The 144179-nt window shown below is 47.3% G+C and overlaps 5 protein-coding genes and 1 long non-coding RNA gene across 6 annotated transcripts in view; 5 read left to right on the top strand and 1 right to left on the bottom strand.

Annotated features, from left to right (window-relative positions):
• Nucleotides 1-8924, top strand: part of LOC142920535 (ephrin type-A receptor 5-like) — a 32340-nt gene extending 23416 nt beyond the window's left edge. Inside the window, exons 10-16 of the mRNA XM_076062818.1 lie at nt 1-7; nt 1044-1241; nt 2466-2527; nt 3004-3219; nt 3875-4024; nt 5940-6103; nt 8263-8924. The exon at nt 1-7 is cut by the window's left edge and continues 119 nt beyond it. Coding sequence (XP_075918933.1) covers nt 1-7; nt 1044-1241; nt 2466-2527; nt 3004-3219; nt 3875-4024; nt 5940-6103; nt 8263-8362 — 897 coding nt within the window. The 3' untranslated portion in view covers nt 8363-8924. The remainder of the gene's footprint in view (nt 8-1043; nt 1242-2465; nt 2528-3003; nt 3220-3874; nt 4025-5939; nt 6104-8262) is intronic.
• Nucleotides 8925-44482: 35558 nt separating this feature from the next.
• Nucleotides 44483-54359, top strand: LOC142920534 (uncharacterized). Its single transcript, XM_076062817.1, has 3 exons — nt 44483-44562; nt 44966-45232; nt 51190-54359. The coding sequence occupies exons 1-3, from the start codon at nt 44483-44485 to the stop codon at nt 52328-52330; spliced, it is 1488 nt and encodes a 495-aa protein (XP_075918932.1). The 3' UTR covers nt 52331-54359.
• A 2773-nt stretch (nt 54360-57132) lies between these two features.
• Nucleotides 57133-59480, top strand: LOC142920533 (uncharacterized; the record flags this gene model as incomplete). The annotated part of the gene is made up of 1 exon (XM_076062816.1): nt 57133-59480. A coding segment is annotated over one exon (1080 nt), but the record flags the coding sequence as incomplete, so codon positions are not given.
• Nucleotides 59481-69077: 9597 nt separating this feature from the next.
• LOC142920525 (uncharacterized) lies at nt 69078-71553 on the top strand. Its single transcript, XR_012938879.1, has 3 exons — nt 69078-69133; nt 69414-69479; nt 70595-71553. It is a non-coding gene; the product is annotated as an uncharacterized LOC142920525 (long non-coding RNA).
• A 5060-nt stretch (nt 71554-76613) lies between these two features.
• On the top strand, nt 76614-78906 carry LOC142920524 (uncharacterized). Its single transcript, XM_076062802.1, has 2 exons — nt 76614-76677; nt 77764-78906. Exon 2 carries the CDS (start codon nt 77774-77776, stop codon nt 78764-78766), a length of 993 nt encoding a protein of 330 aa, XP_075918917.1. The 5' UTR covers nt 76614-76677; nt 77764-77773; the 3' UTR covers nt 78767-78906.
• Nucleotides 78907-86823: 7917 nt separating this feature from the next.
• Nucleotides 86824-118645, bottom strand: LOC142920532 (uncharacterized). Its single transcript, XM_076062815.1, has 4 exons — nt 118581-118645; nt 116315-117457; nt 109629-110005; nt 86824-86894 (listed from the first exon to the last, which is right to left on the bottom strand). The coding sequence occupies exons 2-4, from the start codon at nt 117445-117447 to the stop codon at nt 86824-86826; spliced, it is 1581 nt and encodes a 526-aa protein (XP_075918930.1). The 5' UTR covers nt 117448-117457; nt 118581-118645.
• Between the last annotated feature and the right edge of the window lie 25534 nt (nt 118646-144179).

Genomic DNA, 144179 nt, shown 5'->3' with positions numbered 1-144179 from the left:
GGAGCAGGTGAACGGGGGGGGGGGGGGGGGGGCGGGGGCGGGCACGTCTGTACCATGGTACCCGTTAACTAAAACTTACTCACAGGGCGCCCACTTCAAATGTTGACACTGCTGAGAATTTGCAACGCCGCCGCAAGAAATGTTTGTGCCTCCGGGGCTCTGGAGACCGCCTGGAGAAGGTTCCAGGCGCACGGTGACAACGACGGCGAACGAGTGGGAGAAACTCTTTGACTTTTGGAAGCTATTAACGTTACATTTGTTATCATGTTTAACACGTAGGCTTTCGCGAACCCAGATCATCCATACGTGACAAGCCTTACTAGTTGGCTGGGTCGGGTGGTGGCGAGTTTAACCATACATTTATAAATTTACGTGCACTAACCAGAGAAAAAAAATCTCCATTATGGATTTGTTATCATGTTACAGCGTAGTATTATTATTATCCGTTCTCTTTCCATGAAAAACCAATAGTCCAATATAAGTGTTAACATTTTCTTTGGTTCTTTCGGTAAAGTCACGTAGAATGAGAATAAAATAATAAATTGATAAAATAAAATAACACAATAATATTCTCACGACGTTTCGGCCACAACACAAGCGGCCTTCATCAGGTGAAGGGGACGAGACTGTCTGGACAGCGCTGTCCTCCAGACAGTCTCGTCCCCTTCACCTGATGAAGGCCGCTTGCGTTGTGGCCGAAACGTCGTGAGAGTTTTACCGCGTTATTTTATTTTAGCAATTTATTATTTTAGTCTCATTCTACGTGGTGGTGACTTTAGCGAAAGAACCAAAGAAGATGAATCCTCGCAGTCACGAAAGCTTCAAATCGAAAAGTGTTAACATTGTTTTGCAGCACCCCGTCGTTTGCCGTGGGTTCACACTCCCCAACGCATGCACCACACAGCGACCGGCCAGTGCACAACCAGCAAGCAATCGGCACGTTTTATTCACGTGACGAACCTTACTTAGCAGCTGGACGGGGGGGGGGGGTCCTCACACCTGCTCTACGTGCTACCCACTGTCATCGACCCCTCGGCCCGCAGGAGAGTTTGGGAAGGTGCACGTCGGATACCTGAAGCGCCAGGGCAGCAGCGGAGGGGCGGCGACAGTGCGCGTGGCCATCAAGACGCTGAAGGGCGGATCCAGCAAGCAGCAGCAGCAGGACTTCCTGTGTGAGGCGAGCATCATGGGCCAGTTCGAGCATGACAACATCGTCCGCCTGGAGGGCGTCGTCACCAAGAGTGAGCTTCGAGAACGTCCAATCGATGCCACACGCATTTTAAACAAACTAAAAACTGGCAATTAATCTTTGTTTGTTTTTTCCGGTAAAGTCACATATAAATAAGAAGTAATAAAATAACATAATAGCGTACGACGTTTCGGTTGCAACGCAAGCAGCCATCATCAGGTACAGAAGAACTAAATTTAAGAGAGAGGGGAAATACATAACCCCAGATGTATACAACCGAAACGTCGGACGCTATTATGTTATTTTATTATTTCTTATTTATACGTGACTTTACCGAAAAAAACAAAGATTAATTCCTGCAGTCACAAAAGCTTCGAACCAAGTTTAAAACTGGCAAGTCTGTTATGTAGCTGGCTGTCCAGCTGATTATGCCCGTTGTTGTAATCACTGGTGATTGTACTCAGATTGGAAATGTTGTGGATTTGCTCTCCAACACACCGGTGTGGTGTACTTCTATACTACACTATACACACTGCACATTACACTATACACAACACTATACACGACTATACACTACACTCCTCTATACTACATTATACACTACTATACACTACATGCCACTGGTTCTTTATGTTCTAAAGATGTAGATGCCACTGGTTCCTCGCGTGCTGCAGATGTAGATGCCACTGGTTCTTCACGTTCTGCAGATGTAGATACCACTGGTTCTTCACGTTCTGCAGATGTAGATGCCACTGGTTCTTCACGTTCTGTAGATGTAGATGCCACTGGTTCTTCATATTCTGCAGCTGTAGATGCCACTGGTTCTTCACATTCTGCAGATGTAGATGCACTGGTTCTTCACATTCTGCAGATGTAGATGCCACTGGTTCTTCACGTTCTGCAGATGTAGATGCCACTGGTTCTTCACGTTCTGCAGATGTAGATGCCACTGGTTCTTCACGTTCTGCAGATGTAGATGCCACTGGTTCTTCACGTTCTGCAGATGCAGATGCCACCACCATCTATTGCGCAGAGGTTGAACCTCTGACTCTCGGTTCAGAACGGGCAACCGGACGTACGAACAGGTTTGTTTGTACCTCTGAGAGTTCGTAAGAGGAACATTCGTAAGTAGAGGAGTCCCTGTGTATGAACCCACAGCGACGCATCTTGGCAGAGATACAAGGTGTGTATGTGACCAAGTGATGATGTTACGGTATAAGTCGTGCATGCTGTGCGTGGATTGCTAACGTTTGGTTTTCTTGTCCTCTCGACGAAGGTAAACCTGTCATGATCATCACCGAATTCATGGAAAACCATTCCTTGGATTTATTCCTCAGGGTAAGAAGTGGCAATGCCAAATGATGCGATCATCGGTGTGTTGCAGTCTCACACTCCTCAGCGGTTGTGTGTGTAACTGTCCACAAATGGAGAGCACACGGTGGCGTTGTTGTGTGTGTGTGCCGTAGATCATACTAACCGGGGCTCCGCTTGTGGTGACAACTGCACGCGTCTGCGTCAAACTTCTTTGTACCTTACGTAGCCAACTGGCGCGAGGGGGGGGGACAAACTAAACACAACAAGCGAGAGTTCTAAACAAATTAGTTTAGACAACGATGACTTAAACGCACATAGCAGCTCCCGGAAGAGCATTCCAGACGGCCGCACAACAAGCAGCACAACGTCACCCAGGCGGCTCCTCATCGCCTCCTCTTCTCCCTCCCTTCCTCTTCCTTCTCCCCCCTCTCCTCCCCCCTCTCCCCCCTCTCCTCCCCTCCTCCCTCCCTCTCTCCCCCCTCTGGCCGGGCACGGTGTAGATGAAGAAGGGGCACCTCGTGGTGACCCAGCTGCTCGGGATGCTGCGTGACGTCGCATCGGGCATGGAGTACCTGTCCCGCAGGGGCTATGTGCACCGCGACCTGGCCGCCCGCAACGTGCTCGTGAGTGGCGAGCTGACGTGCAAGGTGTCCGACTTTGGCCTCTCGCGGACGCTTCTACTGGACGCCGACCCCGAGGGAGCGTACACCTCCCGGGTAAGGCGGGGCAGGAAAAAAGAAGCGCCGGCGTCGTCGACGGCCGACGTTCGGCCGACGTTCGGCCGACGTTCGGCCGGAGTTGAGGAGAAGGCAAAGCCGCGCCAGCCCGGCGTGTGTCGGCGCGGCGTTACCGCTCCCTAAGGGGCTTCCGTTTTTCGCCGAAAGTACTTGCCGCCGCCGTGCGTCGAGCGAAATGCATTAACCTCACACACACACACACGCACACACGCACACACACACACACACACGCACACACACACACGCACACACACACACACACGCACACACGCACACACACACGCACACACACACACGCACACGCACACACACACACACGCACACACACGCACACACACACGCACACACGCACACACACATACACACGCGCACACACACACACGCACACATGCACACACGCGCGGTGAAAGTGCGAACGTGCAGCGTACGGTGCCGTTGTCTTTGGGATTCACGGGTCCACACCGGAGACGGTGTGGACCCGTGAATCTCGACGCTCGGCGCGTCGAGGCGGCGCGAACTCGCGACGCCGGCTTTGACCCGGCAAACCCTTCGCCGCGTGCCGACGACGTCGGGCCGCGAGAGTCCCGCGTGCCGGACCCGAGGGCGAGGTCCCGTTGTGAATGTTCCCCACCAGGGGGGGAAGATCCCGATCCGCTGGACCGCCCCGGAGGCCATCGCACAGCTCAGGTTCACGTCGGCGAGCGACGTGTGGAGCTACGGCATCGTCGTGTGGGAGGTGACGTCGTACGGCGAACGGCCGTACTGGGACATGAGCAACCGGGACGTGAGTTCAGCACCGGCACCCCTGTGTGTGTGTCTGTGGTCTCTGTGTGTGTGTCTGTGGTCTCTGTGTGCGGCTGTGGGTCTCTGTGTGAGTAGTCTATGGGTCTCTGTGTGTAGTCTATGGGTCTCTGTGTGAGTACTCTATGGGTCTCTGTGTGTAGTCTATGGGTCTCTGTGTGAGTAGTCTGTGGTCTCTGTGTGCGGCTGTGGGTCTCTGTGTGAGTAGTCTATGGGTCTCTGTGTGAGTAGTCTATGGGTCTCTGTGTGTGTGTCTGCGGTCTCTGTGTGAGTAGTCTGTGGTCTCTGTGTGCGGCTGTGGGTCTCTGTGTGATTAGTCTATGGGTTTCTGTGTGAGTAGTCTATGGGTCTCTGTGTGGTGAGTCTATGGGTCTCTGTGCGAGTAGTCCATGGGTCTCTATGCCAGTAGTCTGTGGGTCTCTGTGTGAGTAGTTTATGGGTCTCTGTGTGAGTAGTCTATGGGTCTCTGTGTGAGTAGTCTATGGGTCTCTGTGTGAGTAGTCTATGGGTCTCTGTGTGAGTAGTCTATGGGTCTCTGTGTGAGTAGTTTATGGGTCTCTGTGTGAGTAGTCTATGGGTCTTTGTGTGAGTACTCTATGGGTCTCTGTGTGAGTAGTCTATGGGTCTCTGTGTGAGCAGTCTATGGGTCTCTGTGTGAGTAGTCTATGGGTCTCTGTGCGAGTAGTTTATGGGTCTCTGTGAGTAGTCTATGGGTCTCTGTGAGTACTCTATGGGTCTCTGTGTGAGTAGTCTATGGGTCTCTGTGTGAGTAGTCTATGGGTCTCTGCGTGAGTACTCTATGGGTCTCTGTGTGTAGTCTCTGGGTCTCTGCGTGAGTACTCTATGGGTCTCTGTGTGTAGTCTATGGGTCTCTGTGTGAGCAGTCTATGGGTCTCTCTGTGAGTAGTCTATGGGTCTCTGTGTGAGTCGTCTATGGGTCTCTGTGTGAGTAGTCTATGGGTCTCTGTGTGAGTAGTCTATGGGTCTCTGTGTGAGTAGTACTCTATGGGTCTCTGTGTGAGTAGTACTCTATGGGTCTCTGTGTGAGTAGTACTCTATGGGTCTCTCTGTGAGTAGTCTATGGGTCTCTGTGTGAGTAGTACTCTATGGGTCTCTGTGTGAGTAGTACTCTATGGGTCTCTGTGTGAGTAGTACTCTATGGGTCTCTCTGTGAGTAGTCTATGGGTCTCTGTGTGAGTAGTACTCTATGGGTCTCTGTGTGAGTACTCTATGGGTCTCTGTGTGTAGTCTATGGGTCTCTGTACGTGTAGTCTATGGGTCTCTGTGTGAGTAGTCTATGGGTCTCTGTGTGAGTAGTCTATGGGTCTCTGTGTGAGTAGTAGTCTATGGGTCTTTTTGTGAGTAGTCTATGGGTCTCTGTGTGAGTAGTACTCTATGGGTCTCTGTGCGAGTAGTCTATGGGTCTCTGTGAGTAGTCTATGGGTCTCTGTGTGAGTAGTACTCTATGGGTCTCTGTGTGAGTAGTACTCTATGGGTCTCTGTGTGAGTAGTACTCTATGGGTCTCTGTGTGAGTAGTCTATGGGTCTCTGTGTGAGTAGTACTCTATGGGTCTCTGTCAGTAGTCTATGGGTCTCTGTGTGGGTAGTCTATGGGTCTCTGTGTGAGTACTCTATGGGTCTCTGTGTGAGTAGTCTATGGGTCTCTGTGTGAGTACTCTATGGGTCTCTGTGTGAGTAGTACTCTATGGGTCTCTGTGTGAGTAGTACTCTATGGGTCTCTGTGTGAGTACTCTATGGGTCTCTGTGTGAGTACTCTATGGGTCTCTGTGTGAGTAGTACTCTATTGGTCTCTGTGTGAGTAGTACTCTATGGGTCTCTGTGTGAGTAGTACTGTATGGGTCTCTGTGTGAGTAGTCTATGGGTCTCGTACCCCCCAGGTGATGGAGGCAGTAGAGGGCGGCTGGCGTCTGCCGTGCCCCATGGACTGCCCCATGCTTCTCCGCCACCTCATGCTGAGCTGCTGGCAGCAGGAGAGCTCCTGGCGGCCCTCGTTCAGCCGCCTCGTTACCGCCGTCACTGACGCGCTGCACGACACGGCCAGGTGCGTTTGTGTGTGTGCGTCTGTGTGTGTGTGAGTTTGTCTGTGTGTGCGTGTGTCTGTGTGTGTGTGTGGGGAGCAAGAAAACAACCCCCTACCTCTTCGTGGTGCCGGACTGCAACGCTGTCGTGGGCGGTGCCGTGGGAGGAGGGACAATTTAAATTGGCCTTTCCCTTCATGGTGTTTGTGACCACCACAGCGACCAAATGGGGGATCTGGACGGGTGCGAGGGGTTGGTAACCCCTCCACCTTCAATTAATTACGACTAAATCATGAATGAAATTTTTTATTAATAAGCTTGTGCCGGAGGACAGGCATCTATGACATCTCCTGGCCAAAACCCCATTTGGCGGAGCCGGGAGACTGAATCCTCACCATCGGAGCTCCTCCAGAAACAACAACAAAAAACCACTACGCGTGGCCACGTGGAATGTTCGAACGCTCACTGCGGAGGAGAGGCTGCCACTCCTCTGTCGGGAGCTGGACCGGAACCGCCTGGATCTCTGCGATATTCAGCAGGTCCGGTAGACCGGCTCTGGCTCCTGCCACCATGAGGGGTGGATAGTCCTCTACTCGGGGCAGGGGACTGCTAAACAACAGAGAGCGAGTGGCTCTTCTATCTAAACAAAAGAATGAAAGGGGCGTGGAAGCGTGGCGGTGAGGTGGGGGAAGCTGTAAGCCCCAGGCTACTTTGGGCTCGCCTTCCCATCAACCGGAGGCAAGGAGTGGTGGTCGTGGTTAGTTATGCCCCCACCGAAGACGAACATCCGTGGAGGGATGCAGGCAAGGCCGATGAGTCAGGTGAGCACCTGTCAAAGGTGCTCACCTGAGTTGGTCATGATGCTGTCACCTGGTCTGGAGTGATTGGAAGGCATGAGCCAGATCAGCTCAATAACAGCGGCAGGAGGCTGCTAAATTTTTGTGCAGCCCATGGGCTTGTCATTACCAACACGCTGTTCCGGCATCGGCGCATCCACGCACCATCATGGATGCAAGCAAGAACATCTGCTGAACTACATAGTGACAGAAGAGCATGTTCTGTCAGTCGACCCGTGGCACCTGCTGGGTCTGTCCCGTGACCTCCTGCCAGCGGGCGTTAGACACTCCACGTGGCCTCAAGGTGCGCATGGCCTGGCACAAGCGTCGTGGTGACGTCACCGCCACTTTGTGGCGAATGGCGGTTGTTGTTATGTATGTGTGTATGTGTGTGTATGTGTGTGTGTATGTGTGTATGTATGTTTGTATATGTGTGTATGTGTGTGTATGTTTGTATGTATGTTTGTATGTGTGTGTGTGTATGTGTGTGTGTATGTGTGTGTATGTATGTGTGTGTATGTGTGTATGTATGTATGTGTGTATGTATGTATGTGTGTACGTATGTGTGTACATGTGTATGTATGTGTGTGTGTGCATGTGTGTATGTGTGAGCGATAGTGTAGCGATAGTGTATGTGTGTGTGTATATGTGTGTGTATGTGTGTGTGTATGTAGTGGGGAGCGATAGTGTAGCGGTTAGCGCACTGCACTATGAACCTGGCGACCCGGGTTCGATTCCCGCTCACGGCCAACACCAGTGACGATTATCTGAACCGGTCCTGGGCCTCCCCTAGGTCGACTCAGCCTCAAATGAGTACCTGGTGCGGTGTGTAAACATTGCCACTAGGGAGACAAAGGCGGTCGGGCGTGGTGCTGGCCACCCACCCCCTCGTGTACCGTTCCGGCCTTCATAAGTGCTCGCTAACAGCACTTGCCCCTACAGTCTGTTAAGGCTATATGGGGGATCTTTGATCTTTGTATGTGTGTGTGTGCGTGTGGGGAGCGGTGGTATAGTGGTCAGCACGCCGCCCTACGAACCCGGCGACACCGGATTTGATTCCCGCTCACGGCCAACACCAATGACGATTATCTGAACTGGTCCTGGGCCTCCACTAGGTCGACTCGGCCTCAAACGAGTACCCGGTGCGTTGTGTAGTAAGCATCGCTAGCACTGGGGCGACGTGATGATGACGCGCACCGCTTCCCGGTAAAACAAAAACAGGAAACGAGAACGGGCGGCACAAACGTCGCGACCACTTTGGCCTTCTCACGGTCCCAATGAGGGTCTGCCCGGTGGTCGGTGTTCCACCCTCGTCACCTTCCACTCCCTTCTCTCCCCCTGCCCAGCTTGTCGTCTCCGGCGGCGGTGGCCTCCATTCACGGCGACGCCTTCTCACCGCCAACGCCAACGCCGATTCCGCCGCCGTCTCCTCCCACTCGGTTGTAGTCGTGTTCGCTGGCGCGTCCTCCACTCGGGGTCTCAGCGTTTGCCTCTCGTGTCCCGTTGGGTTTTTCTCACGGCGCTCCCCCGTCGGTTTTAACACTTTCTATTGTTTTTCCCCCGCTCGCGACGACCTGCGTCTTCCCCGTGCTCGTTTGTTGTTCGCGTGCCTCCTCTTTGATCCCTTAACTTGTGTAATGACAGGGTGACACCTGCCGGCCTGTAGGGGTAATTGACGGTCGTGGCTGCATCACATCGTCTCTTCGTGTTCTTTACTAACCACACAGACTATAGTGGAGGCAGGGCCGACGACTTACACAATCCCTGGTCAGCTCCTCTCTCCGCTGCTGGATGACGCCGTTACTGCTGCTGCTGCGTGCGGCCGTGATTCGACTGCTGCTGCTGCCACGTCTCCAGGCGTTTGAGTTGTGCGCTGAGTTGAGGCTCTTTATGTAATCACTACCTGGGGGCTGCTGCGTTGGTTCATCCACTAAGGGGGAGTTGGGACATCGCCCCACAAAGCAGCTCGAGATGACAAATTACTTTTCTAATAAAAAAATTAACTTTTCCCGCAAATTGTTTTGTCGTGTTTCAAAAAAAAAGTAGTATTGTCTATAAGCGCCCGCCGCCGGTAGATGAGACAGTTTTATCACTTTCATGGGAAGCCCCGCCTAGTGGCAATGTCACGGAGCGACGTCGCAATGGCAACCTGTGGCGGAACGAACGAGCGAGGAGCCAAAGTGGAATGGCAGAAGCTCACGCGGCAGGAGGTCGCAAGACAATTCGGATTGTGGTGGGGAGGTCAACTGACTGGGTGGGTGGGGGGGCGACTGGCAGAGCTGCCCACCATGCCAACTCCACCAGCAGGGAGAGCCGCCACCTCACGCCCGTGGTGCCTTTCAAATTGCGGTTGAAACTTGAACTTTTGAACTTGCGGTTGAAACTTGAACTTTTGAACTTGCGGTTGAAACTTGAACTTTTGAACTTGCGGTTGAAACTTGAACTTTTGAACTTGCGGTTGAAACTTGAACTTTTGGACTTGCGGTTGAAACTTGAACTTTTGAACTTGCGGTTGAAACTTGAACTTTTGGACTTGCGGTTGAAACTTGAACTTTTGAACTTGCAGTTGAAACTTGAACTTTTGGACTTGCGGTTGAAACTTGAAATTTGAACTTGCGGTTGAAACTTGAACTTTTGAACTTGCGGTTGAAACTTGAACTTTTGGACTTGCGGTTGAAACTTGAACTTTTGAACTTGCGGTTGAAACTTGAACTTTTGAACTTGCGGTTAAAACTTGAACTTTTGAACTTGCGGTTGAAACTTGAACTTTTTGAACTTGAGGTTGAAACTTGAAATTTTGGACTTGCGGTTGAAACTTGAACTTTTGAACTTGCGGTTGAAACTTGAACTTTTGAACTTGCGGTTAAAACTTGAACTTTTTGAACTTGAGGTTGAAACTTGAACTTTTGGACTTGCGGTTGAAACTTGAACTGTTGAACTTGCGGTTGAAACTTGAACTTTTGAACTTGCGGTTGAAACTTGCATTTTTTGAACTTGCGGTTGAAACTTGAACTTTTGGACTTGCGGTTGAAACTTGAAATTTTGGACTTGCGGTTGAAACTTGAACTTTTGAACTTGCGGTTGAAAATACTCTTTGTTTTTTTCGGTAAAGTCACGTAGAAATAATAAATAATAATGAAATAAAATTACATGATAGCATACGACGTTTCGATTGCAAAGCAAGCAATCATCATCAGGTATAGAAGAGCTAAATTTAAGGGAGAGAGGAAACACAGAGAGATGGAGAAGCACATAAAATTGAAACAAGATTTAGTAAAATTTTGGAAACAATATAATGCAGCACAGAGGGTCGGTCAAAACACAATTAACGCATGGTCTGGCTGATTAAGTTATTTCAAAGATTGCTAAATTATAGGTTAAGAGTGATAGAGTACAGATCACAGACACATATACTGACATCCAAGCAGAGAGAGCCAGCACAGAGACACAGAGAGAGACACACACATGGGACAGAGTGAAACAATGCTTCTATTTAGCTATCAACACATACACTACATTATACACTACACTATAAACTACACAGAACATTTTTTTTGTTCCTCTCACACAGCTTAAAAGCCGTGATCTGAACGTGGCTCTCTCACTCCAGCGCTGTCCTACCAGACAGTCTCGCCCCCTTCACCTGATGAAGGCCGCTTGTGTTGTGGCCGAAACGTCGTGAGAATATTATTGTGTTATTTTATTTTATCAATTTATTATTTTATTCTCATTCTACGTGACTTTACCGAAAGAACCAAAGAAGATACACAGAACATCTATATACATAGCTATCAACACATACACTACATTATACACTACACTATAAACTACACACAACATCTATATACATAGCTATCAACACATACACTACACTATAAACTATACACACCATATATATATACATAGCTATCAACACATACACTACACTATACACTACATAATAAACTACACTCATCTATATACATAGCTATCAACACATACACTACACTATACACTACACACAACATCTATATACATAGCTATCAACACATACACTACACTATACACTACACACACAACATCTATACACCCACATCAACCGTCACCACCAACCCCCACATCAACCATCATCATCACCACCCACATGAACCATCACCACCACCACCCACATCAACCATCACCACCACCACCAACATCACCACCACCCACATCAACCATCACCACCACCACCCACATCACCACCACCCACATCAACCATCACCACCACCACCCACATCAACCATCATCACCACCACCACCCACATCAACCACACCATCACCACCACCCACATCACAACCACCCACATCAACCATCATCACCACGACCCACATCAACCATCATCATCACCACCCACATGAACCATCACCACCACCACCCACATCAACCATCACCACCAACATCACCACCACCCACATCAACCATCATCATCACCATCCACATCAACCATCACCACCACCACCCACATCACCACCACCCACATCAACCATCACCACCACCACCCACATCAACCATCATCACCACCACCAGCACCCACATCAACCACACCATCACCACCACCCACATCACAACCACCCACATCAACCATCAACACCACGACCCACATCACCACAACCCACATCACAACCACCCACATCAACCATCATCACCACGACCCACATCAACCATCATCACCACCACCCACATCACAACCACCCACATCAACCATCATCACCACCACCCACATCACCACAACCCACATCACAACCACCCACATCAACCATCATCACCACAACCCACATCACAACCACCCACATCAACCACACCATCACCACGACCCACATCAACCATCATCACCACCACCCACATCAACCATCATCACCACCACCCACATCAACCATCATCACCACCACCCACATCAACCACCATCACCACGACCCACATCAACCATCATCACCACCACCCACATCACAACCACCCACATCAATCACACCATCACCACCACCCACATCAACCATCATCACCACCACCCACATCAACCATCATCACCACCACCCACATCAACCATCATCACCACCACCCACATCAACCATCATCACCACCACCCACATTAACCATCATCACCACCACCCACATCAACCATCATCACCACCACCCACATCAACCATCATCACCACCACCCACATTAACCATCATCACCACCACCCACATCAACCATCATCACCACCACCCACATCAACGACCCTCACGTGTTGCACACTGCGCATCGACTTGCCCCTCGGTCAACTGTACGCACGGCGTATTTCACTACACTACAGTGTGTGTGTGTGTGCGCACGTTGGAACTATACGTGTAGCGCGTACTATAGTGTAGACTCTAGTGTATACTATAGTGTATAGTGTAGGGTGTACTATAGTGTAGTGTGTACTATAGTGTCGTGTGTACTATAGTGTACTGTAGTGTGGTGTGTACTGTAGTGTAGTGTGTACTGTATACTGCAGTGTAGTGCGTACTATATACTATAGTGTAGTGTGTACTATAGTGTCGTGTGTACTATAGTGTACTGTAGTGTAGTGTGTACTGTAGTGTGTACTGTAGTGTGGTGTGTACTACAGTGTAGTGTGTACTATAGTGTAGTGTGTACTACAGTGTAGTGTGTACTGTATACTGTAGTGTAGTGTGTACTATAGCGTAGTGTGCAGTGTAGTGTACTGTATACTACAGTGTAGTGTGTACTATAGTGTAGTGTGTACTGTAGTGTGGTGTGTACTATAGTGTAGTGTGTACTATAGTATAGTCTGCTGTATACTACAGTGTAGTGTGTACTATAGTGTAGTGTGTACTATAGTGTGGTGTGTACTATAGTGTAGTGTGTACTATAGTGTAGTGTGTACTATAGTGTAGTGTACTGTATACTACAGTGTAGTGTGTACTATAGTGTAGTGTGTACTGTAGTGTGTACTATAGTGTAGTGTGTACTATAGTGTAGTGTGTACTATAGTGTAGTGTAGCTATCAACACATACACTACACTATACGCTACACTATAAACTACACACATCTATATACATAGCTATCAACACATACACTACACTATACACTACACACACAACATCTATACACCCACATCGACCATCACCACCACCACCCACATCAACCATCATCATCACCACCACCCACATGAACCATCACCACCACCACCGCCCACATCACCACCACCACATCAACCATCATCACCACCACCCACATCAACCATCATCACCACCACCCACATCACCACCACCCACATCATCACCACCCACATCAACCATCATCACCACCACCCACATCAACCATCATCACCACCACTCACATCAACCATCATCACCACCACCCACATCAACCATCATCACAACCACCCACATCAACCACCATCACCACCACCCACATCAACCATCATCACCACCACCCACATCAACCATCATCACCACCACCCACATCAACCATCATCACCACCACCCACATCAACCATCATCACCACCACCCACATCAACCATCATCACCACCACCCACATCAACCATCATTACCACCACCACCCACATGAACCATCATCACCACCACCCACATCAACCATCATCACCACCACTCACATCAACCATCATCACCACCACCCACATCAACCATCATCACCACCACCCACATCAACCATCATCACCACCACCACCCACATCAACCATCATCACCACAACCCACATCAACCATCATCACCACCACCCACATCAACCATCATCACCACTACCCACATCAACCATCATCACCACCACCCACATCAACCATCATCACCACCACCCACATCAACCATCATCACCACCACCCACATCAACGACCCTCGGGCAATTCTGGCGAATTGCCCGATGATGCTGGAAGTATTTACCAGCGAAACGTCGTACTCAAACTGTAAATGTGGATTAACTCTTCAACACACCGGTGGGCTGAAGTAGTGAATTATTTGTCTTTTGTCAACGTGACACTTTTCTTTGCTGATTGGCCGTGTCGGGTGGTGGAGGGTTATGACACATTTATAAATAAACGCGATCTAACCCAAAAACCTTTATTATGAATAATATTGGTCGCGAAAGCCTACGTGTTAAACTGACCCTCACGTGTTGCACACTGCGCATCGACTTGCCCCTCGGCCAACTGTGCGCACGGCATATTTCACTACACTGCAGTGTGTGTGTGCACGTTGGAACTATACGTGTAGCGTGTACTATAGTGTAGACTCTAGTGTATACTATAGCGTATAGTGTAGGGTGTACTATAGTGTAGTGTGTATTATAGTGTCGTGTGTACTATAGTGTACTGTAGTGTGGTGTGTACTATAGTGTAGTGTGTACTGTATACTACAGTGTAGTGTGTACTATATACTATAGTGTAGTGTGTACTATAGTGTAGTGTGTACTGTATACTATAGTGTAGTGTGTACTGTATACTATAGTGTGTACTATAGTGTAGTGTGTACTGTAGTGTGGTGTGTACTGTATACTATAGTGTAGTGTGTACTGTATACTATAGTGTGTACTGTAGTGTAGTATGTACTATAGTATGTACTGCAGTGTATAGTGTAGTGTAATAACGCGGGTTTGTGACGGTGTAAGGGGCACTGACGGCAGGGGGCAGTGCACACTTTGGCGTGAGGAGATCACGTGGGGAGCCCAGGAAAGGGGTCCATCTGGAAGCTGAGAACCCGCAAGTCGCTTTTAGAAGGGGGGGCGTGGATATGTAGGGCGTGGCTAGGTAGGGCGTGGCTAGGTAGGGCGTGGCTAGGTAGGGCGTGGGTTAGGTTGGGCGTGGCTAGGTAGGGCGTGACTAGGTAGGGCGTGGCTACGTAGGGCGTGGCTAGGTAGGGCGTGGCTAGGTAGGGCGTGGCTAGGTAGGGCGCGACTAGGTAGGGCGTGGCTAGGTATGGCGTGGCTGTGTAGGGCGTGGCTAGGTATGGCGTGACTAGGTAGGGCGCGGCTATGTAGGGCGCGGCTATGTAGGGCACGGCTAGGTAGTGCATGACTAGGTAGGGCGTGGCTATGTAGGGCGTGGCTAGGGCGTGACCTCGCCCCGCCCTTGCCAGGATATGAGAGGGGCCCGGGGCCGTTGCTGGCAGTGTCGCCCTTCGTCTGGACCAGTGACGTGCGGTGAGGTCAATGGCTAGGCAGGCACTGGCCAGTGTCAGAGCCAGATTCACACACTGAGGGGGGCGTGGCCTCACTGAGAGGGGGCGTGGCCTCACTGAGGAGGCGTGTTAGACACGTCCCCCTCAGTGAGGCAGATGTGATAGCTGCCTCCCCCGATGCTTTTTCATTGCAGTTTCACGATGAGACCAGCGAGTCTAAATATCTTTATACACATACGTGAAGTAAGTTACCTGGACTATGGAAGGCGAGGACATGAAATTAAGGGGTCTACAAACATTACATTAGTGACATATTGAGACAGTAACAGGCACGCGTTTATTGCCCGCGCTCCATCCAGTTATTGAGGAGTTGCGCAATCAGAGGGGAGGCTGAGCTCGTCGCTGCCTCACCTCTCACCCCTCCCTGTATTTGCAGCGGAGCTCCGCAAATTTGGCGATTTTAACTGTAAAAAATGATCGTGGAGTCATACAGAAATGGCATAACACAGATCAGTGGGAAAAACGTAATCTTTATTTGATCAGATTTTTTTTTACTTTTAGTAACAGCTTATTTTCATTGTGGCATGACAGGTAAAGGCTCTGCCTCCCCTGCCTCCCGTGACCGCACGTCCCAGGTCTCGACCACCTTTAGGCGGCGTCGCTAGCTGGCTGGCCAGGCAGCCTGCCGACTGCGCTAGCCAGGCAGTACCTCCACGCGATGGACGTGCGGCTGACTTGCAGTCAGCGCGCAGGGCGTCTGGGGTTCCCTTACGTGTAGAAATGAAGGCGGTGTCTTAAGAACCCCGTCTCGGAGTGAGTCGCTACAGTAGTGTAGTGTTTACTGTAGTGTAGTGTATAGTGTAGTGTATACTATAGTGTAGTGTATACTGTATACTATAGTATAGTGTGTACTGTAGTGTAGTGTGTACTATAGTGTATACTATAGTGTAGTGTATACTATAGTGTAGTGTATACTATAGTGTAGTGTGTACTGTAGTGTAGTGTGTACTATAGTGTAGTGTATAGTGTAGTGTGTACTATAGTGTAGTGTATACTATAGTGTGTACTATAGTGTAGTGTATACTGTTGTATATGAACCTTTTCCAAAATTGATATTAACAATAATATTTGCCGTTATATATATCATATTTTTTTTAACAAACGAAACAAAATAATTAATAAAACCCGTAAGCCCGGCACACAAAAAAACAGGTGTCGGTCATAAACAGGCCATTAATAAATAAAGAAATAATAAAACTCTCGAGGCGAGGATGTTAGCAGCTATCTGCGAAGATCTCCAGATGAACAAGAGTTTGATGTGCCCTAAGGGAGGTCAAGCAGAGGGAAGCCCTCCCGCAAGCCAGAAATGAGGACGCCCATGGGTTACACTATTTTTTTTAACAACGGTTCAAATATAAAATGCAATAACAAGAATGAGCTAAAGTTAGCGGTCCTCGCGCTCACTCCAATCAAGACCAGGCCACCAGATACATCAGTGAATTATTATCCAATAATTAATTCGCTATCAAATGATTTTCACCTTTAATACTTTTACTGTTAAAACAAAGCTTGGAGACAAAATACCGAGTCACATCAAAGGTTATCAAGAAGGAATGAGGCGAACGGGCAAACTTACGAAAGAGTTTAAACAATATCCCAAGCAACCCTGACCACCTTTGTCTCTCTCACAGCGCAGAGAAGCAGGAATTAAACCTTATCACAAGGGGCCATCTGGAAAAGCCAGCCGGATTTGATGAGGAGACACACCCCACCCCACACACGGCAACCAGACAAACAAGTTTTAAAGAAATTGCAAAATAACATTAATAATAATGTGTTAACCTTAAACGATATTCCAATATAGAACCTTACAGAACCAAGGGATATGGATTCCAACAATCTGGAAACGGACCTCTTAAACTCAGGATGAAAATAATTTTTCTTTTTAATAATTCCATCATAACATTTCGAACCTCGGTAAACCGAGAGGTGTCGGGAGGACGTAGTTACAAACACGAGTCGTGGCGAACATGGGACCAAATGGTATTTGAGAAATATAAGTCGAAAGTATAAAGAGATAGGTGCTCCCGACCACCTTTGTCTCTCTCGAAGAGCGCGAGAGAGGAATTTCACGCCAGGGCAAACAGATCGTTATCGCAGGAGCCATCTGTACACACACACACACGAACTCACACACACAGACCCCGCCCCCCCCCTTTTCCACTGCGCAGAGAGAATTGTCTTTGAATATAACGGTCAGCCGCATTTTTCAAAAGTCAGTGAAGTTAAGTCAAGAGTCAAGACAGATCAGCGAGTCAAGACGTCCACAGGACGAGCAGTCGCATGGAGCGGCTGGCTCCGCGCCTCGCTGAGTAGCGAGGATCGCTGAGTCGCGATGTATCAACAAAAGTGAGTCATACAGCAGTGGAGGAAACCTGCTGTCAGCGAACCAGCACGGGCGCGTTCGCGCACTTCAACAGAGAGAGCACGTGCGACTCAACTCACTCAACTGAAGAAAAAGCTTGGCCAGCCGCCAACAAAGTATCAGCGAATCAGTGCTGAGAGCGCTCGAGCATCTCCACAAAGCAAGCACGTGCAACGTGGCTCAACCAGCAGCGGAAAAGCTTGGGCAGCCGCCAACAACTTCAGCAAACCAGTGACCAAGCGCGTGCGACTTGAGTCATACAGCAGTGGAGGAAACCTGCTGTCAGAGAGCCGCCAGCAACCTCAACAAAGAGAGCGCGTGCGACTCGGCTCACTCAGCAGAAGAAAAACTTGACCTGTCGCTCGCGAGCGCAGCGTCAGATACTACAGCAGCGGAAAGAGCGCGCGCCGGCGTAGCTCATCCAGCAGTGGAGGAAACTGCTGTCAGCGAATCAGCACGGGCGCTTTCGCGCATCTTCAAGGAGAAAGAGCGCGGCCAGCAACGCCAAGCAAGAGCGTGCAGCAGCTCAGCCAGCAGTGGAGAGAAACTGCTATCAGCGAACCAGCACGGGCGCGTTCGCGCATCTTCAAGGAGAGGGAGCGCGTGCCACCAGCGTGCCATCAGCACCAGCGCGTGCCAGCAGCGTGCCACCAGCGTGCCACAGTGCGCAACTTCGCGTCACCAGCGCTGAGAGGGCAGCGGCCCCGCACTCAACACCCATCGGCGCGACGACGGCGAGCGTCGTGCTGACTCATCCAACCAGCGGTGGACAGAAACTGGCAGCCGGTCGTATGCAACCCCTCCTCCACACACTCCCCCTCACACCCCCACCGCACCGCAACACACAGGAAACACATTTTGGACACAAGAGATGCTAACCTCGGCGTCTGCTTTACGCAAAGAATTGAACCAGTGATAAAGAAGACACACGATACGCATATCGGGATAATCAAGAAGGGTGCCACTCCAAGGTGGTGCATTAAAAATCAATTCATAAAGGAAAATACTGCTGTCATTGAGTTGCATAATAACCAATCGTCCTGTTAACGTGATACGAATTGACTTGAAGGTCTATGAATGGATGTGGTACTGTGTGGGCAATGTTTAAACACGAATTTACATATTATAAGGTTAAGGTTTTGATAGAATAGTTGCATGTTTTAATCTCTCTCTCGACAACCGATTGATTGTGTTACGCGTCGGGAATTAACCACAGGTGCCGCTATCGAGGTGAAACAACGCAATCGTGATGGTATCATGTTAACGCTGTGTTGATATTCCAAGGTCGAGAGTTTTCATATTAGCCAAAAATTTAAGTTAGCTAGAAAATAAAATTGATCAAAGCAGAAGGTTTGTGTGTGATTCTTCCTGAAATTCTGCATAATATTGTTCTGCGTATGAGATCTGAATCCTGGGGACCTATCATAAGCACACTATCACCACACATAATCCATAACACACATAATTCGTAATGTTCAATCGAGAGTAATCGTATCCTTATCGATAATACGGAATTAAAGAGCAGAGTCGAATCGACTCTCTCTCATTCACGCTCACAACGCCTGCGTCACTGCATACGATTAATTGCGTCATTCCAATTCATAACACAATCCTCGTCACCGAGGCTCGACCTTATAATCCATAACAACCTGCATCATCATAACCACGCCCACTCGCATAAATTAATACGATTATCTCTCGAATCAGCATAATTTATGCGCATAATTACACTGATTAACATAATTTCGGATAAATTATGCAAATCTCAAATTTCATTTAATTTTCATTATTTTCATCAATTTTCATAACACCTATATATACAACAATACTATAGTGTAGTGTGTACTATATACTATAGTGTAGTGTGTACTATAGTGTAGTGTATACTATAGTGTAGTGTATAGTGTAGTGTGTACTATAGTGTAGTGTATACTATAGTGTGTACTATAGTGTAGTGTATACTATAGTGTACTGTATACTTCAGTGAAGTGTGCACTATATACTATAGTGTAGTGTGTACTATAGTGTAGTGTGTACTATATACTATAGTGTAGTGTGTACTATAGTGTAGTGTGTACTGTATACTATAGTGTATACTATAGTGTAGTGTACTGTATACTACAGTGTAGTGTGTACTATATACTATACTGTAGTGTGTACTATAGTGTAGTGTGTACTGTATACTATAGTGTAGTGTGTACTATAGTGTCGTGTGTACTATAGTGTACTGTAGTGTGGTGTGTACTGTAATGTAGTGTGTACTGTAGTGTGGTGTGCACTATAGTGTAGTGTGTACTACAGTGTAGTGTGTACTACAGTGTAGTGTGTACTGTAGTGTAGTGTACTATATACTACAGTATATTGTGTACTATAGTGTAGTGTGTACTGTAGTGTGGTGTGTACTATAGTGTAGTGTGTACTATAGTGTAGTGTGTACTGTAGTGTAGTGTACTATATACTACAGTATAGTGTGTACTATAGTGTAGTGTACTATATACTACAGTGTAGTGTGTACTATAGTGTAGTGTGTACTGTAGTGCGGTTTGTACTATAGTGTAGCGTGTACTATAGTGTAGTGTGTACTATAGTGTAGTCTACTGTATACTACAGTGTAGTGTGTACTATATACTATAGTGTAGTGTGTACTGTAGTGTAGTGTGTACTGTATACTACAGTGTAGTGTGTACTATATGCTATAGTGTAGTGTGTACTATAGTGTAGTGTGTACTGCATACTATAGTGTAGTGTGTACTATGTACTATAGTGTGTACTATAGTGTAGTGTGTACTGTATACCATAGTGTATACTATAGTGTAGTGTGTTCTATAGTGTCGTGTGTACTATAGTGTACTGTAGTGTAGTGTGTACTATAGTGTAGTGTATACTATATACTATAGTGTAGTGTGTACTATAGTGTAGTGTGTACTGTATACTACAGTGTAGTGTGTACTATAGTGTAGTGTGTACTGTAGTGCGGTTTGTACTATAGTGTAGCGTGTACTATAGTGTAGTGTGTACTATAGTGTAGTCTACTGTATACTACAGTGTAGTGTGTACTATATACTATAGTGTAGTGTGTACTGTAGTGTGTACTGTATACTACAGTGTAGTGTGTACTATATGCTATAGTGTAGTGTGTACTATAGTGTAGTGTGTACTGCATACTATAGTGTAGTGTGTACTATGTACTATAGTGTGTACTATAGTGTAGTGTGTACTGTATACCATAGTGTATACTATAGTGTAGTGTGTTCTATAGTGTCGTGTGTACTATAGTGTACTGTAGTGTAGTGTGTACTATAGTGTAGTGTATACTATAGTGTTGTGTATAGTGTAGTGTGTACGATAGTGTAGTGTATACTATAGTGTGTACTATAGTGTAGTGTATACTATAGTGTACTGTATACTTCAGTGTAGTGTGCACTATATACTATAGTGTAGTGTGTACTATAGTGTAGTGTGTACTATATACTATAGTGTAGTGTGTACTATAGTGTAGTGTGTACTGTATACTATAGTGTATACTATAGTGTAGTGTACTGTATACTACAGTGTAGTGTGTACTATATACTATACTGTAGTGTGTACTATAGTGTAGTGTGTACTGTATACTATAGTGTAGTGTGTACTATAGTGTCGTGTGTACTATAGTGTACTGTAGTGTGGTGTGTACTGTAATGTAGTGTGTACTGTAGTGTGGTGTGCACTATAGTGTAGTGTGTACTACAGTGTAGTGTGTACTATAGTGTAGTGTGTACTATAGTGTAGTGTGTACTATAGTGTAGTGTGTACTATAGTGTAGTGTACTATATACTACAGTGTAGTGTGTACTATAGTGTAGTGTGTACTGTAGTGTGGTGTGTACTATAGTGTAGTGTGTAATGTAGTGTGTACTATAGTGTAGTGTGTACTATAGTGTAGCGTGTACTGTAGTGTGGTGTGTACTATAGTGTAGTGTGTAAACATTAAAAAGTCTATTTAATTAAGTAGAACGTGTTGTCTATTTAAAGTTGCGCAATTTGATGTGACGTCACATTTCTCAAACCCCCCACCCCCCCCCTTGTCACACATCGTCACAAATGTCTGACCCCCCCCCCCCCCGTAGGTGCGTGACGTCATTTACGGACGGCCCCTAACTGTCAACAGCCTCCACACGGAACAGGCAGTGACGTCACGCGTAACAGACCCAACATAGTGACGTCACGCGTAAGAGACCTAACATAGCAGTGACGTCATGTGTGTACAGACACAACACAGCAGTGACGTCACGCGTGTACTGAACCCGACACGGCAGTGACGTCACGCGCGCACCGGACCCGACACGGCAGTGACGTCATACATCGCTACGCATATATAAGGTGTAATACAGTTTAGTGACGACGCCTAGCTCGCTGCTTTCTCGGCACTTGACGTTGATGGCACACCCGCCTTAGCGCAGTGTCAGTGGATTCACTCGAGGAGGAGGGTGCAGCCCCTCGTGCTACTGCTGGTCCGTCGTGCTCCCCACCCGCCCCTGGTCCATCATGGCCCATGCACCTCCTACATACATCGTGCTCAATTCTACGCTAATTCCTTTGTCAAAGCGTTTTGCTTCCTCCCACACAGCTTAAAGGACGCGTCCTGGGCTTGGCTGTTTTCACTCCAACGCTGTCCTCGTGACAGCACGGTCCCCTTCACCTGATGAAGGCCACTTGTGTTGTGGCCGAAACGTCGTGATTTTTTGTTATTTTATTTTTTGTTGTCTTTTACGTGATTTTACCGAATAGAACCAAAGAGTATGGAGGGTGGAGCTCTGTAGACCCCCTCTAAAGGGGATTCCCAAGCTGCCTCTTCCACGTTGGTCAGATGTCTTGGAAGCGGTGGCAGTACCACGCGGTTTACTCCACCACACGCGATCTCTTGATTCATTCACTGTGGTGATGGACCCGTGGATACTGCTCTAGACGAGACTGTCTGGAGGACAGCGCTGGAGTGAAAAAGCCACGCTCAGATCGCGACCTTTAAGCTGTGTGAGAAGAAACAAAGCGCCTTAGAGTCGCGGCATCTGAGCGTGGCTTTGTTCACTCCAGCGCTGTCCTCCAGACAGTCTCGTCCCTTCACCTGATGAAGGCCGCTTGTGTTGTGGCCGAAACGTCGTGATAATTTTATTGTGTTATTTTATTTTATCAATTTATTATTTTATTCTCATTCTACGTGGTGGTGACTTTACCGAAAGAACCAAAGAAGATGAATCCTTGCAGTCACGAAAGCTTTAAATCGAAAAATAAAATGTTTCGCTCCGGATGAACGGCCGCAAAGTATTATCTGCGTTTTGATTTAGCGTGCCGATCTTAAAGGTGCATTGAGAAATGTGATACTCCGACCGATGCTCCTGTTGTTTGTGGAGTAACTCATGTAGCCAGCTATGGCTCTAGGATTTGGTGTTACATGTTGTTTATGTAGTTTATTGTTAAAAATTCGGTCACAGTCCCTATGGTCACTGTTACGTTGCATTTATGGCTTTATTTTGGTGATTTCGAAAAGTTTTTTGGTTTGACTATGTTTTTGTTTATTGTAGTACGGAGTTAGACTGATGGCCTCAATCTAAGTTGTCTTTTCTAGATTTAAAGCTTTCGTGACTGCTAGGATCCATACTCTTTGGTTTTATTGGGTAAAGTCACGTAGGTGAAAATAAAATAACAAAAAAAATAACAATTAATTGTCTTGTGGTTGTTGTTGTTGTTGTTTGACTTGCATCCCACTGGGATTATAGCACACAGCGTTGGTGTACGGTGCTTTTTCCAGGAATGTTTTTGCTGGTTTTTTTTTCCTATGGATTTTCTGTTTTTACACAGTCAACACAAAGTCACTTTAAGATGTTTTTCTTGTTCGTGTTTTTGTTTTTTGTGTTTGTTGTGGTTGCACCCGATTCAAGAGCCGAATGGCTCACAGGGCTATACCAAAATAAACTGAACTGATTGCAATTCCAGAATTCCACCAAGGATCTCAATCTGCGATGGTGCAGAGTTAACAGTGACAAGGGGATTGGTAAAACAGACCTTGAACGCCATGTCAGACAGCACCTTGCTGAGGCCGTGAAGGCTAGCAGGCACGTGTCTGTGTCTTCTTAGGGCTGTAGCCCAGGCAATGGACGTACTGCAGTCTCCAGAATCAGATCAAAATGCAGTCTGCCGTGTGTTAACATTCACGACAGCTGCGTTTCATTAGGGATTTTGCTTTCATTTTTAATATTGCTGCTTCGGCCAATCAGCGCCCGGGGATTTCGACCCTCCCCCCACCCCCGGGAGAGGGAGTGGCTTAGAGTGGAGGGGGGAGTGGCTTAGAGTGGAGGGGGGAGTGGCGTAGAGCACGTGGGCAAGTGACCCCCCCGGGGGGGAGTGGCTTAGAGTGGAGGGGGGAGTGGCTTATAGTGGAGGGGGGAGTGGCTTAGAGTGGAGGGGGGAGTGGCTTAGAGTGGAGGGGGAGAGGCTTAGAGTGGAGGGGGGAGTGGCCGTAGAGCACGTGGCAAGTGGCTCTGAGCAAGATGGCCCAGCTGTTGACACCACCAGGAAGGGGACCCACAATGACAACTCTCGCCCGGCCGCCTTTGTCTCTCTCGGCGCCACACGCAGGTACCGGGCTGCTGCTGCTTGTTACTCGCCCCGCGAGGTGTAGCTCACGTTAAGGGCTGCTAGAGGCATTTCTGTAGAGTCCACGATGGGCCAGGCGGTGGTGTTGGTTAGGGGGGCGGGGGGGTAAAGTGTGGGGGTGGGAAGCTCTCGGCCGAACGTCCAACTGTAGGTGCCAGGCTAGGTGCACGTACTGTCCACCAGCACGTACTAGTAATCGATGCTCGATTCCTATTAAACATAAATCGATTCTTCCACCGTTCAACAAAGGGGGGCGGTGGAACCGATTATATGAAACTATCATCGATTCCACGAATCGATTATCCATTGTTTTGTTTGGGGAGCGGTGGGTGTAGTGGTGAGCGCTGCGTTGCGCTACGAACCTGGCGACTTGGCTTGGGCAAGGTGAGGTAATTTACCTTTGTCACTGGGTAAAAGTGTAAAGGTAAAGGTGAAGTATTATCACCCGGTAAATACGGTGCCTTGTTTACCGCCACAAAGCTCCGTGGCCCTGTCCGTGGCCTACATTTAATAAGTAATATTAAAAAAAATGTTTTATTAAAAACACGCTTTAATGAAATGTGCGAGTAGTAATGTCAGAACTACCTATGAGATCTTCACTCAAAACTTCTCTAGAGGAGTTGTACACCTCTAGCTGCCACTGCTATTCAGTGGCCTAACATATGGCTCTAGATTTTGGTGTTATAATTTATTTACGTAGTTTATTGTAAAAAAATTTGGTCACAGTCCCTATGATCACTGTTACATTGCATTTATGGCTTTATTTTGGTGATTTCGAAAAGTTTTTTTTTGTTTTGGCCATGTTTTTGTTTATTGTAGTACGGAGTTAGACTGATGGCCTTAATCTTAGTTGTCTTGTGGTTGTTGTTGTTTGACTTGCATCCCACTGGGATTTTTTGCACACAGCGTTGGTGTTCGGTGCAATTTCAGGAATATTTTTGATGCTTTTTTTTCCCTGGATTTTCTGTTTGCACAGTCACACAAAGTCACTTTAAGATGTTTTCTTGTTCATGTTTTTTTGTGTTTGTTGCGGTTGCACCCGATTCAAGAGCCGAATGGCTCACAGGGCTATACCAAACTAAATGAAACTATGAACTAACTATGAGAACTCCACCACGACTCCGGGCAGTGGGCCCGAGCTCGCCACGACGTAAGGGGCCGTGGGCAATTAGACGCAAGCCGAAACATAACATGTACAAAATAATGTTTAAGATATATTTTTATTTTATTTTTAATGATAGAATATGGTATTGTCATCAGTATGACATAAGTATACCGAGCTTGCAGTCGATACCACATTGGGAAGTGGGTTAAAATTGAGTTACAAGATTTGAAGATACAACGACAGACAGAGTGAGTTAAAAGAAAGCGTGTACAATTGGAATCATTGAGAGTATTCTTTGGTTTTTCCGGTAAAGTCACGTAGAAATAATAAAATAAGATAATAGTGTATGACGTTTCGATTGCAACACAAGCAATCATCATCAGGTACAGAAGAGCTAAATTTACGAGAGCGAGGAGACACGTAACCGCAGATATATGTACAGACACAGATACAACAGGGGATACAGCGAGAGAGAAACGTGGGAGCACACTAAATATAATTCCTGCAGTCACGAAAGCTCCAAACTCAAGTATCATTGAGAGTATTCTATATGAATAAAGCACTCTACCTAACATGTACCTGCATGTGTAGTAGTACCCCAGTAATTAGTACCCTGTAATGGGGTCATTTGTATGGGGTAAGCGTAAAAGGTCGGGTAAAGGTAGGCTCGTTGTTTTTAACCTTTAACCTTACCTGCTGAAGGGTAAAAGGTAGGTAGAGTGATTGTATTGTGGTAAGGTAAAATGTAGGGAAAAGGTAGGCTCGTTGTTTTTAACCTTTTTCCTTACCTGCTGAAGGGTAAAAGGTAGATAGAGTGATTGTATTGTGGTAAAGTAAAAGGTAGGAAAAAAGTAGGCTCACTGTTTTTTTACCTTTTACGTCACGACAACTTAAAATGTAGCAATGTGAGAGATCCTCGCCACGCGGTTGGCTAGGAGATGTTAACTCCCTCGCCTGGTCTACAGAGGTCCGTGGGTTCGATCCCGACCCTGGCGACACCTTCTGCTGCTGCTACTGAATGTTTGAAGTCTGTATCTCTCTGTCTCGCTCCCAGGTGCCCCTCGGACCATGAGGATGGAGGAGGAGATGAGGAGGGCCGGAGGTGGCGACCATCAGAGAGGAAGGGGAGGAGGAGGAGGTGGTGGAGGTGGTGAAGGTGGTGGAGGAGGTGGTGGAGGTGGTGGAGGTGGTGAAGAAGCTTGGGCGAGGATGTGGGCTGGTTGGGGAGGGTGGCATGGAATTACCAGAGAGGGGGCCTGGTGGCACTATGATGGCAGTGGTGGTGGTGGCTATGGTGGTGGCTATGGTGGTGGAGGTGGTGGTGGAGGTGGCTATAGTGGAGGTGTCTATGGTGGTGGTGGAGGTGGTGGTGGTGCCACGATCTGTGACGTGCTACAGAGACCCCAGCAGGTGCAGAGGGGATACGTGGAAGGAGGTGAAGGATCTGGAGGAGGTGAAGGAGGAGGTGAAGGATCTGGAGGAGGTGAAGAAGCTTGGGCGTGGATGTGGGCTGGTTGGGGAGGGTGGTGTGCACTTGCCAGAGAGGGGGCCTGGTGGCGCTATGATGGCAGTGGTGGTGGTTGCTATAGCGGAGGTGTCTATGGTGGTGGCTATGGTGGTAGCTATAGCGGAGGTGTCTATGGTGGTGTCTATGGTGGTGGCTATGGTGGTAGCTATAGCGGAGGTGTCTCTGGTGGTGGCTATAGCGGAGGTGGCTATGGTGGTGGCTATGGTGGTAGCTATAGCGGAGGTGTCTCTGGTGGTGGCTATTTGGTGTCTATGGTGGTGCCACGATCGGTGACGTGCTACAGAGACACCAGCAGGTGCAGGGGGGAGACGTGGGAGGAGGTGAAGGATCTGGAGGAGGTGAAGCAGCTGGAGGAGGAGGTGAAGGAGAAGGTGAAGGAGCTGGAGAAGATGAAGGAGGAGGTGAAGAAGGAGCTGGAAGAGGAGGAGGAGGAGGTGAAGGAGCTGGAGGAGATGAAGGAGGAGGTGAAGGAGGAGATGAAGGAGGAGGTGAAGGAGGAGGTGGAGGAGGAGGGGGTGGAGGAGGTGGAGGAGCTGGAGGAGGTGAAGCAGCTGGAGGAGGAGGAGGTGAAGGAGCTGGAGGAGATGAAGGAGGAGGTGAAGGAGGAGATGAAGGAGGAGGTGAAGGAGGAGGTGGAGGAGGAGGGGGTGGAAGAGGTGGAGGAGCTGGAGGAGGTAAAGCAGCTGGAGGAGGAGGAGGTGAAGGAGCTGGAGAAGATGAAGGAGGAGGTGAAGAAGCTGGAAGAGGAGGAGGAGGAGGTGAAGGAGCTGGAGGAGATGAAGGAGGAGGTGAAGGAGGAGATGAAGGAGGAGGTGAAAGAGGAGGTGGAGGAGCTGGAGGAGGTGGGGGGGTTGGGGGCCACCACCACCGTGGGAGGACAAGAAGGAGAGCGCCAACAGCAGAAGCAGGTGGTGAGTGTGGTGGTGGTGAGTGTGGTGGTGGTGAGTGTGGTGGTGGTGAGTGTGGTGGTGGTGAGTGTGGTGGTGGTGAGTGTGGTGGTGAGTGTGGTGGTGAGTGTGGTGGTGACCTACCTGATGTTCATCTTCTCTCTCTGCCCCCTCTGTCCCCACTCCCCTCCCAGCTGACTCACCGCCCGGTGAGGAGTCAACGCGGCCTGACTCAACCTGGGGTCAATCTCCCCCCCTGGGGGAGTCGCTCCCAGGCGGTGTATCGCCAGGCTCCTGTCAGTCACCCCCAGCTTGTGAGCCGCCCACAGCTGGCTCAGCAGCTGAGTCACCCCTGGATGATGAACCCCCAGATCCAGTACCACTGGGTGATCCACCCCCCACAGCTGACTCACCCCCCCCAGCTGACTCACCCCCCACAGCTGACTCACCCCCCACAGCTGACTCACGCCCCCCAGCTGACTCAACCACGCCAGGTGATTTACCTACAGCTGACTCACCCCCCCAGCTGACTCAACCCCCAGCTGACTCACCCCCCCCAGCTGACTCACCCCCACAGCTGACTCAACCACGCCAGGTGATTTACCTACAGGTGACTCACCTCCCCCCAGCTGACTCACCCCCCTCAGCTGACTCACCCCCCTCAGCTGACTCACCCCCCCAGGTGACTCACCCCCCCCCCAGCTGACTCACCCCCCCCCAGCTGACTCACCCCCACAGCTGACTCAACCACGCCAGGTGATTTACCTACAGGTGACTCACCTCCCCCCAGCTGACTCACCCCCCCAGCTGACTCACCCCCCTCAGCTGACTCACCCCCCCAGCTGACTCACCCCCCACAGCTGACTCACCCCCACAGCTGACTCAACCACGCCAGGTGATTTACCTACAGCTGACTCACCCCCCCAGCTGACTTACCCCCACAGCTGACTCACCCCCACAGCTGACTCACGCCCCCCAGCTGACTCACCCCCCACAGCTGACTCACCCCCCTCCCAGGTGACTCACCCCCCCAGCTGACTCACCCCCCTCCCAGGTGACTCACCCCCCCAGCTGACTCACCCCCCACAGCTGACTCACCCCCACAGCTGACTCAACCACGCCAGGTGATTTGCCTACAGCTGACTCACCCCCCCAGCTGACTCACCCCCACAGCTGACTCACCCCCCCCCAGCTGACTCACCCCCACAGCTGACTCACCCGCCCCAGCTGACTCAACCCCCAGGTGACTCACCCCCCCAGCTGACTCACCCCCACAGCTGACTCACCCCCCCCCCAGCTGACTCACCCCCCACAGCTGACTCACCCCCCCAGCTGACTCACCCCCCACAGCTGACTCACCCCCCCCAGCTGACTCACCCCCCACAGCTGACTCACCCCCCTCAGCTGACTCACCCCCACAGCTGACTCACCCCCCCCAGCTGACTCACCCCCCACAGCTGACTCACCCCCCACAGCTGACTCACCCTCCCAGCTGACTCACCCCCCACAGCTGACTCACCCCCCTCCCAGGTGACTCACCCCCCCAGGTGATTTACCCACAGCTGACTCACCCCCATTGGGTGGTGTGGGATTGTCAGGTGGTTCCTGCCATGGCCAGGACACGGCGCTCACCACACAACGTGAAGATGTAACGTGTACAGCCTGGGGTGTCAACAAGCCTGGAGTGTGGTACGTGTTGTGATGTTATTCAAGTTTTACTAAATATGGAAATGTAACATACAATCTGGATTGAGGTTGAATATTTTGTGATGTTATAAAAGTTGTACTAAATATGCAAATGTAACATACAATCTGGATTGAGGTTGTATATTTTGTGATGTTATAAAAGCTTTACTAAATATGGAAATGTAACATACAATCTGGATTGAGGTTGTATATTTTGTGATGTTATAAAAGTTTTACTAAATATGGAAATGTAACATACAATCTGGATTGAGGTTGCATATTTTGTGATGTTATAAAAGTTTTACTAAATATGGAAATGTAACATACAATCTGGATTGAGGTTGTGTATTTTGTGATGTTATAAACGTTTTAATAAATATGGAAATGTAATGTACAATCTGGATTGGCGTTGTATATTTTGTGATCTTATAAAAGTTTTACTAAATATGGAAATGTAACGTACAATCTGGATTGGGGTTGTGTATTTTGTGATGTTATAAAAGTTTTACTAAAAATGGAAAGGTAACATACAATCTGGATTGGCGTTGTTTATTTTGTGATGTTATAAAAGTTTAACTAAATATGGAAATGTAACATACAATCTGGATTGAGGTTGTATATTTTGTGATGTTATAAAAGTTTTACTAAATATGGAAATGTAACATACAATCTGGATTGAGGTTGTATATTTTGTGATGTTATAAAAGTTTTACTAAATATGGAAATGTAACATACAATCTGGATTGAGGTTGCATATTTTGTGATGTTATAAAAGTTTTACTAAATATGGAAATGTAACATACAATCTGGATTGAGGTTGTGTATTTTGTGATGTTATAAACGTTTTAATAAATATGGAAATGTAATGTACAATCTGGATTGGCGTTGTATATTTTGTGATGTTATAAAAGTTTAACTAAATATGGAAATGAAACATACAATCTGGATTGAGGTTGTATATTTTGTGATGTTATAAAAGTTTTACTAAATATGGAAATGTAACATACAAACTGGATTGGCGTTGTTTATTTTGTGATGTTATAAAAGTTTTAATAAATATGGAAATGTAACATACAATCTGGATTGGCGTTGTTTATTTTGTGATGTTATAAAAGTTTGACTAAATATGGAAATGAAACATACAATCTGGATTGGCGTTGTGAATTTTGTGATGTTATAAAAGTTTCAATAAATATGGAAATGTAACATACAATCTGGATTGGTGTTGTATATTTTGTGATTTTATAAAAGTTTTAATAAATATGGAAATGTAACATACAATCTGGATTGGGGTTGTGTATTTTGTGATGTTATAAAAGTTTTACTAAATATGGAAATGTAACATACAATCTGGATTGACGTTGTATATTTTGTGATCTTATAAAAGTTTTACTAAATGTGGAAATGTAACATACAATCTGGATTGGCGTTGTGTATTTTGTGATGTTATAAAAGTTTTAATAAATATGGAAATGTAACATACAATCTGGATTGGCGTTGTTTATTTTGTGATTTTATAAAAGTTTTAATAAATATGGAACTGTAACATACAATCTGGATTGGTGTTGTATATTTTGTGATTTTATAAAAGTTTTAATAAATATGGAAATGTAACATACAATCTGGATTGGCGTTGTTTATTTTGTGATGTTATAAAAGTTTAACTAAATATGGAAATGTAACATACAATCTGGATTGAGGTTGTATATTTTGTGATGTTATAAAAGTTTTACTAAATGTGTAAATGTAACATACAATCTGGATTGGCATTGTTTATTTTGTGATGTTATAAAAGTTTAACTAAATATGGAAATGTAACATACAATCTGGATTGGCGTTGTTTATTTTGTGATGTTATAAAAGTTTAACTAAATATGGAAATGAAACATATAATCTGGATTGAGGTTGTATATTTTGTGATGTTATAAAAGTTTTACTAAATATGGAAATGTAACATACAATCTGGATTGAGGTTGTGTATTTTGTGATATTATAAAAGTTTTACTTTTATTCCATCGTTCCGTACACACAGTAATTCTCTCCGTGCTCCACCAACTCGGACACTCCGATTTACTTCAGCATCGTCCGTCCATCCCCTTCCACACACAGTGTTTCTTCCTCTATCTCTTCACACACAGTGTCTTCCCTTCCACACACAGTGGTTCGTCTTCTATCTCTTCCACACACAGTGGTTCGTCTTCTATCTCCTCACACACAGTATCGCCGCTATCTCTTCACACGCAGTGACTTCTATCTATTCACACACAGTGACTCTATCTATCTCCGCTAACGCTGACTCTCCCTATTGCTATTTACTGTCTTTGGGGTCCGGCTCTCTATCTATTCTTCCCTAACATTTCCAGCTGTCTTCTTCGTATCGCTTCACCTCTCGCCAACAACTGCCCAGCAACAACTCTCCAGCAACAACTCCCCAGCAGCCACTCTCCAACAGCAACTCCCCCTCCGTTCAAACCACCTCGCGTTTTATCCCCTCTCGCATTAGCCTTAATTAATTGCCACGTGGCTCACTGGCCATTTCCCGCCAGCCCGCACCTGTCCCCTTCATCAGACATTCAGACGCCACCACTTAACGCTAACAGCCTCTCGACCAATCACAGCCCTCGTGCCACGACTCCCTTAATTACTTGGGTTTGTTTACGCCACTCGTGACTCGACATCCTGTTCGACCTCGTGTGACCCGTTCTCCTTGTCTGTCTGTATTTACTGTATATGGCCAATTTACCCATGTGTATTTTCTATTCCACTAAATCACCCCCCCCCCCGCCGTGATGAAAGAACCTAGCCGTCCCCGGCTACGCTATACTCGAATTGGAGTAGTGGAGTGAAGCGGACGGAACGATGACAACATATATACATAACGCATTTGCAATATACAACCATTTTGTACACTCACGCAATGACAAGCACACAAGACCTTTATACAGAATTCCCAACCCCCAAAGTCAATGTATTGCATTCCTCCTGGAACGGGTTCCCGCTGCCGGTCCATCTCCCCTGCACGGGAATCTCTTCGGTAAGGGAGGGCCTCGCTCGTCTCGCCAACGAGGGGCGCTCCTGGGCTCCACCCTGCGCCCATCCCTGTCCCAGCGACACTCTGCTGGCGGGGCTGTCCGTCGTTCCCGGTCGGGACGGACATTGGTCCGGATCTGGTGCCGTTCAGTCGGCGTCCGGTTAGCAACCCTGCCCGAAAGGGGCGATCCTGCAGGCACACGGGGGGCAGATCTCTGGGACACGCGCACTTGTGACCTCCCCACAGGTTCGTCGGACACATCCAATACAGGCCGCTCTCGGATGGGGGATGACGCGCCATATGGTAACACAAATTTCTTCAGGCGCGACGGCTGAACAAACCATGTCCGACGACCGAATTTTATTCGCACACTCTGATCCCATAAAACCTCCACAATATCAACGGGCCCCTGCCAGGGGCGGTGAAATTTCGGGGACGTTCCCACCGGCACCATGGGGCAGTGCAACCAGGCTTTATCTCCAACACTCCACGGCTCTCGCGGCCGCTGCCTGCCGAACAATCTTTCGTTAGCGGCTTGTCGTCGTGCCGTATTTTGCAATGCAGCCTCTCGGGCTTCCCTTAGACGGTCCAAAGCCACCTGCATCGGAGCAGGCACCGTCGTAGATTTCTCCCGTTTTCGAATTCCCAATTTCACAATAGCCGGCGCTTCCGGTTGTTGTATATATAGGTGTTATGAAAATTGATGAAAATAATGAAAATTAAATGAAATTTGCAATTTGCATAATTTATCCGAAATTATGTTAATTGGTGTAATTATGCACATAAATTATGCTGATTCGAGATATAATCGTATTAATTTATGCGAGTGGGCGTGGTTATGATAATGCAGGTCGTTATGGATTATCAGGTCGAGCCTCGGTGACGAGGATTGTGTTATGAATTGGAATAACGCAATTAATCGTATGCAGTGACGCAGGCGTTGTGAGCGTGAATGAGAGAGAGACGATTCAACTCTGCTCTTCAATTCCGTATTATCGATAAGGATACGATTACTCTCGATTGAACATTACGGATTATGTGTGTTATGGATCATGTGGTGATAGTGTGCTTATGATAGGTCCCCAGGATTCAGATCTCATACGCAGAACAATATTATGCAGAATTTCAGGAAGAATCACACACAAACCTTCTGCTTTAATCAATTTTATTTCTAGCTAACTTTAATTTTGGATAATATGAAAACTCAATCTCGGGAGTTTGGAATTCCAACACAACGTGAACATGATACCATCACGATTACGTTGTTTCACCTCGATAGCGGCACCTGTGGTTAATTCCCGACGCGTAACGCAATCAATCGGTTGTTGAGAGAGAGATTAAAACATGCGAACTATTCTATCAAACCTTAACTTTATAATATGCAAACTCGTATGCTTGAATTGTTACACAACACGGCACTTGGGCTTTGATTCGTATCCAATCCTTAATACATCCTGATATGCGAAGTTATTATGCTTGAAATCGTCAGCACAGTACCACGTTGATGTTCGTTCATTGATTCATAACGATTATGAATTTAAAGCGTTCGACTGAAATACTTCTAATTGCCTTATCAGCACCACTCGATGGCCACAATGCTTCGTTACTTGAATTGTCACACAACACAGCATTCGGTCATTGATCATGCGCGGCCCTTAATGCAATTATTGTCACGTTGTTCACAATAGGATGACTGATTATTATGCAACGCTACTCGTTGACAGGGCACTACAACCAGTATTATTCTTGGAGGCACAAATATGCGTTTCAATTCGTTATTTCATTCGTGGATACCAGCAAGATTATGCAGAAAGACAAATATTAACGAACGACTCAAGTATTTCTAATCAACTTCTCAACGCGACTCAATGGGTGGCGATGTTTCCTTTTGATATCCTTATCTCGGGCCAATCTTTTAATTAATTGTGGCCAGACCCCTGACAGGGAACCGGTTGAACACGTTCTCTATCCCCGCGAGCGGCGCTCCGTGGTGAGGTGTCAAGAATTAATCCTTGTCAATGGGTCAGTTGGTAATTTATGCGGTTAGAAGTACAGCCCCAGCACAATATTACAGAGAAAAATTATGAACACTCTTAAAAACGATGGATTATTCACTCGGTCGTTGCGATGTTTCCACAATCACGGATGGTTCAATGGCTTGAGGTTTTTAGGCTTTGTTAATGACCCGTGTGTGTGTGTTGAATGGTATGAGTGGTGAAAGAGTAGGCCAATGTTCGGAATCGATTCTTTGCGTCAAGCAGACGTCTGGTTTGTCGTGTAGTGGGGGGCAGTGTATCATACGTATCAGTTGATTCTTCTTTCAGTAGTTGGTTCGGACTCGACGGACGTTGGTGAACGAGTAGATGCGTTGTTGTAGCTGAGATGACCGTCTGGTAGACGGCGTTAGAAGCACGCCCGCAGCGGCGCGCTGGTGCTCCGTCGTCGGCGGTTGTAGATTGCAGGCTCACGATTCGCTCGTGGTGGCGCTGGCCGCTAACAGCGGCAGCGGGTCGCCAATCGGCGACACTCGCCAATTCGGCGAGTTGTAGAGACGTCTCCGGCGTCGGTGATGGCTGTTCTTCTGCTGAGATGAGTTGAGCGGGTCTTCTGCTGAGATGAGTAGAGATGAGTCTTCTTCTGCTGAGCTGAGTTGAGATGAGTCTTCTTCTGTTGAGCTGCGTTGAGATGAGTCTTCTTCTGTTGAGCTGCCCCCGAGGGCTGATGAGTTGGCCCCGAGGGCTGATGAGTTGGCCCCGAGGGCTGATGAGTTGGCCCCGAGGGCTGATGAGTTGATTTCAATGCTGAAACGGCTCATTTTTATGCCAAAAATCTCTCTCCTTCTCGGCTCCCCCTCACGAGGCGGAGCTATCTTTGATCTGATCGTATGTCGGTGGTGGGGGGGTTCGTGCGTCAGTGTGTATGTTTGTGTGTGTGTCATTTATGACACGGTCCTGTTCGGGTCTTTCCTCAAGCCATAAACATCAAGACAACAGACACCTCGATTCATCTCGGTGGCGTCTGGTTGTCTGATCCCTCCACCCAGAGAGAGGGGCGGGTTCCCCCCCCCCCCCTTTTCCGTTCGCGTTCCGACGCACAAAGAAATGGTTAAGATTTTTTTTAAGTTTAACATTTCACATCACAGTTGGTATCTTATCATACACAGTTATGATCCTGCTTGTGATTCATAGTATTTGATTTATTTCCAAGTGAAGATGCTCTTCCGAGCGTATGCATTTTATCACGTGCTGCAGGGAAAGACAAAGGTGGTCGGGAGAGACAAAGGTGGTCGGGAGCACCTCTTTATACTTTCGACTTATTTTTCTCAAATACCATTTGGTCCCATGTTCGCCAAGACTCGTGTTTGTAACTACGTCTTCCCGACACCTCTCGGTTTTACCGAGGTTCGAATTGTTATGATGGAATTATTAAAAAGAAAAATAATTATCATCCTGAGTTTAAGAGGTCCATTTCTTGATTGTTGGAATCCATATCCCTTGGTTCTATAAGGTTCTATAATGGAATGTCGTGTAAGGTTAACACGTTGTTATTGTTAATATTATTTTGCAATTTTTTTATAAAACTTTCTTTGCCTGGTTGCCGTGTGTGGGGTGGGTGCGTCTCCTCATCAAACCCGGCTGGCTTTTCCAGATGGCCCCTTGTGATAAGGTGTAATTCCTGCTTCTCCGCGCTGTGAGAGAGACAAAAGGTGGTCGGGGTTGCTTGGAATATTGTTTAAACTCTTTCGCAAGTTTGCTCGTTGTCTCATTCCTTCTCGATAACCTTTGATGTGACTCGGTATTCTTGCTCCAAGCTTTGTTTTAACAGTAAAAGTATTAAAGGTGAAAATCATTTGATAGCGAATTAATCATTGGATAATAATTCACTGATGTGTCTGGTGGCCTGTTCTTAATTGCAGTGAGCGTTAGGCTCGCTACTTTTATCTTATTCTTGTTGTTGCCTTTTAATTTTGTTGTTGTTGTTTTACTGGAAAATAAGGAAAAGAATATGTATACGATTTACCCTGTTGGCGTCTGGTGTCTGCTCTCTTGGTGTTCTGACCTCGGAGGGACCTTTCCTAAGGGCCCATCAAACTCTTGTTCATCTGGAGATTTTCGCCGATAGCTGTTACATCCTCGCCTCGAGAGTTTTATTATTTCTTTATTTCTTAATGGTCTGTTTATGACCGACATCTGGTTTTTCGTGTTTCTGGCTTACGGGTTTGATTCATTATTAAAAATATATATATATTGTTTGTCACGAAAGAAAGGAAAAAGAAATCTAGGTGTATGCATCCGTAAATATTCTTACGGATATTAATTTTGGAAAAAGGGCCGTATACAACACGGTTCCCGTCCATACATCAGAAAAAATGGCGAGTACCCCGTTGAGGCATGCGGGGTCAATCTATACGCGGCCAGCGTCACTGCAACATGCAGATCCCAATCATCTTGAGCGGTGTTTACTTGGTGACAAAGCATGGACGTCAGCGTCCTATGCCGCCGCTCGACCATCCCGTCAGTCTGTGGGTGGTACGGGGACGTCCGAATCTTTTTGGTCCCCAGCGAGTCACACACGTCCTTAATCAATTTCGATGAAAAATTTCTGCCTTGGTCAGGAAGCAAATGTTCCGGGGCCCCCTTATCTAATACGTATCCATTCAAGAAAGCCTCAGCGATCGACGTCGCTGACTGGTCTACTAGCGGCCATGCCATCGGCCAACAAGTTAAGTATTCCACCCCGACGAGCAAATATCTGTGCCCTCGGGGGGTGACGGGAAACGGACCAAAAATATCCAGTGCCACAATTTCGTTCACTTTCGAAACTTGAATCGATTGCAAAGGGACACGATATGGCCGTGCCGGCGCTTTCCTCCGTGCACATTCCTGGCACGCTTTTACATGCTGTTTCACATCGTTAAACATTCCCGGCCAGTAAAATTCACTCCCCACCGTCAACGCGGTCTTCTTCTCCCCCAGATGCATCAATTTCTCATGTATCTCGTTAATCAGTTTCCCCCGCAACACCTTCGGGACAACAATACAAATTTTTTTTGCTTCCACATCCCAGCAAACAAGCAACCCCTCCGTTAACATCAAAAATGGGCGATCCTCCGATCCCCTTGAACGAGAGGCACGCAGCCTCATCCTGGTCAGCGAGGAATCTTCCACCTGCAGTTGCTTCCACTGCTTCAATGACAACCCCAACAGTCCAATTTCTGCTCCAGGGATTATCTCTGGCACCCCCGAACCCGCTGCAGCGACCGTTTGCGGAACCTCCTGCAGCGGCGGGCCGCAACGCAGCGAGCCCTCTTTGCACCGACACGTCTCAGCCGGTCGCGGCAACCTCGACAAAGCATCCGCGTCTACATGGTGCGTCCCTTTCCTATGCTGGATCGTGAAAGAGTACTCCTGGAGGGTCTCAATCCAGCGAGCCATTTGCCCCGATGGCTGATCCATGCGCAGCGAGTACTGTAGCGCCGCGTTATCAGTGCGGATCAAAAATTCCCTGCCGTATGGATACGGTCGGTACTGGCGCACAAAATGGACAATCGCCAATAATTCCCTACGCGTCACACAGTATTTTTGCTCCGCCGGCGATAACACCCGGCTGCCATATGGCACCACTCTCTCGACGCCATCAACCATTTGTGACAAAACCGCGCCTATGCCCGTATCACAGGCATCCGTGTCAAGTATAAATTGCTTCGTAAAATCCGGGTATCCCAACGGTGGTGCGTCCGCCAGTGTGGCCCGCAACGCTTCAAACGATTTTTGTTCAGCAATCCCCCATTGAAACTTTACACCTTTCCCGGTCAGCGTATGCAATGGTCGAGCAATCGTGGCAAAATCCTTAACGAACCGCCGATAATACGATGCAAAGCCCACAAAGCTACGCACTTCCCCTGCTGTTTTCGGCACTGGCCATGTACGCACACAACTCGTCTTTTCCGGATCAGTGGCCACTCCTGACGCACTAACGACGTGCCCCAAATACTTCACCGATGTTCTCAACAATTGGCACTTCGGTGGTTTAAATTTCAATCCAGCGCGCCGCACTCTGCCAAAAACGGCGCGCAGCCGTTGCAAATGTTCATCGAAATTCCTACTGAAACAATCACATCATCTAAATATATCAAGCACGACTCCCACTGCAGGCCCGACAACACGAGTTCCATTAATCGCTGGAAGGTCGCCGGCGCTGAGTGGAGTCCCATCGGGAGCACGTTAAATTGATACAATCCTTGTGGTGTCCGAAATGCCGTTTTAGGTTTTGACTCTTTATCCAGGGGCAATTGCCAAAAGCCCAACAACAAATCGAGGGTCGAAAAGATTCTGGCGCCGGACAGGGCGTCCAGCGAATGATCAATTCGTGGAAGCGGGTACGCTTCCGCCACCGAAACTTTATTCAATTTCCGCTAGTCATAACAAAATCGCATGGTTCAGTCACGTTTTTTAACGAGGACAATAGGGGCTGGACGATGGGGCGATAATATCGTGCTCTAGCATTTCATCAACAGATCGCCGAATACATTCTTTCTCAAGAGGACCTACACGATGCGAATTTAACCTGATCGGGGGTGCGTTCCCCATGTCAATACGATGCTGCAACAACGTCGTTCGACCCACGTCGTATTTCCCTGAACTGAACACATCTTTAAATTCCACTAGCAACGCATGCAAACCCGACCGCTGCACAGGCGATAACTCTGGGTTTTGTTTGTAAAGATCCCTTAACCATTCCGGATCGTCTTCCTCCCTTGACAACATTTCATCCTGTCCCCTAGGCAAGCATGTTTTCGTTTCTGGACCCAGCGCACCCATCGCGTGCGCCAACGTAGTGCCCTCTTGAATAACAACCTCTTCGTGCCCCGTGTTTACAATTTGAATGAAAGGATCGCAATACGTTGGTATTATGGTCAAAGCCCCTACCACGGTGGGCATTCTCGATACAGGCATTTGAGGGTGTTAACAGCAATCCCTCCTGCAGCTCATCCCAAGGCAATTCCTTCTTTAACCGTAGAGGTATCAAAATTTGCGATGCAGGTGGGACACGCACGGTGCGGCTCACCACGGCCTGCACCACAGCGTTCACCACCGCAAATTTCGAAGGTGTCCCCAAAAATTTCATACATCTCCCCGACGGTAATTCCAAACAACCTCTCTCCACTGAAATCTTAATTGGCATCTTTTGCAAGAAATCTGTGCCCAACAAACACGGTACCGCCAAGGCCGTTGAAACCAAAACACTTCCCGTCACAATCACCTCCCCAATTTGAATTGTCGCAACCACGCAGCCCATAATGCCCAAACTACCCCCGATTGCCGCTACGCATGGCCCTTCCACTGGCGCTAACGAGCCAGGCGACGTCGGCAGCGACCGAAAAGTTTGCAACGAAATGAGAGTCGCCGACGCCCCATCACATCCAACGATCCTGGCGCGGCCCCCAACACACGATGTACCAACGCGCCCCACGTATCCCGGCCATGCGTACTATCCGAACCCGATGAATACGGGTGAGATGACGCGGATGAGTGATGTGGATAGGGCGGCCCTGTATTGAATGCATCTCGACTCACCCGGGATCCTTGGTCTTGGGGGAACCGCCCGCTGTAGTAGTTCGGCGCCCATGGAGGACAACCTCTTCGTCTCCAGCAGTCGCGGGCGAGATGACCCCTCCACCCGCACTCGTAGCATGTCCGATGCACGCCATCTCCATATGCCCCGGGACGACGCCGTCAGTCTCCGGTCAACACCCCGGCCGCCGCTGCCATCGGCGGTGCCTCGTCCACCACCACCGCCACCGTGCTCGCAGCCCCGGCAGGGGTCGTCAGCGACGGCTGCGCTACCATCGCCGCTGGTTCGTCTCGTATATCAAGGTTGACTTCTATGTTCCTGGCGATCAGCAACGATGACACGTCGTCGTCATCATCCTTGTCTGGGAGCGACAAGACGACTTTCAGTTCCTTTGCCAGCTGTATCATCGTCTCTTGCAGCAGGGAGTCCCAGCCCTCCTCGTCCATCGCCGGGTACGCAACCTGGGCGAGGGCCAGCAAGGCGCTGCGAAATGCCAGGGGGGACTCCGTGGCCTCCCGTTTCCTCTGTTGAAATCGACGTTTGGCGACCGACCGCGGCTCGTAGACCTTCCTCATTGCCGCAATAGCACCGTCCAATGTTTTTCTGACAGCGGCAGGGAGTCCGTTAAAAGTCGCCAAGGAGTCATCATCCAATGCCGTCGGCAGTGCTCGTAACGCGGCACTCTCCGTCCACTTCAGGGACTCGTAAGCCGCACGTATGAATGCCGTCCAATCTCCCACCTTGGCCTCAAATCGTTGTACGTGTAGCCGTCGTGGCGGTCCCTCCGACTGGTCGTCTTCGTCGTCAGATTCTTCCAACCGCTCCGGCTGAGCGGCAACCTCCGGCGGTGGACCCGGTACGGGTAGTTGAATGCGGTTCTCCGTCAAGAAGTTCTGGAATTCCTCCAACAACTTTTCCATTCTGGCCTCCCACTGGGTCATGAGGACTCGCCAATCTTCCGGCGATCTCGGGCCTTCAGCACCACCCGAACCGCTGTCACCATCCGGAGTACTGCCGGCCATCTGGCCGGGCTGCAAATCGTCATTGTCGCTGTCGCCGCCCGAGTCCACTGGCACATTTCTCTTCTTTGCCGCTTTCCTGACATTGTGGCGTGTTGCGTACTTTTTCTGACACCAAATGTAGTGCCGTGAATTCACTCGGACGACAACCGTCTCTTTTTCCGCCGTCACTTTTATTCCATCGTTCCGTACACACAGTAATTCTCTCCGTGCTCCGCCAACTCGGACGCTCCGATTTACTTCAGCATCGTCCGTGCATCTCCTTCCACACACAGTGTTTCTTCGCCTATCTCTTCACACACAGTGTCTTCCCTTCCACACACAGTGGTTCGTCTTCTATCTCTTCCACACACAGTGGTTCGTCTTCTATCTCCTCACACACAGTATCGCCGCTATCTCTTCACACGCAGTGACTTCCATCTATCCACACACAGTGACTCTATCTATCTCCGCTAACGCTGACTCTCCCTATCGCTATTTACTGTCTTTGGGATCCGGCTCTCTATCTATTCTTCCCTAACATTTCCAGCTGTCTTCTCCGTATCTCTTCACCTCTCGCCAATAACTGCCCAGCAACAACTTCCCAGCAGCAACTCTCCAACCGCAACTCCCCAACAGCAACCCCCCTCTGTTCAAACCACCTCGCGTTTTATCCCCTCTCGCATTAGCCTTAATTAATTGCCACGTGGCTCGCTGGCCGTTTCCCGCCAGCCCGCACCTGTCCCCCTCATCAGACATTCCGACGCCACCACTTAACGCTAACAGCCTCTCGACCAATCACAGCCCTCGTGTCACGACTCTCTTAATTACTTGGGTTTGTTTACGGCACTTGCGACTCGACCACCTATTCGCCCTCGTGTGACCCGTTCTCCTTGTCTGTCTGTATGTACTGTACATGGCCAATTCCCATGCGCATTATCTACTCCACTACATCAATAATACAAATAAAACATAATAAAATAACATTTTATTTTTATTATTTTATTATTTCCCTTCTACGTGGTGACTTTACCGAAATAATCCAAGAAGATGAATCCCTGCAGTCACGAAAGCTTTAAATCGATAAATTGTGAGACTTGTGTAGACCTTGGCAGTCGAGCTTGGGTGAAGTCCAGTAAAGTGAACATGGATGGGAGTTGACAGGGTAGGCTGAGTAAAAGTTGTCAATAGGTAACTTGAGACTGCACATGTGGCATAGACTCTGACCCTAGGATTCAACACACAACACGCTCGTATTTTTGTTCAGAAAAACAAAATATGCATTAAATTTTGATTCAAAGCTTTCGTGACTGCAGGGATTCATATTCTTGGTTCTTTCGGTAAAGTCACCACGTAGAAGGGAAACAATAAAATAATAAAAATATAAAACAATAAAATGTATCACGACGTTTCGACTGCAACACAATTTGAAATTTTCTTGCTGTGGTTTTCACACCTGATGATGATTGCTTGTGTTGCAGTCTAAACGTCGTGATACATTTTATTGTTTTATATTTTTATTATTTTATTGTTTCCCTTCTACGTGGTGACTTTACCGAAAGAACCAAGAATAAAAATACGCATTGTAAATAATTTCTGTCAATGTTGAGTCAAAGTCTAGGCCCCAGCCAAAGTGTAATGACAAGCTGCCACAGGGCATAACGTCACGAGGTATGATGATGCAGTGCGGTTGGTTCACGATGTTTCCCCCATCGCTGCTGTTTGCTCATTGTGGGAGGTCGTTATGGTACCGATGACATCTGACAGTGCCACAATTTCTGCACTCACAGACAAGGACATCAAAAGACACAGAACCAGAGCCACGCGTACAAACAAAGAACACAACAATACTCTTTGGTTCTATTCGTTAAAGTCACGTAGGTAAAAAATAAAACAAGAAAAATCACGACGTTTTGGCCACAACACAAGCGGCCTACATCAGGTGAAGGGACGAGACTGTCTCGAGGACAGCGCTGGAGTGAAACACAGCCACGCTAAGACCGCGACCTTTAAGCTGTGTGCGAGGAAACAAGGTGCCTTGACAAAGGAATTAGCATAAAAATTAGCATTTGATTGGCCGACTTAGCATGATGAACGGTGTAGAGGTGGTGTACATGCGGGTGCACATGCCGGTTGGCACGGGGGGGGGAGTTTACCTATTGATGGTGTGAAAAGGGAATTTTAGAGCTGCGAAAGTTTGGGGTACCACTACTTGAAAAATACGTCGTGATTTTTGTTTTATTTTTTACCTACTACGTGACTTTACCGAATAGAACCAAAGAGTATGGATCCTTGCAGTCACGAAAGCTTTAAATCGATAATACAACAATAACAACAACCGCCATTCACCACTAAGTGGCGGTGACTTCACCACGGCGCTTGTGCCAGGCTATGTGCACGTTGAGGCCACGTGAAGTGAAACCACAAAGGACATCCATAGACGCACACGGTGACACATTTGCACACTGCACGTTTGATGTCACGCCAAAAAAAATTGTTATTTCTAACATTGTTTGTACTGAAAAACTGTATAATACATACACATTGAATGTATTGTCAAAAAGTGTCACTCATTGGAGAGTTAACCTGTATTATGGACATTTCTTTGCTGATGAAAAACTTCTCCTTTGAAAAGGCGTTCATTACAAATTGACAGTTTTTTTTGCAGCTGTTAAGACATTGTGCATATGTGGGATAAATAAATCTACATCCTTTGTGTGCCAAACCATCCCCCCAACTGGTGTCCTACCACCCCCCCCCCCCCCCCCCCCCCTTGGCTAGAAATTATTTTCACGCCTTAAGATGTCGAGACATGCACGGACAGGGTAGAGGGCGACGCGGTGCGTGTCTCAGCATCTGTCAGCGTCTCTCAGGATCGATGCACGGTCAGGGTAGAGGGCGACGCGGTGCGTGTCTCAGCATCTGTCAGCGTCTCTCAGGATCGATGCACGGACAGGGTAGAGGGCGACGCGGTGCGTGTCTCAGCATCTGCCAGCGTCTCTCAGGATTGATGCACGGACAGGGTAGAGGGCGACACGGTACGTGTCTCAGCATCTGTCAGCATCTCTCAGGATCGCTCCGCACCGCCCTGGAGTCGGGAAACACCAAACTTGGGAACGGGTGGCACTGCCCATTGTTTAACAAAAAATCTTTAATTTTACGACTGAAGTGAAAAGGATTGTACGTAAACAATCGCCAGGGGCAGCCGGGGCTGCCGTTCGGGGCCCTGGATTTTGAGTGGTCCACAAAACATCTCCTGCTTCATACCGGTTAACAATTCTGTTGCGCGAGCAGGTCAGCGGTGGCCAATTCGTGGATCGTGATTCATGGGTGGATCGCAAAATATTTTTTGTTTGTGGATCTCGGGATAAGTCGGCACGTTACGCTGTCATAAGCAGACGGAAATTGTCGTGATGGCTGATGGCCCATAAAAAAGTCCCCAAGAATCCACGCTTTAAAACAGCATAACGTCTATCAATATATGGTGCAAGTACTTGGTATGCCCATGCATGTTCAGTATATTACCGTACAGGGTTAAATCCATCGGGGTAATTGTCGGCCATGGCTGTCCCGCTTGATGCCCACCTCCAAGCCGATGGATCGTGCCATTGCTCGCTAGACTTGACCCCAATCATCGACCCGTAACTGCCTCCCGAACGAGCCAGAATCCAGAACCGGCCGTGGCCGCTGCTGACAGACCGTCGCCTTCAGTGCCCTCATAGCGGCTAGCTTCTAGCGTCGACAGAAAACCGGCACGGCGACGACCGGCCTCTCCGCTGCTGCCTTTCACGCTCCTTGGCATCGTGGCCTGCTGCTGAAGTCTGTTCCACTGTGAAGCTGACCGACGCGATGTTTCCTACGTGCAGAGGGAAAAACCGGAGGAGCCGGAGGAAAAATCCACTCAACCACGCGGGGAGAGAGGCCTGCAAAACTCCAAATACGCAGGCCTCGGGATCGCACCGCGAGCTGCATAACGGGCGAGGTGTGGTTAACACCCCGGCCACTGCGGCGTGCACGCGGCCTGACGCACGTGCCGCTGGACAGTTCCCGCGCGCGCGGAGCCTCCGCGGCGAGCGCGGCCACGAGCGAGCGCAGGGCTGTGGGGGGACCAGGCGGCGTCCAGCGCAGCCTGACCGCCGCACCGCAGGGTGGGCACGGGGGGACGTCGTGGTCCACCCTCCCACAGCCGCACGCTCCCGTCGGAGGAGCCGCTCGGGAAGACTCCCGGCTCGAAGGGAGGCCGCGGCACGCGGTAGACTGGGCCCTGTGCCGCACGGACATCGCGCGGCGATTTAGCCGACCGCACCTCAGGTTAGCGCGGTTGGCTACGTACGGTGCGAAAGAAGTTCAACGTGCGTGCGTACGTACAAGTTTGTCTCCGTCAACGCACGTTTTTAAGCCGCGTCTAATGTGACAATGGTTATTTTAGGTTGACAGGTTTATACTCTTTGGTTCTATTCGGTAAAGTCACCACGTAGGTAAAAAATAAAACAACAAAAATCACGACGTTTCGGCCACAACACAAGCGGCCTTGATCAGGTGAGGACAGCGCTGGAGTGAAACACAGCCACGCTCAGACCGCGACCTTTAAGCTGTGTGCGAGGAAACAAGGTGCCTTGACAAAGGAATTAGCATAAAAATTAGCATAGAGGTGGTTTACGTGCGGGTGGACTTGCCGGAGGGGGAGTTTACCTATTGATGGTGTGAAAAGGGAATTTTTAAGGGCTGCGAAAGTTTGGGGTACCACTACTTCAAAAATATACTGTACCATTGAAAATTAGTTTAATGTTTGGTTCGATTTAGAACAACTTTCCAATGGTTGCTTAATTTGAAACAATCTTATCGGTTGAAATTGTGTCTGTGTTTGTAGATCTGAATTTCCTCGTGAACAAATCTGTGATAAAAACCCGTGGGTTTTCAAAGAACCTTGGTATCTAGAATTGACAGGTTTACTTTATTACACACCGGGGGGAAACCCCTGTTGAGACCACAGCTGGTGGTAATACGGGCCAGTTCAGACACGAACGCGCAGTCGCATATCACAAATTCCCACGAAAGTCCGCGAGCTCTGCCCGAGTAATTTTCGGCTCGTCATTTCACGGGCCGCATGGCCCACTTCGCCAACGGCGGGGGGCTCCAGCCACTCTGAGCGGGGCCCGACCCTCGGAAAGCCTCGTGGCTTCACGGCGAAGATGCGCGTTTGCTGACGGCGTCTGTCGCTTTATGTCGACTTACGGATCCGCATTTTTTAACGTTCAAAAAGTGAATGCGGAAAAATCTCGAAAGCGACGTAAAAAAACGAAATTTTGATTTAAAGCTTTCGTGACTGCAGTAATTCATATTCTTAGCTCTTTCGGTAAAGTCACGTTGAAGGGAAACAATAAAATATATATAAAACAATAAAAATTCTCACGACGTTTCGACCATAACACAAACGACACACACAGTGTACACACACAGAGTGTAAACACACACAGTGTACACACACACACACACAGTGCAAACACACAGTGTACACACACACAGTACACACACAGTGTATACACACACACAGTGTAGACACACGCACAGTGTACACACACACAGTACACACACAGTGTATACACATAGTGTACACACACAGTGTACACACACACAGTGTACACACAGTGTAAACACACACAGTGTACACACACACACAGTGTAAACACAGTGTACACACACACAGTACACACACAGTGTACACACACACAGTGTACACACACACAGTGTACACACACAGTGTACACACACAGTGTATACACACAGTGTACAGACACACACAGTGTACACACACAGTGTACACACACACACAGTGTAAACAGTGTACACAAACACAGTACACACACAGTGTATACACACACAGTGTACACACACACAGTGTACACACACGCACAGTGTACACACACACAGTACACACACAGTGTATACACACAGTGTACACACACACAGTGTACACACACGCACAGTGTACACACACACAGTACACACACAGTGTATACACACAGTGTGCACACACACAGTGTACACACACACACAGTGTACACACAGTGTAAACACACACAGTGTACACACACACAGTGTAAACACAGTGTACACACACACACACAGTGTACACACACAGTGTACACACACACAGTGTACACACACAGTGTATATACACACACAGTGTACACACAGACACAGTGTATACACACAGTGTACACACACACACAGTGTACACACAGTGTATACACACAGTGTACACACACAGTGTACACACAGACACAGTGTACACACACACGGTGTACACACACACACACAGTGTACACACACAGTGTATACACACAGTGTACACACACAGTGTACACACACACAGTGTACACACAGTGTAAACACACACAGTGTACACACACACACAGTGTAAACACAGTGTACACACACACACAGTACACACACAGTGTACACACACAGTGTACACACACAGTGTACAGACACACACAGTGTACACACACAGTGTACACACACACACAGTGTAAACACAGTGTACACAAACACAGTACACACACAGTGTATATACACACACACACACAGTGTACACACACACAGTGTACACACACGCACAGTGTACACACACACAGTACACACACAGTGTACACACACACAGTGTACACACACGCACAGTGTACACACACACAGTACACACACAGTGTATACACACAGTGTACACACACAGTGTACACACACACAGTGTACACACACACAGTGTACACACACACAGTGTAAACACAGTGTACACACACAGTGTACACACACAGACAGTGTACACACACAGTGTACACACACAGTGTACACACACACACAGTGTATATACACACACAGTGTACACACAGACACAGTGTATACACACAGTGTACACACACACACACAGTGTATACACACAGTGTACACACACAGTGTACACACAGACACAGTGTACACACACACGGTGTACACACACACACAGTGTACACACACAGTGTATACACACAGTGTACACACACAATGTACACACACACAGTGTACACACACAGTGTACACACCCAGTGTATACACACAGTGTACACACACAGTGTACACACACACAGTGTACACACACAGTGTAAACACACAGTGTACACACACACAGTGTACACACACACCGTGTGCACATACAGTGTACACACACAGTGTAAACACACAGTGTACACACACACAGTGTACACACACAAACTGTATACACACAGTGTACACACACAGTGTACACACACACAGTGTACACACACAGTGTACACACACACACAGTGTATATACACATAGTGTACACACAGACACAGTGTATACACACAGTGTACACACACAGTGTACACACAGTGTATACACACACTGTACACACACAGTGTACACACACACGGTGTACACACACACACACAGTGTACACACACACAGTGTATACACACAGTGTACACACACAGTGTACACACACACAGTGTACACACACAGTGTATACACACAGTGTACACACACAGTGTACACACACACAGTGTACACACACAGTGTAAACACACACAGTGTACACACACACACAGTGTACACACACACAGTGTAAACACACACAGTGTACACACACACAGTGTACACACACAAACTGTATACACACACAGTGTACACACACAGTGTACACACAGACACAGTGTATACACACAGTGTACACACACACACAGTGTACACACACAGTGTACACATACACAGTGTATACACACAGTGTACACACACAGTGTATACACACAGTGTACACACACACACAGTGTACACACACAGTGTATACACACATTGTACACACAGTGTACACACACACAGTGTATACACAGTGTACACACACAGTGTACACACACACACAGTGTACACACACATACAGTGTACACACAGTGTACACACATTGTGTACACACACACAGTGTACACACACACAGTATATACACACAGTGTACACACACACAGTGTACACACAATAATGTCCACGTTGTTGTTGTAGCTGAGCCCACGCTCCCAAGGGAGGGAGCAATGAAAATGAATCTAAATCAACTTAAACTCCAATCCCGCTCTGTGACGTCACCACTCAGCATTACTTCATCGGCGTGAAACGCCAGGGAGAGGTGTACCTCGCTAGTGACGTCATGTCACCAAGGTATTCATCCCACCCCCGTCCACCGCGCTCTTGAGCGTGACGTCACCTCCGCTTGTGTCATTGCCGATTGCGTTCCAGTGCCAATCCTTATTTGGGCAAAGCTACGCCCAGTGACGGCAACTCATTAGCATAATTTATTCGTTAAAGCCGACGAGTTCATTGCCCACGACACATGGGACGAGTTACATTAACATTTATTCTCTATTTAGTTACGGAGCTGCTCATTGTGGGAGGAGCGTGTATCGTTCCCCGGATGTGCCGTCATGTCAAACTCCAATCCCGCTCTGTGACGTCATCTCTCAGCATTACTTCATCGGCGTGAAAACGCCAGGGGGAGGTGTACCTCAATAGTGACGTCATTTATTCAGTTACAGAGCCGCTTTTGGAAGGGAAGTGACGTCATACTACTTCCTGCTGTCGCGAGGCAACAGGAAGCTGCCGTGTGCGCGCTTGCACTGAAATCCGAGGTGAGAAATTCTCATCGTTGTGGTGGTTGTGGTGGTTGTTGTTGTTTACCAAGGTAGAGCCTCTCTCTCTCGTAGGGATGTCAGTTGAGTAGCAGCGAGCATGGGAATCGATGTCCAGGTTGGAACTTTACAACACGGGGCCTAGCCACGCGGGGCCTTGCCTCCTGCCCTCGCCTGATTGCATTCACTTTAATTATCTCGCTTAAGTTTAATTTGTCTTCACCCGGCTCGCCACTTTGTAACTTTGTTTCATTGTCAATATTCACGCAGTTTTTATTTTTTTTTTCACCAGGCCAAGCCCGCTTGAGCTGCTATACCGCTCTTGTTATCAGAAGCGACCTGCCCACAATAACACAAGGTGAGGCTTTGTCAACGTGTGTGAATGTTTTGACTTAAAACTTTGGTGACTGCAGGAATTAATATTCTTGGTTCTTTCGGTAAAGTCACGTAGATAGAAAATAAAATAATAATAAAAAATGAAAATAAAAATAAAGTAATAAACCCACGAGGTTTCGATCGCAACACAAGTGGTCTTTATCTTATTGAATTTAATCTGTTATTTTTATTTTCTATCTACGTGACTTTACTGAAAGAACCAACAATACGTGCGTCAATGTATCTATCGGTCATAGACGCTAAGCGCGTGCCGCTGTTGACTCTGAATGTGTGGAGGGGAACACCTTCACCACGGGGAGAGAGAGACAGAGACACGGATAGCCTCGGCTATGTTGATTGATCCTCGATTCATTACTTGGTGGAGTGAGGAAGAATAAATGCTGAGCAGATGAAGGTGGCCAGGCATGGTTCTGGTCACACCACCACCTGTTTACTCATGCCAGTGTGTGACAGTGTCAAGTTTGTTTGCAGTAAAGTCTATTAACTCTATTGCACACGGAGGTTATATCAAAACAATAGTTTATTTTTGTTTTCCTCTGGAACTCTTTATAAGATTGGAAACAGGAGGTGAACACAGCACACACATTCAGCTGAAGTCGGATCTGTTCATCCCAGCATTCAAGGACATCTGAGCCTGGATTCAAACCTCTAAGTTGCGATTGAACATTGATTTATGCATTTCTGCATAACACAAATAGTATTGTTTTCAACACCCTTTGCTATGTCAGCTGAATTTAGCTTTCATAAATATTCCTTTTGTAGTCAGACAGCTGAAATTGTGTGCTTAGAGTTTTGAGTTAACATTCATCTTGAAGATATGAAGGCTTCCAGGCATATTAATGAGTTAACATTCATCTTGAAGATATGAAGGCTTCCAGGCATATTAATGACATTTTCCCTCTCATTGTGTGCCATAACAGCCCGTGGAGAGAAACCCTTCAGGTGCACTCTGTGCTGGAAGGCATTTGCAGATTCATCAAATCTGATTCATTTGGAAAACTTTTTCACTACATCATGAATATATTAATAAGTATAGACGTGTAAGTCACGTGTGTATTCCTCTGTGCCTGACGTGTAGATGGTGTGGATATTATTTTTTTCTGTCTGCAGCTGACGCTTCCTCTGCAGAATTGGTCTGATGGAGCAAAGGCACTCAGCGCAGCTCGGTACGACAAGTCAACAATGCGACCAGCGTGCATACAGCACGGACCGGACTGGAAATTTGACACGGCACCAGAGAACTCACACAGGAGAGAAACTCTTCAAGTGCACTGTGTGTAACAAGGCATTTGCATGGCCATCAGTTTTTCAGAACCACCAGAGAACACACACGGGAGAGAAACCCTTCAGGTGCAGTGTTTGTGGGAAGGCATTTTTATGGTCATCTGCTCTTAAAAAACACCAGAGAACACACACGGAAGAGAACCCCTTCAAGTGCAGTGTGTGTGGGAAGACATTTTCAGATTCATGTACTCTTAAAACACACCAGAGAACACACACGGGAGAGAAACCCTTCAGGTGCAGTGTTTGTGGGAAGGCATTTTTATGGTCATCTGCTCTTAAAAAACACCAGAGAACACACACGGAAGAGAACCCCTTCAAGTGCAGTGTTTGTGGGAAGGCATTTTCAGATTCATTTGCTCTTAAAACACACCAGAGAACACACACGGGAGAGAAACCCTTCAAGTGCAGTGTGTGCATGAAGGCATTTGCACAGTCATCTGATCTTGTAAAACACCAGAGAACACACACGGGAGAGAAACCCTTCAAGTGTACTCTGTGCGGGATGGCGTTTGCACAGTCACCACATCTTATAGTACACCATAGAACACACACGGGAGAGAAACCCTTCAGGTGCACGATGTGCGGGATGGCGTTTACACAGTCATGTAATCTTGTAAAACACCAGAGAACACACACGGGAGAGAAACCCTTCAAGTGTACTCTGTGCGGGATGGCGTTTGCACAGTCACCACATCTTATAGTACACCATAGAACACACACGGGAGAGAAACCCTTCAAGTGCAGTGTGTGCGTGAAGGCATTTGCACATTCATCTGCTCTTAAATCACACCAGAGAACACACACAGGAGAGAAACCCTTCAGGTGCAGTGTGTGTGGGAAGACATTTTCAGATTCATCTGCTCTTAAAAAACACCAGAGAACACACACGGGAGAGAAACCCTTCAGGTGCACGATCTGCAGGATGGCGTTTACACAGTCATATCATCTCATATTACACCAGAGAACACACACGGGAGAGAAACCCTTCCAGTGCAGTGTTTGTGGGAAGGCATTTTCATGGTCATCTTCTCTTAAAAAACACCAGAGAACACACACGTGAGAGAAACCCTTCAAGTGCAGTGTGTGTGGGAAGACATTTTCAGATTCATGTAATCTTGTAATACACCAGAGAACACACACGGGAGAGAAACCCTTCAAGTGCAGTGTGTGCGTGAAGGCGTTTGCACAATCATCTGATCTTGTAAAACACCAGAGAACACACACAGGAGAGAAACCCTTCAAGTGTACTCTGTGCGGGAAGCCGTTTGCAGATTCATCAACTCTTCGAAGACACCAGAGAACACAAAAGCATCGGAAGATCCACAAGGAGCAGAGTCGGAGTCTGAAATCAGCTTGTGAAAGTCAAAGTGCCGCAATGAGCCCATCCCTCATGAAACAAGAACCGGACGAAAATCCCAGCTTGGACACTTTTAAAGGTATCAAGGTGAAATATGAAGAGGTGATGGTGAAATGTGAAGAAGTGATCAGCGAAGAAGTGAAGGTAAAATGTGAAGATGAAGATTCAACTCCAAAATGGGACCTTCACATCGTGAAGCAGGAGGAGAATTCTGACTGTGAGTCAGAGTGAGGCAACTCCCAGCAGTTTGTGGAAGTGGAGGTGTGGGTGGACTTGCTCCTAGACAATACAAAGTCAAGTGGAGACCCGGTAGATGTGTAAGCCAGAGACGATGTCGCTACAATAGATGCACCTTTGTCACAGGCCTTTAATGACAAGAACGTGAAGTTGAACACTTTGTGGGCCCGTGGGTTGGGTAGATCTATAACCAGGAGCAAGAGCCAATAAGCTCCCAAGCATTCACTGTTATCATAATTGATTTTACATGGTGCTTGCTTAATCGCCTCAGCAACTCAAAGTTTTGTATCTCATCTCACGCTCGAAGAGCATCCCCAAGTAGCAGCTGCCCCTGTGTGGTACAAGGTGGTGTCCCTGCACCGGCCTGCATGTGGACAAGAGCCTGTCATCTTCTTTGGTTCTTTCGGTAAAGTCACGTAGAATGAGAATAAAATAATGAAATAAAACAATAAAATTCTCACGACGTTTCGGCCACAACACAAGTGGCCTTCAGGTGAAAGGAACAAACCTGTCGGGACGACAGAGCTACAATGAACGCTGCTAAGATTCTACGTGACTTTACCGAAAGAACCAAAGAAGATGAATCCTTGCAGTCACGAAAGCTTTAAATCGAAAAAAAGAGCCTGTCAGTAGGGGGCGATGATTGTTGCGTCATCTCAGTTGTGTAGTTTGTAGGTAATGTTTAAAATTTGCTACATTTTCACTCAGATGCCAGCATGCAATGGCCTACTCGTTTTGAATGACACAATAGTATGTTTACATACACTGTGAAGCAGACTGTGCCACTTTTTTAAAAGCTTCTTGTTAATACGATGTAACGTGATGCAGTATATTTCACTGCAGTAATCCAATTTTGTTAATATGCCTGTCAATAATTTAGAATGTATACTTGTCTGGTTTTGTGCATACTTGTAACATTTGATCTATAAGGGTCAAACATTGACTAAGTGATGTTAGGACAAAGTGTGTGTGTGTTTGAAAGTAACCTGTACAGAGAACTCAGGTGAGACCCGTTGTTCTTGTGATACAGGTCAAACGGTGTTTTTGTGTTCCACGAAGCATCTGGAGCAACTCATTGTCTTTGAAATAGGTAGCACGCTCGGATCATTCATCAGTTACAAGGCATACCACTTAAAGGTTACACGTATAGGAGGAGGTACATTCTCTACAACACGAATTGTAGTTTTGTCTTACGTGTTGACGTAGATTTTGTCTAACTGGGACAAGAAATGCTCCTTGCTGATTGACGTCTGGATGTTCGTAACCATCGGTTGAAGCAAACCCCACTGCTGTTGTTGAGACGCTGTGCACCAATAAGGGTCCAACACATTGACGGCCTTCAGGCCAGGAAAGTCACAACATTTGCACACGAAGGACGCATTCACGCAAGTACCCCATGCTCCGTTTTTGAAGTTTTGAAATGAAACATCTTTGAATTGTGTTGTGTTTTGAATTAGATGATTTCATTTCCTCATTAAAAGCTTGTTTCAATTTACATCTGGAAGACTTCATTGAAAAGGACATTTCGTGTGAATTTTCTCTCGTCATTAAGTAGATGGCCTTGCCGGGGGTTTGGTTCAATGTGGACACAAACAGGGTACATACACAGTGTATACACACAGTGTACACAGTGTGCACACACACAGTGGCACACAGTGACACAGTGTGCACACGCAGTGTACACACTGTGTCACACTGTCACACACAAAGTGTAAACTGTGTGTGTGTACACTGTGTGTGTACACACACACAGTGTACACACTCAGTGACACACAGTGACAGTGACACAACAACAACCGCCATTCGCCACTAAGTGGCGGTGACGTCACCACGACGCTTGTGCCAGGCACAGTGACACACACACAGTGACACACACAGCGACACAAAGTGACACACAGTGTATACACATAGTGTACACACACACAGTGTACACACACAGTGAACCAATAGCTCAGATGTGTAGTCATTTCTGTGACCAGTCACTAGCTAATCACTCAGTTGTTTCAATGCTGGAATTCGCCTAGTTATTTCAATGCTAAATTCTCCTGTTTGATTTGTACTAAGGGCCTCGGTGAATGTGTATGCTCTGACTTTAACGTAGCTATTTCTGCAGCAGGTACAAGCTCAATTTCTGCAGCAGGTACAAGTTAATCACTCAGCTATCTCAATGCTAAATTCTATGCTAATTCCATTGTCAAGATGTGTATGCCTTAACTTAGCTATTTCAATGCTAAATTCTATGCTAATTCCTTTAACAATGGGTGCCTCTGCGGGTGTGTATGCTTTAACTTTTAACATAGCACTTTCTGTGACCAGTCACAAGCTAATCATTCAGCAATTTCAATGCTAAATTATATGCTAATTCCTTTGTCAAGGCGCTTTGTTCCTCTCACACAGCTTAAAGGCCGTATCTGAACGTGGCTCTTTCACTCCAGCGCTGTCCTACCAGACAGTCTCGCCCCCTTCACCTGATGAAGGCCGCTTGTGTTGTGGCCGAAACGTCGTGAGAATATTATTGTGTTATTTTATTTTATCAATTTATTATTTTATTATCATTCTACGTGACTTTACCGAAAGAACCAAAGAAGATTCTCTAATTTATTTAGTTACGGAGCCGCTCATTGTGGGAGGAGCGTGTCTCGTACTCCGGAAGTGACGTCATGTCACCTGCTGCCGCGTGACGTCACGAGGTAACTGGAAGCTATCGCTTCCTTCACTGAAATCCGAGGTGAGAAATTCTCATTGCGATTCTGGTTGTTGTGGTGGTGGTTGTGGTGGTTGTTGTTGTTTACCAAGGTAGAGCCTCTCTCGTAGGGATGTCAGTTGAGTAGCAGCGAGCATGGGAATCGATGTCCAGGTTGGAACTTTACAACGCGGGGCCTAGCAACGCGGGGCCTTGCCTCCTGCCCTCGCCTGATTGTGTTTACTTTAATTATCTCGCTTAAGTTTAATTTGTCTTCACCCGGCTCGCCACTTTGTAACTTTGTTTTATTGTCAATATTCACGCAGTTTTTATTTTCATTTTTTGTTAGCAGGCCAAGCCCGCTTGAGCTGCTATACCGCTCTTGTCATCAGAAGCGACCTGCCCACAACAACACAAGGTGAGGCTTTGTCAACGTGTGTGAATGTTTTGACTTAAAACTTTGGTGACTGCAGGAATTTATATTCTTGGTTCTTTCGGTAAAGTCACGTAGATAGAAAATTAAATGAAAATAACAATAAAAATAAATGTAAATAAAGCAAAACAACTCACGTCGTTTTGATCGCAACACAAGTGGTCTTTATTTAATGTAATTGTATTATCTGTTATTGTTATTTTCTATCTACGTAACTTTACCGAAATCAACAAGAATACGTGTGTCAATGTCTATCGGTCAAAGACGCTAAACGGAGTGACGCGCAAACTCCAAATATACAGCAGGCGTCAGGGTCGGGATCGAACCCACGACTTCCTGTATACCAGGTGAGGTAGTTAACATCTCACCACGGAGAGAGACACGCAAACTCCAGTTAGCCTCGGATATGTTCGTTGATACTCGATTAATTACTTGGTGGAGTGAGGAAGCATTCATGCCAAGCAGATGAAGGTGGCCAGGCATGATTCTAGACACGCCACCGCCTGTTTACCCAGTGACTACAGTTTGTGTTTGCAGTAACGTCTATTAACTCTGTTGAACACGGAGGTTATAGCGTAACAATATTTACTTTTGTTTTCCTCTGGAACTCTTTATAATAATGGAAACAGGAGGTGAACACAGCACACACATTCAGCTGAAGTCGGAACTGTTCATCCCAGCATTCAAGGACATCTGAGCCTGGATTCACACCTCTAAGTTGCGATTGAACATTAATTTATGCATTTCTGCCTAACACAAATAGTTTTGTTTTCAACACCCTTTGCTATGTCAGCTGAATTTAGCTCTCATAAATATTCCTTTTGTGGCCAGACAGCTGAAATTGTGTACTCAGAGTTTTGGGTGAACATTCATTTTGCAGATACGTGGGCTTCCAGGCATGTTTATGACCATTTGCCCTCTCATTGTGTGCCATAACAGCCCTGTGATGAATTTGGGAAACTTTTTCACTACATCATGAATATATGAATAAGTATAGACGTCTAAGTCACATGTGACTGTATATATGCATTCCTCTGTGCCTCGATACTGACGTGTAGATGATGTGGATATTCTTATTTTCTGTCTGCAGCTGACGCTGGTCTGATGGAGCAAAGGCACTCAGCACAGCAGCTCGGTACGACAAGTCAACAATGCGACCAGCATGCATACAGCACGGATCGGACTGGAAATTTGACACAGCACCAGAGAACTCGCACAGGAGGGAAACCCTTCAAGTGCACTGTGTGTGACAAGGCATTTGCATGGCCATCAGTTCTTGAGACCCACCAGAGAACACACACAGGAGAGAAACCCTTCAAGTGCATTGTGTGTGGGAAGGCATTTTCACAGTCATCTGCTCTTAAAAAACACCAGAGAACACACACGGGAGAGAAACCTTTCAAGTGCAGTGTGTGTGGGAAGACATTTTCAGATTCATTTGCTCTTAAAACACACCAGAGAGCACACACGGGAGAGAAACCCTTCAAGTGCAGGGTGTGTGGGAAGGCATTTTCAGATTCATCTGATCTTGTAAAACACCAGAGAACACACACGGGAGAGAAACCCTTCAGGTGCACGATGTGCAGGATGGCGTTTACACAGTCAAGTAATCTTGTAACACACCAGAGAACACACACGGGAGAGAAACCCTTCAAGTGCAGTGTGTGCGTGAAGGCATTTTCACGGTCATCTGATCTCGTATTACACCAGAGAACACACACGGGAGAGAAACCCTTCAAGTGCAGTGTTTGTGGGAAGGCATTTTCACAGTCATCTGCTCTTAAAAAACACCAGAGAACACACACGGGAGAGAAACCCTTCAAGTGCAGTGTGTGCGTGAAGGCGTTTGCACGGTCATCTTCTCTTGTAAAACACCAGAGAACACACACGGGAGAGAAACCCTTCAGGTGTACTCTGTGCAGGAAGCCGTTTGCAGATTCATCAAATCTTCGAAGACACCAGAGAACACAAAAGCATCGGAAGATCCACAAGGAGCGGAGTCGGAGTCTGAAATCAGCTTGTGAAAGTCAAAGTGCCGCAATGAGCCCATCCCTCATGAAACAAGAACCGGACGAAAATCCCAGCTTGGACACTTTTAAAGGTATCGAGGTGAAATGTGAAGAAGTGATGAGCGAAGAAGTGAAGGTAAAATGTGAAGATGAAGATCCAACTCCAAAATGGGACCTTCACATCGTGAAGCAGGAGGAGAATTCTGACTGTGAGGCAGAGTGAGGCAACTCCCAGCAGTTTGTGGAAGTGGAGGTGTGGGTGGACTTGCTCCTAGACAATACAAAGTCAAGTGGAGACCTGGTAGATGTGTAAGCCAGAGACGATGTTGCTACAATAGATACACCTTTGTCACAGGCCTTTAATGACAAGAATGTGAAGTTGAACACTTTGTGGGCCCGTGGGTTGGGTAGATCTCTAACCAGGAGCAAGAGCCAATAAGCTCCCAAGCATTCACTATGTTATCATAATAATTTATTTTACACGGTGCTTGCTTAATCGCCTCAGCAACTCGGAGTTTTGTGTCGTACCTCGTCTGAAACACTCAAAGAGCATCCCCAAGTAGCAGCTGCCCCTGTGTGGCACAAGGTGGTGGCCCTGCACCGGCCTGCATGTGGACAAGAGCCTATCAGTAGGGGGCGATGATTGATGTGTCATCTCAGTTGTGTAGTTTGTAGGTAATGTTTAGAATTTGCTACATTTTCACTCAGACGCCAGCATGCAATGGCCTACTCATTTTGAATGACACAATAGTATGTTTTACATTCACTGTGAAGCAGACTGCAACTTTTTTTTTAAAGCTTCTTGTTAATATGATGTAACGTGATGCAGTATATTTCATTGCAGTAATCCAATTTTGTCAATATGCCTGTCAATAATTTAGAATGAATACTTGTCTGGTTTTGTGCATACTTGTAACATTTGATCGATAAGGGTCAAATATTGAATAAGTGATGTTAGGACAAAGTGTGTGTGTCTGTTTGGAAGTAACCTGTACAGAGAACTCAGGTGAGACCCGTTGTTCTTGTGATACAGGTCAAACGGTGTTTTTGTGATCCACGAAGCATCTGGAGCAACTCATTGTCTTTGAAATAGGTAGCACACTCGGATCATTCATGAGTTACAATGCATACCACTTGAAAGTTACACGTATAGGAGGAGGTACATTCTCTACAACACGAATTGTAGTTTTGTCTTACGTGGTGACGTAGATTTTGTCTAGCTAGGACTAGAAATGCTCCTTGCTGATTCACGTCTGGATGTTCGTAACCATCGGTTGAAGCAAACCCCACTGCTGTTGTTGAGACGCTGTGCACCAATAAGGGTCCAAGACATTGACGGCCTTCAGGCCAGGAAATTCACAACATTTGCACACAAAGGACGCATTCACGCAAATACCCCATGCTCCATTTTGAAGTTTTGAAATGAAGCATCTTTGAATTGTGTTGTTTTGAATTAGATGATTTTATTTCTTCATTAAAAGCTTGTTTCAATTTACATCTGGAAGACTTCATTGAAAAGGACATTTCATGTGAATTTTCTCTCGTCATTAAGTAGATGGCCTTGCCGGGGGTTCGGTTCGATGCGGACTTTCACCTGTTTGGGATTGCGGGATCGAGATAAGGCGACACGGAGCTGGCCGTGCGAGAAGACCGCCGTCTGCAGATCGATTCCAACGTAATCGAACGTCTGTCCCTGCGCCTCCGTCGTCCATGCAGGGGGTGCGTAGGTTTGCAGCGCCCCCTGCATGAAAACAACGGAAAGTGCAGCGCTCATCACAGATAAATAAAGTTGCGCGCTTATATTTAAAATGTTTTTCTTTTATAAGGTGATGTTGAAATCAGAAAGTGTTTGGCCAGTTGATGATTTCAATCAGATTTATTCATTTATTATGAACCACATATCTGAGCTTTTGTGGTCCTGTTGAGCTAAAGTTGGAAAAAGTCCGTGACTTTAACTTCGCTCAATATTGTAAACGTGTTTCTATTATTTAGGTATTGTTTAATACAAACTACTTCAGATAATGGGTTTCAAGATGTACTTGAATGGCACGTTCGTTGTTCCGGTGTTTAATGGCTTGGACGTCATGGCAAATGGCTTCCATCGATGTGGAAGTCAATGGTGGATGATAATTTGACATTTCGGTGTTGATTTGGAGTAGATTGTTTAACTGTTGCATACCGGGTGGTGAAATGGTTTGCCGAGTACCTGAACTGTTTGACCAAGTGAATTCATGAAGAGTTCGATACGAGTTTGAGCGTTAATATTCTTGCGGAACAACAAAGGTCGGATATTTTAAATATTCCTGATCGTACGTTTATTGCGACAATGTTCAAGGGGAACACGTGTGGAGGAGAGTTCCGGGTGAAGTCTCCCCTTACCTGGCAACCATGGTGGCTGTCCGCTGATCACTCTCGCTCCGTCACAGCTACGAGCTGTAGGGATGGGACGCTCCACCCTGGCGCTGTTTTCATTCACAGCACCAAGACTGGAGAGCCTCATCCCTGCAGTTCCCTCCTGTCGTGCCGCATCATTTACCGCGTAACGAGGCAACGTTTTCATGAGCAGTGCGTTCCACTACGAACCCACACGAGCGAACCATGTGCAACAGTGTGCATACATACAGACACGAACAAACACGCGGGTGCACATACACACACGAGCGCTTACTTGCAAACACGGACGGGTGGAGATGCACGCACGAGTGTGGTCACCACCTGGCTAGCTACACTAGTCACGTGATAACTAGTATAGTAAACTATACACTACACTATACACTACACTATACACTACTATAGACTACACTATACACTACACTATACTAAACTATACACTGCACTATACACTATTATACACTACACTATACACTACACTATACACTACTATACACTACACTACTATACACTACACTATACACTTTTATACACTACACTATACACTACGCTACTATACACTACACTATACACTACTATACACTACACTACTATACACTACTATACACTACACTATACACTACTATACACTACACTATATACTACACTATACACTACTATACACTACACTATTATACACTACTATACACTACACTACTATACACTACACTATACACCACTATACACTACTATACACTACACTATACACTACACTATACACTACTATGCAATACACTATTATACACTACACTATACACTACTATACACTACACACTATACACTACACTACTATACACTACACTACTACACAGTACACTACTACACTATACACTACACTATACACTACTACACACTAGTGCTGCACAAGTCCCCAAACTGCAAAGACAAAGGCTCCCCAATGTAGACTGACGCATCCACAGACGCACAATGGACCCACGGACTCGCACAGAAACCCACGGACTCATCGACTCCCACTGGGCGTGTGCTGTTAGCGAGCACCGGTGAGGGTCGCGATGGAACAACACCAGGGGCTGGTGTGGACAGAACCACGGCTGGCCGCTCGTCTCTCAAATTCTGATGTTAGCACCCCCACCCACCTCACCACCTTAATTATGGCTGAGTCCACCTAAGTGACGCTCAGGACTGCTTCAGGTAAGGGGCCGACCTTAAATGACGTCACGTGATTTTAGAGGATTTTTGACCCCCCCCATCGTCACACGACGTCACACAAAGTCAGACCCCTCCCCCTCAATTATGACGTCACAAAGTTCTGCCCCCCTCCCCCCCCAAAAATAAAACATGCTTCAAATCGCTTTAAACTATTGTTGTCATTGTAGTGCGTTGTAAATGTGGCGCTGCACTCTGATGTAGGTAGAAAACATTACAAAGTTTATTTAAGTAGAACGCGTTTATATTTATTTAAAGTTGCGCAATTTGATGTGACGTCACTTTTCTCAAACCCCCCCCCCCCCTTGTCACACATCGTCACAAACGTCTGACCCCGCCCCCCCCCCTCTAGGTGCGTGACGTCATTCACGGACGGCCCCTAATTGTCGCTGGTATTGGACGTGAGCGAGAATGGCGCAGCGCCGCTAACCGCTACGCCATGATGGTGCCCTTACCTGCATGAACGGAGACGCGGTCAGACGATGCGTGAGTCGCTGGTGCAGGCAGGACGAGTGATCTCGGGCGTACCTCCTGACATGGAAGGCGAGGGAGGTCGGAGTGCGCGTGTGAAGAGAGACGGCAAGGGGCAGGAGGAGAGGGGGGCGATCGGACGGAGCGGAAGCAGGAGCACGAGGGCAGGAGAGGCAGCGGAGCCGTGGAGGAGTCTGGGCGCGCTTGATGGTGAAAGTTGACGTGGACGCACGCTGCAGAAGAGAAGAAAATCTTCACGCTCGGCGCCACACACAGCCAGACGTAGCTCACCTCATCCGTCTTGCTGATGATGTGTAGGACGACTAGACTCTGATTGTCTTGTAGCTCTGTGGAAAGAAGGAGAGATGTCTTGGGTCCAACAAGGCCCTCTGCCACCGGTATGGGCGGGGGGGGGGGGTACCCTAGTGGAGGGCTGAGTGTGGGAGTGAGTCGAGGGGAGGGTGAGTGGTGGTTGACATGAATTTTAATTCCTATACATGCTATGTATTGTAACATTTATTGTCGTATGGTTTTACATATGGTAGAACATATAGGCTATTAGACGAGGACCAATTCAGTGGTAACATCGTTAACACGGACCCACATCGTCATCAGGGACCCACATTGTCAACAGGGATGCTCGCCTCGTCAATAGAGACCCACATCAAAAGCGACGCTCATCTCTTTAATCCGGACCCATATCATCAATCGGGACCCATATCATCAACAGTGACCCACAACATGAATATTGACACTCACCTCGTCAGTAGGGACCCACATCGTCAACAGTGACCCACAACATGAATATGTTCACGTTTTTCTTTTGTTGCGGTTGCACCCGAGTCAAGAGCCGCACGGCTCACAGGGCTCTGCACATGAAACTTAAATTAAACTGAAGACGACGTCTCGCCAGCATGCATCTATCCTCCACGCGTGGCCTCTGTCACGCGACTTCCACGATTTCGCCTGAGAGTCTCCCGCCGCGTGCCCCCATAGGTCTTCTCCATCGGTCGCTCGACCCGCGTAGACCATTCATCCGCATGGTCCACGTGGTCAAAGAAGAAGTTGGTACCAGCCGAGGCAGCACAACGCCAGTAACACAGACTCACGTTAATGGTCGATAAGAGTGAAGTACAGTACGTCATAACCCACTCATTTCAAATGTTTGCCACATTATTCGTTGCTATTGGTCACATAAAGAACTTGGAATTGCTAATGCTGTGCCACCTCAGGTTCTAAGGCAAAGTGAAATGTCTGCTCTGGGCCGGTCAAGGACACCATTTCTGGGATGAAACTATCACATTCACGACACGTGATAAAGCATTTAAGCAGTATGCCTGCTGTAATCATAGCAGGTACCACCACAGTATGCCCTGATGTAATTATAGCAGGTACCACTAGTCGGTATGCCTGCTGTAATCATAGCAGGTACCACCACAGCCAGTATGCACTGCTGTTATAGCATAAAAAATATAACGATACTATCATAGAATGTTAACTAAACGAGCATAAATTTGTAACTAATTTAGGATAAACATTAAACTTAATGAGTATGGATAAATAAACTACATTAGCATACAGATTAAAACTAATTAGCATACCAAAATTAGCATAGGACAACCGTTGACCAATCGCTGCGCACCATCGCCGGAGACGCTCCCAGGTTTGCCTCTCGACCAATCGGATCGCTGGCCTTCCCCCCCCTCCCCACTTTGGCACGCGGCGACCAATCAGATCGCGGGAGGACGCTACCATTTATAATGCCCTGCAAGCTGAACCCCGCGCGCCCATGTGCGTGTGAGTGTTTAGTTTTGTTTTAATTATTTTAATCATTAAAGTTCGCGAGTGTCAAGGTAAGCTACGTTGACTTTCTTTTTTAAAACATTTTCTCAAGAGAACCGTTGTTGCTGCTGCTGCGACTGTTGTTGTGAAAGGCCCGGTACACCCTGAGCCCTTGCCTAGACTAGGACAGCCTTGATGTCACGTGGGTCCACACTCTTTGCTTTCGGTAAAGTCACGGAGGTAGAAAATAAAATGTATTTATTATTTAATTTAATTACATTTTATTTTATATCTACGTTAAATTTCATTTAAAATTTTAATTAATTTAATTAAAATGTATTTTATACCTACGTAATTTTTTTTTATAAATGAATGAGTTTTATAATTTAATTTAAATTTATTTTATACCTACGTTAAATTTTATTTAAATTGTAATCAATTAAATTGTATTTATTTTATTTCATACCTACGTTAAATTAAATTGAAATTTTTGATAAATTATCATATTTTTTTTACATTTATTTTATTTAATACCTACGTTTAATTTAATTTTTAAAATATATTACATTACTTTATTTAAATTAATTTTATTTTATACCTACGTTAAATTACATTTTTAATAAATTAAATTTATTTTATTTAAAAAATTTAAATTAATTAAATTTATTTTATTTAAATTGCATTCATTTTATACCTACGTTAAATTAAATGAAATGCTTTAATAAATAAAATTAATTTTATTTAAATTAAATTTATTTTATTTCATACCTACACATGTACAGTCATTTTAACTGCTCTGACTGCTACAAGCTAAGTGTGGCCTGGAATCGTATTATTAAGTAATACATTTTACAATTACAATTCCTTATAGAGGAACCCCATACTAATGAACTGACTACGTATATATATAATTAAAAGACCGCACGCAGATATCGCAAAAAGGACCCCGTTGTCAATGATATAATTCGATGTACGTACAGCAGTTGCATGCAGTTAATGATGTACGTACAGCCGTTGCTGTACGTACATCATTAAAATTACACCGATTGTAATACGTCACCAAAGACGACACAATTTTAATTTGACCCCCGGGTCTGATCGCGTTAACTGTGCAGGTGGCGGGTCTAGAGGTTACTTGCACGTGTGTGCAGCTTGTTGAATATTGACGTGCGATGACTTGTGGAGAGGAAGAATGATGATGATGGCGATGCAAGTCTTGAAGTCTGACGCTGTTCTCTGAGTCGTGTAGCCTACCGCGTGCCACTTTGGGGATTGCGTAATGTCATTTTAGTTTCCTCTGTGGAACTTTTTATTTTGTTGATTCTAGCGATGTAACTGACGTAGGGCGGGCTTGGGAGCGGCGTTGACGATGTATTTTGGCGTTACACCAACCAGCACCTTTGCATTCAGAAGTTGGAGGTGCTTTGATTGTTACAGCGAGAGGTGGAATCGTCACCGCCATCGTCATGGGTTTAAGTGGGCACGGAGCCCGTCAAGGGAATGGGTAGGTAGAGGAATGGGGTTGGAGAGTATACACAACTTGCATTTCTAGTCATTTCAACAATTTATGGGCATGCGCATCATTAACAGTATCCTGATTGATGAGCAAAACAAAATCGCAATTTAATCGTGAATCTATTGTCATAAATGAGTCCGAAATATCAATAGTCATGCTCAAAACCGCATTCCTATTATAAAAATGATTGTACCCCCCATTCATGATGACAATTCCAATGTGGTCATTATGATGCTCAGAATTACACTTATATTCTCAGAATCATGAACATTTATTAAAATAGTGTGCTCAAAATGCTCATTTAACAATTTCAACATGTACACAATCAATTCCAAGATTCTAATCAAAGTAAGTCCTATGTATCGTGGTGTTTTCATGCTTAACCATTATTGCGCGCCCCCCAAAAAAATATATACAAAAGTCTATTTTTATAATGTTTGCACGGTGTACAGTCTGGAAATTACCCACATGGCAAAGTTCCAGTTTGGTGCGTGTCGGGAAGTACGCTAAACATTTTGAACAGACGCACATATTCACAACTTTGCCTTTGGTATATATGGAGATTAGTAATAACTTGTTAATTTAACTACTTTCATGTTGACTGATTGGAACTACGAATAGCACTGTCTCACCACGGGGCTTATCGCGTGGTATCTGGGCACTTTATTTGAAACGTAAACCCCACAGTGTGTGAGTACAATTCCTCGCAAGTTGCGTCCACAGACAGACAGACAATGACGTTTCTAGGTAAGAGTAAGAAATGAATCTACGTGTCGAGGAGAGACGAGAGAGCCAAGAGGTCACCTCGGGAGATGGGGCGGCGCGTCAACCTTAGTCACGTGACTGAAGGAGTGTGGGCGTGCCGTGCGTACGTGTGTCGTGTGTGTACCGTGTGTGTGTACTGTGTGTGTGTACTGTGCGTGTGTGTGTGTACTGTGTGTGAGTACTGTGAGTGTGTGTACTGTGTGTGTGTCGTGTGTGTGTACTGTGCGTGTGTGTGTACTGTGCGTGTGTGTGTACTGTGCGTGTGTCGTGTGTGTGTGTACCGTGTGTGTGTACTGTGCGTGTGTGTGTGCTGTGCGTGTGTACTGTGCGTGTGTGTGTGTGTACCGTGCGTGTGTGTGTGTACCGTGCGTGTGTGTGTGTACTGTGTGTGTGTACTGTGCGTGCGTGTGTACTGTGTGTGTGTACTGTGCGTGTGTGTGTATTGTGTGTGTGTGTACCGTGTGTGTGTACACTGTGTGTGTGTGTACCGTGTGTGTGTAACGTGTGTGTGTACTGTGCGTGTGTGTGTGTAACGTGTGTGTGTGTACTGTGTGTGTGTGTAACGTGTGTGGCGGTAGTCTAGCGGTTAGTGCGCTGCTCTACAAACATGACGACCCGAGTTTGATTCCCGCTCACTGCCAACACCCAGTGACGATTCTTTAGGATATGTTTTTCAAACGAACGGTTGTTTGGGTTGCGTTGTGTTCATTAAAGTTACTTGCAATTCAAATACAGGTGTGTTGTTTGTGGTTGTGATGCCAGATGATAACATTGTGAGGAGCAATGCCTGAATCCTTACCCTTGGGGTTCCTCTAGAAATGGCAAAAAGCCACTGAGTGTGGCCATGTGGAGGAGAGGATGCTACTCTGTACAGAGCTGGACCGGTACCGCCTGGATCTCTGTGGCATTCAGGAGATCCAGTGGACCGGATCTGACTCCAATCATCATGAGGGGTGTAGAGTCCTCCACTCAGGGGGCAGGAGACTGCCAAACAACAAGGAGTGGCTCTTATTCTGAAAAAAAGAATGAAGGCGGCGTGGGAAGGTGGCGGCGAGGTGTGGGAAGCTGTAAGCCCCAGGCTACTTTGGGCTCGCCTCCCCATCAACAGGAGGCAGAGAATAGTGGTGGTGGTGGTGGCTGCTTACGCCCCCACCGAAGACGAACATCAGTGGAGGGATGCAGGCAAGCCCGTGGATTCAGATTCCTTCTATAACCTCCTGTCACAGGTGTTAGCTAAAAGTGGCCCCTCGGGATAGAGTCATCATGTTGGGTGACTTCAATGCCCGAGTTGGTGATGATGCTGGCACCTGGTCTGGAGCGATTGGAAGGCATGGGCCAGATCAACTCAATAACAACGGTAGGAGGCTGTTAGACTTCTGTGGAGCCTGTGGGCTTGTCATTGCCAACACGCTGTTCTGGCATCTGTGCATCCAGACAACATCGTGGATTCACGCCGGGTCCAAGCAAGAACATCCGCTGGACTATATAGCAGTGGACCAGCGAATGCAGGCCCATGTCCTTGACACCAGAACCTACAGTGCTGTTGACCTCACTGACCATTAGCTTTTCATATGTAAGATCTGTGGGCTGGGTAAATCTGTGAGCAGGAGCGAGAGATAATTAAGCTCCCAAGCATTCACTACGTTATAAACAACATTTTCACTCATAAGTCGCTTGCCTAATTGCCTCAGCAACTCGGTGTTTCGTATCGAATCTCATCTCAAACAATCGAAGGGCGCCCCCTAGTGGCAGCTGCCCCTGTGTGGCACAAAGTGGCCCTCCACAGGCCTGCACGTGGCATGAGTCTGTCGGTAGGGGGCGATCATTGACGCGTCATCTCCCTTGTGGAGTTTCTGGATAATGTCTGGAATTACCACAATTTTGACCGTGACACCAACATGCAATGACCTGTGCGTTGTGAGTGACACAATACTCTGTTTGACATCCGCCGTGAAGCAGAACAGCGCATAATGTGGTGAATGTTACTGGGGTAGCCAGGTGTGCCTGTCGGATTTGAACTTTGAACCTCTGCAACAAATAGAGAATGCGCTACCATATTCCTGGTTCTTTCGGTAATGTCACGTAGATAGAAAACAAAATAAAATGTTTAAAAATAAAATAAAAAAACAAGTAAAAATAATACATTTTGAAAAATAAATTGATGATAAGATGCCATGGGTCGACTGACTCAGATGACTGCTCAATGCACCGCCTTTGCCCTCCACTACACACACACAGTGTGTACGTACACACTGTGTATGTATGTACGTACACACACAATGTACGTACATACACACACAGTGTGTACAAACACACACAGTGTGTACGTACACACTGTGTGTGTGTGTACATACACGCACACACAGTGTGTACGTACATACACAGTGTGTACACACACATACACTGTGTATGTACATACACACAGTGTGTACGTGTACACACACAGTGTGTACACACACACACACTGTACACACAATAATGTCCACGTTGTTGTTGCTCAGTTCACACACCCAAGGGAGGGGGCAATGGAAAATGAAGCTAAATCAACTTAAACTCCATCTCCGCTCTGTGACGTCACCACTCAGCATGACCTCATCGGCATGAAGTGCCAGCGGGAGGTGTACCTCGCTAGTGACATCATGTCACCAAGGTATTCACACTCTCCCAACCCCGTCCACGGTGCTCTTGAGCGTGACGTCACCTCCGCTTGGGTCACTGCCGATATCAATCCAGTGGCAATCCTTATTTGGGCAAAGCTACGCCCAGTGACTGGCGGTTCATTAACATAATGTATTTGTTGAAGCCGTTGAGAGTTTATTGCGACGAGTTCAGCAGCCACGCCCCATCCCTCGACATATGGGCCGGACTCATTAACATAATTTATTCAGTTACAGAGCTGCTCATTTGAGGGGCGTGTCTCTTACTCTGGAAGTGACGTCATGTTACCTGCTTACCCGCGTGACGTCGCGAGGTAACAGGAGGCTGCCGATCCGCGCTTGCACTGAAATCCGAGGTGAGAAATTCTCATGGTGGTAGTGGTTGTTGTTGTTTACCAAGGTAGAGCATCTCTCTCTCGTAGGGATGTCAGTTGAGTAGCAGCGAGCATGGGAATCGATGTCCAGGTTGGAACTTTACAACGCGGGGCCTAGCCACGCGGGGCCTTGCCTCCTGCCCTCGCCTGATTGCATTCACTTTAATTATCTCTCTTAAGTTTAATTTGTCTTCACCCGGCTCGCCACTTTGTAACTTTGTTTTATTGTAAATATTCACGCAGTTTTTATTTTTTTCACCAGGCCAAGCCCACTTGAGCTGCTATACTGCTGTTGTTATCAGAAGCGACCTGCCCACAACAACACAAGGTGAGGCTTTGTCAACGTGTGTGAATGTTTTGACTTAAAACTTTGGTGACTGCAGGAATTAATATTCTTGGTTCTTTCGGTAAAGTCACGTACATAGAATATAAAATAACAGATAATAAATTTAATGAAAACTAAAAAAAAATTAAATGAAGCAAAAAACCCACGACGTTTCGATCGCAACACAAGTGGTCTTTATCTTATTAAATTTAATCTGCTATTTTTATTTTCTATCTACCTGACTTTACTGAAAGAACCAACAATACGTGCGTCCATGTCTATCGGTCAAAGACGCTAAGCGCGTGCCGCTGTTGACTCTGAATGTGTGGAGGGGAACACCTTCACCACGGGGAGAGAGAGACAGAGACACGGATAGCCTCGGCTATGTTGATTGATCCTCGATTCATTACTTGGTGGAGTGAGGAAGAATTAATGCTGAGCAGATGAAGGTGGCCAGGCATGGTGCTGGTCACACCGCCACCTGTTTACTCATGGCAGTGTGTGACAGTGTCAAGTTTGTTTGCAGTAAAGTCTATTAACTCTGTTGAACACGGAAGTTATATCAAGACAATAGTTTATTTTTGTTTTCCTCTGGAACGCTTTGTAAGAATGGAAACAGGAGGTGAACACAGCACACACATGCAGCTGAATTCGGAACTGTTCATCCCAGCATTCAAGGACATCTGAGCCTGGATTCACACCTCTAAGTTGCGATTGAACATTAATTCATGCATTTCTGCAAAACACAAATAGTATTGGTGTCAACACCCTTTGCTATGTCAGCTGAATTTAGCTTTCATAAATATTCCTTTTGTAGTCAGACAGCCAAATTTGTGTGCTTAGAGTTTTGGGTTAACATTCATCTTGGAAGATATGAAGGCTTCCAGGCATATTAATGACATTTTCCCTCTCATTGTGTGCCCTAACAGCTCGTTGAGAGAAACCCTTCAGGTGCACTCTCTACGTGAAGGCGTTAGCACGTTCATCAAATCTGATGAATTTGAGAAAATTTTCATTACATCATGAATATATTAATAAGTATAGACGTGTAAGTCACGTGTGCATTCCTCTGTGCCTGACGTGTAGATGGTGTGGATATTCTTTTTTTATGTCTGCAGCTGACGCTTCCTCTGCAGAATTGTTCTGATGGAGCAAAGGCACTCAGCGCAGCTCGGTACGACAAGTCAACAATGCGACCAGCGTGCATACAGCACGGACCTGACTGGAAATCTGACACGGCACCAGAGGAGTCACACAGGAGAGAAACCCTGCAAGTGCACTGTGTGTGGGAAGGCGTTTGCATGTTCATCTGTTGTTAAAAAACACCAGAGAACACACACGGGAGAGAAACCCTTCAAGTGCAGTGTGTGTGGGAAGGCGTTTGCAGATTCATCAAATCTTCAAGTACACCAAAGAACACACACGGGAGAGAAACCCTTCAAATGTACTGTGTGTAACAAGGCATTTGCATGGCCATCAGTTTTTCAGATCCACCAGAAAACACACACGGGAGAGAAACCCTTCAGGTGCAGTGTGTGTGGCAAGGCGTTTGCACAGTCATGTAATCTTGTAAAACACCAAAGAACACACACGGGAGAGAAACCCTTCAAGTGCAGTGTTTGTGGGAAGGCATTTGCACAGTCATTTGATCTTGTAAAACACCAGAGAACACACACAGGAGAGAAACCCTTCAAGTGTGCTCTGTGCGGGAAGCCGTTTGCAGATTCATCAACTCTTCGAAGACACCAGAGAACAAAAAGGCATCACAAGGAGCGGAGTCGGAGTCTGAAATCAGCTTGTGAAAGTCAAAGTGCCGCAATGAGCCCATCCCTCATGAAACAAGAACCAGACGAAAATCCCAGCTTGGACACTTTTAAAGGTATCAAGGTCAAATATGAAGAGGTGAAGGTGAAATGTGAAGAAGTGATAAGCGAAGAAGTGAAGGTAAAATGTGAAGATGAAGATTCATCTCCAGAATGGGACCTTTACATTGATGAAGGCAACGTGAAGCAGGAGGAGAATTCTGACTGAGGCAGAGTGAGGCAACTCCCAGCAGTTTGTGGAAGTGGAGGTGTGGGTGGACTTGCTCCTAGACAATACAAAGTCAAGTGGAGACCCGGTAGATGTGTAAGCCAGAGACGATGTCGCTACAATAGATGCACCTTTGTCACAGGCCTTTAATGACAGTAATGTGAAGTTGAGCACTTTGTGGGCCCGTGGGTTGGGTAGATCTTTAACCAGGAGCAAGAGCCAATAAGCTCCAAAGCATTCACTATGTTATAACAATTGCTTTTACATGGTGCTTGCTTAATTGCCTCAGCAACTCAGAGTTTTGTGTCGTACCTCTTCTGAAACACTCGAAGAGCATCCCCAAGTAGCAGCTGCCCCTGTGTGGCACAAGGTGGTGGCCCTGCACCGGCCTGCATGTGGACTAGAGCCTGTCAGTAGGGGGCGATGATTGATGTGTCATCTCAGTTGTGTAGTTTGTAGGTAATGTTTAGAATTTGCTACAATTTCACTCAGACGCCAGCATGCAATGGCCTACTCGTTTTGAATGACACAATAGTATGTTTAACATACACTTTGAAGCAGACTGTGCAACTATTTTTAAAAGCTTCTTGTTAATACGATGTAACGTGATGCAGTATATTTCACTGCAGTAATGGTTAATATGCCTGTCAATAAATTTAGAATGTATACTTGTCTGGTTTTGTGCATACTTGTAACATTTGATCTGTAAGGGTCAAACATTGAATAAGTGATGTTAGGACAAAGTGTGTGTGTGTGTGTGTTTGAAAGTAACCTGTACAGAAAACTCAGGTGAGACCCGTTGTTCTTGTGATACAGGTCAAAGGGTGTTTTTGTGTTCCACGAAGCATCTGCCTCTGGAGCAACTCATTGTCTTTGAAATAGGTAGCACACTCGGATCATTAATGAGTTACAAGGCATACCACTTGAAAGTTACACGTATAGGAGGAGGTACATTCTCTACAACACGAATTGTAGTTTTGTCTTACGTGTTGACGTAGATTTTGTCTAACTAGGGCTAGAAATGCACCTTGCTGATTGACGTCTGGATGTTCGTTACCTATCGGTTGAAGCAAACCCCACTGCTGTTGTTGAGACGCTGTGCACCAATAAGGGTTCAACACATTGACGGCCTTCAGGCCAGGAAAGTCACAACATTTGCACACGAAGGACGCATTCACGCAAGTACCCCATGCTCCGTTTTGAAGTTGTAAAATGAAACATCTTTGAATTGTGTTGTGTTTTGAATTGGATGATTTTATTTCTTCATTAAAAGCTTTTATCAATTTACATCTGGAAGACTTCATTGAAAAGGAGATTTCGTGTGAATTTTCTCTCGTCATTAAGTAGATGGCCTTGCCGGTGGTTCGGTTCAATGCGGACACAAACAGTGTACACACACACAGTGTACACACACATAGTGTACACACACACACACAGTGTACACATAGTGTACACACACACACAGTGTACACACACAGTTTACACACACAGTGTATACGCAGCGTACACACAGTGAACACATACAGTGTACACACACACAGTGTATGTACACAGTGTAAACACACGTAGTGTACACACACTGTATACACAGTGTACACACAGTGTACACACACACAGTGCACACACAGTGTACACACACACAGTGTACACACACTGTACACACTGTACACACATACAGTGTACACACAGTGTACACACAGGGTACACAGTGTACACACACACAGTGTACACACACACAGTGACACAGTGTACACACACAGTGTATATACATAGTGTACACACACAGTGTGTGCACACGCAGTATATATACACACGCAGTATATACACACTGACACAGTGACGCACACATAGTGACACACAGTGACACAGTGACACACACAGTGACACACACAGCGACACACAGTGACACACAGTGTATACACACAGTGTACACACACAGTGTATACAAACGGTGTACACACACACTGTATACAAACAGTGTACACACAATTCTAGATTTAAAGCTTTCGTGACTGCTAGGATCCATACTCTTTGGTTCTATTCTATTAACAGACAACGGGACAAGAAGTCGCAACTCATCGAGACGCTGACCTTCCTCAAAAGATGCCGCGATCACAAGCTTAAGGGTCGTGATCTAAGCGTGGCTTCTCTCACTCCAGCGCTGTCCTCCAGGCAGTCTCGTCCCTTCACCTGATGAAGGCCGCTTGTGTTGTGGCCGAAACGTCGTGATTTTTATTTTATTTTCACCTACGTGACTTTACCCAATAGAACCAAAGAGTATAGTGTACACACACACAGTGTACACACACACACAATGTACACACACACGCAGTGTACACACAATGTACACACACAGTACACACACACACAATGTACACACACAGTGTACACACACACAGTGTACACACACACAGTGTACACACACAGTGTATACACATAGTGTACACACACACAGTGTACACACACACAGTGACACAGTGACACACACAGTGTACACACACAGTGTACACACACACAGTGTACACACACAGTGTACACACACACAGTGTACACACACAGTGTACACACACACAGTGTACACACAGTGTATACACAGTGTACACACACAGTGTACAGTGTGCACACAATGTACACACACTGTACACACACAGTGTACACACACAGTGTACACACACATTGTACATACAGTATATACACAGTGTACACACACAGGGTACACATACAGTGTATATATACACACTGTACACACACACAGTGACACACAGTGTACACACACACAGTGACACACACACAGTGACACACAGTGTACATACACACAGTGTACACACACACAGTGTACACACACAGTATATACACACAGTGTACACACACATAGTGTACACACACACACAGTGTACACATAGTGTACACACACACACACAGTGTACACACACAGTGTACACACACAGTTTACACACACAGTGTATACACAGTGTACACACAGTGAACACATACAGTGTACACACACACAGTGTATGTACACAGTGTAAACACACGTAGTGTACACACACTGTATACACAGTGTACACACAGTGTACACACACACAGTGCACACACAGTGTACACACACAGGGTACACACACAGTGTACACACACACTGTATACACAGTGTACACACACACAGTGTACACACACACAGTGTACACAGTGTACACACACACAGTGTACACACACTGTACACACTGTACACACATACAGTGTGCACACAGTGTACACACAGGGTACACACACACAGTGTACACACACACAGTGACACAGTGTACACACACAGTGTATATACATAGTGTACACACACAGTGTGTGCACACGCAGTATATATACACACGCAGTATATACACACTGACACAGTGACGCACACATAGTGACACACACAGTGACACAGTGACACACACAGTGACACACACAGCGACACACAGTGACACACAGTGTATACACACAGTGTACACACACAGTGTATACAAACGGTGTACACACACACTGTATACAAACAGTGTACACACAATTCTAGATTTAAAGCTTTCGTGACTGCTAGGATCCATACTCTTTGGTTCTATTCTATTAACAGACAACGGGACAAGAAGTCGCAACTCATTGAGACGCTGACCTTCCTCAAAAGATGCCGCGATCACAAGCTTAAGGGTCGTGATCTAAGCGTGGCTTCTCTCACTCCAGCGCTGTCCTCCAGGCAGTCTAGTCCCTTCACCTGATGAAGGCCGCTTGTGTTGTGGCCGAAACGTCGTGATTTTTATTTTATTTTCACCTACGTGACTTTACCCAATAGAACCAAAGAGTATAGTGTACACACACACAGTGTATACACACAGTGTACACACACAGTACACACACACACAATGTACACACACAGTGTACACACACACAGTGTACACACACACAGTGTACACACACAGTGTATACACATAGTGTACACACACACACAGTGTACACACACACAGTGACACAGTGTACACACACAGTGTACACACACAGTGTACACACACACAGTGTACACACACAGTGTACACACACACAGTGTACACACAGTGTATACACAGTGTACACACACACAGTGTACATACAGTGTGCACACAATGTACACACACTGTACACACACAGTGTACACACACAGTGTACACACACATTGTACATACAGTATATACACAGTGTACACACACAGGGTACACACACAGTGTATATATACACACTGTACACACACACAGTGACACACAGTGTACACACACACAGTGACACACACAGTGTATACACAATAATGTCCACGTTGTTGTTGCTGAGCTCACACACCCAAGGGAGGGAGCAATGGAAAATGAATCTAAATCAACTTAAACTCCAACTGTGTGACGTCACCACTCTGCATTACCTCATCGGCGTGAAACGCCAGGGGGAGGTGTACCTCGCTAGGACGTCATGTCACCAAGGTATTCACCCCTCCCCCGTCCACCGCGCTCTTGAGCGTGACGTCACCTCCGCCCGTGTCACTGCCGATATCGTTCCAGTGGCAATCCTTATTTGGGCAAAGCTACGCCCAGTGACTGGTGGCTCATTAACATAATATGTCCGTTAAAGCCGTTGCGAGTTTATTGCGACGGGTTCAGCGCCCACGCCCCCATCCCTCGACATATGGGCCGGCCTCATTAACATAATTTATTCAGTTAAAGAGTCGCTCGTGGGAGGAAAGTGACGTCATACTACTTCCTGCTGTCGCGAGGCAACAGGAAGCTGCTGTGTGCGCGCTTGCACTGAAATCCGAGGTGAGAAATTCTCATCGTTGTGGTGGTGGTGGTTGTTGTGGTGGTTGTTGTTTACCAAGGTAGAGCCTCTCGCTCTCTCTCGTAGGGATGTCAGTAGAGTAGCAGCGAGCATGGGAATCGATGTCCAGGTTGGAACTTTACAACGCGGGGCCTAGCTACGCGGGGCCTTGCCTCCTGCCCTCGCCTGATTGCATTCACTTTAATTATCTCGCTTAAGTTTAATTTGTCTTCACCCGGCTCGCCACTTTGTAACTTTGTTTTATTGTAAATATTCACGCAGTTTTTATTTTTTTCACCAGGCCAAGCCCGCTTGAGCTGCTATACCGCTCTTGTTATCAGAAGCGACCTGCCCACAACAACACAAGGTGAGGCTTTGTCAACGTGTGTGAATGTTTTGACTTAAAACTTTGGTGACTGCAGGAATTCATATTCTTGGTTCTTTCGGTAAAGTCACGTAGATAGGAAATAAAATTAAAATAATAAAATTAAATGAAAAATAAAAAAATGAAAATAAAGCAAAAAACCCACGAGGTTTCTATCGCAACACAAGTGGTCTTTATCTTATTGAATTTAATCTGTTATTTTTATTTTCTATCTACGTGACTTTACTGAAAGAACCAACAATACATGTGTCAATGTATCTATCGGTCAAAGACACTAAGCGCGTGCCGCTGTTGACTCTGAATGTGTGGAGGGGAACACCTTCACCACGGGGAGAGAGAGACAGAGACACGGATAGCCTCGGCTATGTTGATTGATCCTCGATTCATTACTTGGTGGAGTGAGGAAGAATTAATGCTGAGCAGATGAAGGTGGCCAGGTATGGTTCTGGTCACACCACCACCTGTTTACTCATGGCAGTGTGTGACAGTGTCAAGTTTGTGTTTGAAGTAAAGTCTATTAACTTTGTTGAACACGGAGGTTATATCAAAACAATAGTTTATTTTTGTTTTCCTCTGGAACTCTTTGTAAGAATGGAAACCGGAGGTGAACACAGCACACACATTCAGCTGAAGTCGTATCTGTTCATCCCAGCATTCAAGGACATCTGAGCCTGGATTCACACCTCTAAGTTGCGATTGAACATTGATTTATGCATTTCTGCATAACACAAATAGTATTGTTTTCAACACCCTTTGCTATGTCAGCCGAATTTAGCTTTCATAAATATTCCTTTGTAGTCAGACAGCCGAAATTGTGTGCTCGGAGTATTGGGTTAACATTCATTTTGCAGATATTGAGGGCTTCCAGGCATATTTATGACATTTCCTTTCTCATTGTGATGAATTTGGGAAACGTTTTCACTACATCATGAATATAGTAATAAGTATAGATGTGTAAGTCACTGTGTATATATGCATTCCTCTGTGCCTCGAAACTGACTTGTAAATGGCGTGGATATTCTTATTTTCTGTCTGCAGCTGACGCTTCCTCTGACGCTTCCTCTGCAGAATTGGTTTCATGGAGCAAAGGCAGCAGCTCGGTACGACAAGTCAACAATGCGACCAGCGTGCATACAGCATGGACCGGACTGGAAACTTGACACAGCACCAGAGAACTCACACAGGAGAGAAACCCTTTAAGTGCACTGTGTGTGACAAGGCATTTGCATGGCCATCAGTTCTTGAGATCCACCAGAGAACACACACAGGAGAGAAACCCTTCAAGTGTACTCTGTTCGGGAAGGCGTTTTCAGATTCATGGCATCTTGTAACACACCAGAGAACACACACGGGAGAGAAACCCTTCAGGTGCACTGTGTGCGGGAAGGCGTTTACACATTCATATCATCTTAAAGTACACCAGAGAACACACACGGGAGAGAAACCCTTCAGGTGCACGATGTGCGGGATGGTGTTTACACAGTCATATCATCTCGTATTACACCAGAGAACACACACGGGAGAGAAACCCTTCAAGTGCAGTGTTTGTGGGAAGGCATTTTCACGGTTATCTGCTCTTAAACAACACCAGAGAACACACACGGGAGAGAAACCTTTCAGGTGCACTCTGTGCGGGAAGGCGTTTGCACTTTCATCAAATCTTGAAGTACACCAGAGAACACACACGAGAGAGAAACCCTTCAAGTGCAGTGTGTGCATGCAGGCGTTCGCACAGTCATCTGGTCTTGTAAAACACCAGAGAACACACACAGGAGAGAAACCCTTCAAGTGCAGTGTGTGCGTGAAGGCGTTTGCACATTCATCTGATCTTGTAAAACACCAGAGAACACACACAGGAGAGAAACCTTTCAAGTGCAGTGTGTGCGTGAAGGCGTTTGCACATTCATCTGATCTTGTAAAACACCAGAGAACACACACAGGAGAGAAACCCTTCAAGTGTACTCTGTGCGGGAAGCCGTTTGCAGATTCATCAAATCTTCGGAGACACCAGAGAACACAAGCATCAGAAGATCCACAAGGAGCTGAGTCGGAGTCTGAAGTCAGCTTGTGAAAGTCATAGTGCCGCAATGAGCCCATCCCTCATGAAACAAGAACCGGACGAAAATCCCAGCTTGGACACTTTTAGAGGTATCGAGGTGAAATATGAAGAGGTGATGGTGAAATGTGAAGAAGTGATGAGCGATGAAGTGAAGGTAAAAAGTGAAGATGAAGATTCAACTCCAAAATGGGACCTTCACATCGTAAAGCAGGAGGAGAATTCTGACTGAGGCAGAGCGAGGCAACTCCCAGCAGTTTGTGGAAGTGGAGGTGTGGGTGGACTTGCTCCTAGACAATACAAAGTCAAGTGGAGACCCGGTAGATGTGTAAACCAGAGACGATGTCGTTACAATAGATGCACCTTTGTCACAGGCCTTTAATGACAAGAATGTGAAGTTGAACACTTTGTGGGCCCGTGGGTTGGGTCGATCTCTAACCAGGAGCAAGAGCCAATAAGCTCCCAAGCATTCACTGTTATCATAATAATTGCTTTTACATGGTGCTTGGTTAATCGCCCCAGCAACTCGGAGTTTCGTGTCGTACCTCGCCTGAAACACTCGAAGAGCATCCCCAAGTAGCAGCTGCCCCTGTGTGGCACAAGGTGGTGGCCCTGCACCGGCCTGCATGTGGACAAGAGCCTGTCAGTAGGGGGCGATGGTTGATGCGTCATCTCAGTTGTGTAGTTTGTAGGTAATGTTTAGAATTTGCTACATTTTCACTCAGACGCCAGCATGCAATGGCCTACTACAAATTGAGTTGTATCTGCGGTGATTGCTATATCGGGGAGACGAAGCGACATGTCTCTGACCGAATTCGCAAGCACAAATCAGATTTAAAACACGGCAGAACGAATTCTTCTGCCGTAGCTGATCACTGTTACAACGTTGTGGGTGATCACGATATAATTTTCTCCGATACCAAGGTTCTTTGCAAACCCACGGGTGTTTATCAGAGATTTGTTCACGAGGCAATTCAGATTTACAAACACAAACACAATTTCAACCGAGAAGATGGTTTCAATTAAGCAACCATTGGAAAGATGTTCTAAATCGAACTAAACATTAAACTAATTTTTCAATGGTACAGTATATTTTTTCAAGTAGTGGTACCCCAAACTTTCGCAGCTTCTTAAAATTCCCTTTTCACACCATCAATATGTAAACTCCCCCTCCCCCCCTCGCCGGCCTGCACATGTTCACCCCCTCTACACCGTTCATCATGCTAAGTCCGCCAATTAAATGCTAATTTTTTATGCTAATTACTTTGTCAAGGCACCTTAATTCCTCTCACACAGCTTAAAGGTCGCGGTCTGAGCTTGGCTGTGTTCACTCCAGCGCTGTCCTCGAGACAGTCTGGTCCCTTCACCTGATGAAGGCCACTTGTGTTGTGGCCGAAACGTCTTGATTTTTGTTTTATTTTTTACCTACGTGACTTTACCGAATAGAACCAAAGAGAATGGCCTACTCGTTTTGAATGACACAATAGTATGTTTTACATACACTGTGAAGCAGACTGTGCAACTTTTTTTAAAAGCTTCTTGTTAATACGATGTAACGTGATGCAGTATATTTCACTGCAGTAATCCAATTTTGTTAATATGCCTGTCAATAATTTAGAATGTATACTTGTCTGGTTTTGTGCATACCTGTAACATTTGATCTATAAGGGTCAAACATTGAATAAGTGATGTTAGGACAAAGTGTGTGTGTGTGTTTGAAAGTAACCTGTACAGAGAACTCAGGTGAGACCCGTTGTTCTTGTGATGCAGGTCAAAGGGTACTTTTGTGTTTCATGAAGCGTCTGCCTCTGGAGCAACTCATTGTCTTTGAAATAGGTAGCACACTCGGATCATTCATCAGTTACAAGGCATACCACTTAAAAGTTACATGTATAGGAGGAGGTACATTCTCTACAACACGAATTATAGTTTTGTCTTACGTGTTGAGGCCACGTGATGTGTCGAAGGCTCTCTGCCAGCTCACAGGACAGACCCAAGTTGCCATGTGCTCAATAAGATGACTGACAGGCACCACTGCACCGACTTGGTGTGGCTGACGCTTCGCTCGTTGTCGTGAGCGTCGCTCATCCGCCCTCCGTTACTGGAGGGCGACTGCCTCCAACTGCCCAGCAGCGTGCTTCACGAGCCTCCCCCACAGAGGCCGATCTTGACACCGCTGGTACCGGTCATCGGCAAGTCCACTCAACTCCACATCCTTCTGTACAGCATCAGTCCATACATCTTTAAGAGGGTTATCGAAATGCCATGCTACAGACAGATGGGCAGATATGAACGAACAGAGCTAATGCATTAACATCTCAACCTTGGTTGGAAAGCGTTAAAAAGGAATGTCTTATTTGACCTGAACTGCATATTGATTGATTTGCATGTAATTTCTAAGACAATGCAAATTTGGCCCAATATGTACAAATCTTTTCCACTAAGCATACATGTTCCAGGCAATGGCTATTCACCGTGAAACGCGATGCAGTTAAGGACAATAAAAAACAACTGTAATACAGAAATCGTGCACTCACATCAGTCTGGGTTAGCGCGTGAGAGGACCTGTAATACTATGACCTTACCAGATACGGAGACAAATTGGCATTAATGCAGATTTGAGGCTATGCGGATGCCTTTGAACCCAATGCACCCTTCAATGGTAATGCACATAATAGAGACATGCTTTGTTCACTTTTCTAAACCCATGCTTTTAAAATCATCTCAAGCAATCTTCTCTGCCAGTCATATTGCCTGATCTTATTGCACACACACTCACACGCACAAAGATCCCCTGTACAGCCTTCAACAGACTGCTGGGGCAAGTGCTGATGGTGAGCTATAAGCGCCGGCACGCACGGCACTCGAGGGGGAGGGTGGCCAACACCGCACCGGGCCGCCTTTGTCTCCCCTGGTATTTACACACCACACTAGGAAGTCATTCAAGACCACATCGATGTAGGGAAAACCCAGGACTGGTTTAAACATTTGCCACTGTTGTGTGTCATGAGCAGGAATCCAAGTTGGGTCACCGGGTTACGGAGTGCAGTGCGATAGCCACTAAATTACCGCTCCCCACTCATACACAACAACAAGAACAAAGATCCCCAGTAAAGCATTAACAGACGCTAGGGGCAAGTGCTGTTAGCGAGCACCTATGAAGGCTGGCACGGCACACGAGGGGGTGGGTAGCCAGCACCGCGCCCGGCCGCCTTTGTATCCCGAGTGGCGATGCTCACATCACACGAAGTACTCATTTTTAGGCTGAGTCGACCTAGGGAAGGCCCAGGACCGGTTCAGATAATCGTCACTGGCGGTGTTGGCCGTGAGCGGGAAACGAACCCAGGTCTCCGGGTTCGTAGCGCAGCGTAGCGCTAACCGCTGCCCTACCGCTCGTACAAAGATACGTTTAAACACGCGCACGCAAATACACATTCTGTTTGACTAACACTTCTTTCAAACCGTACGTAGCCAAACATGCTAATCGAAGGTGAATAAGGTATCAAATGGCACAAATGCAGGCGTTAAACCGTTCATACACTTAATAGACATGCTCTTTGGTTCTATTCGGCAAAGTCACGTAACAAACAAATAAAAATAAAAAATTCACGACGTTTCGGCCACAACACAAGTGGCCTTCATCAGGTGAAGGGACCGTGCTGTCATGAGGACAGCGTTGGAGTGAAAACAGCCAAGCCCAGGTCGCGTCCTTTAAGCTGTGTGGGAGGCTGTTTTCACTCCAACGCTGTCCTCATGACAGTACGGTCCCTTCACCTGATGAAGGCCACTTGTATTGTGGCCGAAACGTGAATTTTGTATTGTTTGTTACGTGACTTTACCGAATAGAACCAAAAAGTATGGATCCTTGCAGTCACGAAAGCTTTAAATCTAGAACCTAATAGACACTTATTGCAAGGTATTAAGTCCGCGGCCAACACCAGTGACGATGATCTTAACCGGTCCTGGGCCTCCCCTAGGTCGACTCAGCCTCAAATGAGTACCTGGTGATGCGGTGTGTAAACATCGCCACTGGGGAGACAAAGGCGGTCGGGCGTGGTGCTGGCCACCCACCCCCTCGTGTGCCGTGCCGACCTTCATAGGTGCTGCTGGCTAACAGCACTTGCCACTGCAGTCTGTTACAGGCTAGACGAGTAATGTGGATCTTCAGAGACCATGTGAGGTTATTGGGCAAAAGTATGCCACTGCGTTCTGGCGTCAGTCAAAATCAAAAATTTGAAAATGGCCTGCGTCAAATAATCGGCGGAAATTATGCATTGATCATTCGTGTGGCTGCTTGTAAATCTCTTTGAGAAAATAAATTATGAATATGAATTCACTCTTAGGCTGGTTAGAGGACATCAATTGATGGGTCCGCCAGCAGATGGCTTGGTTGCTGCTGCTGCTGCTGCTTTGGCTGTGGTACACAAGTACAAGACTGCGTGCGTGCCATAGTCGGGAGCGGTGGTGCAGCGGTTAGCGCCACGCTGCGCTGCGAACCAGCTCACGGCCAACACCACCGGTGACGATTATCTGAACCGGTCCTGGGCCTCCCCTAGGTCGACTCAGCCTCGAATGCGTACCTGGTGCTGTGTGTAAACATCGTCACTGGGGAGACAAAGGCGGTCCCCACAGCATCGGATGTCCCCAGCCCCGACACGCTGACGTCAATCCCTGCGCCGAGTTGACGGCGGAGGAACCCCGCGGTGTGGAGCAAGTGGATTGATGGCTGGAGATGAGGTGTGACGAGATGTGATTGGTTGCTGGAGATGAGTGGACACAGTGCGAGGCGTGACGAGATGTGATTGGTTGTTGGAGATGAGTGGACACGGTGCGAGGCGTGACGAGATGTGATTGGTTGCTGGAGATGAGTGGACACGGTGCGAGGTGTGACGAGATGTGATTGGTGGCTGGAGATGAGTGGACACGGTGCGAGGTGTGACAAGATGTGATTGGTTGCTGGAATTGAGTGGACACGGTGCGAGGCGTGACGAGATGTGATTGGTGGCTGGAGATGATGTGAAAGGGGAAGGAGAGGGATATGGGAGAGGGAGCGCAGGGATAAGAGGGCACGTCAGAGGAGGGACAAGGGGAGAGAGCTGTGGATGAAGGAGGGAGCTGTGTGTGATGGAGGCGGAGTAAACGGACTGGTACCCTGACTTGTCTCAGCGGGTTGGTGAGGAGAGCGTCCACTACAACAGCCGGAATAGCAGCAAATGAAAGCATTGGCGGTACATCGCTCGTGTGTGGTATAAGAAAAAGCTAAAATTTCGCAATAATTATTCATTTTCCTATGATGCGCAACACCCGGTCGTGAAGCATTGCGGGTGCCTCAAAATCAGTTCTCGTGATGTCGAAGCGGTCGAAAGACGAATGTTTACGTGAGCAGCTGAACACGAAGCTTCACAGTCTGTTGCCGTACAGCACCCGGCCTGATGATGATGATGATTGACTGCTTCACGTTCCAAATGGCAGATTTTGACTCCTTGTGCCCGAGACTTGGTCGGACGGTTCCTCGACACGTTTACGGAATCAAAAAGATTGCGACTCGTGGTGTCACATATTCTTGGTTCTTTCGGTAAAGTCACGTTGAGGGGAAAAACAATAAAATCATAAAATATATATGAAACAATAAAATTCTCACGACGTTTCGACTGCAACACAAGCAGTCATCATCAGGTGTTCTTGCCGTTGGTTTTCACACCTGATGATGACTGCTTGTGCTGCAGTCGAAACATCGTGAGAATTTTATTGTTTTATATATTTTTTATTATTGTTTTCCCTTCAACGTGACTTTACCGAAAGAACCAACAATACGAATCACCGCAGTCACGAAAGCTTTAAATCGTGGTGTCACGTTCGATCGGGGAAAGCGGCTGCTGAATCTGAGTGCAGCTTCTGACCGAGAGTCCTGCGGCTCCCTCAAGGGGCAATAGCGACATCATCAGACTGCTTTGTGAGGTCCGGTGTGGCACGCTGCACCGGCGTGCCGCCAATACGTCCAAACGCTGTGACTGCCGCTAGTTCCGGTGTCCTGGTCGATTCGTCCGATCCATGCATTGTTGGTGGGGGGGGGGGGTCAACCCCCACGAGGGGGACCCAGTTTGTGTGTAGGGGAGATAGAGGGGCACCTTCCTGTGCCTACTCTGATCAGACGTCAGGGGGGCGGGGGGGGGAGCGCCAGTCAATAGCCCTGAGGCAACGATTAACGGGCAAGGAGAGGAAACTGTACAGGGTAAGGGTAGGACAGTTGGAAGAAGAGAGAAGGAGGGGATTTGGTGAGTGGAGATGGGGGGGGGTTGAGCAGAAGTAGGGGGTGCAGAAAGGGGATAAGAGAGAGAGGGGAGTCTGCTGGAGCGTGGGCAACCTGCTGTGTGACCTCTTAGCGTTACCTGGGGATCATCAAGAAAGTGACCTTTGATAAGCACTGAAGTTCCTTCACCCGCGTGCGTGCTCGCAATCCGCCTTGGACGTCAATTACGCGGCTTTGTATTTAAAATACGTCGTCATGTTTTTTTTATTAGGATTAGAATGTTCAGCCGATCTTCTCTGCATCACTCCTCGTTAGTTTAACACACCTTAATATGCAGGAGACCGCAGAGCTCCAGAAATCGTTGGTGCCGACTTACCTGTGATCACTGTTACATTGCATTTATGGCTTTCATTTTGGTGATTTCGAAAACGTTTTTTTTGTTTGGCCATGTTTTTGTTTATTGTAGTATGGAGTTAGACTGATGGCCTTAATCTTAGTTGTCTTGTGGTTGTTGTTGTTGTTGTTTGACTTGCATCCCACTGGGATTTTTGCACACAGCGTTGGTGTACGGTGCTTTTTTCAGGAATATTTTGATGTTTTTTTCATGGATTTTCTGTTTGCACAGTCACACATAGTCACTTTAAGATGTATTCATGTTCATGTAACACACCTTAATATGCAGGAGACCGCAGAGCTCCAGAAATCGTTGGTGCCGACTTACCTGTGATCACTGTTACATTGCATTTATGGCTTTCATTTTGGTGATTTCGAAAACGTTTTTTTTTGTTTGGCCATGTTTTTGTTTATTGTAGTATGGAGTTAGACTGATGGCCTTAATCTTAGTTGTCTTGTGGTTGTTGTTGTTGTTGTTTGACTTGCATCCCACTGGGATTTTTGCACACAGCGTTGGTGTACGGTGCTTTTTTCAGGAATATTTTGATGTTTTTTTCATGGATTTTCTGTTTGCACAGTCACACATAGTCACTTTAAGATGTATTCATGTTCATGTTTTTGTTTTTTTGTTTGTTGCGGTTGCACCCGATTCAAGAGCCGAATGGCTCACAGGGCTATACCAAATAAATGGAACTAATGAACTAAAATGGAACCTTGTGGCCTCTCTGCCTCCCCGCTTGCCTGTGGTTCCCCCCTCGTGCCTCTGAGTCGTTCTCTCTCTTTGAGAGCGAGCGAATGCATCGAGGCGCTACAAGTCGAAATTGCATATTCGATTAAAACGATGCGTTGTAACGGTACATGACTACATTAACTCCCCCCCCCCTCTCTCTCGTCCTCGCACCTGATAGGCCCAGCGTGATGACATCACCTTTACTCCCTCTGATTAAGACCGGAACAGGAGGAGCACGTCACAATTCCGGCTGGCGCCTGATGAAGCCGGCTGTTGTAATCGCCAGCGAAACGTCGTACCCGAATTGCAAGTGTTGTGGGATGATTCTCCAATACATCGGTGTGCTCAAATAGTAACTAATTGGCACGTTTTGTTTACGTGACAAATCTTGATTTAAAGCTTTCGTGACTGCAGTGATTCATATTCTTTGTTCTTTCGGTAAAGTCACGTTGAAGGGAAACAATAAAATAATAAAATATATATAAAACAATTAAATTCTCACGACGTTTCGACTGCTTGTGTTGCAGTCGAAACGTGAGAATTTTATTGTTTTATTATTTTATTGTTTCCCTTCAACGTGACTTTACCGAAAGAACCAAGAATATGTGACAAATCTTACCAGTCGGCTGTGTCGGGTGGTGGCGGGTTTAACGACAGATTGATGTTTCTTATGTAGGTTGGCACTATGAGTTTTATTGTTCATGAATCTCGGGCCCTCTTTAGCTTCTCGGGGCCCCTGAGCTTTTGCTCCGCTGTGCCGAGCGCCACCACTGGACCCGCCCCATGCCATTACGACGAAGGTGCACGTATGTGATGCATCGCCATGACTTACTGAGGGCGGACGCTCTGTGCCTCTTCAAGATCAGTGACGGATGAAAATCCATCATGCGGCGCGCACCGACGCGAGTTACGTACAAGACGCAAGGAGCACCGTGAGATATTGCACCCAGCATCGTTACCCACCACGGCAAGAGGCACGCACGTTCTCTCGAAATAACTCTTCAGACCAAGATGCATCGTCGTATTACCCAATATTGGAATATGGTCGTTAATTCAATGTGTGTCTGGGGAGGAGCGGTGGCAGGAGTGCTTGTTACACTGCGGGCTAAACCTGGTGACCTGGGTCTGATTCTTAACAGCATCTAACATCAGGAGCTAGTGAGGCCTGAACGGGTCCAGGTCCTCCACCAGGTAGTTAATATCTCACGATGGCGAGTTGTTAACTACCTCGCCCTGGTATACAGGAGGTGTCTGAGTGTTTCTCTCCGTGGGCGCGTGGATTTTTCTCTAGTCCCCACGGTTTTGTTCCCTCCACATTTAGAAACGCGCCTTTAGAGTGCTCGGCTGCTTTAAATTTCCACGTGATAAGCCAATTCATCTTCTTTGGTTCTTTCGGTAAAGTCACCATGTAGAATGAGAATAAATAATAAAATAACACAAATAAAATTCTCACGACGTTTCGCCCACAACGCAAGCGGCCTTCTTCAGGTGAAAGGTACAGAACTGTCGGGACGACAGAGCTTATTGTGTTATTTTATTATTTTATTCTCATTCTACGTGACTTTACCAAAATAACCAAAGAAGATGAATCCTTGCAGTCACGAAAGATTCAAATCGAAATATAAGCCAATTCGTTTGAGCTATCATTTGTGGCCAGGTCGCTTCTGACAAAAGAGCTATACAGGTCAGTGGACCTCATTTGGCAACATAAAATAATTTTAGCTTATACTATAGTTTTGGAAGTACAGTCAAGAAAATGTTACGACTAGCACGGTATGGGGAGGCCTTTATCCAGCAGCGGATTGAGAATGACTCAAAGTAATGCTTTTTTTTACGGGAGGTCACTGAGTACTTAACCAGATGAGACTCAAACTTTCCATTAAGGATCGCGGATAGCTGATGAACCTACTTGACGTACGACCTCCTCCTGGGCGTATCGTTACAATTGTTGAGGAGTTCCCAATGACGACTCGGAGACGGCTTGAAGGTAAGGGCTTTCGCCAAATGTTTATTAAGTGTATCACAATAGCACAAAGGGTGTGGCAAACTCCCAGGGGTTAGGGGTCCCACACGAAGTCCTGGTCCAGCCCGGCTAGCTCCGGTCTCTCTCCCTCGAGTCGGATGGGGGAACTTGTCAACCCCACCGACCGGGAAGAGCGGCGCCTCCTACGGCTACCACCGGCTTCACTTCTGACTCTCGTCGATCCCTCTCTACCCCTGGTTCCCTCTCCACCCTTCTCACTCCACCCATTCCCACGGTGACCCCGCCTTCGTCACGGGGGTCCCCCTTAAATACTAGAGGAGACGTGACGTCATCGAGCCGCCCAGCACGTGTGACGCCACATTCCGTGACGTCATCGCACTGGATGGCACACATGACGTCACATCCCCATTTTATTCCTCTACACATACACACAGTGTGCACACACAGTGTACACACAGTACACAACAACAACAACAACAACCGCCATTCGCCACTAAGTGGCGGTGACATCACCACGACGCTTGTGCCAGGCTATGTGCACCCTGAGGCCACGTGAAGTGTCGAACGCCCGCTGGCAGGAGGTCACGGGGCAGACCCAGGTGCCACGGGTCGACTGACTGAGATGACTGGCTGATGCACCACCTGTGCCCCCTACTGTGCCAACCTGCTGTGCTTTAGCCACCCGGCGCTCCGCTCGCTGTTGTGAGCGTCGCTCCTCCGCCCTCCGTTGTTGTTGGAGGGCGACTGCCTCCAACTGCCCAGTAGCATCCTTCACGAGCCTCCTCCACAGAGGCCGATCTTGACACCGCTGGTACCAGTCATCGGCAAGTCCACTCAGCTCCACGTCCTCCTGTACCACATCACTCCATCTCTTCTCTAGCCCGTGCCGCGCCCGCTTAGCCCCCTCAATCCGGCCAAACAAAAGCTGTTTCGGCATGCGGTGGCTGGGCATGCGGGCTACATGACCCAGCCATCGCAGCCTTGCCTGCCGGAGGAGCTCACCGATGGGACCCTGCCCAGATCTTTCAAGGATTTGTGAGCTCCTCACACAATCCAGTCTGGTTAAACCCAGGATGGATCGTAGGCAGGCCAGCCTAAATGTTTCTAACCGGCAAAGATGTTCCATTAGGGGGGTCCACGTTTCGCAAGCGTAGAGAAGGGAGGGAATGACCGTGGCCGAGAAGACCTGAAGCTTAGTGCGGAGCGACAGACCAGGTAGCTTCCACACAGCGTTACGCAACCGATGAAAAGATATTGCCGCTCGACTGATTCGGAGTGAGACCTCTGCTGTTAAACTGGTGCCAGTCATAAGCACACTGCCCAGGTATGGGAAACTCTCCACTCTCTCCACAACTGCCCCATCACCGATTGGGAGTTGTGGGGGTGGAGTGTCCGATGGTACAAAATACCCAGGCAGGTGCTTGGTTTTGGTGGGGCTGATGGTAAGGCCCCACCTCTTAGTGGCACGCTCCAGTCTCAGCAGCAGCGTCTCCAACTCCTCCTCTGACTGAGCAGCTATTACCAAGTCATCAGCATACATAACGTGGTTGAGCAATAGGGAGCCATCCCTTGACCGCACCCGGGCATCGATTAGCCTCCCATTATATCTGTACCATATGGAGATTCCCCCGGTACAGCTATTGAAGGCTTCACGAACTACGTGGTCAAAATAGATGTTAAATAATGTGGGAGCCAGAGGACATCCCTGTCGCACCCCAAGGTGTACAGGGAATGGCTCTGACTCCCGGCCACGTAGTTTTACCCGGGCCCGCTCACCATCATGAAGGTCCTTAATGATCGTGAGCAGAGGGTCAGGTACTCCAAAAGCACGAAGAACGACCCAGAGCCCAGGCCTACTGATGGTATCATAGGCCTTGACCAGGTCAATAAAGCAGAGATGTAGGTCTTGTTGGAATTCCCTACACCTCTGCTGTAGCAGACGGACAGAAAATATGGCATCTGTGCAGGACCGCCCTTTCCTGAAACCGCATTGGGGCTCCGCAAGCCTCTCCTCAGCGTGCCTGGCAAGGCGATGCTGAATAATCCTTGCCAGGACCTTTCCCGGCACACTGAGGAGTGAGATGCCCCTGTAGTTGTTACAGTCTGTGCGGTCCCCCTTCTTAAAAAGGGGGACCACCAGGGCATCCTTCCAATCCTGCGGAACCCGTCCAGTGGTCCAGACTGTTGTTATGATGTCATATAGGGCAGTCTGTGCACAAACGCCACCCTCCCTCAGCATTTCGCTTGGAAGATCATCTCTGCCCGCTGCCTTTCCTGGTCTCAGACTCCGGATCGCCTTCAATACTTCCTCAGCAGATGGCACCTCAGCCAGCCGCTCACAGGGGGTGACTTCATCCAATATTTGAGGCACCGCAGCCTCAGCAGGGTCATCCTCACTTTGTGCCACGATGTTTTCCTGGCTGAGGGATTTTCCCTCCCCCAGGACCTCACAGAAATGCTCAGCAAATCTGCGAACCTGTTCCTGGGGGTCGGAAATTGGATCGCCGTTTTTTCCCCTAATGATGGTAATAGGTGTGGCGCTGCAGGTTACTTTTTTGATGGAGTTAAATAGAGATTTGTGATCACGGGCCACTGAGGCAGACTCCATCTCCTCAGCAACCCGCGACCACCACCCATCCTTGCAGCGCCTCACAGCTCTCCGAACCTCCGAGCGAAGGCTGCGGTAAGCCTCCTCATTCTCTGACGTGGGACTCTGTAGCCGATGACAGTGGGCCTGTCGCTTTTTCTCAACCATCGTGAACAACTCCTCTGTCATCCAGGGTGTCTGGGGAGGTCTGGACCGCGTACCCAAAGCAGCCATTGCAGCTGCATGAGTCACAGTCCTAAACCTCGCCCATTTACCCTCGACATCAGGAGGAGTCGGGGACGATGCCAATCCCAGCCGCAAGCGATGATGAAATTCTCGTTTGCAACTTTCATCAGATAACTGAGACCAGGCCACTTTAGGTTGGAATGGGGTCCTGGGTGTACACCCACCACCGGAGTGGAAGAATGGCAGGCGCATCTTACAGATGACTAGTCGATGGTCAGAGGGCAGATCAGCTCCACGGTAGGTCCTGGTGTCAAGGACATGGGCTCGCATTCGCTGGTCCGTCACTATGTAGTCCAGCAGATGTTCTTGCTTGGACCCGGCATGCATCCATGATGTTGTGTGGATGCGCCGATGCCGGAACAGCGTGTTGGTAATTACAAGCCCATGGGCTGCACAAAAATCTAGCAGCCTCCTACCGTTGTTATTGAGCTGATCCGGCCCATGCCCTCCAATCACTCCAGGCCAGGTGCCAGTATCATGACCAACTCGGGCATTGAAGTCACCCAACATGATGACTCTATCCCGAGGGGCCACTTTAGCCAGCACCTGTGACAGGAGGTCATAGAAGGCATCTGACTCATCGGCTTTGCCTGCATCCCTCCACGGATGTTCATCTTCGGTGGGGGCATAAGTAACCACGACCACCATTCCTCGCCTCCGGTTGATGGGAAGGCGAGCCCAAAGTAGCCTGGGGCTTACAGCTTCCCACACCTCACCGCCACGCTCCCACGCCCCCTTCATTCTTTTGTTCAAAAGAAGACCCACACCCTGTTGTTTGGCAGTCTGCTGCCCCGAGTAGAGGACTGTCCACCCCTCATGGTGGCAGGAGCCAGAGCAGGTCCACCGGACCTCCTGAATGCCGCATAGATCCAGGCGGTACCGGTCCAGCTCCCGACAGAGGAGTGGCAGCCTCTCCTCTGCAGTGAGCGTTCGAACATTCCACGTGGCCAACCGTAGTGGCTTTTCGTTGTTTCTGGAGTAGCCCCGAGGGTAGGTATTCAATCTCCTGGCTCCGCCAATTGGGGTTTGGCCAGGAGACGTCATAGACGCCTGGCCCCCCGGGGCCTCCGGCACAAGCTTAGTTGTTACATATTTAAGTTTAATTCGTAGTTTCGTGGTAATTAATTGAAGGTGGAGGGGTTACCAGCCCCTCGCACCCGTCCAGAGCCCCCGTTTAGCCCCTGTGGTGGATACATATGCCATGAGGGGAGGAGCCAATCAAAATTGGATCTCCCCCCACAGCGCTGTCCACGACAGAGTTGCCCGTCCGGCACCGCGAGGAGGTAGGGGGTTGTTTTGCCGTACAGTACACACACAGTGTGCACACACACAATGTACACACACACAGTTTATACACAGTGTACACACACACAGTTTACAAATTGAGTTGTACCTGCGGTGATTGCTATATCGGTGAGACAAAGCGACATGTCTCTGACCGAATTCGCGAGCACAAATCAGATTTGAAACACGGCAAAACGAATTCTTCTGCCGTGGCTGATCACTGTTACAACGCTGTGGGGGATCACGATATAATTTTCTCTGATACCAAGGTTCTTTGCAAACCCACGGGCTTTTATCAGAGATTTGTTCATGAAGCAATTCAGATCTACAAACACAGACGCAATTTCAACCGAGAGGATGGTTTCAAATTAAGCAACCATTGGAAAGATGTTCTAAATCGAACTAAACATTAAACTAATTTCAATGATACAGTATATTTTTTCAAGTAGTGGTACCCCAAACTTTCGCAGCTCTTATAAATTCCCTTCACACGATCAATAGGTAAACTCCCCCTCCCCCCTTCCCCCCGCGGCAAACGGCACGTACACCACCTCTTTCCTAAAATCCGCCAATCAAATGCTAATTTTTATGCAAATTTCTTTGTCAGAACACCTTGTTTGCTCGCACACAGTTTAAAGGTCCGCTGTCTGAGCGTGGTTGTGTTTCGCTAAATTCTCCTATTTGAGGAGTACTAGGTGCCTCGGTGAATGTATATGCTCTGACTTTAACATAGCTATTTCTGTGACCTGTTACAAGCTAATCACTCAGCTATTTCAATGCTAAATTCTATGCTAATTCCTTGGTCAAGGGGTACCTCTGCGGATGTGTATACTTTAACTTAGCTATTTCAATGAGCCATTTCAATGCTAAATTATATGCTAATTCCTTTGTCAAGGCACTTGGTGTTTTTCTTCTCACACAGCTTAAAGGTCGTGATCTAAGCGTGGCTTCTCTCACTCCAGCGCTGTCCTCCAGACAGTCTCGTCCCTTCACCTGATGAAGGCCGCTTGTGTTGTGGCCGAAACGTCGTGATTTTTTGTTATTTTATTTTCACCTACGTGACTTTACCCAATAGAACCAAAGAGTATAATTTATTCATTTCTAGATTTAAAGCTTTCGTGACTGCTAGGATCCATACTCTTTAGCCATTAGCCCTGAGAGCCTGGTGTACGTGCTTGAGTTCACTGGTAATGTGTTCCTGGTCGGAAATGCATTGGGCTCTATGGTATAGAGTCTTGATGAGGGAGTTCTTCTGGGATGGATGGTGGTGGGAATTCGGTTTCAAGTAAGTATCTGTATGGGTAGCTTTCCTGTAGACAGAGTGGCTCATTGAACCATCATGTCTTTTTTTAATTAAGACATCCAAAAAGGGTAGTTTGCCATCTTTTTCGACCTCCATGGTAAATCTGATGGCTGGGTGTATGGAATTGATGTGGTCGCGGAATTGGTCTAGAGCAGGCTGGCCATATGGCCAGCCGTCACGAAAGCTTTGAATCGAAATTTAACCGCCTCTACGGGGAGGGATTCCACACATCCTTAAGATCATTCAACAGACTTCGGGATAAGAAGGCTCAACTAATCGAGTCTCTCACCTTTCTGAAGAGATGCCGCGACTCTAAGGTAATACCAACCGCATTTACACTAACCTCTGCTGTTGCAACTTCTCTCAATGCAAAACGAATTCTAGCTAGAACTAGCTTCGCTCTTATCTCGGAAAAAATCAGACTTACACGCACCGAACTCGATCAGTTAGACAAGACACTCTACAAATCACACTTAAAATTGACAGCAACAATGTCTACATCGGATTGGGAACATGTAGACAATATGACTACTTCTTCGGCTGCCACTATGTCGAACAAATGTAGGGACAATTTGATTTCCAAATTCAATCACCTCTCCAGCAAAAAATCGGAACCACACACCGAAAAGATAGACGTCAACAAAGTCGTAATTAATCGCAGTAACAGATGTGTAGTCATTTCTGTGACCAGTCACTAGCTAATCACTCAGTTGTTTCAATGCTGGATTCGCCTAGTTATTTCAATGCTAAATTCTCCTGTTTGATTTGTACTAAGGGCCTCGGTGAATGTGTATGCTCTGACTTTAACGTAGCTATTTCTGCAGCAGGTACAAGCTCTATTTCTGCAGCAGGTACAAGCTAATCACTCAGCTATCTCAATGCTAAATTCTATGCTAATTCCATTGTCAAGGGGTGCCTCTGCGGATGTGTATGCCTTAACTTAGCTATTTCAATGCTAAATTCTATGCTAATTCCTTTAACAATGGGTGCCTCTGCGGGTGTGTATGCTTTAACTTTTAACATAGCTATTTCTGTGACCAGTCACAAGCTAATCATTCAGCCATTTCAATGCTAAATTATATGCTAATTCCTTTGTCAAGGCGCTTTGTTCCTCTCACACAGCTTAAAGGCCGTATCTGAACGTGGCTCTTTCACTCCAGCGCTGTCCTACCAGACAGTCTCGCCCCCTTCACCTGATAAAGGCCGCTTGTGTTGTGGCCGAAACGTCGTGAGAATATTATTGTGTTATTTTATTTTATCAATTTATTATTTTATTATCATTCTACGTGACTTTACCGAAAGAACCAAAGAAGATGAATCATTGCAGTCACGAAAGCTTTAAATCGAAATTTAATAGATGTTACTGCAAACACAAACTGTACACTGTCACTGGGTAAACAGGCGGTGACGTGTCTAGAATCACGCCTGGCCACCTTCATCTGCTCAGCATTAATGCTTCCTCACTCCACCAAGTAATTAATTGAGGATCAACGAACATATCAGAGGCTAACTGGAGTTTGCGTGTCTCTCTCCGTGGTGAGATGTTAACTACCTCACCTGGTATACAGGAAGTCGTGGGTTCGATCCCGACCCTGATGCCTGCTGTATATTTGGAGTTTGCGCGTCACTCCGTTTAGCGTCTTTGACCGATAGACATTGACACACGTATTCTTGTTGATTTCGGTAAAGTTACGTAGATAGAAAATAACATTAACAGATAATACAATTACATTAAATAAAGACCACTTGTGTTGCGATCAAAACGACGTGAGTTGTTTTGCTTTATTTGCAATTTATTTCATTGTTATTTTAATTTAATTTTCTATCTACGTGACTTTACCGAATAAACCAAGAATATTAATTCCTGCAGTCACCAAAGTTTTAAGTCAAAACATTCACACACGTTGACAAAGCCTCACCTTGTGTTGTTGTGGGCAGGTCGCTTCTGATAACAAGAGCGGTATAGCAGCTCAAGCGGGCTTGGCCTGCTAACAAAAGAAAATAAAAACTGCGTGAATATTTACAATAAAACAAAGTTACAAAGTGGCGAGCCGGGTGAAGACAAATTAAACTTAAGCGAGATAATTAAAGTAAACGCAATCAGGCGAGGGCAGGAGGCAAGGCCCCGCGTGGCTAGGCCCCGCGTTGTAAAGTTCCAACCTGGACATCGATTCCCGTGCTCGCTGCTACTCAACTTACATCCCTACGAGAGAGGCTCTACCTTGGTAAACAACAACAACCACCACCACAACAACCACAACTGCAATGAGAATTTCTCACCTCGGATTTCAGTGCAGGAAGCTACCTCGTGACGGCACGCGGCAGCAGGTGACATGACGTCACATCCGGGGTACGAGACACGCTCCTCCCACAATGAGCTGCTCCGTAAATAAATAAGTTATTGAATGAATAAATTATGTTAATGTTATCCGTCCCATATGTCGTGGGGTGCTGAACCCGTCGCAAAAAAAACTCGCGACGGCTTTAACGAATACATTGTTAATGAGCCGCCAGTCACTGGGCATAGCTTTGCCCAAATAAGGATTGGCACTGGAACGATATCGGCAGTGACCCAAGCGGAGGTGACGTCATGTTCAAGAGCGCGGTGGACAGGTGAATACCTTGGTGACATGACGTCACTAGCGAGGGACACCTCCCTCTGGCGTTTCACACCGATGAGGTGATGCTGAGTAGTGACGTCACAGAGCGGGATTGGAGTTTAAGTTGATTTAGATTCATTTTCCATTGCTCCCTCCCTTGAACTCAGCAACAACAACGTGGACATTGCATCCCACTGGGATTTTTAGCACACAGCGTTGGTGTACGGTGCTTTTTTCAGGAACATTTAGCTGTTTTTTTCATGAATTTTCTGTTTGCAGAGTCACACAAAGTAGTCACTTTAAGATGTGTTTCTTGTTCGGGTTTGTGTTTGTTGTGGTTGCACTTGATTCAAGAGCCGAATGGCTCACAGGGGTATACCAAAAAATATACTGAAATTATTGTGTACACTCTGTGTGTGTGTACACTGTGTGTGTGTGCACTGTGTGTGTACACTGTGTGTGTGTACACTGTGTGTGTGTGCACTGTGTGTGTGTACACTGTGTGTGTACACTGTGGGGGGCACAGTCATCTCAGTCGACCAATGGGCATCTTTTCATCAATTTATTATTTTCCAATTTTCTGGTTTTTGTTATTTTCTATTTACGTGACTTTACCGAAAGAACCAAGAATGTGGTAGCACATTCTCTATTCATTGCAGACGTTCCAGGTTAAAATCCGACAGGCACACCTGGCTACCCCAGTAACATTCACCACAATATGCGGAGTCTGCTAAACGGCAGATGTAAAACATAACGTCGCGTCACTCACAACGCACAGGTCATTGCATGTTGGTGTCACGGTCAAAATTGTGGCAATTCCAAACATTATCCAGAAACTCCACAACGGAGACACGCACCACCTGTACCAACGATGGAGTCGCAGGGACAGACGTTCGATTACGTTGGAATCGATCTGCAGACGGCCAGCAGCTCCGTGTCGCCTTATCTCGATCCCGCAATCCCAACCAGGTGAAAGTCCGCATTGAACCGAACCCCCGGCAAGGCCATCGTCTACTTAACGACGAGAGAAAATTCACACGAAATGTCGTTTTCAATGAATAAGCTTTTAATGAAGAAATACAACTATACAATTCAAGACATAATACAATTAAAAGCTCTTTCTTTTTCACACTTCAAGATGGAGCATCGGGAGTTTGTGTGGAGGTGTCGTTCGCGTGCAATTTTTTTCGTGACTTTCCTGGCCCAAGGCCGCAAATGGTTGTGAGGGGCGCCGCAGGCGGTCAGGCTTGCTTCAACCCTTGGTCGTGAACATCCAGACGTGAATCAGCAAGGAGCATTTCAAATTTACACGCGACGCTGAGTGTCTCTCCCCGTGTCTCTGTATCCTAGTTGTCTCTGTCTCTTTCCCGTGTCTCTCCGTGTCTCTCTCCCCGTGTATGTCTCTTAGTGTCTCTTCGTGTCTCTTTCCCGTGTCTCTTTCCCGTGTCTCTCCCCGTGTCTCTCTCTCCAAACACGAACGATACAACACGACGTTCGGAGTGCAAAGTTGAGAGAGAGAGAAATGAGCATTTTCCCGGCGGGCGTAACTGGGTGGGGCCGTGGGCTTCCAGTTACTGTAGCGGCCTAGTGCGTGCTCCGTCCACTGCTGCCCTGAGGGAAAGCCGCGCTCTCTCCACTGCTGCCCTGGGGCAGAGCCGTGCTCTGTCCACTGCTGCCCTGGGGTGGGGTCGTGCTCTCTTCGCTGCTGCCCTGAGGGAGAGCCGTGCTCTCTCCACTGCTGCCCTGAGGCAGGGTCATGCCCGTCCACTGCTGCCCGGAGGGAGCCCCGTGCTCTCCACTACTGGCTTGAGGGAGAGCCGCACTATCTCCACCACTGCCGTGAGGGAGCCAGACTCTCTCTCCTCTGCTGCCCTGAGGCAGGGTTGTGCTCCGTCCACTGCTGCCCTGAGGGAGAGCCGTGCTCTGTCCACTGCTGCCCTGAGAGAGAGTCGCGCTCTCTCCACTGCTCCTGCCCCGAGATGTCGCGGGCGCTGCCCCAGAGCAAGGAGGTGCTGCTGCAGTCGTTCAACAAGCGGCTCAAGGACGACGTGCACTCCATCCTGGACAACTTCACGGAGATCATTCGAGACGACAAAGGGTTGTGAATGAAGAGTCCCCTGTGTGGGCTTCAGTGGGGCTGTCTGGACGGGCAGCAGAGACACGAGAGGCCAAGAAACGACATTCCAGTTGTGGGCTGAGCTCAAGGAGGGCTAACTCGAGCACCATCCTGCGACGGGGAAAGGAGGCGGTGCAAGCGGTTCACCCAAGCCCACAACAGCCAAGAATCTGCTGTCTGGGAGAGGGGGGTGGGCGCTGTTAAACTCTAGCACGTGGGCGAGAAGCCGTGCATGTGTGACGAGTGCGGCAAGACGTTTTTCTCACGCTCGGCCTACAAGTATATATATTTTTCTATTCCACTTGTGTGTAAATCTGTGTATACCCGGATATTTTAGAGATGGCAATTCTCCTGCTGTGTGTCCTACTGCTGTCCCTCCCGGCCATATCTAGTGCCACATTCAACTCTACAAACGGCTACCCTCGTTATTTTGCGTCAATACTTGTTGCTCGACTTGCCACTACACCTGCAAATGAAACAGCTCATAGACACTTTTACACTCCATCATTGTATCCTTTTAAACCCTATCTTTGTCCCATTACTTCACCAGCACTCCTTCCAAACTTCATTCTGCTGTTAAAAATAACACCATCTGCGAGCTGCTGCTATTCGTCCAAGGTTCGCCGCTCTTCATCCTTTCACAGAAAATACTTATGCAAACTGTTCATTCTACTTTTCTTATTTCTGGGTGGTATTGAGCTTCATCCTGGCCCAAATGAAAAGAGCTCGTAAAATTCTGTAGATTTTTCTGGCAGGAAAGGTGTTGGTGTTCTACATGTCAACATCAGAGGGCTTGTGATTAAATTAAGTCAACTAAAACTAGAAGTGGCAAATCTTGACCCGGACATTTGTTGCCTAACAGAAACATTTCTCACTCCTGCCGTCAATGACTTGCAGATTACGATTGAAAACTACCTTTTTCGGCTTGACCGAGGATCTAAAGGAGGTGGAATTGCCATCTATGTTCGTAACACTATTGCATGTTCACCAGCTCACTCCTTGTTTAAAAAATGTTGCTTTGAAGGTCTGGCTCTCAGAATAACTCTCCCAAATAATCAACAGATATTGGTAGTGTGCTGCTATAGACCGCCTTGTGGGAAGGATGTTGAAGCTGCATCGGCACTGAGAGAGCTTTTTGGGGGCCTCCCTAAAGGTGAAATAATTTTAGTGGGTGATCTAAATTGGAATTGGCTAAACCCGCCGGCCGTGGCCACAAATTTTACAGATGAATTTAACATGTTTCAATTAATAAATGTCCCCACAAGACCCAACCTAAAAAATCCGGGACAGCCAACTCTGCTTGACGTCCTATTGACAAATGCCCCTCACAATTTCGCACTGACTGGTGTTCTGGGTAATAACCTTAGTGATCACTCCTTCATTTTTGGTGTGAGATCATCAGCCAGACCCAAAGCCCCCAAAATTGTTGAGAAGCACTCTATGAGGCACTTCAGCTCTCAGGCATTTACTAATGATGTGCTTCACTCGGATATTGATAAGGTCTGTGATATCCCCAACCTGACTACGGCTTGGGAGACTTTCAGGTACACGTTTCTCCAAATTCTTAACAAACATGCTCCGTTGGTTAGATTTAAAACTAAAGGCAACCGCCCACCATGGTATGATCCTTTGATTACAAAGCACATGAAAACTAGGGACAAGGCTTGGGCATGTGCTCAGAAAAGTAATTTGGCAAATGACTGGCTAGAATACAGGATTTTAAGGAATAGATGCGTAAAAAAAATACGGCATGCAAAAAATGCCTACTTTTCCTCCACTCTCCTGGAATCACATGGAAATGCCAGGATTTTTGGAAAACAATCAAATCTATCGAAAAGGCATCTAAAACAGAAAATCTGCCCGTTGAGCTTCACCGAAATGGGGATCCCCAAAAATAGTTGACAATTTTAACCTTAAAATTTTGATTTAAAGCTTTCGTGACTGCAGTAATTCATATTCTTAGTTTTTCGGTAAAGTCACGTTGAAGAGAAACAACAAAATAACAGAATATATATATAAAACAATAAAAAATTTCTCACGACGTTTCGACCATAACTCAAACGGTCATCATCAGGTGTGTTGGTTTGCATAAATTTATTTTTAAACGGCACATTTATTTATTTATAAAAAACGTTGGCGTCACGCGCAGCGATTTGGCAGTTTGCCCAGGACTAGTCCATCTATTTTTTTGAAAAGAGGAGGGGGGAGACGAAATTTTTTATAATGTATGCTGTCTGAAAGCCACTGTAAGCGTGAACAATCAATTAAGAACTGAAATGGTTTATCAAATCTTTCCAATGATTGCTAAGATAGAATCCATCTTCTCGGTTGAAATTGTCTCTGTGCTTGTATATGTGGATAGCCTCATGAACGAATCTCTCATGGAAGCCAGATGGCTTACAAAGAACCTCCGTCTTGGAAAAGTCAATGGCATGTGAGCCTACTGAATTAGAACAATGATCTGCTACGGCCGACGTGTTGGTCCTACCGTGTTTAAGGTCTCCAAAATCTTGAATAAACACAAGATCCAGGTCCGTTTCAACACATTACATAAAATCCGTGATCTGGTTCCGTCTGTAAAAGATGTGATTCCGGACATACAATACCCTGGTGTCTACAAACTAAGTTGCCTCTGTGGTAGTAGTTACATTGGAGAAACCAAACGCCATGTCTCAGACCGCATTCGTGAACATAAAGCAGACCTTAAACACGGTAGGACCAACACCTCGGCCGTAGCAGATCATTGTTCTAATTCAGTAGGCTCACATGCCATTGACTTTTCCAAGACGGAGGTTCTTTGTAAGCCATCTGGCTTCCATGAGAGATTCGTTCATGAGGCTATCCACATATACAAGCACAGAGACAATTTCAACCGAGAAGATGGATTCTATCTTAGCAATAATTGGAAAGATTTGATAAACCATTTCAGTTCTTAATTGATTGTTCACGCTTACAGTGGCTTTCAGACAGCATACATTATAAAAAATTTCGTCTCCCCCCTCCTCTTTTCAAAAAATAGATGGACTAGTCCTGGGCAAACTGCCAAATCGCTGCGCGTGATGCCAACGTTTTTTAAATAAATAAATAAATGTGCCGTTTAAAAATAAATTTATGCAAACCAACACACCTGATGATGACCGTTTGAGTTATGGTCGAAACGTCGTGATAAATTTTTTATTGTTTTATATATATTTTGTTATTTTGTTGTTTCTCTTCAACGTGACTTTACCGAAAAAACTAAGAATATAATTTTAACCTTCATTTTTCTGAAGCTGGTAATCTTTTTGATAATGTATTGGGAGTCACCCCTGCTCCTGCAAATTCCTACACCCCTGTCAAAACATTAAACGAATTTAGTTTCCAACCAATCCACGAAAGTAATGTTCTGAAACAACTGTCCTACCTCAAAGGGTCCTCCTCTACCGGAGCAGATAGTTTTCCCGTCTTTGCTCTACTAACTGTTGGTCACCTAATGTACAAACCTATAGCCCATATTTTCAACCTGTCCATCAAAGAAGCATCAGTTCCTCTAGAATGGAATCATTCCTATGTCCGTCCACTTCACAAAGGGGGCCCTAAAGATGATCCCAATAACTACCGACCTATCTCAATTTTGTCCCCATTGATGAAAATTTTTGAAAAATTTTTGAACTACCAAATTAGCAGTTTCCTGTCCACCAACAATCTACTAGATCTAAAACAATCTGGGTTCCGGAAAAAATCCAGCACCACATCTGCTGCATTAGACTCTTTGAATCAAATTTACAATAGCCTTGATAATAAGCAGTACTGTGCCTTTTCTAGATTTAAAGCTTTCGTGACTGCTAGGATCCATACTCTTTGGTTCTATTGGGTAAAGTCACGTAGGTGAAAATAAAATAACAAAAAATCACGACGTTTTGGCCACAACACAAGCGGTCTTCATCAGGTGAAGGGACGAGACTGTCTGGAGGACAGCACTGGAGTGGGAGAAGCCACGCTTAGATCACGACCTTTAAGCTGTGTGAGAAGAAAACAAAGCGCCTTGACAAAGGAATTAGCATATAATTTAGCATTGAAATGGCTCATTGAAATAGCTAAGTTAAAGTATACACATCTGCAGAGGCACCCCTTGACAAAGGAATTAGCATAGAATTTAGCATTGAAATAGCTGAGTGATTAGCTTGTAACTGGTCACAGAAATAGCTATGTTAAAGTCAGAGCATATACATTCACCGAGGCACCTAGTACAAATCAAACAGGAGAATTTAGCGAAACACAACCACGCTCAGACTGCGGACCTTTAAACTGTGTGCGAGCAAACAAGGTGTTCTGACAAAGAAATTATCATAAAAATTAGCATTTGATTGGCCGATTTTAGAAAAGAGGTGGTGTACGTGCCGGTGGACTTGCCGTTTGGCGCGGGGGGGGGGAGGGGGAGAAGGGGAGTTTACCTATTGATGGTGTGAAAAGGGAATTTATAAGAGCTGCGAAAGTTTGGGGTACCACTTCTTGAAAAATATACTGTACCATTGAAATTAGTTTAATGTTTAGTTCGATTTAGAACATCTTTCCAATGGTTGCTTAATTTGAAACCATCTTCTCGGTTGAAATTGTGTCTGTGTTTGTAGATCTGAATTGCATCATGAACAAATCTCTGATAAAAACCCGTGGGTTTGCAAAGAACCTTGGTATCGGAGAAAATTATATCGTGATCCCCCACAGCGTTGTAACAGTGATCAGCCACGGCAGAAGAATTCGTCGCTTTGTCTCCCCGATATAGCAATCACCGCAGGTACAACTCAATTTGTAAACCCCAGGGTACTGTAAGTCAGGAATGACATCCTTCACGGATGGGATCAGATCACGAATTTTGTGTACTGTATTGAACCGGACCTGGATCTTGTGTTTGTTTAGAATTTTGGAAATCTTTTTAGTAACGCCTGCTATATATGGTAGTGTGATGGTTTTGACCGGAGTATCAAGTGGTTGTTTCTGTATGGAGGGAGAAAGAGCTTGGCAGATGGTACGGTCAGAGTAACCATTCCTTTTGAAGGCCAGGTGTACATGTTTTAATTCACTGGTCAGGTGGTGTTGGTCCGAAATGCAATGAGCCCTATGGTATAAAGTTTTGATGAGAGAATTCTTTTGGGCTGGGTGGTGGTGGGAATCAGGTTTCAAGTAGGAATCTGTGTGGGTGGGTTTCCTGTAGACAGAATGCCCCAATGAGCCATCAGGTCTCCTCTCAAACAGAACATCTAAGAATGGTAGCTTGCCATCTTTCTCCACTTCCATGGTGAATTTGATGGCGGGATGTCTGGAATTGAAGATAAAGACCATTTGTGTTGCGATCGAAACGTCGTGGGTTTTTTGCTTTATTTTCAATTTTTTATTTTTCATTTAATTTATAATCTGTTATTTTTATTTTATTTTCTATCTACGTGACTTTACCGAAAGAACCAAGAATATTAATTCCTGCAGTCACGAAAGTTTTAAGTCAAAACATTCACACACGTTGACAAAGCCTCACCTTGTGTTGTTGTGGGCAGGTCGCTTCTGATAACAAGAGCGGTATAGCACCTCAAGTGGGCTTGGCCTGGTAACAAAAAAAAATAAAAACTGCGTGAATATTTACAATAAAACAAAGTTACAAAGTGGCGAGCCGGGTGAAGACAAATTAAACTTAAGCGAGATAATTAAAGTGAACGCAATCAGGTGAGGGCAGGAGGCAAGGCCCCGCGTGGCTAGGCCCCTAGTTGTAAAGTTCCAACCTGGACATCGATTCCCATGCTCGCTGCTACTCAACTGGCATCCCTACGAGAGAGAGAGGCTCTACCTTGGAAAACAACAACCACCACCGCCACAGCCACCATGAGAATTTCTCACTTCGGATTTCAGTGCAAGCGCGGATCGGCAGCCTCCTGTTACCTCGCGACGTCACGCGGGTAAGCAGGTAACATGACATCACTCCCGGGGTAAGAGACACGCCCCTCCCATAATGAGCGGCTCTGTAACTGAATAAATTATGTTAATGTACACCAGCCATATGTCGAGGGATGGAGCGTGGCTGCTGAACCCGACGGCATCAACGAATACATTATGTTAATGAGCCGCCAGTCACTGGGCGTATACAGTAACACGTGACTTACACGTCTATACTTATTCATATATTCTTGATATAGTGGAAAAGTGTCCCAAATTCATCACACGGGCTGTTATGGCACACAATGAGAGGGCAAATGGTTATAAACATGCCTGGAAATCCCTTGTATCTTCAAAATGAATGTTCACCAAAAACTCCGAGCACACAATTTCAGCTGTCTGGCTTCAAAAGGAATATTTATGAGAGCTAAATTCAGCTGACATTGCAAAGGGTGTTGAAAATAATACTACTTGTGTTCGGCAGAAATGCATAAATTAAAGTTCAATCGCAACTTAGAGGTGTGAAGCCAGGCACAGATGTCCTTGAATGCTGGGATGAACAGATCCGACTTAAGTTGCACGTGTGTGCTGTGTTAACTTCCTGACTCCATTCTTACAAAGAGTTGCAGAGGAAAACAAACCTAAACTACTGTTTTGATATAACCTCCGTGCTCAATAGAGTTAATAGACTTCACTGCAAACACAAACTTGACACTGTCACACACTCAAGAGGCGGAGCCAGGATTTTCAGGTAGGGGGGGCAACCCCTCCAGCAATGAAAAATGATAGGAGTTGTTAGTAAGGAGTTGTTAGTAAGGAGTTGTTAGTAAGTTGTTAGTAAGGAGTTGTTAGTAAGGAGTTGTTAGTAAGGAGTTGTTAGTACGTAAGGAGTTGTTAGTAAGTTGTTAGTTAGTAAGGAGTTGTTAGTAAGGAGTTGTTAGTAAGTAATGACTTGTCCCTTGCTTTTTATTCGACGCGTGTGATCGGCATTGCGCTCGCTGAAGATGTTTGCCTTCAGGGAAGTCGTGTACTGTATACACAACTGCGCAAAATTCTGAGTCACTTACAACTGCTTTGCCGTTACTTATTGCCAATTATGGACTTGGACTGTTGTCCTCTCATAGAGTCCCTGGCACGTAATAATATGCCACACGGTGGCAGTGGGGGTCACAAAATGCTGATTTATCTATATATATGAAAAGGAAATGTGTGGATACTTGTGTCTGTTCGAAATGTTTAGCATACTTCCCAACGTGCCACACACTTGAAATTTGGCATTGGGTATGTTCCATACTGTACACAATGTAAAAAATATAAAAATAGTCTTTTAATCAAACAGAGTAAAATTTTGAAATGTAATGCAATGCAACACTGAGAGTCGATCAACACACAATAAACGCAAAGCCTGGTAGATTACTTTCTTACAAAGATTGTTCAACTAAGCGAGATAATTGAAGCAAACGCGATCAGGCGAGGGCAGGAGGCAAGGCCCCGCGTTGTAAAGTTCCAACCTGGACATCGATTCCCATGCTCGCTGCTAATCAACTGACATTCCTACGTGAGAGAGAGGCTTTACCTCGGTAAACAACAACAACCACCACAACAACAACCACAACCATCACCACCACAACCGCGATGAGAATTTCTCACCTCGGATTTCAGTTCACGCGCGGAGCGACAGCTTCCTGTTACCTCGTGACGTCACGCAGCAGCAGGAGATTACGTCACTTGCGTGGCACGAGACACTCCCCTCCCGGAACGTTGCGGGTCCTAATTTAAATAAATTATGTTAATGAGTCCGGCCCATACGTGCAGGGATGGGGCGTGGGTACTGAAACCCCTCGCAATAAACTCGCGACGGCCTTCACGAATACATTATGTTAATGAGCCACCAGTCACCGGGCGTTGCTTTGCCCAAATAAGGATTGTACTTGAACAGATAACGGAAGTGACCCAGGCAGAGGTGACGTCACGCTCAAGGGCGCGGTAGACGGGGTGGGGTGAATACCTTGGTGACATGACGTCACTAGCGAGGGACACCTCCCCCTGTCGTTTCACTCCGATGAGGTGATGCTGAGTAGTGGCGTCACAGAGCGAGATTGGAGTTTAAGTTGATTTAGATTCATTTTCCATTGCTCCCTCCCTTGAACTCAGCAACAACAACGTGGACATTGCATCCCACTGGGATTTTTAGCACACAGCGTTGGTGTACGGTGCTTTTTTCAGGAATATTTTGCTGTTTTTTTCATGGATTTTCTGTTTGCAGAGTCACACACAAAGTCACTTTAAGATGTGTTTCTTGTTCGTGTTTGTGTTTGTTGTGGTTGCACTTGATTCAAGAGCCGAATGGCTCACAGGGGTATACCAAAATAAATAAACTGAAATTATTGTGTACACACTATGTGTGTACGTACACTGTGTGTGTGTACACTGTGTGTACACGTACACACTGTGTGTGTACACTGTGTGTGTGTACACTGTGTGTGTACACTGTGTGTGTGTGTACACACTGTGTGTGTGTGCACTGTGTGTGTGTACACTGTGTGTGTACACTGTGTGTGTGTACACACTGTGTGTGCACTGTGTGTGTGTGTACACAATGTGTGTGTGTGTGTATATACACTGTGTGTGTACACTGTGTGTGTGTACACTGTGTGTGTACACTGTGTGTGTACACAATGTGTGTGTGTATATACACTGTGTGTGTACACTGTGTGTGTACACTGTGTGTGTGCACTGTGTGTACACTGTGTGTGTACACTGTGTGTGTACTGTGTGTGTGTGTACACTGTGTGTGTACACTGTGTGTGTGTGTACACTGTGTGTGTACACTGTGTGTGTGTGTGTACACTGTGTGTGTGTACACTGTGGGGGGCACAGTCATCTCAGTCGACCAATGGGCATCTTTTCATCAATTTATTACTTTCCAATTTTTATTATCTACGTGACTTTACCGAAAGTAGCAAGACTATAAATGTTAACGAGCTGCACCACGCTGTGTGGGAGCTGCCTGGCCTGTCGCTCCGCACGAAGCTGCGTGGAGCCTCTGCGTGGAAGTTCTGCGCCGGTGAGAAACTCTCTCAGGCTGACCCCCACCCCCACGCCTCCACGCAGATTGAGGCAAGCCGAGTGGTGGCGCATTCTATTTTGACTTAAAACGTTCGCGACTGCAGGAATTAACGTTCTTGTTTCTTTCCGTCAAGTCACGTAAATAAAAAAATGTTACATTGAAGAAAAAAATAAAATGACGATTTAAATAATAAAAATAAACGCATTTTTTTCTTTATTTTTGTTTTCTATTTACGTGACTTTACCGAAAGAACCAAGAATGTGGTAGCACATTCTCTATTTATTGCAGAGGTTCAAGGTTAAAATTCAACAGGCACACCTGGCTACCCCAGCAACATTCCCCACAATATGCGCAGTCTGCTAAACGGCAGATGTAAAACATAACGTTGTGTCATTCACAACGCACAGGTCATTGCATGTTGGTGTCACGGTCAAAATTGGGGTAATTCCAAACATTATCCAGAAACTCCACAACGGAGACACGCACCCCCTGTACCAATGCAGGGGGCGCTGTAAACCTACGCACCCCCTGCATGGACAACGGAGGCGCAGGGACAGACGCTCGATTACGTTGGAATCGATCTGCAGACGGCCAGCAGCTCCGTGTCGCCTCATCTCGATCCCGCAATCCCAAACAGGTGGAAGTCCGCATCGAACCGAACCCCCGGCAAGGCCGTCTACTTAACGACGAGAGAAAATTCACACGAAATGTCCTTTTCAACTAAGTCTTCCAGATGTAAAATGAAATAAGCTTTTAATGAAGAAGTAATCATCTAATTCAAAACATAACACAATTCAAAGATGTTTCATTTCAAAACTTCAAAACGGAGCATGGGTCGCTTGCGTGAATGCGTCCTTCGTGTGCCATAAATGTTGTGACTTTCCTGGCCGAAGGCCCTAAAATGCTTGGACCCTTATTGGTGCACAGCGTCTCAACTGCAGTGGGGCTTGCTTCAAGCGATAGGTAACGAACATCCAGACGTCAATCAGCAAGGAGCATTTCTAGTCCTAGTTATACAAAATCTACGTCAACACGTAAGACAAAACTACAATTCGTATTGTAGAGAATGTATCTCCTCCTATACGTGTAACTTTCAAGTGGTATGCCTTGTAACTGATGAATGATCCGAGCGTGCTCCCTATTTCAAAGACAATGAGTTGCTCCAGAGGCCGACGCTTCGTGAAACACAAAAGTACCCTTTGACCTGTATCACAAGAACAATGAGTCTCACCTGAGTTCTCTGTACAGGTTACTTCCAAACACACACACACACTTTGTCCTAACATCACTTAATCAATCTAGATTTGAACACTTAATCAATGTTTGACCCTCATAGACAAAAAGTTACATGTACACGCACAATCAGACAAGTATTCATTCTTAATTATTGACAGGCATATTAACAAAATGTAATTACTGCAGTGAAATATCCTGCATCAGGTTACATCGTATTAACAAGAAGCTATTTTAAAAAATACGCACCGTCTGCTTAACAGTGTATGTACACCGTACTAATGTTGCGTCATTCAAAACGAGTAGGCCATTGCATGCTGGCGAATTCTAAACATTAGCGACAAATTACAAAACTGAAATGAAACATCAATCATCGCCCCCTACTGACAGCCTCTTGTTCACATACTCTTTGGTTCTTTCAGTAAAGTCACGTAGGTAGACAAAATAATAATAGATCACGACGTTTCGATCGTAACACAAGCGGTCATCCTCAGGCGAAAAAAATAAATGCAGGCCGGTGCAGGGCCACCACCCTGTGGCACACAGGGGCAGCTGCTACTTGGGGATGCTTTTCGAGTGTTTCAGACGAGATACAAAACTCCGAGTTGCTGAGGCGGTTAAGCAAGCACCGAGTAAATGCAATTATTATAACATAGTGAATGCTTGGAGGCTTCTTGGCTCTGGCTCCTGGTCAGAGATCTGCCCAATCCACAGGTCCACAAAGACTGGCCGCTCGCTCTTACTCTGCAGGTTGAACCTAGGAATTGAGTGTTCAACTTCACATTCTTGTCATTAAAGGCCTGTGACAAAGGTGCATCTATTGTAGCGACATCGTCTCTGGCTTACACATCTACCGGGTCTCCACTTGATTGTGTATTGTCTAGGAGCAAGTCCACCCACACCTCCACTTCCACAAACTGCTGGGAGTTGCCTCACTCTGACTCATAGTCAGAGTTCTTCTCCTGCTTCACGATGTGAAGGTGCCATTTTGGAGTTGAATCTTCACCTTCACATTTTACCTTCACCTCTTCGCATTTCACCATCACTTCTTCACATTTTACAATCACCTCTTCATATTTCACCATCACCTCTTCATATTTCACCTCGATACCTTTAAAAGTGTCCAAGTTGGGATTTTCTTCCGGTTCGTGTTTCATGAGGGATGGGCTCATTGCGGCACTTTGACTTTCACAAGCTGATTTCAGACTCCACTCCTTGTGGATTTTCTGATGCTTCTGTGTTCTCTGGTGTACTTGAAGATTTGATGAATCTGCAAACGGCTTCCCACACAGAGTACACTTGAAGGGTTTCTCTCCTGTGTGTGTTCTCTGGTGTTTTACAAGAGCAGATGACTGTGCAAACGCCTTCACGCACACACTGCACTTGAAGGGTTTCTCTCCCGTGTGTGTTCTCTGGTGTTCTACAAGAGTAGATGAACGTGCAAACGCCTTCCCACACACAGTGCACTTGAAGGGTTTCTCTCCCGTGTGAGTTCTCTGGTGCCGTGTGAAATCTCCAGTACGATCCGTGCTGTATGCACACCGGTCGCATTGTTGACTCGTCATACCGAGCTGCGCCGAGCGCCTTTGCTCCATCAGACCAATTCTGCAGAGGAAGCATCAGAGGAAGCGTCAGCTGCAGACAGAAAAAAATAATATCCACACCATCTACACGTCAGTATCGATGCACAGAGGAAAGCATATATACACAGTAACACGTGACTTACACGTCTATACTTATTCATATATTCATGATATAGTGGAAAAGTGTCCCAAATTCATCATACAGGCTGTTATGGCACACAATGAGAGGGCAAATGGTTATAAACATGCCTGGAAGCCTTCGTATCTTCAAAATTAATGTTCACCCAAAACTCCGAGCACACAATTTCAGCTGTCTGGCTTCAAAATGAATATTTATGAAAGCTAAATTCAGCTGACATAGCAAAGGGTGTTTAAAACAATACTATTTGTGTTCGGCAGAAATGCATAAATTAATGTTCAATCGCAACTTAAGAGATGTGAAGCCAGGCACAGAAGTCCTTGAATGCTGGGATGAACAGATCCGACTTCAGCTGCACGTGTGTGTTGTGTTAACTTCCTGACTCCATTCTTACAAAGAGTTGCAGAGGAAAACAAAATAAACTGTTTTGATATAACCTCCGTGCTCAATAGAGTTAATAGAATTGACTGCAAACACAAACTTGACACTGTCACACTCAGAGGCGGAGCCAGGATTTTCAGGTAGGGGGGGCAACCCCTCCAGCAATGAAAAATGATAGTTGTTAGTAAGGAGTTGTTAGTAAGTTGTTAGTTAGTAAGGAGTTGTTAGTAAGGAGTTGTTAGTACGTAAGGAGTTGTTAGTAAGTTGTTAGTTAGTAAGGAGTTGTTAGTAAGGAGTTGTTAGTACGTAAGGAGTTGTTAGTAAGTTGTTAGTAAGTAAGGAGTTGTTAGTAGGGAGTTGTTAGTACGTAAGGACTTGTCCCTTGCTTTTTATTCGACGCGTGTGGTCGGTATTGCGCTCACTGAAGGTGTTTGCCTTCAGGGAAGTCGTGTACTCTGTATACGCAACTGCGCAAAATTCTATGAGTCGCTTACAACTGTTTTGCCGTTACTTATTGCCAATTATGGACTCGGTCTGTTGTCCTCTCATAGAGTCCCTGGCACGTAATAATATGCCACACGGTGGCAGTGGGGGTCGCAAAATGGTGATTTATCTATATATATGAAAGGGAAATGTGTGGATACGTGTGTCTGTTCGAAATGTTTAGCATACTTCCCAACGTGCCACACACTTGAAATTTGGCATGTGGGTATGTTCCATACTGCACACAATGTAAAAAAATATAAAAAGTCTTTTGTACTTTTTGGGGCGGGGGGGGGGGAATGACCATGAAGTGTCTGGCGTCAACCCGCAACACCTCTGAGTTAAGCGATTGGCTTCTCAGGAGTCCAATACATATCCTCCGTGCGAAGAACGGGTAGAACTGCTATCTTAAATATGAAGCAGAACATTCCATCTGTTTGTTTGTGCGAAGCAGCAAAAACCTCTCCAACGCTGAGCTCTGGCGTCGTGAAAATTTGCACAGCTGACGCTGTCTGGAATTTCTAAGTGAACGTGACTATTTTCAGCTCGCCACGTCATTATTCCCTTCCCCGAGTGGCCAAAATCGACCTTACGTAGAAGTGGGGTAAGGTTGAATTTCCTTGAGTGAAAACATCCGATTTAGGTAAATTGATTTGTTTCGGCTTTTTTTCTTTCCTGCAAGCATCAATTTTTTTCAGGGTTTTTCAGTGAAATAGAAGGGAATGTGAAGTTAATCCAAGACAATAATCCAAGTCCCGGGCGAAGCCTGGTAGTGAAGCTCGTTACTAATAAACCCCAATGATCCTATCAAAATTAGGGATTTCGATCGGATCGTTGAGGGGGCACGTGCAACTCCACCCCCACTGGCTCCACCACTGTCACACACTGGCATGGTTCACAGGTGGTGGTGTGTCCAGACCCACGCCTGGCTACCTTCACCTGCTCAGTATTAATGCTTCCTCACTCCACCAAGTAGTTAATTGAGGATCAATCAACACAGCCGAGGCTGCGTGTCTCTCTCCCCGTGGTCGTGTGGATTTCCTTCCCGATCCCCCGGTCTCCCCTCTACATGTAGAGAATGAACACCGCCACACGTCTAGAGTGAACACCGCCACGCGTCTAGAGTGAACACCGCCACGTGTCTAGAGTGAACACCACCACACGTCTAGAGTGAACACCGCCATGCGTCTAGAGTGAACACCACCACGTGTCTAGAGTGAACACCACTACACGTCTAGAGTGAACACCGCCACGTGTCTAGAGTGAACACCACGAAGCGTCTAGAGTGAACACCGCCATGCGTCTAGAGTGAACACCACCACGTGTCTAGAGTGAACACCACCATGTGTCTAGAGTGAACACCACCACACATCTAGAGTGAACACCGCCACGCATCTAGAGAATGACCACCGCCACGCGTCTAGAGTGAACACTACTACACATCTAGAGTGAACACCGCCACATGTCTAGAGTGAACACCACCACGTGTCTAGAGTGAACACCACCAAGCGTCTAGAGTGAACACCACCAAGTGTCTAGACTCTAGAGTAAACACCGCCACGTGTCTAGAATGAACACTGCCATGCGTCTAGGGTGAACACCACCCCGAGTCTAGAGTGAACACCGCCACGCATCTAGAGTGAACACCGCCACGCGTCTAGAGTGAACACTGGCACGCGTCTAGAGTGAACACCACCACACGTCTAGAGTAAACACCACCACGCGTCTAGAGTGAACACCACCACGCTGTTGACAAAGCCTCACCTTGTGTTGTTGTGGGCAGGTTGCTTCTGATAACAAGAGCGGTATAGCAGCTCAAGCGGGCTTGGCCTGGTGAAAAAAAATAAAAACTGCGTGAATATTTACAATAAAACAAAGTTACAAAGTGGCGAGCCTGGTGAAGACAAATTAAACTTAAGCGAGATGATTAAAGTAAACGCAATCAGGCGAGGGCAGGAGGCAAGGCCCCACGTGGCTAGGCCCCGCGCTGTAAAGTTCCAACCTGGACATCGATTCCCATGCTCACTGCTACTCAACTGACATCCCTACGAGCGAGAGAGAGCGAGGCTCTACCTTGGTAAACAACAACCACCACAACCACAACCACCACCACAACCGCGATGAGAATTTCTCACCTCGGATTTCAGTTCACGTGCGGAGCGGAAGATTCCTGTTACCTCGTGACGTCACGCGGCAGCAGGAGGTGACGTCACTTGAGTGGTACAAGACACTCCCCTCCCACAACGAGCGGGTCTTAATTTAAATAAATTATGTTAATGAATCCGGCCCATACGTGGAGGGATGGGGCGTGGGTGCTGAAACCCGTCGCAATAAACTCGCGACGGCCTTCACGAATACATTATGTTAATGAGCCGCCAGTCACCGGGCGTAGCTTTGCCCAAATAAGGATTGTACTTGAACAGATGACGGAAGTTGACCCAGGCAGAGGTGACGTCACGCTCAAGGGCGCGGTAGACGGGGTGGGGTGAATACCTTGGTGACATGACGACACTGGCGAGGTACACCTCCCCCTGGCGTTTCACGCCGATGAGGTGATGCTGAGTGGTGACGTCACAGAGCGGGATTGGAGTTTAAGTTGATTTAGATTCATTTTCCATTGCTCCCTCCCTTGAACTCAGCAACAACAACGTGGACATTGCATCCCACTGGGATTTTTTAGCACACAGCGTTGGTGTACGGTGCTTTTTTCAGGAATATTTTGCTGTTTTTTATTCATGGATTTTCTGTTTGCAGTCACACAAAGTAGTCACTTTAAGATGTGTTTCTTGTTCGTTTTTGTGTTTGTTGTGGTTGCACTTGATTCAAGAGCCGAATAGCTCACAGGGGTATACCAAAATATATAAACTGAAACTATTGTGTACACTGTGTGTACACACTGTGTACGTACACGCTGTGTGTGCACTGTGTGTGTGTACACGTACACACTGTGTGTACGTGTACAGTGTGTGTACACTGTGTGTGTACACACTGTGTGTGTGCACTGTGTCTGTGCACTGTGTGTGTGCACTGTGTGTGTACACTGTGTGTGTGTGCACTGTGGGGGGCACAGTCATCTCAGTCGACCAATGGGCATCTTTTCATCAATTTATTATTTTCCAATTTTCTTGTTTTTTTGTTTTCTATTTGTGACTTTACCGAAAGAACCAGGAATATGGTAGCACATTCTCTATTTATTGCAGAGGTTCAAGGTTAAAATCCGACAGGCACACCTGGCTACCCCAGAAACATTCACCACAATATGTGCAGTCTGCTAAACGGCAGGTGTCAAACATAACGTTGCGTCATTCACAACGCACAGGTCATGTTGGTGTAACGGTCAAAATTGTGTTAATTCCAAACATTATCCAGAAACTCCACAACGGAGACACGCACCCCCTGTACCTACGACGGAGGCGCAGGGACAGACGTTCGATTACGTTGGAATCGACCTGCAGACGGCCAGCAGCTCCGTGTCGCCTCATCTCGATCCCGCAATCCCAAACAGGTGAAAGTCCGCACCGAACCCCCGGCAAGGCCATCGTCTAATTACGACAAGAGAACATTCACACGAAATGTCCTTTTCAATGAATAAGCTTTTAATGAAGAAATACAATTATACAATTCAAGACATAACACAATTCAAAGTTGTTTCACTTTAAAACTTCAAGACGGAGCATCGGGAGCTTGCGTGGAGGCGTCGTTCGAGTGCAATTTTTTTCGTGACTTTCCTGGCCCAAGGCCGCAAATGGTTGTGAGGGGCGCCGCCGGCGGTCAGGCTTGCTACAGCCCTTGGTCGTGAACATCCAGACGTGAATCAGCAAGGAGCATTTCATGTCCTAGTTCGACAAAATCTACGTCAACACGTAATACAAAATTATGATTCGTGTTATAGAGAATGTATCTCCTCTACGTGTAACTTTAAGGTGGTATGCCTTGTAACTGATGAATGATTCGAGTGTGCTTCCTATGTCAAAGACAATGAGTTGCTCCAGATGCTTCATGACCTGTATCACAAGAACAACGGGTCTCACCTGAGTTCTCTGTACAGGTTACTTCCAAAACACACACACACACTTTGTCCTAACGTAACTTATTCAATGTTTGACCCTTATAAATAAAATGATGCATGTACACACAAAATCAGACAAGTGTTCATTCTGAATTATTGACAGGCATTTTAACAAAATTTAATTACTGCAGTGAAATGTACTGCATCAGATAACATCTGATTAAGAAGCTATTTGAAAAAAAATATGCACGGTCTACTTAACAGTGGATGTAAAACATACTTTTGTGTCATTCAAAACGAGGCCATTGCATGCTGGCGAATTCTAAACATTAGCGACAAATTACACAACTGAGATGAAACATCAATCATCGCCTCCTACTGACAGCCTCTTGTTCACATACTCTTTGGTTCTTTCAGTAAAGTCACGTAGGTAGACAAAATAATAGATCACGACGTTTCGATCGTAACACAAGCGGTCCTCCTCAGGCAGAAAAAATAATAAATGCAGGCCGGTGCAGGGCCACCACCCTGTGCCACACAGGGGCAGCTGCTACTTGGGGATGCTCTTCGAGTGTTTCAGACGAGATACAAAACTCCCAGTTGCCGAGGCGATTAAGCACCGAGCAAATGCAATTATTATAAAATAGTGAATGCTTGGGGGCTTCTTTGCTCTCGCTCCTGGTCAGAGATCTACCCAACCCACGGGCCCACAAAGACTGGCCGCTCTTACTCTGCAGGTTGAACCTAGAAACTGAGTGTCCAACTTCACGTTCTTGTCATTAAAGGCCTGTGACAAAGGTCTATTGTAGCGACATCGTCTCTGGCTTACACATCTACTGGGTCTCCACTTGACTTTGTTTTGTCTCGGAGGAAGTCCACCCACACCTCCACTTCCACAAACTGCTGGGAGTTGCCTCGCTCTGCCTCACAGTCAGAATTCTCCTCCTGCTTCACGTTGCCTCCATCAATGTGAAGGTCCCATTTTGGAGTTGAATCTTCATCTTCACATTTCACCTTCACTTCTTCGCTATTCACCATCACTTCTTCCCTCTTCACCATCACCTCTTCATATTTCACCTCGATACCTTTAAAAGTGTCCAAGCTGGAATTTTCTTCCGGTTCGTGTTTCATGAGGGATGGGCTTATTGTGGCACTATGACTTTCACAAGCTGATTTCAGACTCCACTCCTTGCAGATCTTCTGATGCTTCTGTGTTCTCTGGTGTACTTGAAGATTTTATGAATGTGCAAATGCCTACCCGCAGAGTGCACCTGAAGGGTTTCCCTCCCGTGTGTGTTCTCTGGTGTGCTTTAAGATGTGGTGACTGTGAAAACGCCTTCCCGCACAGAGTGCACTTGAAGGGTTTCTCTCCCGTGTGTGTTCTCTCGTGTACTTTAAGATTTGATGAATGTGCAAACATCATCCCGCACAAAATGCACCTGAAGGGTTTCTCTCCTGTGTGTGTTCTCTGGTGTTTTTTAACAGATGACCGTGAAAACGCCTTCCCACACACACTGCACTTGAAGGGTTTCTCTCCCGTGTGTGCTCTCTGGTGTTCTACAAGAGTAGATGAATGTGCAAACGCCTTCCCACACATCGTGCACCTGAAGGGTTTCACTCCCGTGTGTGTTCTCTGGTGTGTTACAAGAGCAGATGAATATGCAAACGCCTTCCCACACACACTGCACTTGAAGGGTTTCTCTCCCGTGTGTGTTCTCTGGTGTTCTACAAGAGTAGATGAATGTGCAAACGCCTTCCCACACACAGTGCACCTGAAGGGTTTCTCTCCCGTGTGTGTTCTCTGGTGTATTACAAGAGTAGATGAACGTGCAAACGCCTTCCCACACACAGTGCACTTGAAGGGTTTCTCTCCCGTGTGAATTCTCTGGTGGGTCTGAAGAACTGATGGCCATGCAAATGCCTTCCCAGACACAGTGCACTTAAAGGGTTTCTCTCCCGTGTGTGTTTTCTGGTGTACTACAAGAGTAGATGAATGTGCAAACGCCTTCCCACACATCGTGCACCTGAAGGGTTTCTCTCCTGTGTGAGTTCTCTGGTGTGTTACAAGAGCAGATGAACGTGCAAACGCCTTCCCACACACACTGGACTTGAAGGGTTTCTCTCCCGTGTGTGTTTTCTGGTGTATTTTAAGAGCAAATGACCGTGTAAATGCCTTGTTACACACACTGCACTTGAAGGGTTTCTCTCCCGTGTGTGTTCTCTGGTGTCTTTGCAGCTGTGATGAATGTGCAAATGCCTTCCCGCACATCGTGCACTTGAAGGGTTTCTCTCCTGTGTGAGTTCTTTGGTGCCGTGTCAAATTTCCAGTCCGATCCGTGCTGTATGCACGCTGGTTGCATTGCTGACTTGTCATACCGAGCTGCGCTGAGTGCATTTGCTCCATCAGACCAATTCTGCGGAGGAAGCGTCAGAGGAAGCGTCAGCTGCAGACAGAAAAAAAGAATATCCACACCATCTACACGTCAGTATCGAGGCACAGAGGAATGCATATAGTCACATGTGACTTACACGTCTATATTCATATATTCATGATGTAGTAAAAACGTTTCCCAAATTCATCACAGGGCTGTTATGGCACACAATGAGAGGGCAAATGGTTATAAACATGCCTGGAAGCCCTCGTATCTTCAAAATGAATGTTCACCCAAAACTCCTAGCACACAATTTCAGCTGTCTGGCTACAAAAGGAATATTTATGAGAGCTAAATTCAGCTGACATAGCAAAGGGTGTTGAAAACAATACTATTTGTGTCATGCAGAAATTCATAAATTAACGTTCAATCGCAACTTAGAGGTGTGAATCCAGGCTCAGATGTCATTGAATGCTGGGATGAACAGTTCCGACTTCAGCTGAATGTGTGTGCTGTGTTCACCTCCTGTTTCCATTCGCATAAAGAGTTCCAGAGGAAAACAAAAGTAAACTATTGTTATGATATAACCTCCGTGTTCAACAGAGTTAATAGACGTTACTGCAAACACAAACTGTACACTGTCACTGGGTAAACAGGCGGTGGCGTGTCTATAATCACGGCTGGCCACCTTCATCTGCTTGGCATGAATGCTTCCTCACTGCACCAAGTAATTAATTGAGGATCAACGAACACAGCCGAGGCTAACTGGAGTTTGCATGTCTCTCTCCGTGGTGAGATGTTAACTGCCTCACCTGGTATACAGGAAGTCGTGGGTTCGATCCCGAACCTGACGCCTGCTCTATATTTGGAGTTTGCGCGTCACTCCGTTTAGCGTCTTTGACCGATAGACATTGACACACGTATTCTTGTTTCTTTCAGTAAAGTTGCGTAGATAGAAAATAACAATAACAGATAATACAATTACATTGAAGACCACTTGTGTTGCGATCAAAACGACGTGAGTTTTTTTGCTTTATTTACATTTTTTTGTTATTTTCATTTAATTTTCTATCTACGTGACTTTACCGAAAGAACCAAGAATATTAATTCCTGCAGTCACCAAAGTTTGAAGTCAAAACATTCACACACGTTGACAAAGCCTCACCTTGTGTTGTTGTGGGCAGGTTGCTTCTGATAACAAGAGCGGTATAGCAGCTCAAGCGGGCTTGGCCTGCTAACAAAAGAACGAAAATAAAAACTGCGTGAATGTTTACAATAAAACAAAGTTACAAAGTGGCGAGCCGGGTGAAGACAAATTAAACTTAAGTGAGATAATTAAAGTAAATGCAATCAGGCGAGGGCAGGAGGCAAGGCCCCGCGTGGCTAGGCCCCGCGTTGTAAAGTTCCAACCTGGACATCGATTCCCGTGCTCGCTGCTACTCAACTGACATCCCTACGAGAGAGAGCGAGGCTCTACCTTGGTAAACAACAACAACCACCACCACCACAACAACCACTACCACAACAACCACAACCGCAATGATAATTTCTCACCTCGGATTTCAGTGCAGGAAGCGATAGCTTCCTGTTTAGCGCGTGACGTCACGCGGTAGCAGGTGACGTGACGTCACGTCCGGAGTACGAGACACGCTCCTCCCACAATGAGCTGCTCCGTAACTAAATAAATTAGAGAATGAATAAATTATGTTAATGTTACTCGTCCCATGTGTCGTGGGCAATGAACTCGTCGCAATAAACTCGCGACGGCTTTAACGAGGACATTATGTTAATGAGCCGCCAGTGACTGGGCGTAGCTTTGCCCAAATAAGGATTGGCACTGGAACGCAATCGGCAGTGACCCAAGCGCAAGGTGACATCACGCTCAAGAGCGTGGTGGAATACCTTGGTGACATGACGTCACCAGCGAGGTACACCTCCCGCTGGCGTTTCACGCCGATGAAGTAATGCTGAGTGGTGACGTCACAGAGCGGGATTGGAGTTTAAGTTGATTTAGATTCATTTTCCATTGCTCCCTCCCTTGGGTGTGTGGGCTCAGCTACAACAACGTGGACATTATTGTGTATACACTGTGTGTATACACTGTGTGTGTACACTCTGTGTGTGTACACTGTGTGTGTGTACACTGTGTGTGTGTACACTGTTTGTGTATACACTGTGTGTGTATACACACACACAGTGTATACACATTGTGTATGTATACTGTGTGTGTACACAATGTGTCTGTGTGTACACTGTGTGTGTACGCAATGTGTCTGTGTGTACACTGTGTGTGTGTATACACTGTGTGTGTGTGTACACTGTGTGTGTGTACACTGTATGTGTGTACACTGTGTGTGTACACAATGTGTGTGTGTACACAATGTGTGTGTACACTGTGTGTGTGTGTACACAATGCGTGTGTGTGTACACTGTGTGTGTACACTCTGTGTGTGTACACTGTGTATGTGTTTACACTGTGTGTGTACACACTGTGTGTTTACACTGTGTGTGTGTACACTGTGTGTGTGTGTACACTGTGTTTATACTGTGTGTGTTTACACTGTGTGTGTACACTCTATGTGTGTGTACACTGTGTGTGTGTGTACACTGTCTGTGTACACTGTATGTGTGTGTACACTGTCTGTGTACAGTGCATGTACACTGTGTGTGTACAGTGTGTGTGTGTACACTGTGTGTGTGTGTACATTGTGTCTGTGTACACTGTGTGTGTTTACACTATCTGTGTGTGTACACTGTGTACACACACAGACACAACCTCTACCGTCTGCAGTGGATTGGTGTAGCGAGGTGCAATGCCCCCCCCCCATCTCTGTGATTAAAACACACAAACACCACTAGCCTATAATAATAAAGTGACCAAAAAGGACAAAGAGTACGTTTGACCTGTCAACTGATATAAATTCCACATTTATATGGCGTAGCCCAGTCTCTCCATTGGATGACTCCTGTTAACCTCACACAGAGTAGTACTCAATTTATTGAGCTCTGATGCCCAAACTGTATCTTGAAATTGCAACCTTTAAAACTGCGAGACAAACATTTTAATCACATCACTTTCCAGCCAGATATCTCTGCCCAAGTTGGAGCACTCTACCAATGAATACAGTCATCTGAAATGAACGTTATTGTAACATGCATTCGGAATTCCTTTGGTCGCCCAAATGAGCCTCCGCACCTTGGCATGGATAGCGAGTCCTGCACTCACGTCAGAAGCAATAACGTCCAGCTATTTTATTTCAGCATGGCAGATTTTAAGCCATGTTGACTTGGAATAAACCTCCCCAGGTACTTGGTCCGATTGAAACTGTAAAAATAAAATTGTACCCTTAGGGGTTAGCCTGAATTGAACCCATGAGATCGGATCCAAGCGTAATGCATCAAAGCAGCACTCCCATCTCACTGGGTTTGTACAAAATATCTGTGCTATACACCATACTACTTTACAGTAATATACTACTATACTTTAGCTGGAATGTAGCATGTTTATGGTAGAGTGGATTATTTGTAAATTTTGATTGAAAATCCAAAGTGTCTTCAGTTATAAGACTCCATCATTCTTCAAGCTGCATACCAATGTTGAACAAACATTTACATTGCTAAAAGACATTTGCAGATGATACATTATTAATGTTTGAGACAGAGGGACATGCCAATGCACGTGAATGTTTTTCAACAAAACATATCAAAACTATACAGTTGCAATGATATTAAAATTAAATCCAAGCAACATTACCATTTTCCCTACTCCTTGAGTTTGTGCTCAATACTTTAACGTGTACAGGGCCATGGCGGTGTGGGGGCCGACGTCCACCCCACCGCCCTCGCTGGGCAGGTGGGGCGCGACGTCCGCCCCTTCCGCCGCCTCCTCCATCGCGTCGGTCGGCTCCCGCCGGGCCCCCGCCGACCGAGTGATCGGGCCCCCCGCGCTAGCGCCCTCTCCGAGGGACAGACTCGTGCTGCTGGCTCACGGCCGCGCGGAGTAAACCCACGCACCCCCGCGCGCATCGCGGCTATCGCTAACGCAGCGGACAGCGGCACGCTAGCACCTGCACCGGCGAGCGATGACCTCCACGAGCATCCGCGCGCACCGCAGCCGTCGTTAACACGGGGCCCGAACGGTCTCGCACCTGCGGGCGATTATCTCAACGCGCGTCCGTGCACGCCGCGCGCCCACTACGGCTGACGCTGACGCAGCACGCGGCGGCCCACTCGCGTCCACGCCGACGGGCGATGATCTCAACGCGCGAGCTCCGGCCACGGCTCCGCCCTCGCTCTCGCCGCGCATCCGCCCACGGAGCCGCTCCGCACGGGAATCACACGCGCACCACACCGATGCTCTCTGCTAAATTTTATTCGTGGCGCAAACCCCGCACTGCCCGGAGGGAATATTCTACGAGCAGAGCCTAGCCCTACCGCTACCCAAGTCCGCAAATGCTCGCACGCCCCGTCACGCACCTCGCGGCCGTGCTCACGGCGTCGCGCGGACGCCGTGAGAGTCGGAGGGACGAAGACGAAAGGGAACTTTGCCTATCGCCGCCTCGTAGCAGCGCTCGCCGGCGTCGCACGGATGCCGCGAGCGGCTCGAGAAGGCGGGGAGCGTCGCGTGTGACTCGTCGCCGCCGACCCGGCGAACCTTCGCACGCCCAAACAATTTGAAGCCAACTCAGGGGCGCCGCAATGTGACTTGCTCCGCGAGGGTCGGCCATTCTCCTGGCACCGGGAAACCGCGGGACTTTCATCCTAGAGACCCTTCGGATGAAAACCCGTCGTGACGGGCAATCTCCCGCCAGGACGCTATGTGCGGGCGCTGCAGGTGCGTGCTCGGTGTGGGGGGCCACGGGGGAGTCGAGGCGCCGGCAGAGTTGCTCCGAGACCGTGGCACCACAACGGATCGGGAATTGCGTTGAAATCCGGCTCGCGCAAAAGCACAAAAGGGGCGACCCAACGGAGCCCGAAATCATGTCGATTCGCCGAGTCGACAAATGTGCATATTGCCCCCTGGGATGGCAACTGACAGTCGAATACGGAAAATCGTGATGTGAACAGATTCTGTTTATGTGCGACACAACTTCACGCCACATGGTCCCACGGGGAAAGAGGGTGACATAAATTAATCTTTGGTTTTTTCGATAAAGTCACATATAAATAAGAAATAACAAAACATAATTATGTTGTTTTGTTATTTCTTATTTATACGTGACTTTACCTAAAAAAACAAAGATTAATTCCTGCAGTCACGAAAGCTTCGAACCAAGTTTAGGGTGGCATAAGTAAATACAAAAACGAACCAGTAAACCATTGGTGATTGATCAAAGCTATGAAGGCGATGATCCAGGAAAATGATATTATGATGCTGTGGTAAAAGGTAATAAGTTACTCGAAAGTGCCTGGCCGTGGGAACGTTGGTAATGATCAGGATAATACCCTAACAAAACAGGGAAGTCTGAAATATGTTGGCGTGTAAATCAGCATATCAAATTAAATCCACAGAGGAGGGAAAGAAGGATCCCAAGCATGCGACACTCAGAACCAGAAGTGGCAGAGACTCGGCCGAGAGAGTGGAGAGAGAGAGAGGAAGAGACTTTTCAGGACTTCATTTCCACTAAAAAAATAACAAAAAAACATTACAGGAAAAAAACACCTAAATTGAAAATCAATAAAACATCAAACTCTTAACAGCGGTATGTGCATGAAATACAAATGGCACCGGGATAGAAGCTGTGGAAACGAGGCGGTGCACGGACATCTCTCAAGGGTTTTTCAATTTTATAAAGAATCAAATGTTTTGACATCAGAATGCGATGTGCACAATATATATATATTTCTCCTGTATAAAACGAAATGTCAAACACCTGAATTCGTTTTTTCTTCAAGGATTCTGTTGTCGTAGCTACGTATGCAGTCTGCAAGTTTTTTTTATGTGGGCACTTGCAAATATTGTCTGGGTACATGAAAATATTTCTTTGAAAATGTGTCCTAGACACTATATTTGTAAGTTAATAAAAGTAGAATTGAAACATTAGCACAATGTAGATTTGTATATTGTAGGGTAGAAATATATTTATCATAGCGATGATCAAATATTGGTTTAATACAATTTATATTTTTACTTAGAATACTTTAGCCATGCAATAGACTAAATATAATGCTCGTGTTTTTAAAGAAAATAATATATTTACCAGGATTAAAGTTGTGCGAAATATGTTATAAAATCTGAGGCTTGGAGAATTGCATGCTATCCCGGGCTCCGAGTGAGCGTGCAGCTCGAAGATTGGGTAGCTGACGCCAGCGGTCCGGCACAGCATCCACAGCCGCACCTCCCACGACAGCATGGCCGCCTCCGGCAGCGCCTCGAGAGCAATGGGCATAGGCCGCAGGTGGAAAGGTACCCACCACAGCCACGTACGTGCCCCCCAGCCCTCAAACAGGCTGTGTGCGGCTTTGCCGGTGGCCGTGCACTCCGGCTCCGGCAGGTCTGGCACCGCCGCCTCCTCCTCCGCGTCTTCCGTTGCCGCGGCCGCAGCCACCGTGTCCCACTCCGGGATGGCCCAGCCCACCTTGATGGTCCGGCCCCATGGCCGGAAGTTGATTCGAAGGAGCTTCTTCCTGGCCATGGCGGCCGCGCGATGGCTCCCGTACTCGATGAACGCGTAGCCTCGGTTGAGGGTTTTGTCCCAGCGACAGACGCTCATCTTGACATCCGCCACGCCCTCTGTGGCACCGCTCATCGCCATCATCACCTCCGCTCGCTTCTTGTCCTCTGGCAGCCCCCCAATGAAGAGGCGGCGATTGTCCATGCTGAAGCAGACTGCAATGCGGCGTCCGGGACGGATCTCGAATTTGTCGAGTTTCTTGACGGCATCTGTGGCTTGGGCGAGCGTCGCGTAGGTAGCGAACGCATAGCCGCGGGTCTCTCCGCTATGCTCCATCATGAGGCGGAGCTGGTAGAGCTTCCCCACCGTCTCCAGCACGGGCACCAGCTCGTCCTCGTAGAGGTCGCGCGGGATCCTCACCAGAAACACCTCGCAGCCACGGGTGGGAGGGGGCCCCTGCCAGTCGGGTGGCGGTCCGAACTTCCTCTGTCCGTTCTCCTGGACAATGTTGTACCCCGTGCTCAACATGAGGTCCAGCAAGACCTTCATAGAGGCCATGCCGAGCACCGGTGGTTTGGCTGCTATGGTGGTGCTGGGGCAGTGGCTTGGGGCCCGGTGGAGCCCTTGACACTCCGCGCGGTCGCCTCGTGCCGACAAAGCCACGGGGAGAATCAACTCCTGAAGAGCCAAATCCCCGGCAGGAACTCGCTCGGCCCAAACCTACAGGCCAGCAGTGAAGAGAGGAAGAGAGAGAGTGGAGACGGATGGAGAGAGAGACGCGTTTAAGCAGAGCTACCTATATAAACTCGCAAAATCACAATAAACTTAAAGATAAACCCAAGAAACTGTCCTGACTTTAGTACCGCCCTGTATAATAATCATTACCCCTCACCCCCTGTACACTCCCCCACCCCGCAGTGCCCCTCCTCACTCATCCACTCACTGATCCACCCACGCACTCACTCACCGAGTCGCTCACACACTCACCCACCCACTCACTTACCCACTCACCCATTCACTCACCCACATGCCCACTCACTCAGCCACTCACTCTCTCTCACCCACCCACTCACTCACCCAATCACTCACCCAGTCGCTCACACATTCACCCACCCACACACTCACCCAGAACCTCACACACTCACCCACCCACTCACCCAACCACTCACCCACACACTCACCCACCCACACACTCACCCAGTCGCTCACTCACTTACACACTCACCCAGTCGCTCACACACTCACTTCAACAACAACAATCGCCATTCACCACTAAGTGGCGGTGACGTCACCACGACGCTTGTGCCAGGCTATGTGCACCCTGAGGCCACGTGAAGTGTCGAACGCCCGCTGACAGGTCACTGGGCAGACCCAGGTGCCATGGGTCGACTGACTGAGATGACTGGCTGATGCACCACCTGTGCCCCCTATTGTGCCAACCTGCTGTGCTTTAGCCACCCGGCGCTCCGCTCGTTGTTCTGAGCGTCGCTCCTCCGTCCTCCGTTGTTGTTGGAGGGCGACTGCCTCCAACTGCCCAGTAGCATCCTTCACGAGCCTCCTCCACAGAGGCCGATCTTGACACCGCTGGTACCAGTCATCGGCAAGTCCACTCAGCTCCACGTCCTCCCGTACCACATCACTCCATCTCTTCTCTAGCCCGGGCCGCGCCCGTTTAGCCCCCTCGATCCGGCCGAACAAAAGCTGTTTCGGCATGCAGTAGCTGGGCATGCAGGCTACATGACCCAGCCATTGCAGCCTTGCCCGCCGGTGGTCCCCCTTCTTAAAAAGGGGGACCACCAGGGCATCCTTCCAATCCTGCGGAACCCGTCCAGTGGTCCAGACTGTTGTTATGATGTCATATAGGGCAGTCAGTGCACAAACGCCACCCTCCCTCAGCATTTCGCTTGGGAGATCATCTCTGCCCGCTGCCTTTCCTGGTCTCAGACTCCGGATCGCCCTCAGTACTTCCTCAACAGATGGCACCTCAGCCAGCCACTCACAGGGGGTGACTTCTTCCAATATTTGAGGCACCGCAGCCTCAGCAGGGTCATCCTCACTTTGTGCCACGATGTTTTCCTGGCTGAGGGATTTTCCCTCCCCCAGGACCTCACAGAAATGCTCAGCAAATCTGCAAACCTGTTCCTGGGGGTCGGAGATTGGATCACCGTTTTTTCTCCTGATGGTAATAGGTGTGGTGCTGCAGGTTACTTTTTTGATGGAGTTAAATAGAGATTTGTGATCACGGGCCACTGAGGCAGACTCCATCTCCTCAGCAACCCGCGACCACTACCCATCCTTGCAGCGCCTCACGGCTCTCCGAACCTCCGAGCGAAGGCTGCGGTAAGCCTCCTCATTCTCTGACGTGGGATTCTGTAGCCGATGACAGTGGGCCTGTCGCTTTTTCTCAACCATCCTGAACACCTCCTCTGTCAGCCAGGGTCTCTGGGGAGGTCTGGACCGCGTGCCCAAAGCAGCCATTGCAGCTGCATGAGTCACAGTCCTAAACCTCGCCCATTTACCCTCGACATCAGGAGGAGTCGGGGACGATGCCAATCCCAGCCACAAGCAATGATTAAATTCTCGCTTGCAACTTTCATCAGATAACTGAGATCAGGCCACTTTAGGTTGGAATGGGGTCCTGGGTGTACACCCACCACCGGAGTAGAAGAATGGCAGGCGCATCTTACAGATGACTAGTCGATGGTCAGAGGGCAGATCAGCTCCACGGTAGGTCCTGGTGTCAAGGACATTGGCTCGCATCCGCTGGTCCGTCACTATGTAGTCCAGCAGATGTTCTTGCTTGGACCCGGCATGCATCCATGATGTTGTGTGAATGCGCCGATGCCGGAACAGCGTGTTGGTAATTACAAGCCCATGGGCTGCACAAAAATCTAGCAGCCTCCTACCGTTGTTATTGAGCTGATCTGGTCCATGCCCTCCAATCACTCCAGACCAGGTGCCAGCATCATGACCAACTCGGGCATTGAAGTCACCCAACATGATGACTCTATCCCGAGGGGCCACTTTAGCCAGCACCTGTGACAGGAGGTCATAGAAGGCATCTGACTCATCGGCTTTGCCTGCATCCCTCCACGGATGTTCATCTTTGGTGGGGGCATAAGTAACCACGACCACCATTCCTCGCCTCCGGTTGATGGGAAGGCGAGCCCAAAGTAGCCTGGGGCTTACAGCTTCCCACACCTCACCGCCATGCTCCCACGCCCCCTTCATTCTTTTGTTCAAAAGAGCCACACCCTGTTGTTTGGCAGTCTGCTGCCCCGAGTAGAGGACTGTCCACCCCTCATGGTGGCAGGAGCCAGAACCGGTCCACCGGACCTCCTGAATGTCACATAGATCCAGGCGGTACCGGTCCAGCTCCCGACAGAGGAGTGGCAGCCTCTCCTCCGCAGTGAGCGTTCGAACATTCCATGTGGCCACCCGTAGTGGTTTTTCGTTGTTTATGGAGGAGCCCCGAGGGTAGATATTCAATCTCCTGGCTCCGCCAATTGGGGTTTGGCCAGGAGACGTCATAGACGCCTGGCCCCCGGGGCCTCCGGCACAAGCTTATTAGTTACATATTTCAGTTTAACTCGTGGTTTAGTGGTAATTAATTGAAGGTGGAGGGGTTACCAGCCCCTTGCACCCATCCAGAGCCCCCGTTTAGCCCCTGTGGTGGACACAGATGCCATGAGGGGAGGAGCCAATCGAAATTGGACCTCCCCCCACAGCACTGTCCACGACAGAGTTACCCGTCCGGCACTCACACTCACTACCCACTCACCCAGTCGCTCACTCACTCACACGCTCACCTACCCACTCACAGACACACACTCACTTACCCAGTCGCTCACACACTCACCTCACACACTTACTCACACACCCACCCACTCACCCAGTCGCTCACTCACACACACTCACTCACCTAATCGCTCACATACTCACCCAGTTGCTCACACACTCGCTCACACACTCACCCACACACTCACTACCCACTCACCCAGTCGCTCACTCACTCACACGCTCACCCACCCACACACATTCACTTACCCAGTTGCTCACACACTCACCCACCCACACTCTCACCCACTCACCCACCCACTCGCTCACTTACTCGCCCACTCACTCAGCCACTCACCCACCCACACACTCACCCAGAAACTCACACACTAACCCACCCACCCACTCACCCAACCACTCATACACTCACTCACCCAATCCCTCGCCCAGTCTCTCACATACTCACCTACACACTCACCCACCCACACACTCACCCACCCATATACTCACCCAGTCGCTCACTCACTCACACACTCACCCAGTCGCTCACACACTCACCTCACACACTCACACACCCACCCACTCACCCAGTAGCTCACTCACACACACACTCACTCACCCAGTCGCTCACATACTCACCCAGTTGCTCACACACTCACCCACACACTCACTACCCACTCACCCAGTCGCTCACTCACTCACATGCTCACCCACCCACTCACCCACCCACACACTCACCCAGAAACACACTAACCCACCCACTCACCCAACCACTCATACACTCACTCACCCAATCACTCGCCCAGTCGCTCACATACTCACCTACACACTCACCCACCCACACACTCACCCACTCACCCAGTCGTGTTCCGTGTGTGTGTTCCGTGTGTGTGTTCCGTGTGTGTGTGTTTTCCGTGTGTGTGTTCCGTGTTTGTGTTCCGTGTGTGTGTTACGTGTGTGTGTTCGGTGTGTGTGTTCCGTGTGTGTGTTCTGTGTGTGTTCCGTGTGTGTGTGTTACGTGTGTGTGTGTTACGTGTGTGTGTTCGGTGTGTGTGTTATGTGTGTGTGTTCTGTGTGTGTGTTCCGTGTGTGTGTGTTATGTGTGTGTGTGTGTTCGGTGTGTGTGTTCCGTGTGTGTGTTCCGTGTGTGTGTGTTCGGTGTGTGTGTTCCGTGTGTGTGTGTTACGTGTGTGTGTGTTCCGTGTGTGTGTGTTCCGTGTGTGTGTTCCGTGTGTGTGTTCCGTGTGTGTGTGTTCCGTGTGTGTGTGTGTTCCGTGTGTGTTCCGTGTGTGTGTTCCGTGTGTGTGTTACGTGTGTGTTCGGTGTGTGTGTTCCGTGTGTGTGTGTTACGTGTGTGTTCGGTGTGTGTGTGTTACGTGTGTGTGTCCCCTGTGTGTGTTCCGTGTGTGTGTACCGTGTGTGTGTTACGTGTGTGTGTGTTCGGTGTGTGTGTTCCGTGTGTGTGTTCCGTGTGTGTGTGTTCCGTGTGTGTGTTACGTGTGTGTGTGTTCCGTGTGTGTGTTCCGTGTGTGTGTTCCGTGTGTGTGTGTTCCGTGTGTGTGTTCCGTGTGTGTGTGTTACGTGTGTGTGTCCCGTGTGTGTGTTCCGTGTGTGTGTTCTGTGTGTGTGTGTCGTGTGTGTGTCCCGTGTGTGTGTTCCGTGTGTGTGTTCCGTGTGTGTGTGTTACGTGTGTGTCCCGTGTGTGTGTTCCGTGTGTGTGTTCTGTGTGTGTCCCGTGTGTGTGTTCCGTGTGTGTGTGTTTTATGTGTGTGTGTTTGTTCCCCAGTGTGTGTGTGTGTGTTCCGTGTGTGTGTCCTCACTCGCGTGTGTGTTGAGACACGTGTCACACACGAGATGTTAACTACGTCGCCTGGTATACAGGAAGTAGTGGGTTCGATCCCGACCCTGACGCCTGCTGCTGCTGCTGTATATTTAGAGTTTGCGTCTCTCCCCATGGTCGCGTGGATTTCTCTCCGGGCCCTCCGGTTTTTTCGCCCCACATTTAAAGTCAACATCACCACGGCGCATTCATGGCGTTTGGCTGCCGACGTTGTCCACGCGACAACACGCCGCTTGCTTGGAGGGGCGATCATTTGTGGACAGGTCGCTCCTAAAAGAAGAGAAGCTAACAGCTCAGTGGACCCCTTGCTTGTAGGTAAGTTTCAAGGGCTTGCGCCGAAGGTTTTTTAAGGTTAAATTGTCGATTTAAAGCTTTCGTGACTGCAAGGATTCATCTTCTTTGGTTCTTTCGGTAAAGTCACCATGTAGAATGAGAATAAAATAATAAATTGATAAAATAAAATAACGCAATAAAATTATCACAACGTTTCGGCCAGACAGTCTCGTCCCTTCACCTGAAGGCCGCTTGTGTTGTGGCCGAAACGTCGTGAGAATTGTATTGTGTTATTTTATTTTATCAATTTATAATTTTATTCTCATTCTACGTGGTGACTTTACCGAAAGAACCAAAGAAGATATTCGGCTTCTGTCAATTTCCGCGTAAGAAGACATTTAGCTGAGCTATCATTTCTGGCCAGGTCGCTTGTGAAAAGGGCCTGTACACTACTACAGCTTTTCCTGGTAAAATAAAAAGTATATATAGTTTCGTTTAATTGTTTACTTTAACCGCAAATACATCTCTAATAAAGAAAGGATATTGCTCTCTGCCATGAATAAAGCCTCAATGCCCAAATATTGTCTTAAATAATTCCGGAGAGATCTCTCTGCTGTACGAAGAATTGCCATTTCCCCAAAACGTGAATTAATATTCACAATCTTTGCCTCGTTGGGGAAGTGATAGAGGCCCCTCCCCCTCCTCCTCCCTCTGTCCAATCGCGGCGTTGCCTCGCTGGTTGGCCCCTCCCCCCGCCCCAATGCGACCCGAGCTAACCGCTCGGGTCGCAGTCGCCTCGCTGACGATCTGAGTGCGAAGTTCAACACAGAGAGAGACACAGAGAGAGAGAGAGACACAGAGAGACACACAGACAGACACAGAGAGACACAGAGAGACACAGAGAGAGACACACAGAGAGAGACACACAGAGAGAGACACAGACAGAGAGACACACAGACAGACACACAGACAGACACAGAGAGAGACACAGAGATAGACAGAGAGAGACACAGAGAGAGACACACAGAGAGAGAGACACAGAGAGACAGAGAGACACACAGAGAGAGAGACACAAGGAGAGAGACACAGAGAGAAACACAGAGAGACAGAGAGACACAGAGAGAGAGAGACACACAGAGAGAGACACACAGAGAGAGAGACACACAGAGAGACACAGAGAGACAGAGAGAGACACACAGAGAGAGAGACAGAGAGAGAGACACAGAGACACACAGAGAGACACAGAGAGAGACACAGAGAGAGAGACACAGAGAGAGAGAGACACAGAGAGAGACAGAGAGAGACAGAGAGAGACACAGAGAGAGACAGAGAGAGACACAGAGACACACAGAGAGACACAGAGACACACAGAGAGACACAGAGAGACAGAGAGAGACAGAGACACAGAGAGAGAGACACAGACAGAGACAGACACAGAGAGAGACACACAGACAGAGACACACAGAGAGACACACAGACAGACACAGAGAGACACACAGAGAGACACACAGAGAGAGAGAGAGGCACAGAGAGAGAGACACACAGAGAGACACACAGAGAGAGACAGAGACACACAGAGAGAGACAGAGACACACAGACACAGAGAGAGACACACAGAGAGAGACAGAGAGAGAGACACAGAGAGAGAGAGACACAGAGAGACAGAGACACAGAGATAGACACAAAGAGAGAGAGACACAGAGAGACAGAGAAACAGCGAGAGACAGAGACAGAGATAGATAGAGAGACACAGAGAGACAGATAGAGAGAAACAGAGAGAGACAGAGACACAGGGAGACAGACAGAGAGAAACAGAGAGACGGAGAGAGACAGAGAGAGACACAGAGAGATAGACAGAGAGAAACAGAGAGACAGACAGAGAGAGAAACACAGAGATAGACAGAGAGACACACAGAGAGACAGACAGAGAGAGAGACAGAGACGGAGAGAGAGATAGACAGAGAGAGACACAGAGAGAGAGACACAGAGAAAAACACAAAAGACACAGACAGAGACACAGAGAGAGACAGAGACACCGAGACACACAGGGATAGACAGAGAGACAGACAGACAGGGATAGAAACAGAGACAGAGAGAGAGACACAGACAGAGAGAGGGATAGACAGAGAGAGACACAGAGAGACACACAGGGATAGACAGAGAGAGAAACACAGAGAGAGAGAGAGACGGGGATAGACAGAGAGAGAGACACACAGACAGAGAGAGGGATAGACAGATAGAGAGACAGAGAGACACACAGGGATAGACAGAGAGAGAGACACACAGAGAGAGAGAGACGGGGATAGACAGAGAGAGAGAGACAGGGATAGAAACAGAGACAGAGAGAGGGATAGACAGAGAGAGAGACACAGAGAGACACACAGGGATAGACAGAGAGAGAGACACAGAGAGAGACTGACTGACTGCTGCTGCCCGCTTGATCGCTGCCCCTGCCGCGTGTTGTAGACGGGGTGGCTGTTTGCGTGAAGAAGTTGCCGCGTGCAAAGCGTCGCTAAGACTGCCGCCACGTTTGGTGAGTCCCTGTGCCGAGTCGGGCGACTGCCGCCGTTCGTCGGAGTTCGTCATCATCGTCGTCATCAGTAGACACGTGGCATCGTCATCATCGTCGTCAGTAGACACGTGGCATCGTCATCGTCATCATCAGTAGACACGTGGCATCGTCATCATCGTCGTCATCAGTAGACACGTGGCACCGTCATCATCATTGTCAGTAGACACGTGGCATCGTCATCGTCATCATCAGTAGACACGTGGCATCGTCATCATCGTCGTCATCAGGTAGACACGTGGCATCGTCATCGTCGTCATCAGTAGACACGTGGCATCGTCGTCATCGTCATCATCAGTAGACATGTGACATCGTCATCATCGTCATCAGTTGACACATGGCATCGTCATCATCGTCATCGTCAGTAGACACGTGGCATTGTCATCATCGTCATCAGTTGACACATGGCATCGTCATCATCGTCATCATCAGTAGACACGTGGCATCGTCATCATCATCATCAGTAGACACGTGGCATCGTCGTCATCGTCATCATCAGTAGACACGTGGCATCGTCATCATCGTCGTCATCAGTAGACGCGTGGCATCGTCATCATCGTCGTCATCAGTAGACACGTGGCATCGTCATCATCATCATCAGTAGACACGTGGCATCGTCATCATCATCGTCAGTAGACACGTGGCATCGTCATCATCAGTAGACACGTGGCATCATCATCATCGTTGTCATCAGTAGACACGTGGCATCGTCATCATCGTCGTCATCAGTAGACACGTGGCATCGTCGTCATCGTCATCATCAGTAGACACGTGGCATCGTCATCATCGTCGTCATCAGTAGACACGTGGCATCATCATCGTCGTCATCAGTAGACACGTGGCATCGTCATCATCGTCATCATTGTCGTCATCAGTAGACACGTGGCATCGTCATCATCAGTAGACACGTGGCATCGTCATCATCGTCGTCACCAGTAGACACGTGGCATCGTCATCATCGTCATCGTCATCAGTAGACACGTGGCATCGTCGTCATCGTCATCAATAGACACGTGGCATCGTCATCATCGTCATCGTCAATATACAGTTTATATACACACGTGATATACAGTTTATATACACACATAATATACAGTTTATATACACACATAATATACAGTTTATATACACACATAATATACAGTTTATATACACACATAATATACAGTTTATATATACACATAATATACAGTTTATATACACATAATATACAGTTTATATACACACATAATATACAGTTTATATATACACATAATATACAGTTTATATACACACGTAATATGCAGTTTATATACACATAATATACAGTTTATATACACATAATATACAGTTTATATACACATAATATACAGTTTATATATACACATAATATACAGTTTATATACACACGTAATATACAGTTAATATATACACATAATATACAGTTTATATACACACGTAATATACAGTTAATATATACACATAATATACAGTTTATACATACACATAATGTACAGTTTATATATACACATAATATACAGTTTATATACACGTAATATACAGTTCATATACACATAATATAGAGTTCATACACACACATTATATAGAGTTTATATACACATAATATACAGTTTATATATACACATAATATACAGTTTATATACACTTAATATACAGTTTATATACACACATAATATACAGTTTATATACACACGTAATATGCAGTTTATATATACACACATAATATACAGTTTATATACACACATAATATACAGTTTATATACACTTAGTATACAGTTTATATACACACGTAATATACAGTTTATACATACACATAATATACAGTTTATATATACACATAATATACAGTTTATATACACACACATAATATACAGTTTATACACACGTAATATACAGTTTATATATACACACATAATATACAGTTCATGATGTATAAAAGGGAAATTTGTGAATATGTGTGTCTGTTCGAAATGTTTAGCTTACTTTCCAACATGCAACAAACTTGAAATTTGGCACCTGGGTAGCTTCCAGACTGTACACAATGCAACAAGTATAAAAATAGACTTTTGTATATATTAATATTAGTCACGGCAAGTGAGCGGTGACGTCACATCTGTGATGTCACCTGATGATGTCACGCATCCCCCCACCCTCTACGTAGGCCGTGTGATCCAAGCCAACCATCATCATCACACATCACCTCACAAGCATTTTAATTTGACCAGGTAAGGTCCCACACTGAGTGAGACCCATAGAGACCCATACTCACAGAGAACCACACCCACAGAGACCCATACTCACAGAGACCCACAGAGACCCATATTCACAGAGACCCATACTCACAGAGACCCATACTCACAGAGAACCACACTCACAGAGACCCATACTCATAGAGACCCACAGAGATCCATACTCACAGAGACCCATACTCATAGAGACCCATACTCATAGAGACTCACAGAGAACCACACTCACAGAGACCCATACTCACAGAGAACCACACTCACAGAGACCCATACTCATAGAGACCTACAGAGACCCATACTCACAGAGACCCATACTCACAGAGACCCATACTCACAGAGAACCACACTCACAGAGACCCATACTCATAGAGACCCACAGAGACCCATACTCACAGAGACCCATACTCACAGAGACCCATACTCATAGAGACCCATACTCATAGAGACTCACAGAGAACCACACTCACAGAGACCCATACTCACAGAGAACCACACTCACAGAGACCCATACTCATAGAGACCCACAGAGACCCATACTCACAGAGACCCATACTCACAGAGACCCATACTCATAGAGACCCATACTCATAGAGACTCACAGAGAACCACACTCACAGAGACCCATACTCACAGAGACCCACACTTATAGAGACCCATACTCATAGAGACCCATACTCACAGAGACCCATACTCACAGAGAACCACACTCATAGAGACCCATACTCATAGAGACCCACAGAGACCCATACTCACAGAGAACCACACTCACAGAGACCCATACTCACAGAGACCCATACTCATAGAGACCCACAGAGACCTATACTCACAGAGACTCATACTCATAAAGACCCACAGAGACCCATACTCACAGAGAACCACACCCACAGAGACCCATACTCACAGAGACCCACAGAGACCCATACTCACAGAGACCCATACTCACAGAGACCCATACTCATACAGACCCACAGAGACCCATACTCACAGAGACCCATACTCACAGAGACCCATACTCATAGAGAACCATACTCATAGAGACTCAGAGAAAACCACACTCACAGAGACCCATACTCACAGAGACCCACACTTATAGAGACCCATACTCATAGAGACCCATACTCACAGAGACCCATACTCACAGAGAACCACACTCATAGAGACCCATACTCATAGAGACCCACAGAGACCCATACTCACAGAGAACCACACTCACAGAGACCCATACTCACAGAGACCCATACTCATAGAGACCCACAGAGACCCATACTCACAGAGACCCATGCTCACAGAGACCCATACTCACAGAGACCCACACTCACAGAGACCCACAGAGACCCATACTCACAGAGACCCACAGAGACCCACACGCACAGAGACCCATACTCACAGAGACCCACAGAGACCCACACTCACAGAGACCCACAGAGACCCATACTCACAGAGAACCACACTCACAGAGACCCCTACTCACAGAGACCCACAGAGACCCACACTCACAGAGACCCACAGAGACCCACACTCACAGAGACCCACAGAGACCCACACGCACAAAGACCCACAGAGACCCACACTCACAGAGACCCACAGAGACACACACTCACAGAGACCCACAGAGACCCACACTCACAGAGACCCACACTCACAGAGACCCACAGAGACCCACACTCACAGAGACCCACAGAGACCCATACTCACAGAGACCCACAGAGACCCATACTCACAGAGACCCACCGAGACCCACACTCACAGAGACCCACAGAGACCCACACTCACAGAGACCCACTGCTTGTGACAGCACAGGAGGGCCGAGCGAGAATCCGAGCGGTGACAACCGCCGGCCATGGACAGGGGCCGAGGCGGCGGCGGAGGCGGAGGAGGTGGAGGAGGCGGAGGAGGAGGAGACCCGAGAAGGATCACCGACATCTCGGCCAGGCTGAGGCAGCTGATTGTCCCCGACAGGGGGCGGCCGCTGGCCAGGGAGGGCCGGCACCCGGAGGGCGCCGGCGGAGCCACGGGCCACGGGGAATCGAGGCGGGAGAGGAGCGAACGAGCGAGGCAGAGGGATGCGGCGGAGCGGGCGAGGGAGGCGAGGGAGCACGACGCCTTCCTGAGGGAGCAGCATGCGATGAACCAGAGGTTCGCCGAGAGGCGACGGGAGCTCGTGAGCCGGGGGGTCAACGTTTACTTCAACCCGGCGGAGGAGGCGTGGACGGCCGCCGGGGGGGGCATGGCGGGGCGGGGGGGGAGAGGGGGGGGGAGGAGCAGAGCGGGGGGAGGGGGGGTGAGAGAGGAGGCGGCGAGAGGAGGGGCGGGGGGAGCGGAGGGAGGGGTGGGGGGACGGGCGAGGGGGGAGGCGCAGAGAAGATCGTGGGGGGAGGCGGGGGGGGGGAGGGGCGAGGGGGGAGGTGCAGAGAATATCGGGGAGGGAGGCGGGGGGTGGAGCGGGGGGAGGAGGGAGGGCCGAGGGAGGAGGGGGCAGGGAGAGGGGTGGGAGGGTGGGTGAGTGGATGGACCGACTGAGACAGGTCGTGACGCCGAGATGGAATCGTCATTCCGGGAGGGGGGGGTCAGGAGGGACGGGCACTGGGTAAGGGAGGGGGTTCACTCTGACATGGGAGAGGCCAGTTCACCATGGGGGGGAGGGAGGGGGTTCACTCTGACATGGGTGAGGCCAGTTCACCATGGGGGGGAGGGAGGGAGGGGGTGTAGGTGTGCGGCTCGCTCCAAGCGTCTCGGCTTCGCACCGTGCTGTTTGGTGTCGTGATGTCTCCAAGTTCTTTTGGTAAAGTCATCACGTAGGTAGGTATAAAATAAAATAAATTAAATCACGTGATGTTTCGGGCGCAACACAACAAGCGTCCGTCATCAGGTGGGACAACCACAGCAAGAGACAATTGCTGAAGTGGGCAAAAGGGTTGCCGTGACAAGAGGCTATGTAGGTAAGAGAGGGGGGGAGGACCCAGGGAGGAGAGATAGAGAGAGGGGGGTGTGGGGTAGGGGGAGTGGAGTGCTGCTAGAGGGATTAAGAAACTAGCAATGAAATGCCGGGGGTGGGGGGGGGGGAGTGGGCGGGGCTGGGAGTGGGAGGCTGAAGAAACTGGAGATGCGGATATGAAGGCAACATCCTTCCAATGATTGCTCAATTTGTATCCATCTTCTCCGTTCAAGTTACGTCTAAGTTTATATATCTGGACGGCTTCATGAACAAACCTTTGATAGTAGCCTGAAGAAATTTTGATTTCAAGCTTTCGTGACTGCAGTAATTCATATTATTAGTTTTTTCAACGCGACTTTACCGAAAAAACTAAGAATATAGTAGCCTGAAGGTTTGCAGAGTACCTTGGTCTCGGAAAAAACAAAATCATGAGAGCCCACAGCGTTATAGCAATGGTCAGCCACGGCCGTGTTTCAGATCTGACTTGTGCTCGCGAACACGGTCCGAGATATGTCGTTTCGTTTCCCCAATGTAACAGCCACCACAGGTGCAACTTCGTTTGTAGACTCCAGGATATTGCATGTCAGGAATGACATCCTTTACTGATGGGATTAGATCACGGATTTTGTGTACTGTACTGAATTGGACCTGGATCTTGTGTTTATTTAAGATTTTGGAAAACTTTTTGGTAACGCCTGCTATGTATGGTAACGTGATGGTTTTGATCGGCGTCTCAGGGGGTTGTTGCTCCATGGTTGGAGAAACATGATTGGAGAAACACGGTTGGAGAAACAGCTTTGCGAGTACCCATTCATCTTGAGGGCCTGGTGTACGTGTTCCAGTTCACTGGCTAGGTGGTGTTGGTCAGAAATACAGTGGGCCCTATGGTGTAGTGTTTTGATGAGGGAATGGGTACTCGGACCACATTATTCGCAAAGCTGTTTCTCCAACCATGGAGAAACAACCCCCTGAGATGCCGATCAACACCATGACGTTACCATACATAGCAGGTGTTACCAAAAATATTTCCAAAATCTTAAACAAACACAAGATCCAGGTCCGATTCAGTACAGTACACAAAATCCGTGATCTAATCCCATTGGTGAAGGATGTCATTCCTGACATGCAATATCCTGGAGTCTTCAAACTAAGTTGCACCTGTGGTGGCTGTTACATTGGGGAAACGAAAGGACATATCTCGGACCGTGTTCGCGAGCACAAGTCAGATCTGAAACACGGCAGAACCAATACCTCCGCCGTGGCTGACCATTGCTATAACGCTGTGGGCTCTCATGATTTAGTTTTTTTCCAAGACCAAGGTACTCTGCAAACCACTATCAAAGGTTTGTTCATGAAGCCATCCAGATATCTAAACATAGACATAACTTCAACCGAGAAGATGGATACAAATTGAGCATTCATTGGAAGGATGTTATTAACCAGGTAAAACCTTAACTGCTTTATGGTGTTGCCTTCATATCCGCATCTCCAGTTTCTTCAGCCTCCCACTCCCTGACCCGCTCACTCCTCCCCCCACCCCCCCCCCCCCCCGGCATTTCCTTGCTAGTTTCCTAATCCCTCTAGCAGCACTCCACTCCCCCTACCCCCCACACCCCCCTCTCTATCTCTCCTCCCTGGCTCCTCCCCCTCTCTTACCTATGTAGCCTCTTGTCACGGCAACCCTTTTGCCCACTTCAGCAATTGTCACTTGCTGTGGTTGTCCCACCTGATGACGGACGCTTGTCGTGTTGCACCCGAAACGTCACGTGATTTAATTTACTTTATTTTATACCTACCTGACTTTATACCTACGTGATGACTTTTACCGAAAGAACCAGAGGGTGTGGCTCCCTTGCAGTCACGAAAACCTAGAATCTTGATTGAATGCCTCCAAGTGTCCCCAGGTCTCCGCGTGGAACCCTGAGGAGGTTTCCGCCTCTTTGCGTCCGGGGGCCTCGGACGTCGCATGGCCGCCGCCGTCGGCGGTCGCCGCCGTTGCGAGCCGGCGAGGGGGCCGGAGCGGGAGAGGGGTGAACGACGTGCACACGCACGGCCGTGTTCGTTGTGGACACGAAGGCCGCCTCGTTCCTACGGTGGGGCTGGTTGACTTCATTCGCAGAAAGTGGTGCTCGCTTCGCGACGGCCGGGAGGTGTCGACGACGGTGACGATGGCGGGCTGAGTGGTCCCCCGACCGGGGATTGAATTGGCACCCTTCATCGTCGTTCGACGGTTATCATTTGTTGACGGCGATTGTTTTAACGTCACGTTTGAAGTTGCCTTTGCTGAACGCGCCGATTGTCGCTGGGCGCGCGTTGATTAAAAGCGGTGCAAAATGTGTGGAGGGTAGAACTGAATTTGCCGATATGGAGTTTTACGTAAAACCGAGGGAGCATAACCCCAACGCTCGACTTGATGTTCAGGTTAAGGTTCAGAGTAAATTATTTGGTGCTTGCTAAAAACAATTTTGAGTTTCAAATATTCTGTCTTCAAAAGGTCGACCGAACATGCAAAACTGGTGGCCAACTACAAGAAACGTCTGACCTCTGTGATTGCCAACAAGGGTTTTGCCACCAAGTACTAAGTCATGTTTTGCAGAGGGGTCAAATACTTATTTCCCTCATTAACATGCAAATCAATTTATAACATTTTTGACATGCGTTTTTCTGGATTTTGTTGTTATGCTGTCTCTCACTGTTCAAATAAACCTACCATTACAATTATAGACTGATCATTTATTTGTCAGTGGGCAAACGTACAAAATCAGCAGGGGGATCAAATACTTTTTTTCCCTCACCGTAAGGAGGGGGAACACTTACAGGAATGTGCGCGAACGCAATTTACCTAACAGGGAGGGCTACCGAACGTTCGAAACAAAAACCCTTTAACGATTAACCCCCGAACCGCGAGGGAAGCGTAACAATTTCTGACGGATCAACCAGAAGCCACGGCCCGGCTCACGGCTGCGACCACCCGCCAGACGGCGTTGGAACACAATTGAACGACAGGAGGGAGCGGTGCATCCGCCGCGGGTGGCGGCGCGTCGACAGATGCCACTACAGCACATGGCAACCTCACGCACGATGGCTTACGTCAACCGGCACCCATTAAGCACGCACGCTGGTCACTCGGTGGTAAACGGGACAGCGACGTCTGCATCACAGTGCCGCGCGCCCTTCCCGTAGATCACCGCGAAGGAGTTATCCCGCAAACTTTCCAACCGGCGGGACAGTTGGCCGGAAGGCTGGTCAATATGCAGGGAATATCGGAGGGCCGCGTGGTCCGTGCGCACGACAGAGTCCCGTCCGTAAAGATACGGCCTATATCGCTGCACAAGACGAACTACGGCCAGCGGATCTCTGCGCGTCGCACAGCGGCGCCGCTCTGCGCGGGACAACGCATGGCTCCCGCGGGCCACGACGTTCTCCGTGCCGTTCGCGACCTGGGACAGCGCAGCATCAATTCCGGCGTCGCCGCTGTCGGTGTCCAACGCAAAGGGGCGGAGAGAAATCGGGGCCGCCGAGGGGTCGGCGCGCTGACGAGGCCATCGCCCGACGCGACAAACGCGGCCTCCTCCCCCCCCGCCCACCGAAATCTCTGGTCCTTGGCAGCGAGCGTGTGGAGCGGTTTTGGGATCGTCGTAAACTTGGGGAAAAAAGCGGCGATAATATGACGTGAAACCCCGACAAAATTGGGAACTTCACCCACCGACTTGGGGGTTGACCATGTGTGCACGCTCGCCGTTTTGTCGGGAGCCATGGCTAACTCGGACTCGCTAACGATGTGGCCCAAATACTGCACCGATGTTTGCAAGAGGTGGCACTTTTGCAAGTTTAAATTTGAGATTGGCTGCCTGCACTTTGGCAAACACGACCCGCAGTCGCTGCAAATGCTGCTGATACGTGTGCCCGAACATAATGACGGGCGTTCGATACTTCATGTTGCCTTAACGTGCACTTAGCCTGGCACAAGCGCCGTGGTGACGTCACCGACACTTAAGTGGCGAATAGCGGTTGTTGTTGTTGTGTATGACCAGCAGGTGGGGTGTAACTGAGTCGCAGACGTCTTAGGAGCAACACGATTATTAACTATTAACACAACACACTCCAGGCTATTAACACAACACACTCCAGGCTATTAACACAACACACTCCAGGCTATTAACACAACACACTCCAGGCTATTAACACAACACACTCCAGGCTATTAACACAACACACTCCAGGCTATTAACACAACACACTCCAGGCTAATAACACAACACACTCCAGGCTAATAACACAAAACACTCCAGGCTATTTACACAACACACTCCAGGCTATTTACACAACATACTCCAGGCTATTAACACAACATACTCCAGGCTATTGACACAACATACTCCAGGCTATTGACACAACATACTGTAGGCTATTTACACAACACACTCCAGGGCTATTAACACAACACACTCCAGGCTATTAACACAACATACTCCAGGCTATTGACACAACATACTCCAGGCTATTAACACAACACACTCCAGGCTATTGACACAACACACTCCAGGCTATTGACACAACACACTCCAGGCTATTAACACAACACACTCCAGGGCTATTAACAGAACACGCTCCAGGGCTATTAACACAACACACTCCAGGCTATTGACACAACACACTCCAGGCTATTGACACAACACACTCCAGGCTATTAACACAACACACTCCAGGCTATTGACACAACACACTCCAGGCTATTGACACAACACACTCCAGGCTATTAACACAGCACACTCCAGGCTAGTCACACAACATACTCCAGGATATTAACACAACATACTCCAGGGCTATTAACACAACACACTCTAGGCTATTAACACAAAACACTCCAGGCCATTTACACAACACACTCCAGGCTATTTACACAACATACTCCAGGATATTAACACAACATATTCCAGGCTATTTACACAACACCCTCCAGGCTATTGACACAACACACTCCAGGCTAGTAACACAACACACTCCAGGCTATTAACACAACACACTCCAGGTTATTAACACAACACACTCCAGGGCTATTAACACAACATACTCCAGGCTATTGACACAACATACTGTAGGCTATTAACACAACACACTCCAGGCTATTAACACAACACCCTCCAGGCTATTGACACAACACACTCCAGGCTAGTAACACAACACACTCCAGGCTATTAACACAACACACTCCAGGTTATTAACACAACACACTCCAGGGCTATTAACACAACATACTCCAGGCTATTGACACAACATACTGTAGGCTATTAACACAACACACTCCAGGCTATTAACACAACATACTGCAGGCTATTAACACAACATACTCCAGGTTATTGACACAACATACTCCAGGCTATTAACACAACATACTCCAGGCTATTAACACAACACACTACAGGCTATTAACACAACACACTACAGGCTATTAACACAACACACTCCAGGCTATTAACACAACAAACTCTGGGGTGGTGACCACCCAACTAACCACGCTACGGCAGAACTAGACACGGCTCCGCTTTCCCGGTCCGGACCACAAGCTGGGTCCTGGACCACGTGGCTGGAGGCTTCTTCAAGCTTGACGTGGATCTCCCGCCTCTCCAACAGTAAGAACCCCGAGCCCCTCACAGCCCCCCCCCCCTTATATGGGGCCGGCTCCGCCTCTCGCCCCGCCCACCTTCTAGAACTCTCTCGCCCTTGCCCGAAGGCTCTCGAGAGTTCTTCCCGGACCACGTGACCACCTATTGGCCCACCTCTGCCGGTGGCCCCCCTCCAGTATCATCCGGTCACGCGTCCCCAGGTTAGCCAGAGTACCACGCCCCCAACGTAACCCTGGCTGGGCTGACACTCTCTCGCTCTCTCAACGGGAGCCACGGCGCTGAACCAGCGCTCACCCAAGCCCCCCACTAGGGCTGGTGCTACACCACGTGTGTCCGGGGTGTACCCACGACAGTGTCCATCCCGCCGTGGCCTCGCAGGCCCGGCACCACACAGTGACATCTCCAGTTGCCACACCATTATACATTTTGTATAAAGTTGCGTCAGGCTAAGACCAATGAATTGAGACAAAGGGATTGAAAGAAAACAAAAAGTGCAGCCCGTAGGCCGACACTTTGATTATTTTTACGTGACGAACATATTCTTTGGTTCTTTCGGTAAAGTCACCACGTAAAATGAGAATAAAATAATAAAATAAAGCAATGAAATTCTCACGACGTTTCGGCCACAACACAAGCGGCCTTCATCAGGTGAAGGGATGAGACTTTCTGGAGGACATCAGGTGAAGGGATGAGACTGTCTGGAGGACAGCGCCTCCAGACAGTCTCGTCCCTTCACCTGATGAAGGCCGCTTGTGTTGTGGCCGAAACGTCGTGAGAATATTATTGTGTTATTTTATTTTATCAATTTATTATTTTATTCTCATTCTAAGTGGTGGTGACTTTACCGAAAGAACCAAAGGAGATGAACCCTTGTAGTCATGAA

This window comes from Petromyzon marinus, unplaced genomic scaffold, assembly GCF_048934315.1.
Source record: "Petromyzon marinus isolate PM22_M1 ecotype Great Lakes invasive population unplaced genomic scaffold, UKy_Petmar_22M1.pri1.0 PM_G_Scaffold_72, whole genome shotgun sequence".
Taxonomy (NCBI): domain Eukaryota; kingdom Metazoa; phylum Chordata; class Hyperoartia; order Petromyzontiformes; family Petromyzontidae; genus Petromyzon; species Petromyzon marinus.
Note: the sequence above shows the minus strand (reverse complement) of the source record. Positions and strands in the feature narration are given on the sequence as shown.

Bases quoted from the DNA above. Each gene is read 5' to 3' on its own strand.
- LOC142920534 (XM_076062817.1), top strand. From the start codon at position 44,483: ATGGCTGTCCCGCTTGATGCCCACCTCCAAGCCGATGGATCGTGCCAT. The intron at 44,563-44,965 runs GTAACTGCCTCC...GCCGCTGGACAG, and splicing joins TTGACCCCAATCATCGACCC to TTCCCGCGCGCGCGGAGCCT. The intron at 45,233-51,189 runs GTTAGCGCGGTT...GCGTGCATACAG, and splicing joins TTTAGCCGACCGCACCTCAG to CACGGACCGGACTGGAAATT.
- LOC142920532 (XM_076062815.1), bottom strand. From the start codon at position 117,447: ATGGAGCAAATGCACTCAGCGCAGCTCGGTATGACAAGTCAGCAATGC. The intron at 110,006-116,314 runs GTGCACTCTGCG...CGGTATGACGAG, and splicing joins ACGGGAGGGAAACCCTTCAG to TCAACAATGCGACCGGTGTG. The intron at 86,895-109,628 runs GTGCCGCAATGA...GGGCGGGTCCAG, and splicing joins ATCAGCTTGTGAAAGTCAAA to TGGTGGCGCTCGGCACAGCG.
- LOC142920524 (XM_076062802.1), top strand. From the start codon at position 77,774: ATGGAGCAAAGGCAGCAGCTCGGTACGACAAGTCAACAATGCGACCAG.